Consider the following 144179-nt stretch of genomic DNA (forward strand, 5'->3'; position numbering starts at 1 on the left):
GAAAACATCCAGTCGCAGTAACCGCAGATATCCAGCAGATGTTCTATTGCTTCCTGGTGCGTGAGGACTGCAGAGATGTACTGAGGTTTGTCTGGCACAAAGACAACGATCCACAGAAAGAGCTCGTGGATTACAGAATGTGCGTGCATGTATTTGGAAACAGCCCCTCGCCTGCTGTGGCCACATATGGTTTGAGGAGGGCCGCGCAAAAGGGAGAAGCCAAATACGGGTCAGATGTCCGCAATTTCATTGAGCGTGATTTTTATGTGGATGATGCTTTAAAGTCTGACCCCACCGGACAGGATGCTATCGACCTCCTGAAACGGACACAAGACATGCTAGCAGACTCAAGCCTTCGCCTCTTAAAAATAGCATCAAATAAGGTTGAAGTGATGGACGCATTCGCACCTCAAGACCGAGCCAAGGATCTCCAAAATCTGGATCTGTTCAAGGATGAACTCCCAGATCAGCGCAGTCTTGGAATAAAGTGGAATATAATGGAGGACTATTTCACTTTTCACATTCCTCATGCTGAAAAGCCATACACACGAAGAGGAGTCCTTTCAACTGTGAACAGTGTGTTTGACCCGCTTGGGTTTTTGGCCCCAGTCACCGTTCGAGGACGTCTGCTTCTAAGAGAGTTGTCGCTACAGACAACAGAGTGGGACTCACCTCTCCCAGAGGATCTGAGAGGCAGATGGATAGAATGGCAACAGTCCCTCCAATGCCTCAGCAAAGTCAACGTTCCACGCACTTACACTAAGATGTCACTGTTACAGGCTAAATGTGTAGAACTTTGTGTCTTTTCAGATGCGTCCATGAAGGCAATATGTGCAGTTTCATACCTCAAGGTCACCACTGGGGATGGCAAGACAGAGGTTGGGTTTGCCATAGGTAAGGCACGACTCGCTCCACAGCCAGAGCTCACTGTACCTAGGCTCGAACTCTGCGCCGCAGTAATGGCGGTTGAAATGGCAGAGGTCATATGTGAAGAGATTGATCACCCCATAGACAAAACTAGTTTCTATACAGACAGCAAGGTGGTTCTTGGTTATATTCACAACCAATCCAGACGTTTTTATGTCTATGTAAACAATCGTGTGTGTCGTATTAGAGAGTCAACTACTCCAGAGCAATGGCATTTCGTTACGACCGACCAGAATCCTGCTGACCACGGCTCACGATCAGTTCCAGCCGCTGAGTTAGAACACACGACATGGTTCACAGGTCCAGCGTTTCTCCAGTGCCCTTCATACATCCATCTAGAGCAGACTGATTACAAACTGCTGGACCCAGACAACGACGCAGAGGTGCGCCCAGAGGTAAAGACACTTTGCACTAACATAACAAAGGAAGTTTTGGGCTCAGGACGTTGGGAGCGTTTCTCCACATGGCGCTCACTTCGGAAAACCATTTCAAACCTGATTCACATCGCACAATGCTTTTCACAATCAAACGTTGAGCCAAACTGTAAAGGATGGCACATCTGTAAAACGGCCATCACCCCAGAACTGTTAGATCAAGCAGAGACAATGATCATTAAAAAGGTGCAGTTTGAAACATATGCAGACGAGATAAAGCGGATCTCTGAAAAACAGAACCTCCCAAAAAACAGCCCGCTGGTAAAACTAAACCCTGTGATTGGAAGTGACAATCTGCTGAGAATTGGTGGTCGCATTAATCGCGCGGGGCTGGGAGTAAAAGACACCAACCCTATTATCTTGCCAGGCAGTCACTACATCACTACCCTCCTTGTGCGCCACCACCATGAGAAAGTAAGCCATCAAGGCAGGCATTTTACAGAGGGCGCTGTCCGAGAGAGTGGCTTGTGGATTGTAGGAGGAAAAGGATGTATTAGCAGAGTCATAAGTAAATGTGTGACATGCAAGAAACTGAGAGGGAAGTTTGAAGAGCAATTAATGAGTGATTTGCCCGTAGATCGCCTCCAAGTTGAGCCCCCCTTTTCTTACGTAGGCATGGACATGTTTGGCCCATGGGAAGTAACTACAAGGCGTACAAGAGGGGGACAAGCAAACAGGAAGCGGTGGGCAATATTATTCACGTGCCTGTGTACAAGAGCTGTCCACATTGAAGTAGTGGAGGAGATGAGCTCTTCAAGTTTCATTAATGCACTGAGGCGTTTCTTCGCCCTCCGAGGACCCGCAAAACAACTGCGCTCGGACTGCGGCACTAATTTCATTGGTGCTCACAAAGAGATGGCCACAAATGCACCAGAGAAGGACAAAGTGCAACACTTTCTGCAGGACCAGAAGTGTTCCTGGGTTTTCAATCCTCCCCATTCTTCCCACATGGGGGGAGTATGGGAACGGATGATTGGTTTAGCACGGCGAATACTTGATAACATGCTGCTGCAAACTGGTCGTGTTCAACTCACCCATGAGATCTTGATCACATTTCTTGCGGAAGTCACAGCTATACTGAATGCACGACCGTTGTTGCCAGTATCATCAGACCCAGAACATCCTCACATTCTCTCACCGGCGATGCTGCTGACACAAAAGAATGGAGTTGTACCCACCATCTGTGATGATGTAGGACCCAAAGAAATGCTCAGAAGCCATTGGAAGCGGGTTCAGTTCCTTGCAGACACCTTCTGGAGCAGATGGCGCAAGGAATACTTGCACAGCCTCCAAATTCGTCAAAAGTGGCACCACAAGAACATTGACATTAAACAGGGAGATGTTGTTCTCCTCAAGGACAAACAAACAAGAAGAAATGAGTGGCCAATGGGCGTAATTGAAAAGACAGTTGCGAGTGAAGATGGAATCATCAGAAAGGCCGAAGTTAGAGTTGCTTCCAAGGGGAATGTTAAGACTTATTATAGACCCATTTCTGAAATGGTTTTTCTGTTATCTAGTGATGTTTAGATATCTGTTGTGGTATCCCTAAGATACCAGGCGGGGAGTGTTCTGACTGTTGTCAAATTTGTACATGTTTGATTTGTTTGGTTAGTGCACTGGCCCTTTAAGAGAAAGGCATGGTCCGTGTGCAGACGGGGGAAGTGTAAGAAAGAATCAGACAATCGACTGAATGTGATCTATGCTGTGATTTATGCTGTGAAAGGCTGATAAAAAGGCATTCCCTGTGAGTATGCATTATTGTTTGGCACTTTTATGTTGATTAATAGCAGTTAATTAGATGCTGTTTTACGCGTGCTAATTTATGGTTCGTAGACAGTTGTTTGGTGTTAGCATTAGCACTTGGTCACGCAGCTCCTCAAGTAATTATTTAATTTGTCACTCATATATACTGTATTTTGTTGTTACAGTTTCACACCTGCCATATAAAGCAAAGTCTAAACCCACTCTGGCGTCAGTGACTTTTGTGTGGAGGTGTTTAACTCCTGGATAGTAGAAAGTGGTTCTACGAGGCCAGTACACTCCTTTTAGTTGACTGTTTTTATCATGGACAGAAGATGCGGATCATCAATGTTTATACTGCACCTGAAAGGACAAAGAAAATGAGGCTGTTAAAAAAAAATGAAGCAGCTCTTGGAAGTGGGTTTTAATTTAATAATGGGTGGCGATTTTAATATTGTAACAGAGGAAAGTGATAGAGTTGCTACAACGCCTTTTAAGATCAATCGTGAAGGTAAATTTTTAGCGCAGGTTTGCGCAGATGCTTCCCTTAGAGATCTCTATAGAATATTACATCCCACAAAGATTCATTTTACTAGATTTGACACAAATGTCAAAACTAGAATAGATAGGATTTATATTTCTTCTTCAATACACGCCCTTAATTATGACACCTATATGACTGATCTATCTGATCATATGATTGTTAAAGCTACAATGCAGTGTGGTCTTGACTATCCTAAAAACTATTGGAAATTAAATACGGCGTGTTTGAGGAATCTGACGCTAATACAAGAATTAAAATGTGAAATTAAAAAAATATTGCAATTAAGAGTTCTGGTAAGTTCTGAGATAGAACTGTGGGATTTGCTTAAAAGATTTCTTCAAATTTAAATGTCGGGAGTTAAATCATGCCAAGAATATGAAATATAATGAAGATGTAAAGGCATATATAAGTCTAAAGTATAAAAAAAAGAAACGAAGAAGAGGAACATCAGATGGATGAGTTGAAAAAAGAAATATAATTGATAAATACTGAATTATTACTTAATATGCAGATAACAGCAGGGTGTGATGAAAACGGAAACACTGACTTTGCGATTGTCTCTGGTCAGAGGAGACGTGGTAGCATCTTTATCCCCTCGATTAGGGATGGAAGTGGAAAATTAACCGCCAATGAGAGTGAGAAAAGATACGTTGTCAGAGAACAATGCTTTTCCATGTTTTCTGCATTACTTTCAGACAGCAATACTTTACGATCATTGTTAAGTGTTATTGAACCTCTTGAACCTTCTGTTTTTGATTCACTCCTTGGGGTGATAAGAAAAGAAGAGGTTTTAGCTGCTATTGAGCAACTGAATAACAATAAAACTCCAGGTTTAGATGGTGTCCCAGCTGAGTTTTACAAGTTGGGTATAGCGGAAGTAAATGAACTTTTAACCTCAACTTTGAATTCAGGGCTTGAAAAAGGAGTATTATGTGAGTCTTTCTATTTTGGCCTGATGTGTTTATTATATAAAAAAGGTGATAAAAGTGATATAAATAATTATAGACAATTAACAATAATGAATGTTGATTATAAAATATTAGCTAAAATAATAAGATTAGAAGATATATTAGATAAAATTATTGTGAGGGAACAGACATGTGCTATAAAAGGTCGCCAGATGTGGGATAATCTGTGCACCCTAAGAGAGGTAATATACTCCAGAAGAGACTCTGACTTTTTTATTCTTGGCTTAGATCAAAAGAAAGCATTTGATTATCTTTCTCTTTCGTATATATGGGCGGTTATGAAAGCCTATGGGATGCCGGACGGTTTCATCGCCATGGTAAAATTGTTATATAAAAAATTCATCATACAAGTCAAGGTAAATGGAAGTTTGACCGAACAATTCCATGCTTCCTGTGGAGTGAAACAGGGATGCCCGCTAAGCGCTGCTTTGTATGTCTTAGCCATCAATCCCTTATTGAAACTAATTAATAAAGACATTAATATTAAAGGATACTGTTTTAATGATGGACAGCTATGGCTTATGCCGACGATGTTACAGTTATTATTAGGAACCAGGACGAGTTGGATAGGCTATTTTTTCACCTCAAACTATATGAATTGGCATCAGGGGCAAAATTAAACCCAGAAAAAACAGAAGGCGTGTGGTTTGGTTCCTCACTACAAAAGCCGAAAATAAACATACAAGTAAATGACGAAATGAAAGTCTTGGGAATTTGGATCAACAAAGGGGACCCCTGTTTGTTAAACTGGTCTAAAAAGGAATGTGAAATTAAAGAAGAAGTTGCTAAGTGGGAAAATAAAAATACTAACTATAAAGCGCGAGTAAATATAGTCAAAACCCATATAGTATCTAACCTTCTCTTCCTTGCCACAGTTTTTCCTCCTCCTCACAAATCACTTTTACTTTTAAACAAATTGTGTGTTAAATTAATATGGGGAACAAACCGTGAGGTAACGAAACGAACCTTAATGTATAAAGGCAAAGAGTGTGGATTGGGTGCGCCACATCTCCGTATCACTTTGAGAATTCCTTTTATTAAAAATGTTTTTAGCGCTCTTAACAGGGGAACCCCATGGATTAGAGGTAATGAAGCACAATGGGAAAAATTAAAAGGTAGGGCTAGATCCAATATATCGTATTATAAGCTCCTTTTTGGCGACACTATGGAACAGTGGAAAGACTTTTTTTTTTTTTTTTTTTTTTTTTGTGGAAAGACCTTAATATTAACTGGACACAAGTATGCACTAAACAAGTATACAATATAATTAATAGTAAAAATAATGAAGGACAGATAAAATATAAGGGCGTGGGCGTAGAAGAATACCCGTTAGTAGTTAAAAATATCTATGACAAATTAATCTCTGAAAATAAGAGATATACAGTTTGGTTGATTTCTGTTGGACGCCTCCCCGTTAGAGCGGTGGTTCAGTGGAGCTGTTATGTTACCACCAAAGAATGTCCTATGTCACGATGTGTCGAAGATGAAACCCTTGAACATTTACTATTATCCTGTTATAGAACAGTAGAAATCAGACAGATGACTAAAATGGGGTTTGAAATTGATAACAACATACAAGCTATAAAATATGGTCTGTTTAAAGAAAAAATGTACGAGAGTAAAAGACGCCTCTTTTGGCTTATCATGTGTGTCATTAACACCCACATTTGGAAAACCAGAGCCAAGGTGGTCATTGAGCAAAAAATGATAGATAGCGTTGCTGTGAGCAAAAATATCCTTACAGACCTGAGAAGGAGGAAGACTTTAGAACAAAAAAAGAATAGTCCTTTACCTTGGGATCTGTTGAAGATATAATCAATGTTAACATGTTTGAGTAATTTAACTTTTGTATTAATGTATCTATTGTAAATTATTCTGAGTATTGCCAAATATTTTGATGCAACTTTTTTATGTGTTGTTGCTTGTTAATTTGTCATGAATGTTGAAAATAAAGGCTTTAAAAAAAAAAAAGCAAGGGTGGCAAAGGACTAGGCGCCAAGCGTCACCGTAAAGTTCTCCGTGATAACATCCAGGGTATCACCAAACCCGCTATCCGCAGTCTGGCTCGCCGTGGCGGAGTGAAGCGTATCTCCGGTCTGATTTATGAGGAGACCCGCGGTGTGCTCAAGGTGTTCCTGGAGAACGTCATCCGCGACGCCGTCACCTACACTGAGCACGCCAAGAGGAAGACTGTGACCGCCATGGATGTGGTGTACGCTCTGTCGAGGGACGCTACAATATATTGACTCTTCGTTTTCCTATGAGATTCACCTGTAATGCGTGCTTTTCTTCACAACGTTACAATAACTGACATGACCACAAACTGAACTTCACAGGTTAAAGGCAGTGTTGCCAACTTAGCCGCTATATTTAGCGAGTTATGAGACCCGTTAGCGACTTCTCTAAAAAAAAGAAAAAAGAAAAAAAAAAGACGTGAAAGCGCATATCGCTTTTACTCTCAACAAGCAGCGGGTGCTGTAACGCAGTCAGTTCTTTTACTCTTATGTGTTTTGTGGATCACAAAGTAACTCCACCAGTGCCTATTTCGGGTCACTTTTGCCGGTCCAAGCCCGGGTAAAGGAGCAGGGTTGGAATTGTGACATTAAAAAAAAAAACAATTGCTAAAAGAAATTTAATTTGTAGTTCTAAATAAACTCTAAATGCATTTAGGACCATTTTTACTCACTTTCTCTTCCACGATGTTATTTCTCTCTCCAACAACATAGGTTACAATTACATTAGCATGACCAACTATGCAAATTAGGCGATGACGTCATTTAGCGACTTCTAGGACAACCAATAGCGATTTTCCTTACTGAGGAGTTTGCAACACTGGTTACAGGCCTATTCAGTACCACGGTTTGTTAATACTCACTGAACAGTCATAAACCAAACAAAGGATAGATATCACTTATTCATCGGTTTATTTGTAAATGTCTTCCTGCCAGAAATACGCTTGAAGGAGAAGTGCTCATGTTTTGAAGGAAGGAAGGTTCAGGGCTTAAGCAATCAGCATCATGGGCTCATCCGATTAGAATAAGAATCAGCACTCATCTAATTATTCTCAGGGTTTTCCTTTTATTCTCCAAATCAATAAGGCAAAGAAGGAAGGAAGGAAAGACACATGGACTGCCAATGCTGAAAGAAAACAGAGATTTAAGTTACTCATTACTAGTGATGTGACGTTCTGTATCGAGGCTTCGAAGCTTGTGTCGAGTAATGGAGGGGGCGTTTCCGCGATGCGCGTATCGAGGCTTGCTTCATTTATGGGAGGAGCTGAAAATGATGACGTCCGAAGCCTCGCTGCCCGGCTGTACCACGTGACTGGTTCATGAAGTGGTTCGAACTTTGCCGCGAGCTATGACAGATATAAACCCCTCAGATTTCATTCAAAATGTAGGTGTTTGATGGAGAGTTGCGGTTAGTGAGAGTTTGGAGACAGTTTGGAGGTTTATGAGAGTGAGGAGAGAAAGTCAGGAGAGAATGGAGCCGGCTAAGAAGAGGAGGATGTCCTCCCCTGTGTGGGAACATTTTGATCTTATTCCTCCCAACAAGGTATGTAAATTTCTACAGAAGATGTATTTTCATAATACTGATGGTGCAATACAATTTATGTTAAGCTGTCTTGACTTTTGTACAAGGTGAAGTGTTTGCTATGTGCCAGGGAGCTGGGATATAACAACACCTCATCCATGCTTAGGCACTACAGAGCTTTGCATGAGAATAAGGGGAACACCGATTGTGGAGCAAGACCAGGTGAGCCATCAAATGCAATGATAATATAGCATGCAGTAATGTTACTAAATGATATAACAATATTATACAACTGTTATAAGTTACTTGTGTGATATTTATATTTGTGCTTTGTCTTTATTGTCTTTCCTCAGGAGAACAATCTCAAATAGATGAAGACCTGGTCAGCATGGTGATTGAGGACTCCCAGCCATTTAGCATTGTGGAGGACAAAGGATTCAAAAGATTTGTTAAATCATTAAATCCTAGCTATGTTCTTCCCACTAAAAAGGCCATAAAAGCAGTGGAAATGCAGTTTTTACAGAATAAGATGTGAACAGGCAGGACTGAGGCTCAAAGCCTCAGTGTGTAGCTGTCCATACCTCAACGTTACAAAAGCACAACTACTGTCCACACCCCAACCACACCTCACCTCACAGTAAATGATCATTTCCATGTCAAGCATTTCCAAATAATCATTTTCCATACTGCCACTATAAATATACACAGTATACTGCCATCACTACAATATACATGTTTTACACACTCCTTTTGTTGTTGACATTTACAGGCTGTGTGCAAAAGGCCACACTCTTCAAATTCATGCCAACTAATATTTTTACGTCCAGTAGGTGTCCTACTAGAGCAAATGAAGCTTCAAGAAGCTTTGCGCTGGGATGAACCAATTGGATGAAAAGCTTCAGTGCTTCATGAAGCTTCATCTGCCCATCACTACTCATTACCTTAAACAATACATAAAATAAAAACCCAAACAGAACCTCACCTCAGCTGCCGCCCCGTGAGGGAGTGAAGAAAGAGTGAGCCAAAAGTGAATGCAGTCCTTATATAATGTGTGACAGGTGAGTGCAATTGAGGAGAAGCACCACACCCAATCAAAGGTGAGAGAACTAAACAAGGTGCATCTGGTGACGTGAGTGGGTGTGCTGGGATGTGCTAAAAGGTGGGTCTCTACAACAGCTCATTTCGTTTTTTTTTTTGTTTGTTTTTTTTAAGGTAACTAACCCACCTTTGATCTAGTAAAAGTACAAACTTTTTGGAGATTTGCTTTCCTGGATGACTGAGAATGCATCAAGACGTAAACAGCTTCCTGAAAGGCACATTGGCCCTAGTGAATGAGGCAATTCTGAAAATAAAGTCAGTGAATTCCACGTTGATCCCAACTGTAATTTCTAGAAACAGCATGAATATTCAAGTGTGAGCATAAGACTTATATTATAAAAACAATACTATCAATAAGAATAAAGGAGCGAGCTCTTGGTGTGAGTGAGGTGGCTCTGAAAAGAGCCGTTGCTGGTAGAAGAGAGTGTAGCTTAAGCTCTCTCTCCGCGGATGCGGCGAGCCAGCTGGATGTCTTTGGGCATTATGGTGACCCTTTTGGCGTGGATGGCGCACAGGTTGGTGTCCTCGAAGAGTCCGACCAGGTAAGCCTCGCTGGCCTCCTGCAGAGCCATGACAGCAGAGCTCTGGAAGCGCAGGTCGGTCTTGAAATCCCGAGCGATCTCGCGGACCAGGCGCTGGAAGGGCAGCTTGCGGATCAGCAGCTCGGTGGATTTCTGGTAACGGCGGATCTCGCGCAGAGCCACGGTACCGGGCCTATAACGGTGAGGCTTCTTGACGCCCCCGGTGGCCGGGGCGCTCTTACGGGCGGCCTTGGTGGCCAGCTGCTTCCTGGGGGCTTTGCCGCCAGTAGACTTGCGAGCAGTCTGCTTGGTTCTTGCCATTCTTTCTCACTTTCCTTTTACTCTGATAAGAGCAGAAAATGTAGCGAACAGAGGAGACTCGCTGCTCTTATAGTGTGAGACTGGCTGTGACGCAGTGCTGCTCCGGCTCGTGATTGGTGACGGGCTCCACGTGGAGCATCGCCCCGCCTCGGTGTGTGCTGCTCATTGGAGAAAAGTGCATTTTCTCTTAGTCTCGATACTACGAAGAAAAGAACCTGTCAAAATGAGTGGGCGTGGCAAAACCGAAGTAATTGGTTATTAGTTATGTAATCATGCCCCCGTATGCCCCATTATCGTTTGCTTCAAACTTCAGCAATTTATGGGTGAGACTCAAGTACATCGGAGACGGGGACCCCCCGACCCGTGATTATGTTGCTGAAGAGCTGATATTGCAAACATCATGGCTGAATGTGCAGGACATATACTCCTTCATTGCTCTCCCCAGTAAACGGGATTTTGAGCTGTGTTTCACCGAAGAGGCGCCCTTACGTCGCTTCTTAGAGATCTCTCTTTCCAACGCATCACATCCGAAATGGAAAGACTGGCAAGTGGAGTCTTCTGTCCAGGTAGAGGTAGTGACTCTTGTTGTTAAGTTCTGGACTGGAAGGATTCCAGACCAAGATATCGAGCTATATCTTAAAAGGTATTGCGAGATTCTTCAACCCCCAGTCAAGCCAGTGGATAAATTCGGATTCTGGTATGGAGTCCGAAAATACAAAGTTCGGATGCGTAGAGACGAAGCTGGGCATATAATCTCTATTCCGAATTCCATCTCGTTGGGCCCCTACAATGGCAGGATTATTTATCCGGGCCAATCGGTGAGGTGTTTCATCTGCCAAGGTCCAGACCACCAGGTGAGAGAATGCCCCACTGTCAAATGTTGGAAATGTGGTGAGTTGGGCCACAAGGCTAAAATTTGCCAAAACGAAAGTGAGTGCTCCCTCTGTGGTGCGAAAGGACACACTTTCTTTAAATGCCCCAAGTCTTTTGTGAATATACTTAAATCTTCCCAACAACCTCGACCTTCTGCCACCATGGATTTCCCTTCTTTGGTGGATCCTTCCCAAGTCTTGGATCCCCCCGTGAATGACCAGGTGAGAGAGCCCCCTCCCTCTACTCCCCCCCCCACCTTCCTCCGACAGCTACCTCACTGTCACTCCCAGTTTCGCTTGGATTGGACAATCCACAAGTGGATGATCAGGATACCCAGTCTAGCCCTGTTCAAAATGAGTTACCATCTCCACTGTCTCAGTCAAGTAAAAAAAGCGACGAGAGTGATGAAGAGCTAGATGGTAACCTAATCATAGAGACATCGGATGGTGAGAATGAAAGCGATAGTGATGACGAAGAAATTGACAGCGAGCAGACACCTGATGACGACGGAGATAGCGAGGACCATGGATCCTTCCCTCTCTCAGAGGCGGCATCTCTGGCTCTTGCTTCGCTGCCCGGGGAAACGAAAGTAAAACGGAAGACCTTCTTTAGTGGAAGTCACCCGGCCCTCAACGAGCTCGTCAACGAGGATACGAGAGGAAGCAGAAAAAGGAGCGTTTCTGCTTCTAGCTCTGGAAGAGATAAGCGGAAGGATAATAGACCAAGTCCTCCGTGAGTAATATTTCTGAGATGGTCTCTCCTTTAGTCAACCTATGAGTAACATCAAAATAATAACATTTAATGTCAGAGGTCTCCAATCAGATAAAAGCAGGAAAAGGAAGGTTGATTTCTTAAAAAGACTTGATTATGATATTTTGTGCCTTCAAGAGATGAGATTAAAGACACACGTAGATGTATGTGAATTAAATAAAATGTGGAACACTGCCCATTCAATAATATCGATAGGGGAAGACAGCTCTGATGGAGTGGGTATTTTCTTTAAAAAAAAGATGCGGTGAATATAATCAAAAGAAGAGACATAATACCGGGACGACTCCTCCTTGTTGATTGCTGTTATTACGGGCAAAGGTTGCGTATTATTAATGTTTATAATGCACCCGAACGAACGAAAAAGATACAATTGTTGAAAAAACTTAAGTATTTATGTTGAGCTAGTTAATAGGTATGCCGTCGTTGTCATCTGTTGTGATTTTATTTTGAAAGGATGCTTCCTGTTATGCTGCAGAGTGCACGCGAGAGTTCAATAATAAAAACTAAGTGTTGTTCCGGTGAAAAGCCGATGCCCCACGTGTGATTATTCCTCCGTCTAGACAATATAAGTATCTTCAATATTCATGCAGATTCCGCTGGAAGACCCGTCTCTGCTAACAGGTTATGGGCCCAGGAAAACATTGAAGCTACGCCAGGGGAAAGTTTACCACCAGAAAAGTCGCAAAGTACAGCGTGTTCGGTGAGGGCTAGCGTGCTAAGTTAGCACCATGAATAAGCGTGCTGGTGAACCCAGTGGCCGATGGGCAAGGTTGGTTTTTGACGGAGATGAGAAGAATTATGAACTGTGGGAGACAAAATTTTTGGGACATCTTAGATTACAAGGTCTAAAAGACACAATATTGAAAAGTGATGACGACGATGAGGACGACGAAGATAAGAATGCCCAGGCCTATGCAGAGTTAATACAGTTCCTGGATGATAAGAGTTTATCGCTCGTGATGAGAGAAGCTGCCGATGATGGACGCGAGGCACTGAAAATTTTAAGAGACTATTATGCAGGAAAAGGTAAACCAAGAATTATCAGCCTTTATACCGAACTGACTTCTCTGAAGAAAGCAAGCAGTGAGAGCGTCACGGAGTACATCATACGCGCAGAGACATTTATTACAGCCCTGAGAAATGCTGGAGAGACACTTAGTGATGGTCTGCTTGTAGCGATGGTGTTAAAAGGTTTACCAGAAACATTTAAACCTTTTTCCGTTCACATTACGCAAAGTGAATCAGAAATCAAGTTTGCGGAATTTAAAACGAAACTCCGCAGCTATGAGGACACTGAGAAAATGCGCTTAATGGAACAAGAGGATAACATCATGAAGGCGAGAGTGCAACCCAGCGTGAGACCCGCAGCAGCTGCTAATGACCACAGGAGAGACATGTCAGACATAGTCTGTTTTAAGTGTGGCCAACGGGGACACAAGGCCAGAGCATGCCGCTACAGACAGTGGTGCGGTCACTGTAGGAGCAACACCCATCGAGAGTCGACTTGCAGGAGACGACAACGGAATGATGAAGCACGCATAGCCTCGGAGGAGGGCGACAACGCAGAGAGCGACGACACCTATGTCTTCCGGATGAGCGATGACTACGCGGCACCTCAGCCACAAGACATCAGGACCAAAGGCCTAATGGTGGATACTGGCGCAACATCACACATCCTGAATGATAAAACAGCGTTCAAGAAATTTAATGACGACTTCCAGCCGGGAACGCACTGTGTGGAATTAGCTGATGGCACCAGGTGTAAAGGAGTGGCTGAAGGCAGAGGAGATGCAGAGGTGTGCTTGATAGACAGCAGAGGGAGACAGTGTAAAACAACACTGAAAGACGCCCTATGCATTCCCTCATTTCCACAGAATATCTTCTCTGTGAGAGCGGCCACCACGAACGGAGCCACTATCATCTTTAAGAAAGGAAGGAACGTCCTTCAACACAGAGACGGTACAAAGTTTCACATCCATGAGCACAACAGACTTTATTACCTTGAGACTGTAAGTGAGTACGATGATAAGTGTAATAATTGTTTTGATGTGCAGACATGGCATGAAATTTTGGGACATTGCAATCATAGTGACATTCTGAAGCTACAAAATGTGGTTGAAGGTATGAAAATCAAAGGGAAAACTGACAAAGAAAGTTTGAACTGTGAGGTGTGTATTCAGGGAAAATTTGTCCAGACTAGGAATAGAAACCCTGACAGGAGAGCTGAGAAACCTCTCGAGCTGGTACATACGGATCTAGCAGGGCCGATAGATCCAGAATCACGAGATGGACACAGATATGCATTATTGTTTACCGATGACTTTTCCGGTGCAGTATTTGTATATTTTCTCAAAAACAAAAGTGAAACAATGCAAGCAACTGAAATCTTTTTGGCCGATACAGCCCCACTCGGGAAGGTAAAGTGTATCAGGTCAGACAACGGCACAGAGTTCATGGCAAAGAGTTACCAGGTATTGTTAAACAAACATGGAATAAGACATGAAACTTCAGCCCCATATTCCCCTCACCAGAATGGTACAGCGGAACGTGGCTGGAGAACACTTTTTGATATGGGGAGGTGCATGCTTATTGAGAGTGCCATACCAAAGGAATTATGGACGTATGCAGTTCAAACAGCGGCTATCGTGAGAAACAGATGCTTTAACAACCGGACAGGGCAGACACCTTACTTTTTGCTGACTGGGCGGAAGCCCAATCTATCCAGAATGCGAAAGTTTGGGTGTGAGTGTTATGCTTACAAGCAAAACAAGGGTAAGCTGGATTCTAAGTGTACAAAAGGGATTTTTGTAGGCTACGACAAAAACAGTCCAGCATACAAGGTTTATTTCCCAGACAGCGCCAAAGTGCAAAAGTTTAGGCTGGTTAAGTTTGTAACCAAACACAATGAGGAAAAGCAAACAAACTGATACGACATCTGAGGATGAAGACATACAGGTGAGGGAGAGACCAAACGTGAACAGGGAAAGCCCCAGTACCAGTTCACAGGAACCAGATACTGACAACCAACCAGAAGTGAACAGTCAGATGCCACTTAGTGATGAGACTGAAAACTCCAGAAGGTATCCTTCTAGAACAAGAAAGAAACCAGATTATCTAAATGAATATGAGTCAGGAGAAGACATTGATGATCAAGTGCTGACTAACATAGACTACTGTTACAGACTGATAAGTAACTCACCCGTGACATTCAGTGAAGCTGCAAGGTCACCCAACTCTAGAGAGTGGAAAGCAGCTATGGATGAAGAAATGCAATCCTTAAAAGAGAACAACACCTTTACCCTAACAATCTTACCTGAGGGAAAGAAAGCAGTGGAGGGTAGATGGGTATATGTGAAGAAAAACAGTGGTGATGGATCAGAAAAATATAAAGCACGGTACGTAGCTAAAGGTTACAACCAGTGTTTTGGGATAGACTATGATGAAACTTTTTCTCCGACTGCTAACCTGACAAGCATAAGAGTATTGATGCAGTGTGCAATACAAGAAAACCTGATTTTGCATCAGATGGATGTAAAAACCGCATACTTGCATGCACCAATAGATTTTGAAGTGTATGTTGAGCAGCCAGAAGGCTATGAAGTAAAAGGAAAAACAGATGAGAAACTGGTCTACAAGCTGGAAAAGTCACTTTATGGGCTTAAACACACTGAAAAAAATATGTTGTTGGATTTACTTAATTCAATGGTGGACATTTGTTGCACACAGATGTTTTGCTTTGGCAGCAACTTAAACAATTGAGTTAAATTAACACAATTTATTCATGTTCAATAAACCTGTGCAATTTGTGTTGATAAAATGTGACTTAAACATGTTTTGATGAAGTAATTTGAGCTCTTGAAATATTTTAATCCTTCACAATTTTCTCACTTTATCCCAACACCATTCAATAACTTTTACCCAATACTACTTGGTCACTTAAATGCTACATGTTATCTTCAAATTACATTTTGCTATTATATTCTAGTATCAAATACACAATTTTCAAATGGAGGCCTTATAACAGATTGTATTGTTCTCTTCCAAGATGGTTGCTGGCATCCACCAGTAACCTTTCAAAACAAAATGTCTAATTTCACTGCATTGACAGTAGGTAAAGAATTAAACTGACATTACTCCTCCACTGAATCTACATAAATCAACAGTTAAATAATGTCAGTTCTTCCGTGTTCTCTGGAATCAATCACAGCAAAGAAATTAGACTGTTTCTTTTGAAAAATGTTGGGAAAGAACAAATCAAAACATTCTATTTAAGGCCTCTGACGTCAAGATTCAGTTAAACAACAATTATAACTAAACAATTTGAGGTAATGTTAGTTTCCATTAACATTAAATTAGGTTACTGAATTGGCAAACACCTTCCTATTAACATTACCCATTTTACCATCAATAACTAAAGAAATTAGCACTTGCAGGTCAAAACCTTTATTCAAGAGATGCAAAAATAACATTGATACAGTGACTGTCAAAAATTACAGCACTGATCATACTGTGACATCTTGGTTCAAAACAGCACACTTAGAAATATTCAACGTTCTTTACTTCAACTGAATGAAGCTGAAAATACCATTTCACACGACCCATATGGGATATTTAGACTGCATAACTGTTCATGCTACATCTCTTCACTAGTAAAAGAAAGAAAAAATACAAAGAGAAATTTAAAAATGCTGCCAAAATGCTGTACAGAGCAAAAGGAAAAACAAACAACAACAAGAAAAACGGCTCGTCCTCATGGCAGTTGCAGAGTATATAAAAATGAACCCTGCGATCTGTTCCTGGAATTGAGCTTCAAAAATGCAGCAGAACAAGTGTGAGATTTAAATGTCCTCTCACCTAGAGCTGATCAGCTTGCATGCATAACAGTGAGCTTTCCTTGCAGGAGCAGTTTTGTCTTAGTTGTGAGTTTTTCTTGAGAGCTGAGTTGCATCCAACTCCATTACCACCCTTTGAATCACCTTCAAAAGTGTAGCAGAGTTGTGATGGGTAGCTCATATTGAAGGAATAAAAAAGGTCCAAACAGCATGGCTACTGCAAAGGTCACGTTATCCAGATCTTGAAGAACTACTATACCCTCGATGATGATGCCAACATCAGAAAAGTCATTGCCTGGTGCATCCTCTGGAGACAGATGTTCATTGTGGTTTTCTCAATCTGTGCAGTGGCCTCAGTCAAGTCCTGGTTAAACACAAAACATTTCTTTAAGATTCCTTTTTAAACTCATCTCTTTTGAATCTACCAGTTCTAATGTTAGAGTAATTTAAACCAATGCAAGCAACATAGTAAATAGCTATAGCCAAAGAGTTGCCTGCCATGCTGCCATTCATGGTCTAACAGAGTTTCTAAGACAGAGTGAAAAACATAATAATTTCAAATGCTTTACATTAGTTTTTGTTAGAAAGACACCGGCCCATCAGAAATCCAGGTTATGTCACTCAGAAGATGTTAGAATTTAGACTTTCAGCCCCACAATTTGGTTAGCTGTTGGTCTTTTTTTTTTCAAACAAAACCTAATGTAAATATTGGTGGGATTTTCCTTTGTTCACTAGAATGACAAATTTAAAGTTTTTTCACACTGATGTGACCCCTAATATAAGGGGGTGGGGCCTCAAGGGGGGGCGGCCGAGTTCGCTACCAGGCCTCATGTGAACTTCAAATTATTAAAGAGGACTACTGGTCCTAACCAGTCCAATGAGGATCAAGTGGATAACTAAATGCATTTTTAAATGTTGCAAAGCCACAATCTACTCATAAAACACTCACCATGAACTCCTGCACCAAGATGTTGCAATTGTCTTTCACACAGATGCGGAGCACTTTGATGAGACTCCCTTCGAGCATTAATGTCATCCTAAAGTATTATAACAAAGAAAACAGAGATTTGTGAACTTTTCAGTAGCACAGAAGAAAATGATCCCAGACAAAAACTTAAACCAGTCAACATGCAACACCAGCATCTACAAAGAAATATCAAAAGTTCCTGTTTGACATCAACTTTATGAATATATAGTTCCCAGAACATTTATTTTTTTAAAAAGATAAATTTTTCTCAGTGGGCCAGTAAATGCATAATGAAAATTATGGCATCCTTTCGGTGGAATCAGTACTCACGGGTAATAGTTGACTGTTTCAATGGATGCAGCATAAAAATCTTTTACTGACCTAATGCAATACATATACACTTTGTAGTTAAAGAATTTTAAAGTTCTTACTGTCATCATGGCAGCTACATCCTTTAGCTTTGTGCCCTGTTCCCCCAAACACTTTCAGCAGACTGTCAGAGAGAAACTCAGCTCCGTCAGAAACCTTGACTGTAAAGGCAAGGTTGGGATGCACTGGAATGCTGCATTTCATCTAAAATGACATAAAATTATTTTGAAATAACAGCAGGCACTGTGCTTGGTTAATCAGTAATGTTTTGTTGAATAAAAACTGTGTTTCCAGATCTTATGGGATTAAAAAAATCCAAAGATGTTTGTTTCTGATTTGCAACCCAAGAACCCACAAGTTACAACCTCATTTTAGTTCAAGTGTGCATTAATGTGAGTCCAGTAATCACCTTTCTGACAATACATACAGGTATAAGTTAAACCTATGGCAGATTTTGGATTTCTCAGTTGTATTAATAGGGTGGTCTATTTGAGTATGCATGCACCTAATAATTATAAAAAACCTATTATAATTAAGTTACAGAAACCTTAAGCGAAAATAGAATATACTTTCTTACCATAACACCTTGAACCCACAATCCATCAGCTGACTCCTGGTGAAATGCAGAATAGAGGTAATCTCTCAATGTGCAGCAAAAAAAAACAAAAACAAAAGGACAGCAGGTGAGGGCAGGAAGGGTAGGGATGTAAGCTAGCATAATGCCACTGATGATATTAGCTAAAGCTGTTCAATGTCCAAAATCTCACTAACACCACGGTGCAGTAAATACACAATGTAACTGAAGAGTCAGTTGGCAAATCTATTCACACAGAAAACCAAATTATGTTGTGAGTGCCTCGTAATTAGGTTTAATGGCTCTTGTGCCAAAGACAAATTCAAATGAAAAAGCGCCAATTCTTTGACAACAGATAAAACAGCAAATAAGCTAACGGCTCTTTTTTAGCATGTTACATGGCGGCACTCTAGACGTTTAACTACATTTGGCTGAAATATGGTAAACATTAATTCAAAAAATCAAGACATACCAAAAAACGTAGAGTTGGCTGCTCGACTTGACTGAGATGGATGCATTTTTTAAACCACGATCCAAAGCCCGCGAGATGAAATCACGCGTGGTTTCACGAGATTTAACGTTGCTATCTTATTGACTTACTTCACCTGAACATGATATGAACAATTTAATACACCCTTTCTGCATATCATGTAGTTTTTACACTATATAGTTACATTTATCTTTAAAACATGAGGCAATTGTGTTAAATACATGCAAGATGCTTACATAAATCCAAGAGATGGCCAGTCCCTTTTTTTCAGTGCAGTCAGGCCGAAACTGGAACAGGACATTACATGACTATTTGATAGAGAACGGTTTCATGCAGAGTCCTGTAGATCATTGTGTTTACACAAGGAAAACAGGAAAAGAAAAAGTGATCATGATCATATGGGTTGATGATATTATTATTGCAGCCAGTGATGAAAGGGTTTTGAAAACTGAAGGAAATGCTAACTGCAAGATTCAAAATGAAAGATATGGGGAAACTCAAACATTTTCTTGGTATTGATTTTGAGCAAACCCAAGATTGTGTAAAAATGTTACAAGAGAGATATGTAGAAAACATACTGGAAAGATTTCAAATGCAAGACTGTAAACCAAGATCAACTCCTTGTGAACAAAGGTTGAACTACAATGATGATGCTGAGAAAATGAACAATGTCAGAATGTACAGAGAGGCAGTAGGTAGCCTTATTTACTTGACCTCTTGCACACGACCAGATTTGAGTTTTGTTGTAAGTAAGCTGTCACAGCACTTCAAAGAACCAGCTGTGGAACATTGGACTACTGTGAAACATGTTCTAAGGTACCTGAAACAATCAAAAGACAAGACATTGTGCTACAGGAAAAGTGACAAAGATTTGAGAGTACAAGGTCACAGTGACTCAGACTGGGCTGCGGATGTGACTGACAGGAGGAGTACTACAGGTTACTGCGTAAGCCTGAATGAAGGAGGTACTTTGGTGTCATGGCGAACAAAGAAGCAGCCAACTGTTGCCTTGTCAACTTGTGAAGCAGAGTACATAGCTTTGGCAGCAACAACACAAGAATGTTTGTACTTGACACAACTGTTGCAAAGCATGTATGAGCATCAAAAGAGACCGCCAAAGATTTTTGAGGACAATCAAGGGACTATTGCATTGGCAAAGAATCCTGTTAACAGACAGAGGTGTAAGCATATCGATATCAAATATCATTTTGTGAGATCAACAGTTAATGCTGGAAATTTGATATTGGAGTATTGTCCGACAGGTCTGATGGTGGACGATGTTATGACAAAGCCAGCAACAAAGGGGAAGTTATTGAAGTTTGAGAAATATATGTTTGGAGTGTAAACAAATAGTAAAGAAAAACTGTTTCTTTTGGAATGCATGTAAAGCTGACAACGTGAGTGCAAGTGGGGGTGTTGAGCTAGTTAATAGGTATGCCTTCGTTGTCATCTGTTGTGATTTTATTTTGAAAGGATGCTTCCTGTTATGCTGCAGAGTGCACGCGAGAGTTCAATAATAAAAACTAAGTGTTGTTCCGGTGAAAAGCCGATGCCCCACGTGTGATTATTCCTCCGTCTAGACAATATAAGTATCTTCAATATTCATGCAGATTCCGCTGGAAGACCCGTCTCTGCTAACAATTTATTAGAGATTGGTTTTAATATAATTCTATGTGGAGATTTTAACATTGTTACTGAAGCAACTGATAGAATATCCAAGGTTGAATTTAGAGAACTGCAGGAAAGCAAATTGTTGGTTAAAGTTTGTAAGGAAGCAGCACTCCGTGATTTATACAGGCACTTGCATCCACATACCGTCCATTACACTATATTCGATTCGTTAACTAAAACAAGGATTGATAGATTCTACATATCACATAATGTTCAAGGTCTGAAATATGACACTCTTTTAACAGACTTTTCTGATCATATGGTGGTTATGGCAACAGTGTCGTGTTGTCCCCATGAATTTTTGAACTATTGGAAATTGAATACATCCTTGTTAGCAAACGAGTTGCTTGTGTCCGAAGTTAAATCTGAAATTAGGAAAATATTACATCTTAAGATTTTTACTACTTCTTTCTCGGAACTTTGGGAGCTTCTTAAACGACGTATGTGTCAATTTTTTAAATTTAAAGCGAGAGAATTAAATCATGCAAAGAATGTAAAATATAACGAAGATGTGAGTAGATATATATATTTAAGAAATAAGGAGAAGGAAGAGGAGGAGGAAAATCAAATGATGTCTCTTAAAGAGGACATTGATCGAGTCAATAGAGAAGTTTTATTTAATATGTTGCGACGTACTGACTTTCACGGGAACAGCGATTATATGATTCTTAACAATCAAAAGAAATGTCGGAATGATTTTATTGTCTCAATTAAGGATAAACATGGAAAGTCAGTTTTTAAAGAAGAGGGGAAAAGACAAGTAATTAGAGACTATTGTTCGGAGAGGTTTTCATCCATAGTTACAAACAGCGACGCTATTAACAATTTGAGTGAGGTTGAACCATTAGATTCTGTCATTTATGAAACTTTGATTGGAAAAATTAAAAGAGAGGAAGTGGAGTCAGTAATTAACCAACTTAGTACCGATAAAACACCTGGTCTGGATGGACTCCCCTCTGAATTTTACAAAATTGTGAGTAAAGAACTGTCTGAATTGTTAACTCAGTATTTTAATGAAGGAATAGAAAGAGAAACAATGGGTAAATCGTTTTATGAAGGAGTTATGTGTTTATTATATAAGAAAGGTGATAGAGAAGACATTAACAATTATAGGCAACTGACAATAATGAATGTAGATTATAAGATTTTTGCTAAAATAATTATGTCTAGACTAGAGGATGTATTAGATATTATCATTGAAAAAGAACAAACATGCGCAATTAAGGGACGATTGATGTGGGATAACTTAAGTATGTTAAGAGAAATTGTTTATAATGGCAAGGATTCAGAACTCTGCATTTTAGGATTAGATCAAAGGAGGGCTTTTGATTCTGTTTCCCACTCTTATTTATGGAAAGTAATGAAAGCTTATAATTTTCCGGACCAATTTATTTCTATTATCCAATTGATTTATAAAAAGTCCCTAGTGCAAGTTAAGGTAAATGGAAAGCTCTCATCCCCTTTTAGTGCTGAGTACGGGGTTAAACAAGGATGTCCTTTGAGTGCTGCGTTATATGTCCTTGCAATTAATCCCTTATTGAAAAGGATAAATGATGATAAACGGATCAAGGGATAAGTCCTTGATAAATCCCTTAAAATCGCAGCTTTGGCGTATGCAGATGACGTGACGGTGATAATTAGAAACCAAAACGAACTGTCTTCAGTTATGGAGATATTACACCATTACGAACAGGCATCAGGTGCCAAACTGAACCAAGACAAAACTGAAGGGGTGTGGCTTGGACATCCGACCAGACAACCTAAAATGATGATCTCTCTATGTAGGGAGATTAAAATTTTGGGTATATGGATTGATAATACTGACTCTAGTTTACTAAATTGGAATAAGAAAGAAAATGAAATTAAAATGGAAATTATGAAATGGGAAAATAAAGATACAAATTATAAAACGCGTATTAATATTGTAAAAACACATAATTTCAAAACTTCTTTTCCTTGCCACAATTTTTCCTCCTCTGAGAACAACTGTAATGAAAATAAGTAAGATGTGCATTAAATTTATCTGGGGATCCAATCGAGAAGTGACTAAGAGAAAATTTATGTACAAGAGTAGGAAGCACGGGGGTTTGGGAGCCCCAGACTTAGAGATTGTCTTGCGAATTCCTTTTATAAAAATTACTCAAAGCGCAATTTCTCGGGGTGCCCCGTGGGTTCGAGGGAAGGAGCAATTGTGGCAAAAGAAAAGAGGCAGGGCCAGAGCGGGTGTTCCATACCACAGACTTATGTTCGGTGACTTATCAAGTCAATGGGAACAATATAGTTTAAATATTCTCCAAGATAATACGAAAAATATCTATAAAAAAAATTAATGAAACCAAAAATGAAGGTGTAATTCAATATAAGTATGCAAATGAAGATGAAAACCTTTCAATAGTTAAAAATATACAAGACAAATTATTATCCGAAAGCATGAGAGACGTGGTATGGCTCATCTCGCTCGGGCGCCTCCCTGTGAGAGCGGTGGTACAATGGAGTTGTTTTGTTACCACCATGAAATGTCCTATGACAGGCTGTGATGAAGATGAGACCCTAGAACATCTCCTATTGGATTGTTATAGGACAACTGAGATCAGGCATAAGATGACAGAGATTGGCTATGATGTGGATGTTAATATTAAAGCAGTTAAATATGGTTTGTTTAAAGAAAAAATGTGTGACGACAAAAGGAGACTCTTTTGGTTAGTAATGTGTGTAATAAACAGTGTTGGGTAAGTTACTTTAAAAAAGTAACTTAGTTACATTACTAGTTACTTCTCTCAAAAGTAACTCAGTTACTTCAAGTTACTCGTTACTTTCAAAGTAACTAGTTACTAGGGAAAGTAACTTTGGTTTTACTCAGAATTCTCTTGTTAATGTGTTTCTTTCATAACTTTGCCAGTCTTCTAGCTTGCTTACTTGCCACAAGTGCACTGTGCCACCTACCAATAGAAAGGAAAAGATAATGTTCATATTTCCACGAGAGAAATTCCACGCCTGGACCGTCATTGACTGCTGCCATGATTCTAGCCTACGTCACAGAGTCATGTGCGCCTTTTACATCCAACACAAAAACTGCAGTCGTGGTGCTTTCGATTGTACTCAGAACTCAGAAATTCTGCCTTCTGAATAGGAAGATGTAGGCAACACCAGACTGCAGATGAGCTGCATACAGGGCTGGACTGGGACAGAAAATTGGCCCGGGCATTTTGACTAGAGACTGGCCCACCATTATAGGAAAAATCATAAAGCCTTTGAATGAAAATAAACACTGTTGTGACAGTGATGTACACTGTTCTGATGGTATATATGCATCAATCTATCAATTGTTTGTTGTAAGATTCAGATAATTATTTTTTAAAAGCTAGACATTTTAAATAAGAATAAGAAAGAAAAGTATTTCTTTGTGCCCCCCTCTCCCTGTTAATGCCCTACATGCCCCCCTGGAAACACTTTGCTAGATCCGCCCCTGCACAGTTACCAGCTGTCAGCTACCTAAAAAAGGATCCTGGGGTTATTTGTCTCTCAGAAACAGTTCATAACTTCCCTTCAACTCATTCATGTCACCTAAAAGGTAAACCTGTTTCTCCATCACCTGTTCAGCTCTGATGATCCAGTAAGGACATCTCCTGGTTTCATCTTCATGTTTCCCTCTCACCAGATAACCAAACCATATCATGACCAGCAGCTTTACAGCTGTGGCTCCAGCAAACATCAGCTGATACTAGAAATTAATATTAAATAAATTCTAACAACAGCTGATCAAGCTTAAAAGTGCTGCTGTTGTTTAGCGCGACATCCGCTGGTTTCCTCTTTCTGGCGCAAAGTGAGCGATAAACAAACAAGAGAGCCGATCAGCTGATCATTGATCAGTTTCATGATTGAAGTAGAAACGGGAGAGGGAGGGAGAGAATGAAAGAAGAAGAGGCAGCTGTGCAGCAAAGACACAGAATAACTCCAGCTTTGTGTCTTTTTCATTGTAGCTGATTTACGGGACAAACTGTTCCTTTTCACCTCAATAAGAAACGCGTAATATTTTCTCTGAATACCAGACGGGACGGTTGGCAACTCTAATAACTTATGAACAAAATAAAGTTCAACATCATTAACTTCATAGCACCACCCAGCTGTATAGAAACTCCGTCATGCTAGCTTGCACGCAGTACGGAAAAAGTCAGAATAACGAAAATAAACTCCACCTAAACTTGGTTTATATCTGACCCAGAGAGACTGCAGGTCATAACTTCTTACCTGAAGTTCAGTTCACACTTGGACCGGCGGCCGCCTCGGGTCTCTTTTCCTTCTGCGTCCCTTTTCCTTCATCCACCTGCTGCCTCCACCACTTGCTAATGTTACTGAATCTGTGGAAGCTCCGCGATAGCCACCACACGAAGTAACGACCCTATCTAAATCCCAGTAACGACTAACGCGTTCCTGATTTTGGCATAATAACTAGTTACCGTGCTCGTTACCACAATAATAACGTAGTTACTGTAACGCGTTACTTAATAACGCGTTAGTCCCAACACTGGTAATAAACACACATATTTGGAAAACTCGTGCCAAAGGAGTACTTGAACAAAAGATGATAAGTAGTGATGTTGTGAGTAAACATATCATTACAGACCTGCGGAGAAGACGAACAATGGACCTGAAACTTGGGAAAGTTTTCCCCTGGAACGAATTAAAACTGTAAGTCTTGTGAACGTTGTGTGGACTCAGATGCTAGATTTTCCTCCTTGTTTCTCCCTTTTGTATGTGCTCATGGTTTTGTATATGTAATTGTATGTGTATGTGCATTTTATATGTAAAAAAAATAAATAAATAAATAAAAAAAAATAAAAGCAAGACACACACACATACACACATACATACGAGAGAAGGAAGACGAGGAGGAAAATCAAATGTGTCTTAAAGAGGACATTGATCAATCAGTAACAACAGGTTTAAGATAAACTTCCAGGGGTCCCAAATCTACAGAGGAGGACTCGCAGGGACCACTGGGTCCAAACACCAACAACTCTGTTTTCTTTTCATTAACATTTAAAAAGTTTAGAGCCAACCAAGCTTTAATGTCATCTAGGCATGTTGTGAGAGGTTTTATGGAGATGCCACCCTTCTGCTTCAGGGGCAAATAAATTTGGATGCCATTATCATCTAGAAAATCTTTCAGTTGACTAAAAACAATTTTCTCTAAAACCTTGGAAAGTAAAGGGAGCTTGGAAGTAGGCCTATAGTTCGCTAAAACTGTGTGATCAAGGCCAGGTTTCTTAAGCAGTGGCTGCACTAGTGCATGTTTGAAACTTGCAGGAACCACACCAGAAGACAGACTGCTGTACCTTCTCTCTGTATTTAGACTCATTGTTGTTGGTGATGAGACCCACCACTGTTGTGTCATCTGCAAACTTGATCATGTGATTTGAGCTGTACTGTGCAGTACAGTCATGTGTTAGCAAGGTGAACAGCAGTGGACTAAGCACACAGCCCTGTGGTGATCCTGTACTCAGTCTGTGTTATTTCCTATGGAGACAGACTGGGACCTGTCAGTTAGGAAGTCCAAGATCCAGTTGCAGAGAGTGATGTTTATTCCCAGTAGGTCCAACTTCTTTACCAGCCTCTGGGGAATGACAGTGTTGAATGCTGAGCTGAAGTCATTAAACAGCTATCTGGCATACGTGTCCTTTTTGTTGAGATGGGAGAGAGAAAGGTGAACAGCAGACGAGATGGCATGATTTCTGGAGCGGTTTGGGCAGTAGGCAAACTGTAGCAGCTCCAGATTTGGTGGAAGGTGAGTTTTCATGTGCCTCAATACCAGCCTCTCAAAGCACTTTGCGATGATGGGTGTAAGTGTCACCAGCCGGTAGTCATTGAGGCAGGAAACAGTGGCACTTCTTTGGTACTCGGGTGATTTTTGTAGTTTTGATGCATAGATCAGTGGTGTTTTTAAGATTGTCCAATCTGGGGGAGGGGTGAAGCCTTGTATGCTGAATGTTTGAGTAAACAAGGTCTAACATGCTGTCCCCTCTTGTCGCAAAGTCAATGTTCTAATGAAATTTGGGCAGAACTGATTTTTATCAGGTATCTCTCCCTCCTTTTTTGTGACATTGGCAGGACTTTTGTTTTGTTGTAATTATAAAAGACCAAATTGGTTGTGAGAGTTGATCATTCAAGATCAGCTCAGCAGACAAAACACAGTTTAAGTGTCATGGTGAGCTGTGCTGGAGGCTAGAGTAGGGCCCAAATACAGGACTCTGAGACAATATTAACTTAAAGAGGCAGCTTTTTTTGATATAGTAATTACATAAAGCAAAGTACAAGACAAAACACTAAAAGAAGCAAACAAAAGATAAACTTGAACTCAGATCTTGGCAACTGAAGCACTCATAACCAGATATAACTGAGAGAACATGAAAGACACTCTATGGCACAGCTACTATGGAGAACATGACAAAGAACAGAGGGCACACATGAAGGGTAACGAGGAGATGGGTAACAGGTGTGAACACAGCTGGGACTAATCAGTCATGGCCAGAAACAGAGGAAGGAAAACCGGTTACACTTTTTGTTTTCTTTTATTTTTCAATACCAAACTGTCATAATACACATAGGTACATATAGAAATGATCTTTTTCTTTTTTACAGCATATAAAAAAAAACATAAATGGGATGAGTACCTGAATACCCCCACTCCCTCCCAATAATGTAAAAATGAATATGTTACAGAGGAAATGAATTAACCCATACAAAATATACAAAAAAAAGCAAGAACAAGAAATCAACAATAAGATAGTAGTGCGTATCCTTATAGTTTAATATTAACATTAATAAATATTGATAAATCTTAAATATTAAGAGTAGTAACAATATTAATATTACTGAATCCCTGCTCAGCGGTTGAAACAAATTAATAATGCTGGAATATCTTTAAATAAAGCATTCTTATAAGGTAGAACAGCCACTGCCGGGAATAGCAGAACAATTTGTACACTGTCATATGGTGGACTACAGAGAGAGTTCTACTTTTCTAAGTATTTAAGTAATGGTTTCCAGTGAGTAAAAAAAAAAAAAAAAAAATCTATTGGATGAGCCTCTGATGGAGAATTTTATCTTCTCCAATTTTAAGAGTCCTAAGATATCCTGTAGCCACACTTTAATTAATGGTGGCTGAGATGATTTCCACAACAACAAAATTATTTTTCTAGCGATGAGAGAAGCAAAGGCCATAAGGTTATTTTGAATAGTCTTAGTATGAAGGTTATTTGGTGGTTTTCCAAATATAGCGATATGTGGAGTCGGAATCAATTTTATACCCAATATATCTGCAATTATTTTGAAGAATTGATGCCAAAATTCAGACAACCTAGGGCACGCCCAGGACATATGAGTAAGATTGCAAGGTATCTGTGAGCATCTGTTACATTTATCATCAAATTTATCTGGGTAAAATGTTGACAGTTTTTCTTTACTGTGTAAAGAAGTGTAATCTGTGGAAAATTGTATTAATGAAAGTCTGGCGCAACTACAAGACAAATTAATGGCCCCTACCGCTCCATCCCACAACAACTCAGAAAAACTCATATGGAGTTCTGACTCCCATTTCATCTTGGTACTGTTTAAAAGAGATTCACTAAAATCGGATTTAATGAAATTAAAGCGAGTAACTAGTTCGTTAAAACTTGCAAAAACCTCATTTACGTATAGATCATCAGTACCTTTATGTTCTAAAACAGAGAATCTTAAGTCAATCTTTGCTGGAACAAATAAGTGATTGTGGCAGATCGGGGTTGCAAGAGGGAGGGTGAGCCAACCAAAGTGTCAAATTTTTAATGTTTCAGTAACAACTGGGTTGGAAGACCGGTTTAATAGGGATGATTGTGAGGTATCACATGCTAAAGCAAGTAATGACGAGGAACAGGAGGCTGCTTCACTCTGGCACCAATTAGTATAGGGAGACATACACCACAATAATGTATTATACGTGTTAGATGCCCAATAACACAGCTTTATTGCTGGAGGGAAACGGCGAAACAAACTGATAAGAAACTACACTGGGAAGCAATACACTAGCACACAGAGAAACACACGGCCATGAATGAGGGAGAATGCGACACTGAACAGAGGGAGACACAGACATAAATACACAGAGATTTAACGAGGGAGGTGGGAGCACATGGGGAACACAGCTGACACAGATAATCATAACGAGACAGGGCAGGAGCAACACAACATGACACATACTGACGGGAGACTGTCAAAGTAAAACAGGAAGTACACAGAGGCGCAGACAGGAGGAGAGAGGGAGCACAGGGAGAGCACAGACATAACGGGCTGGGGAAAACGTGGAATAAAACACTAGGGGAAACGAGGGCTCACAGATACACAGAGGGGCACACAGGGGGTAAAAGTCACAAAGGGATCATCCATTAAAACATATCCACTGGAAGCCACAATAGACTTTGACCATAAAATCCTCTCAACGTAACGGCACTTTAATTGTCCATGTAAACGTCATCCAAGCAGCATAATTAATAAGACGCAGCGCAGACATCATTCCAAGAGCTCAGCCAAAACGTTGCACATTTAACCAACATCCATTCCATTCCGTTCAGTGTGTCCTTTTGAAGCATCTCAGCGCTAATGCACAATGTGGCTTCCTTTTCCACAACCAGACATACACAGGTATTCTTACCTGCGCTCCTCAGAATTGCGTCAGGTGTGTCGGTGCTGCTGGGCTCACTCATACAGATGCGCTGCACTTACTTGGCGTCTTTCAGGTTCCTTGATCTGATTTCTTTGATCCTGCTTGCGGCTTGCTTCTCCAGAATGCCGTTTTTTGTTGACTAAAGATGTCGCGACTTCCACAGTCGCTACAGGCCGGGGCTGGAGCCTGCCTATTTGCCTGACGCGCTGTCAACTTTACGCAATAATGCGAGAGGTGGAATTGTTTGCTTGTTTATTAAAGTGCTTTGAGAGTTTACAGAGTAATATAATCAGCTCCTGATTCAGACTCTTACAACGTCACAGGCTCTAATATAACGAAGCGAAACATGTAGTGCAGCGGTCAACAAAAACTACGGCTACCCAGCCCTCCTCTCTGTCAAAATCAAAACCCAGTGAATGACAGACTGACAACGCCCATTTATGTCACCGCTAGCACCCACGTGACTCCCATAACAACCAAACAAATAAAAACCCAGTGATCATCAAAATTCAATACATTCAATTATGGCTCCTACACAAACATTGCATATATATATATATATATATATATATATATATATATATATATATATATATATATATATATATATATATATATATATTTTTTTTTTTTTTTTTTTTTTTTTTATCATAACTCTGGTTTCACGTGCCTATCAACACAATTTAAAAACTGTTATAAAGTCCACACATCAAGTGTACTTGACTCTGCTGTATGCTGTGTAAATGTGATTTTTGAGCTGGGTGAAATCCGTGAAGCAGAAATAATATTTTATTTTAACATTGCATTGCTAATCATCGGTTGTGGCCAATCAAATTGTATGGTCCGACTATAAATAGTAGCTGCTATTTTGATTCATTTATTTATTTATTTATATTTATTTTTGGTTGATTAAGGCTGTTCGTACTACTGGTATGTTTGTGGAGTCGGATTAACCACAGAGGACGTATTTGATTTCCCGTTTCGCGTCTATTAATAAGTTGTGTTTTTACTCTGAAGGCCTAAAGTAGAGGTGACTGGGTGCCCTGGTGGTGGGATATTCCGTGGTTCGTGATTATTTATGCATTCGCCCACTGGTAATCCAGGCTCTGAATCAGTTAACAGTACACGTGCAAATACATGATTGCATCTTCTGATGTCTGTTTTAAATAGCTGTCAATAAATTCGTTATTTTACTCCCAATCACGGCTCTGGCTCAAGTGTTACAAACCTTAGAAACTATGTAAATGAACAGGAAGGCACTAACTATAGTTATATAGTTCATTTGCATAGTACATAGTATCTATAGATACTGTCTGTGTGAAACTCCCAGGTTGGCGTAGTCGGGTTTCCCCTGTGACTGTAAAGCTTTAAGCTCCCGATCGCCACAACACCATATTTGTGTTTGCAGAATCGATGGATTCTGGTCAGCTGTACATAGATAATCCTGACAATATACAGTAAACCCGAGTCTTAAAAAAAACGGAATTAACAGAATTTGAATAAATAAAAAACAAATTTATTCACCTGTGTTTGAGCCTCAGGCATGGCACCATGCCCCTCCCATGTTTTAAATGTACGTTAGAATAGCATGCATCGTCTTGATGCATTCTCAATCATCCAGGAAAGTAAATCTCCAAAAGTTGATTCTGTTCATCTGGACGTAGCGTTTTGTGGGAGAAACGTTTCGTCACTCATCCAAGTGACTTTATCAGTCTCAGCTAACTGCAGGTTTCCAATCTTATAAACAGTACATTTGCATAATGACTGAAACCAGCCCACTGAAGGAACAATGGGCTGGAAGGTCAGTTCCTTAATCATAATTATGCAAATTCTCATGACCATTGATCAACACCACTGACCAAAACCCACTGATCAAAGACCACTGATCAGTGCATGCATCAACACAATAAATGAGCGGGAGGAGTGAGGCGTGGGGTCTTCACACACCCCCGTTCTCTGTTCGCCATCTGGGGCAGGGGTTTGGTCGGTGTCTGGGCTAGTGGGCTGACAAGACTGACACACTTTGTACAGTTACATCATAGTCATTGGTTACAACACATAGCAAGGGCGTAGATTTGGTTTTGGCATTGGTGGGGACGGATGATTCAACCACTGAACCCTGCCCTGTTCCTTTTTTCCTTTTTGTCATCCATAACCCGCGTATTTTTGTTCTTTTGGTTTCTTCCGCGTTTGGAGCCATGTGCAACTTGACGTGCAGTCTGAGCTCTGGAGAAGCAGGAATGTGGATTGTACCGCAGATATCCGGTTAAAACCTTTGGGAGAGAGATCAAAGTTTTGTTTTTGTATTTGATACCGCGTTGGTTCTGCGGAAAGAAAGACATGATAGTAAGTACATTTGTGCAGAGGTTTGTTGCATCATTCAGTGTTATGCGATCTCCTTATTTTCCCCGCACTCATCTTCAGATCAGAAATAGGTCCGACATGTTTGTTCACATTTTTTAGTTTTGGTCCGGGCTGCTGCATAAAAACAGAAACACATCGACAACATTCCGCCGAATTAATTCCATATTAGACTTCAAACGCACTAAATAATTTCTGAAGCAGAATCGGCTGGAATACGAAAACATCTACACAACTAAATAAATAGTGGTTTGCATTATTCGATTTGCACTAATTTGCATTAGCAGTAACAATAAGTGAGCGGGAGGAGTGAGGCGTGGGGTCTTCACACACCCCCGTTCTCTGTTCGCCATCTGGGGCAGGGGTTTGGTCGGTGTCTGGGCTAGTGGGCTGACAAGACTGACACACTTTGTACAGTTACATCATAGTCACTGGTTACAACACATAGCAAGGGCGTAGATTTGGTTTTGGCATTGGTGGGGACGGATGATTCAACCACTGAACCCTGCCCTGTTCCTTTTTTCCTTTTTGTCGCTTCTTGAGAAAAAAAAAAAAAGGAGAAATATACTTGCCTACATATGCTATTCTTCATGCTTTTAAATCATTTAAAATTATAGTTCATAGTTTTATATGTGAATTATATAATGTTAAATTACTATTAAACAAATGACTGACTAAGTATTTTAGGCTTTAGTTTACTTCAGCCATATTCCATATCAATCAGGTATCATACAAACATAAAAATAGCTTCAAATACAGTCATGACAATAAAAGAATATGACTTTAAGGACTTAACAACATTAGTTCAGTTATAGTGCACCAACATCTCTAACACATTAGCACTAAGGGAACACTGAATAACCTGGTGGTTTTTGTCCATAAAACCCCTTAGCTACGATTACCACAAAAGATCTCTCGGCAAAACGATGCAACATTTTAGGCACAATATTGCCCCGATCAAATCAGTGAGCTGGGATGTTTTATTCTCAACATGACCTACTGTTACAGCAAAAGACATGGACTACTGGTGTCCCACACAACAACTCAATGTCCATGTGAAGGAGCCAAACACATGCCTGCTCCTCTTGTTAACTGAGATAAACTGCTGGCATATTTGTTTTACATCTATACTGTCCAGTCTCTCCTGGTGGACATGGCATACATCAGGATTGTTTAATCTCATTTGAGTCATTGTTGACCTTAGCCATCTTTTTAGTCTTGTGAGAGCACTGAAGCTTCTTTCAGCCTCAGTACATGCGTTTTATCCTCAGATTAAAATTATTGTGTGCTTGATGTGCCTCACCTTTGGCCCTGGCTCTTCCCCTCTGACTGCACTAGGACATATTGCCACCTGATAAAATAACACATGGATTCGTGCCATATAAAAAGTGAGACATGTCAATTCAGATTCTTTGTCAAATATACACTAATGAAACAATTTACATCAGCAGCCTAACAATTGTCATGATAATAAATACTAGTTAATCTATAGCACCAAATCATCAGTCAGTCACCTGTGACCTCGCCTCTTCACCTCTGTCCGAGCTACAACATGGCAGAGCTGCCTCTGTCACCTGATGAATAACAGTGAGCCATTCCACATACATGCAGTCACACATGTGCTTCAAATACAGTCATGAACCACCAAGTCATCATCCAACTTCACCTGTGATTCTTGTATCACCATTACTCCACCACTACACCATTATTAAAACAATTTGTGCAAAGTGCACTCCAAGGTGGAATATTTGCAAAATCATGACTACCTCATGATATTTTGTCTCAGAAATGAACCCTATGAATATGTCAGTACCATTAGGATGAAATTATTGTGTCACCAACATTTTAACGTTAGACACATACTTTTAACAGCCTCTGTAAACTAATATCCTGGCCTGCTCGAGGCTGCCGTTTTCTCTGACAGTTTCAATCAAAATTGGAAATGCTACTGTGGGAGACTGAGAGAACTAATAGTGCTGCCTGTTGTGCAGTTAGTTTCCAAAACACGTTATTCATGGTTACATACAATTTCAGACTGATGTGGGCTAAAGCCTAGCATAGCCTGTAACGTTATTATGAAGGACACATTTTATGAGTGAACTTGAGTTTAAGTGACTAACAGGTTTCTTTGAAAATTACTTTAATAAATATAAATTTCGTAACTGAAGTCAGTGAATTCCATGTTGATGGCAACTGTAATTTCAGGAATAGAAACAGCATAAAGATTGAAGTGTGAGCATAAGATTCAATTTTAAAAACAATACTAACAATAAGAATAAAGGAGCGAGCTCTTGGTGTGAGTGAGTGAGGTGGCTCTTAAAAGAGCCGTTGTTTGTAGGAGAGCGTGCAGCTTAAGCTCTCTCTCCGCGGATGCGGCGAGCCAGCTGGATGTCTTTGGGCATGATGGTGACCCTTTTGGCGTGGATAGCGCACAGGTTGGTGTCCTCGAAAAGTCCGACCAGATAAGCCTCGCTGGCCTCCTGCAGAGCTCTGGAAGCGCAGGTCGGTCTTGAAGTCCTGAGCGATCTCGCGCACCAGGCGCTGGAAGGGCAGCTTGCGGATCAGCAGCTCGGTGGATTTCTGGTAACGGCGGATCTCGCGCAGAGCCACGGTACCAGGCCTATAACGGTGAGGCTTCTTGACGCCTCCGGTGGCCGGGGCGCTCTTACGGGCGGCCTTGGTAGCCAGCTGCTTCCTGGGGGCTTTGCCGCCAGTAGACTTGCGAGCAGTCTGCTTGGTTCTTGCCATTCTTCCTCACTTTCTTTCCCTGTAATAAGAGCAGAAAATGTAGCGAACAGAGGAGACTCGCTGCTCTTAAAGTGTGTGACTGGCTGTGACGCGGTGCCGCTCCGGCTCGTGATTGGTGACGGGCTCAACGTGTAGCATCGCCCCGCCTCGGTGTGTGCTGCTCATTGGAGAAAAGTGCATTGAATTTGCGCGCTGCCGCAAGCCTTTCTGCGATTGGTGCGTGACTAATCCGCCCGCGCTCTGCGGAAATATAAGCGAGGCTTTGAGCTGATCGGGCCACATTTTCTCTTAGCCTCGATACTACGAAGAAAAGAACCTAGCCAAACATTGGGAGACTTTCAGCAACGCAAGACTGTAAACGTCTTTTCACTGAAAGACAAACGACGCCGATGAGCTGAGCTGTGTTTTTCCCCTTGGACTGCCGGACTCTGTTTTGGGTTTGCAAACTTTGCTGAAGTACACAAACCTAAAAATCTGTAGGTGGTTTTGTTTTCTCCGTTTGGAGCTTTTTGAGCCATGCCTGGCCACAGCACAGGGGCACCATGCCACAAGTACCCTAACTCTTGCTCTAGGGCAGACAACCATCGACCCAACCGGACTATATCCAGGGACAGCACAACCAGCCAAGACTCCTACAAGGATCCTCATGGGGAGCAAATACGTGACCACTCCCGCTATTCAGAGGGCAGGTATGGTCGAGGAAGAAGCCACCCTCGAAACGGCACAAGAAGGGGTTCAGAGACAATAGGATTTATTCCGGGGTCGGCAGACAGCGTGCCGAGCAGCAGGCAGTCCTGTGCCTCCATGGGCTGGAGTAGCTGTAAGGCTCTTATCTGTTCTGTTCTCACCTGTGGATTTTATGGCACCCGGGAGCCCTGCCTCCCCGTTAACGAGAGCTCCACAGACCATACCCCCAAAACGGTCGGTGACCCTCGACCTCCTAACGGCATAGCTGTGAAAACCCCTGGCATGTCTTTGGAGCCCAATAATAAGCAGCCCAAGACCCCCAGGTTGCCCCTGAATGACAGTTTCCGTTACCCAGATGTGCACATAGCAGGTCAGAAGGTAAAGTACCCAGTTGCTGACCCCAAACGGGGTCGCGCATCAGGTAAAGGGGATAACCAGCGGCCGGTCAGCAGCACCAGCCTTATATCCTACGAAGACTACGACTTGGATGAGCAGAGCAACAAAGACATTGACTCTCTGATCACCAAGAAGCTGCTGGAGCTTTACGCCCTGCATCAGATTGACCAGCTGGCCAAGTGCACCTCTGATTCCTCCTTCTCCCGCAAGACCAACGAGATCAGCGAGCTCATCTACAGCATCGCTCAGGACTACAACCTGGAGGAGCAAGAGGCCGAGTGCAAGCTGGTGCACGGGGTCATCCGCATCAGCACGCGGAAGGGCAAAAGGAACAAGGGCTACCTGTCGACCGGGCAGCATCATAACAGCAGGAGGGATGGGACCTTCATGAGCAGTGATTTTCCAGAGGTGAAAGTGTCGGAGCAGACGCCATTAGACGAGCTGGCGAGAAAGATGAGAAATTACAGCGGGCGAACATATTCCTCCAGCACTACTACGGCCTACTCAGCGTACCACCACGACACTGAAACCTACTCCTCAGGCGCTCCTCTGATTCTCTAAAAGTCAAACAAAAACAATGAGATGTAGCCAGTTACATGGGCTATTTCATCCTCCCGCTGTTACCAAGTTGAGCACCTTTTACCCCGAGTGGTTGTACTTCTGCCTTTAAGTGGTCCAGCTACTACCTGCTGTTTTCAAGCAAAAGGCCCACTGAGGAGACTCTCCCCCCCTATTGGGGGGAGTCACCATCGCTCAGGGTGGTGTGCTGCCCAACATCCAGGCTGTGCTGCTGCCCAAGAAGACCGAGAAGCCAGCGAAGGCCAAGTAAACGCAAAGCGCTCTGCTTCACCAAAAACAAAGGCTCTTTTAAGAGCCAAACACTTCCCTCTAAGCAAAGATTCTTCTTGCTGTTACTGTGTCTGTAACATTTTGTGTACTGTGAAATGTAGCTTATGCATTGTGATTTATTTTGAAATGTACGTTCATTCATGTCGTCTTACATAGTCAGGGACTGAAATCCACCTTCAAAATATACTATCATGAGTGCTTAAGCAGTGTGTTTGTTTTATTCACAAGACAAGAATAGACGGTCTTAATATAAAGTCAAAATAAAACTAAAGCAAAAAGCTCTGTCTCTCCTGAGTGGTTAAGGCTTGTGCCTTGTTCAACCTCATTGCTCATCTTACTAATTTAGAATAAATAGGATGTCACCAATTATTAGCTTCATAACTACAACTGTAGACACTCATCATGGTTCACTCGCTTGATAATTAAAGCAGTTTCTACACTCATGGAAACAGACAACACGTGGTACATGACACATGTGGCAAGATCACAAACCTTGTCAAACACAATAGGAAATCATAACAACGTGAGGAAAGGGACAGGTGGACTTCTTTGGTGCTGCAGGAACTACCCAGGTACAGAGGGAGGAAAATGTGGAGCTGTTAGCAACATGTTCAGCACCACTGCTGCTAAATTTGGGACATTTTGCAAAGTCACTTACATCTACGCTTAGTTAACCCCTGTTTTAAGGACAGTAGTGGGTTTGAGCAGGATTCGAACCTGGGCCTCCTGGTCTCAATGCGGCTATTCACCCCATTGTGTTCTCAGAGCATTTCATGCGACCTTAAAGCTCTCAAGAATTACATTAAGTTGCTGAACCCTGACCTCTGACGTGGCAGATTAGTTGGCTTAGCTATAAACTTTGGTGTGTAACTCTGTATGGATCGAAGAATGTATTGACAGTGGGGGTTTGCCTGTCGTAAAATGAGTAAAAGCTGCCTCAGCCAGATAAACAATAGAATTAGAGGAAAACTACTGAGGAGGGGGATACAGGGCAGCCCCGGCCTCTCCTCCAGTTGGGATATCCAAAGAATCGGTGAGGTCAAGAAGTAAACCTCAAGGCTATATTTTGAAAAAAACAAAAAGGAATTCCCAGCATCCTTAACTCTACAGAGCTCCATTAGTTCAAATGTACACAAATCAAATTGGTTATGAAATCAGTAATGAAATCAATACATGCTAAAATAATAGCTGTATGGGTTCAGCTTGGAGTAAAATGTGTCTTTGAAATCACCTAATATCAGCTCACTTGGCCTAGATTTAGTCAGGTTAGGTTGTAGAGCATTTTGAGTGGATTATATTGGCTAGGTATCATTAACCTATACGTGTACTTCCACTAAAACAGCCAGTGTAGGCTTTCAAAAAGTAAAAATAGAACTCAATATTTCATACAGAGATAATACCTTGCAACTATAAATGTAATACTTTCAGTCATGTTTGTTGTTTTTTTAATAGAATGTTTTTAAATGTGGGTGATAACTTTTAAAGGTTTATTTCTTTTCTGATAGTGTTTCATAGTAAAACAAGAAGTGTTGTGATGTCTTGTACTATGAAGGTATGATTGTAAAGAGCAAACGGGTGAGGTGTTTCAGGTGTGCAGATCCGACTACAAGCCAACGAAATGAAGATAAAAAATTTCAGAGGTGGGCCATTCTGGTGTCACAAATTTATGAAACGAAAAGGACTGTACATCTGACAGAGTGGAGAAGTGTGAAAACATCCACGATCACCAACAGATTTCAACCGGCTGGACTGCTGCTTGATGGAGATGAGGACACCGCCACGGCCCTTCAGAGGGTGTTCGACTCCAACACTGACAACGAGAATTTTTTTGGTTTTGAAAGCCGACACTGGAGAAGAGGACTTTGGTGGTTTTAGTGCGCAGGAAGAAGAGAAAGATGGTGGTGAATGACTGACTTTTCTTCTTGTTAAAGCCATGTTACTGCACCTGAGCCTAAAAGGTAGGCCGAATCGTTTTTTCTGGTGTGCTGTAGGTTATTGTTATGTACTACTACATTTGTTACTCGTTTATAAAGCACAGTACATGTTTCGTTCTTGTAATTACCGGTACTTGTACATAAAAAGTTATGCAAATATGTACCGGTAACTTGTTTTTCAAAATATTAATATAAGGGATGTGTTCCCAAACAGCCATCTCTTTCCTGACAATCCCCTTTGTGCATATTCTCTTACATATGGGAAGCAAACATTAAAGCACCTGCGGCTTTTAGTCAGGTGCGGCTGATGTAGGTACAAAACAGGATTTTCCCCTGATTTTAGCTTGTGCGGCTAATATTCAGGTGCGCTTTGTAGTCCGGAAAGTACGGCAATTTAATTTCAAGGGAAAATTAAGTCTCACTGAGGTTAAAGGCCAAAGAATAAAAGTGGGTTTTAAGACGCAATTTAAAATTGGACAGTGAAGGGGCCTCTCTAACGTGCAAGGGCAAATTATTCCATAATTTTGGAGCCACGATAAAGAAGGCCCGCTCCCCTCTGAGCTTCCTCCTGGATCTCAGTACCTCCAGGGGCAGCTGGTCAGCTGACCTGGGAGACCGACAGGGTGTGTGGAGATGAAGAAGCTCAGAGAGGTAAGGCGGGGCAAGACTGTGAACATAAGAATTTTAAAATTAACTCTAAAAGACACAGGCAGCCAGTGCAGTGAGGCTGGAACAGGGGTTATATGCTCTATTTTAAAAGTTCCTGTTAGGAGTCATGAAGCAGCGTTTTGAACCAGCTGCAGACTTGAGAGCAATGACTGACTGACCCCCACGTATCTACAGAGGAGGACTCGCAGGGACCACTGGGTCCAAACACCAACCACTCTGTTTTCTTTTCATTAAAATTTAAAAAGTTTAGAGCCAACCAAGCTTTAATGTCATCTAGGCATGTTGTGAGAGGTTTTATGGAGATGCCACCCTTCTGCTTCAGGGGCAAATAAATTTGGATGCCATTATCATCTAGAAAATCTTTCAGTTGACTAAAAACAATTTTCTCTAAAACCTTGGAAAGTAAAGGGAGCTTGGAAGTAGGTCTATAGTTCGCTAAAACTGTGTGGCTGGTGCACAGATGTGACAGTGATTGCTCAGCACTGCTCTTCCTCACTGGAATACCTTTTTATTCACTGCAAACCGTTTTATTCTCCGCGGGAGTTTGCTTCATTCATCCTGGCCGCTGTTTACATCCCGCCAGATGCGGATGTGCAGGCAGCTCAGTGCGCACTCACGGAGCAGATACTGCACATGAAGCGGACATTTCCGGACTCTCTCATCATTGCTCTTGGGGACTTTAACAAAGCCAATCTGAGCCATGAGCTTCCCAAATACAAGCAGTATATTAAATGCCCGACCAGAGAGGAGAGGACATTAGACCACTGTTACAGCACGATCAGTGGGGCCTATCGTGCGGTGCCCCGCGCTTCACTCGGACTTTCTGACCATGTCATGATCCTTCTAATCCCCGCGTACAGACAGAGGCTGAAGCTCTCCAAACCTGTCGTGAGGACCAAAAAACTGTGGAGCAACGAGGCTGTGGAGGAGCTTCGCACGTGTTTGGAGTCTACAGACTGGGACACAATGAAGGCTGCTTCTAACAGCTTGGACGAGTTTACGGACACTGTCACCTCCTATATCCACTTCTGTGAGGACAGCATTGTGCCATCACGCACCAGGGTGAGTTATAACAATGACAAACCCTGGTTTACTCCTAAACTCAAAAAGCTGTGGCTGGAAAAGAGAAAGGCGTTCAGAAGCGGAGACAGGGATTGCTACAGAGAGGCCAAGTACAGGTTCACTAAAGAAGTGGACATTGCTAAACACCAGCACTCTGAGAAGATGCAGCAGCAGATCTCAGAGAATGACTCGGCCTCTGTGTGGAAAGGTTTTAGGAATATCACCAACTACAAGCCTAAAATCTCCCACTCCACTGATGACTTGCTCTTGGCCAACACCCTCAACGACTTTTACTGCCGTTTTGACGAGCCATCAGGAAGTCTTCACACCTCCAACGGCCCCAACAATAGAGACACTTTGGACACTCATTCCCCCACCTCTCCCCCCTCCATAGAGCCATCACCACCTTCAAACACTTCACCTACAACACCCCCCCTCCTCACCCCACACAAAAGAGGATTTCACACCACCTCCTCCCACCACAACTCTTCATATTCATGAAGCAGATGTGAGGAAGCAGTTTAAGAGTCTGAATGCTCGAAAAGCTCCCGGCCCAGACGGTGTGTCTCCTGCCACCCTCAGACACTGTGCAAACGAGCTGGCCCCACTGTTTTCTGGCATTTTCAACTCCTCACTGCAGGCATGTCATGTGCCTGCCTGCTTCAAGTCCTCTACCATAATCCCTGTCCCCAAGAAACCTAGGATCACTGGACTAAATGACTACAGACCCGTGGCTCTGACATCTGTGGTCATGAAGTCTTTTGAGCGCCTGGTTCTCTTCTATCTCAAGACCCTCACGGCCCCCCTCCTGGACCCCCTGTAGTTTGCATACAGAGCCAACAGGTCTGTAGATGACGCCATCAACATGGCCCTACACTTCATCCTGCAGCATCTGGACTCCCCAGGAACCTATGCCAGGATCCTGTTTGTGGACTTCAGCTCTGCCTTCAACACCATCCTTCCAGACCATCTCCGAGGCAAGCTTTCCCAGATGAATGTGCCTGATCCCATCTGCCGGTGGATCACTGACTTCCTGACGGACAGGAAGCAGCACGTGAGGCTGGGAAAGAATGTCTCGGACTCCCGGACCATCAGCACCGGCTCCCCTCAGGGCTGTGTTCTTTCTCCTCTGCTCTTCTCCCTGTACACCAACTGCTGCACCTCCACCCACCAGTCTGTCAAGCTAATCAAGTTCGCAGATGACACCACCGTCATTGGGCTCATCTCGGACGGGGACGAGTCTGCCTACAGGAGGGAGGTTGAACGTCTGGTGTCCTGGTGCAGCCACAACAACCTGGTGCTGAATGCCCAGAAGACAGTGGAGATTATTGTGGACTTCAGGAAGCACACAGCTCCACTCCCCACCATCATCCTGACTGACACCCCCATCACCTCTGTGGACTCATTCCGCTTCCTGGGTACCACCATCACCCAGGACCTGAAGTGGGAGCCCACCATCACCTCCGTCATTAAGAAAGCCCAGCAGAGGATGTACTTCCTGAGGCAGCTGAAGAAATTCAACCTGCCAACACGGACGATGATGCAATTCTACACTGCAATCATCGAGTCCATCCTCACCTCCTCCATCACCGTGTGGCACGCTGGAGCCACTATCAGGGACAAACAGAGACTGCAGCGTGTTGTGCGCTCTGCTGAGAAGGTGATTGGCTGCAGACTCCCATCTCTGCAGGACCTGTACACCTCCAGGACACTGCGGCGTGCAGCCCGGATCTCAGCTGACTGAGATCCGGGCTGTCAATCCCCACTGTCAATACATTCTTCCCTCCATACAGAGTTACAGACCAAAGTTTATAGCTAAACCAACTAATTTGCCACGTCAGAGGTCAGGGTTCTGTATCTGTGTGTGCCTGTATGTCTGTGTCTATATGTCAGGTTGGGTGTCAGGCGCCACCTCTCTGGGGACATCTCAGGCCCTCCAAGGTTTGGAGGCCTATCTCCCCCTACCACCACTTCCCCTGCCAGTGGCGGACCCCCTCAGACATCGGTGCGTTGGTGGTTCTTTGTGTCCGGGGATGGGCGTCCAGGTACACACCGGCTCACTCCTTGGCGGCCGCTTATCGGAGCCTGGAGCCTGGGGCTCGCTCGGGCCACTTCGGAGGTGGGGTGCCCCCGGCCTCTCGGCCTGGGGCTCGGTCACTCAGGCGCAGCTGGCTGCCGGCGGAGCTCACGGGCACGTCACTGCAACTCCCCCTGGCTTCTGCTCCGCGGCTGCTGAGTGAGCCCTCATCTGGGACTCTCCTCAGCTCTTTCCGGGACAGTGGCGCAGCTGCCCCTCTGTTGGTCTTCCTTGGTCTCTTGTGTTCTGGGGGCCTCTGGATGTCTGGAGTTTTGATCTCCTCCACACCTGCTTCACGCCCTGGAGGACGGGGCTGTGGCCCCCCCACACCCTCTAGCAGATTATTACATGAAGGAACCTTTTAAAAAAACAAAAAACAAGCGCGTCCATGCTCACAGGTGTACACACGGGTGATCACACCCACAAACTACACCCTTTTTGGCTCCTACCTCAAAGCACACTGTGTTCTGTTGATCTTATGTGCTGCACAATAATGTTTAACATTTAGTATTTACTGTCATATTCCCATATATCATTGTGATGTTGTTTATTCTATTACTCTTGTTCTCTTCTGCTTGTTCTCTTTTTTCTTTCTCAGCAGGTGATCTAGGTGATTGATATATGCATTTTTTTTTCTCTGCCCGTTCTGTTGGTTTTTGTCTTTTGCCCTTCTCCCCCGTCCCTCTTCTCAGCTGTTTCTCTTTCCCTCTTTCTTTCTCCCCTTCTTTCCCCCAGTCAAGTCTGTCCCGTATTCAGTAAGTGAAAATAAAATAAACAATAAAAGGTGAATCAAATGGACCATTACGGCAAGGCTGGGATGGTCAGTTTGGTAAAGTAAATCCGTTGGGCATCTTTCTTTGCCTTTAGACAACAATTCTGATGGCAAAAGAGCCAAACGGGACAAGCCAAAAAAAAAAAAAAAAAAAAAGAGGTCAGGGTTCAGCAACTTAATGGAATTCTTGAGAGCTTTAAGGTCGCATGAAATGCTTTGAGAACACAATGGGATGAATAGCCGCATTGAGACCAGGAGGCCCAGGTTCAAATCCTGCTCAAACCCACTACTGTCCTTAAAACAGGGGTTGACTAAGCGTAGATGTAAGTGACTTTGCAAAATGTCCCAAATTTAGCAGCAGTGGTGCTGAACATGTTGCTAACAGCTCCACATTTTCCTCCCTCTGTACCTGGGTAGTTCCTGCAGCACCAAAGAAGTCCACCTGTCCTACTCATCACGTTGTTATGATTTCCTATTGTGTTTGACAAGGTTTGTGATCTTGCCACATGTGTCATGTACCACGTGTTGTCTGTTTCCATGAGCGTAGAAACACCTTTAAGCTCGACTGAAATTTGCAGCTGTCCACATGTGGACAAGCCTTCTGGAAAAATGTTTTATGGTCAAAGATGTGACAAAGATTGAGACAATAAAGAGGTATGTTTGGAGGAGCACAGGTGTGGCTTTCAAATGGTCAAGGTCAAGGTCAAGGTTCTTTATTTGTCACATGCATAGTTATACAAGTATAACACACAGTGAAATGTAGCCTGACACACTCCTCGACATGTGCAAAAAAACTGGGGGGGGGGGGGGGGGGGGGGGTGTAGAGGAAAAACATTATATATATACACATATATATATATATATATATATATATATATATATATATATATATATATATATATATATATATACACATATATATATACACATATATATATATACACATATATATATATACACATATATATATATATATATATATATATATATATATATATATATATATATATATATATATATATATGTAGTATATACATTGGGTGAATGTGCAGTAGTAGCAGCAAGCAGGTGAATTCTGTACATTAATATGAATAGACATCTGACTATTTTACAGGATAGACAATATAAACATATTTAAAATTAAAGGAATTGAAATGTACATTGTGCCTTGGTTTAGTGTCTGGAAGAGTCCTGACTCAGTCAATTATAGATGATGTGAGAGGGCGGGTGTGTGTGTTTAGGGCACGGATGGCTTGGGGATAGAAGCTCCTCTTGAGTCTCTCTGTCCTTGCCCGGAAGATGCGGAACCTTCTACCAGATTGCAGAAGTTGGAACAGTTTGTTGCCATGGATGGCAGAATATTGGACAAATGGACAAACACTGTAGCAATTGTCAAGCATGGTGGTGGTAGCAGCATGCTCTGGGGCTGTTTTGCTTCCAGCAATACTGGCAGAATATTAAAGGAGGAGGACTACCTCCAAATTCGTCAACTTTTTCTCAAATCAAGAGCTGGACAGGACAACAATCCAAAAACTAAACCTGGTTTTGGAATAGATAAGGCAAGCTTCAGGAATCACCTTCCCCGACCCTAATGAAAATGTGTGGACTATGCTTAAAAGGAAAACAACCAGAGTTAGAAATTCTCATACACCCAATTCTTGTGGGGTTTTTTTTAAGCCATTAAAGGCACATCCTGTATGTCTGATATGATTGATTATGCTCAATAATCGATCCTGGAAAAAGGACACTTCAAAGAACTAATTAAAACCCACAGAAAACCCCAAATTACAACGGCTTTCATGAATCTGATGGGAATACATGACTGAAATTTTAACTTGTTGCACTTTTGTCTCTTTACCTTTGATAATGACAAAAATTTTAGTTCCTTTAGCAAATAAACAAAATGTATAATCACACATTTTATAGCTTGGAGTATAAATATGGCCTTTTTAACAGGTATATTATTAGATGTTCATTTAGGGTAGTACTTAGCAAACAGTAATGTGGCAAGTCGCAGTTTTCATTATCCTTATATCTATATCTGCCCGCCCCCTCCTGCTCAGTATCGTTTGTCCTCCGGCGGCGTGGCCACGGTCACCTCTTTGCTCCCGAAGTCTCAGAAGGCCGTCATGTGGAAGGCCATGTTGGAGAAGACCACCAGGTACTTGAAGGCGGCGAACAGGGAGTAGATTCCTGCTTCACAGTATTTGTTGTGGCGTCTGAAGAAGTAGGCGGCGATCACACAGCAGCTGATGTTGAACAGGAAGAGACGCAGCTTCCAGTGATATGATGTCACTTCCTCTGGTCTCACGTAGTGTCTCTTGATGACGTACCACAGCCAGCACGTAATGAGCATGTGCACCAGCGAGCTCCCTATGAACGTGATGAACCCGTACTTATGAACACTGTAGGTTTCCGTGGACGACACGTACGTGAGCATCACCAGGCCGGTGTTCTCGGCGAGGCTGCAGAGGAGCGCCAGCCCGCTCAGCAGCAGCTCCGGCAGCCTGTTGGCGAAGCGGCTGCGGTAGAAGCTGAAGTAGGCAAAGGCCACCAGGTACCGCCGCGCCGAGTGGAGCTCGATGCAGCCGCGCCAGATGTAGCGCTGCGGCACACCGCTGATGGACGGGAGGTAGTTGGACACCTTACAGTGCGTGTACGTCGCGTCCTCATAGTGGTACCAGAGGGAGATGAAGATGCAGGCTATGAAGATGAAACCAGTCACCGGCAGCAGAACCGTCCCCACGGCGAAGCTTTTGAACGGCAGCCGGATGAGGAGCCGGTCCCGGTCCAGGCTGCTGTACGGCCCCTGGAGCATCCTTCACGGCTCCCCGGGCTCGCTCCTCCTCGCTGCCATCGAGCCCCGAGTATTGCTTTTTTTTTTTTTTTCCTAATTAAAAGCAAAATAGTTCTTAAAATCTGCTTTTTGTTAACAAAACTTAACTCACTTTTAGGTCTTGGACTCAGAAAATGCTATTGGATCGATGCCGCCCAGTATTGCAAGTGATGTGTAACAGACCACTTAAGCCATTGTTAAAACTGAAAAACACTAAATTCCTAATTTTATTTCATTAGACTTCAAACAAAAGACAAACAAAAGCTTTCAATAAGAGCAAATAGGTTAAATTCTTTAAAAATTACTGTCTGCAAGCATATTCCATTACATATTGAAAAACAATCACTTTAAAAAAAAAAAAATTGTAGTAACAACAATTCTAGACTCGCATCACTGGATAAAGCAGCTGAATGAATCAGAGGATAATATCTGGTGACCGGAGGCCAATCAGAAGCGTCCAGCATCTTCAGCGACACCCGCATTCATCCACCACCATGTCCTGGTAATGCTGAAGCACCACATTGTCATTGTTGTCATAGTAGAGCATGGAGATCGAGGAGAGACGGATGGGGACGCAGCAGGGCTGTGGCGTGTTCTCTGGATCCAAGGAATGCACCAGGGTCTGCAGGATGGCATGGTTGGTGCCGTTCAGGCTCTCACTGAGCGGGAACGGACACTCCCCGTGGCAGTAGTTGGCCATGAAGCCCTGCGGGGCGATTACCCAGTCCTGCCAGCCGACATCTTTAAAACTGATGTAGAGGCGACGAGCTTTACACACATTGCTGGGTGTCACGGGGATGTGGATGGCGCTTCTCCTCTGTCTGGACCGACACCGATTTGGGTTGAGGGACACAGCCACTAGTGAGGCCTGAACCAACGGGAAGGTGAAGTCTTGTTCCAGTGGGAGGGAATTACCGGGGTAAAACAGAAAGAACTCTTCCAGGTGTGGTCCGAGAGAGAGCAACTCTAAAATTAAGCCGTAGTTAGACCCCGGTTTGCACCAGCTCTCTGCCACCGCTGTGAGATCCATGGTGATGGAGGTGGACTCGGGCTGCAGCTGGACCGACTGGGACAGCAGGAGTCTGCGGTTCGCCTTAGGATTAGTTCCCTTCAAAGTCGATCGGATCACTTTATAAAGAGAGGCACTAATGGCCTGGGACCCTTGCAGCAGCTGCACGGGACTGAGGGGCTTCCAGTGGAGCTTGATTTCCAGCTGAGCCAGAGATAGCATCTCCACAGGCTGCAGGATGGACATGTTGAAGAAAAGATGCTTCTCCAGGCAAGCCCGACAGCTGCTGCTCCAGCCAGACACCATCCTGCCTTGGTCTTGGATGTATCTGACAATGTTGCCGCGGACTCCATACTCTGACACCGTGCAGGGTTGGCTCTCCAGAGCCTGGAGCTTCTCGGCCCTCCGGAACATCCTCCAGAGAGCGGAGGGGACATGGCGCCGGGGCTGGAGGCTCCCTGCAGGCCTCGGCCTCTCGGAGAGCCCCAGGGACCTGAGGAGGAGCTGCTCCTGCCTGTTTGTGTCCTCCACAGGTGAAAGGGCACACGCACCGAGAAAACACACTGCCAGCAGCAACACAGGAGTCATGCCCGGACTTTCTGTTGATGAGTCCCGAGTCTTGCCGCGTCCACTCATTTTGGTTCTTTTCTTCGTAGCATCGAGAGTAAGAGAAAATGTGGCCCGATCCGCTCAAAGCCTCGCTTATATTTCCGCAGAGCGCGGGCGGATTCGTCACGCACCAATCGCAGAGAGGCTTGCGGCAGCGCGCAAATTCAATGCACTTTTCTCCAATGAGCAGCACACACCGAGGCGGGGCGATGCTCCACATGGAGCCCGTCACCAATCACGGAGCGGCACCGCGTCACAGCCAGTCACACACTTTAAGAGCAGCGAGTCTCCTCTGTTCGCTACATCCAGCTGGCTCGCCGCATCCGTGGAGAGAGAGCTTAAGCTGCACGCTCTCCTACCAACAACGGCTCTTTTCAGAGCCACCTCACTCACTCACACCAAGAGCTCGCTCCTTTATTCTTATTGTTAGTAGTGTCTTTAAAATTGAATCTTATGCTCACACTTCAATCTTCATGCTGTTTCTATTCCTGAAATTACAGTTGGCATCAACATGGAATTCACGGACTTCAGTTACGAAATTTATATTTAATAAAGTATTTTTCAAAGAAACCTGTTAGTCACTTAAACTCAAGTTCACTCATAAAATGTGTCCTTCATAATAACGTTACAGGCTATGCTAGGCTTTGGCCCAATACGCGGGTTATGGATGAGAATAGAATGACGCAAAGGACACCGCTTCCTCGTTTCTCTATTGTCAAGTCAAGTCATCTTTATAGCACAGTTAAAAGACATCAAGTGTCGTTCAAAGTGCTGGACAGAGGGATAATATAATAAAAACAATATAGATAAGATGAAAACATTGTAGAAAAATTGTAAGACATCCATATGTGTACATGCAAATATGCACTGTTATCTTTTGCAAGTAAAGCAACCGTCTCATGAAAACTTTTCGTCGTTGTTTCCTTAAAAAATGTTTATATTTGTGACAAAAGTGTGCAAAATGCTCAACACACACAATCAAACACGATCTGTACAGCGTGATGAACGTCATCTGTTTTAAATATATTAACTGAACAATCTGCAACAGAGTTTGACAATATTTTAAATAATTCTTTATTTTTTGAAAAGTGTTTTATGTGCTACATTTACAGCTCACCTTTATGATGCACCGCAACAGAACAAACTAATGAACACATTATTCAAATCAACTTGTTCTCCTGGTCCATTTTAGATCAAATCTAAAAGTTAAAATTTTATTCAATTTGTATTTGTCACATAGACAATCATACATAGTGCGACATGCAGTGAAATGCTTATGCCAGACCATACAAAAACGAAACGAAACTAGCAATAAATAATATACAACACAATAATACTAATACTACTACTAATAATAATAATCTTGGTTTGTCTTAGAAACCTGTAAGTTGTTTGAGGAGTCACATGAGTAGCCTATATTTCTGTCATAGGTTTCATGTTTAATAATGCTGCTTTGTTGATTTTCACGGTTTCTGTTTGGAGACAGAACAAACAAACCGATAAAGCTGTATTTTACGTTTCCTGTTTTACCACCATGCGAAGGGACTTTACCTCGTTACTGCTGCTGTGTGTGTGTGTGTGTGCGTGGGTCGCAGGGGAGGGGCACTATGTGTTGTAACCAGTGACTATGATGTAACTGTACAAAGTGTGTCAGTCTTGTCAGCCCACTAGCCCAGACACCGACCAAACGGCTAGCCCCTGCCCCAGATGGCGAACAGAGAACGGGGGTGTGTGAAGACCCCACGCCTCACTCCTCCCGCTCACTTATTGTGTTGATCCATGCACTGATCAGTGGTCTTTGATCAGTGGGTTTTGGTCAGTGGTGTTGATCAATGGTCATGAGAATTTGCATAATTATGATTAAGGAACTGACCTTCCAGCCCATTGTTCCTTCAGTGGGCTGGTTTCAGTCATTATGCAAATGTATTGTTTATAAGATTGGAAACCTGCAGTTAGCTGAGACTGATAAAGTCACTTGGATGAGTGACGAAACGTTTCTCCCACAAAACGCTACGTCCAGATGAACAGAATCAACTTTTGGAGATTTACTTTCCTGGATGATTGAGAATGCATCAAGACGATGCATGCTATTCTAACGTACATTTAAAACATGGGAGGGGCATGGTGCCATGCCTGAGGCTCAAACACAGGTGAATAAATTTGTTTATTATTTATTCAAATTCAGTTAATTCCGTTTTTTTTAAGACTCGGGTTTACTGTATATTGTCAGGATTATCTATGTACAGCTGACCAGAATCCATCAGATTCTGCAAACACAAATATGGTGTTGTGGCGATCGGAAGCTTAAAGCTTTACAGTCACAGGGGAAACCCGACTACGCCAACCTGGGAGTTTCACACAGACAGTATCTATAGATACTATGTACTATGCAAATGAACTATATAACTATAGTTAGTGCCTTCCTGTTCATTTACATAGTTTCTAAGGTTTGTAACACTTGAGCCAGAGCCGTGATTGGGAGTAAAATAACGAATTTATTGACAGCTATTTAAAACAGACATCAGAAGATGCAATCATGTATTTGCACGTGTACTGTTAACTGATTCAGAGCCTGGATTACCAGTGGGCGAATGCATAAATAATCACGAACCACGGAATATCCCACCACCAGGGCACCCAGTCACCTCTACTTTAGGCCTTCAGAGTAAAAACACAACTTATTAATAGACGCGAAACGGGAAATCAAATACGTCCTCTGTGGTTAATCCGACTCCACAAACATACCAGTAGTACGAACAGCCTTAATCAACCAAAAATAAATATAAATAAATAAATAAATGAATCAAAATAGCAGCTACTATTTATAGTCGGACCATACAATTTGATTGGCCACAACCGATGATTAGCAATGCAATGTTAAAATAAAATATTATTTCTGCTTCACGGATTTCACCCAGCTCAAAAGTCACATTTACACAGCATACAGCAGAGTCAAGTACACTTGATGTGTGGACTTTATAACAGTTTTTAAATTGTGTTGATAGGCACGTGAAACCAGAGTTATGATAAAATATATATATATATGTAGCCGTCGCATTGGAATGTAATTATTATGTGATTGCAATGTTCAAAATTTGGTATTTAATCTGGATTCATGTTGTGTTGTCGCCACCTACTGGTGGGCCTGAGTGTGGCGCTTTGTGGTGCGCATGCTTTGGGGTGAGGCTCAATTAAGCGCACGTGTCACCAGAGACTGAAGGCTCGAGCCAGAAAGAAAATGCTGGCCTGTGTAAAGGGTGGAAATATAGAAGATATGGACTACAATTGCTCATGAATGTTCAGTAGAAAGGCGCACACGGTATGTTGGTGCATTTACTTCGTGTGTATGTTTTATTTGAGTTGTAATTTTTGTTCTGCTGATGTAATATCCGTGTTTTTCATTGATCATTTCACCATAGTTTTTCACGGTGTTTGCTGGTGAAAAGAAGATTAAAATACTGGCTGAACATCAGTTGGAGCATGGCCCTTTATTCTACTTCGAACATGAAAAACCTTCAGGAGCAGTTATAATATATATATATGCAATGTTTGTTTCTTTGTTTTCCTGAATACTGCCATTGATTGTATTTATATTTACTGCAGGAAGAAACGGTAAAAACTGCGTTTTATAAGGAAAGCTCTCTCTCCACCTGCAAAACCAAAACCAAAAATAACCCCACCCTTTCTTATTGTTGGAAAAATGTACTATGTCGACCAATCAAAAAAATGATATGGCAACATGGCATTTAGTTGTTTAGGAAGGGGGGGGGGGGGGGGGAGGTTTTAGAAGTGACAGCGGTGTTTTGAGATATGAGAGATTTGCGACGTTTGTTTGGAGTCTAAAGTTAGTGTGTTGTTTTGGAGTGGCACAAATAATTTGTGTGGCATCAAATTTGATGCAGAACACCGGATTGTTCTGTAAATAGTTTGAAATGTTTATTTAAAAAATGCCTTGGCTGCATTTTTTGATAAACAGCTGCAAAAAACGTTGTTGTTTGCAAAACTCAATAACTTTTTTGAAGAAGTAACTATGTAATTAATTGCCCAACATTGGTCATTATAAACTGTATTTGCAGACAGAGAGTTACAGGACTCTCAACCACACCACAGACTCATAATACAAGTCAGAGCTTTATAAAAAAAAACAGAAAAAAGAAAAAAAAAGAAAGTTGTGTTTTGAAAATTGGAGTTCAAGTTATTTTTACTTCCAATAGTGTTAACATACTACACAGGTCATGAACAATTTTTTTTTTTCAAATTTTCATTGTAAGTGGGCTAAAGCAGTTAATTAAAAGTAGTCTAACATAAATGTAAATGCTGTAATTTGATTATTTTAATAAACCATGTAACTTGGATGGATTCACTGCTGGCGTGACCACAGTCACACGTCTGCTGTTGCTCACAGTGGTCCACGGGACCGCTCAGGGAGTTTGTGTGTTCGCTCAGACACATGAAAAATTAGAGGGAACATGGTGGCAATACTAAAGGGCTCATAACAGGCCAAAGTGTTGGTGTCATCTGTGTGCAGTTTACAGCACCCCAAATGTGTACCCATGCACCCCACATTGAAAGTGTTGAAAAAATCTGAGCAGTCATTCATCAGGGACACGTGTGTGAATAATCGTGGTTCAAAACCATGTTTTTAATCCAAGTTGGGGCATGAAATTGTAAAAATTTTCAGGGGTATGAAGCTCAATAATGTAGTGCTGTTGTGTTTGTGTTCTTTATTCTAACTCGGTAGTTAGAAATAAATAAAGAATGTGTCATAGCTTGTCATAGGTACTGGCTGACACCTCATTTTGAATAATCCAGCTTTGCACCAAGTTCGTGAAGCACAAAATTATTTAAAAAACGAAAGCTAGGGATAGTATTTAATGCTCTTTGAGACCTTTGTATGTTTGAATTTGGCAGTGGGTGTTGTGAAGCCTGCCTTTTGCGACAGCACACTTACCCTTTTATTTCACTGCATCTAATCCACTGCAAACGCTGATGCTTCTCTTTGTCAGAATAACTGTTCAGGCCAAAGAGCAGAAAGAGTCAAACAAATTTCTCTTTGTGTGAGACGAACTAAAAAATGGGTTATGCTGAGAAAGGATTTTGTTAAAGGTGCCAGCATGTGATTAAAAGCGTCACAGGAAGAAAAAAACTCACAAAAACTCAGTAACTATTAGTGTTTTAAATGTGTGTGTTCACATGATATTGGTTTATGTTGCTGATTTTTCATTTTCGCTTTGGTTTGTAGTTTTGCAGTCAGCCATCAGTAAGGTGTGAGCTGACAGCAGCTTTCTGACACTGTGAGGAAGGTCGACACTGCCCTGACTGCTGCAACGGAAGAGGTTAAATAGAAATGTTGTTCTGCACTGAGTCACAGTTTAACTTGAACTGTTGATCAATGAAATGTCTCTGGTTACAGTCGAGGGCCACCATCAGCCTGCAGGGCCGCACTTTGAGAGCTTTAATTGTTACACATGAAGCTTAAATGTATTGTGAATTTTTAGATATATTTTGAAATATTTTGTCACATGACTTGATGTTGGCATTTAAAAATGTGAAAAAATAAATAAATGCTGGTTTTAAAATTAGTTTAAAAATGGATACTTCAGCATTTTGTTTTTATTCTGATTTAAATACTTAGTTTGTGCTCTACAACACAATACAATAAAACTTTATTTAAATAGCACATTTAAAAACCAGAGGTATGCCAAAGTGCTTCACAGAACCAATTAAGAGCAATAATAGATACAAATACAAATATACTGACAGGTGGGACAGGTACCTGATGTGAGGTATATAAGACTGCCTACAGCCTCTCTATACGTCCTCACATCTCTCACCTTTGATCACAGGGAGTTACTCTGGGTTTACAGTTCTTCATGTTAAACCTCATCAGTATCTTATTGACATATCGTTAGCTTCATAGCATAAGTGCCTAAGTCATTTTTTGGTCAAATTGAGATTTTTGCCTAACTTTACTCCCCTACCACTGCTGCATCATCCTGTCCGTCTGCCTATGTCATTGGCCAATCACAACACTCATAAGAGTCAAAAAACATACTTGCCTAAGTCATTCATTTGACTTAGGCAGTTTTACCATTGGACTTAGGCAGTTTTGCTACAATCAATTTGACTTAGGCAGTTTTGATGTATGCAAAATGGCTGATAAGAAGAAGAGGTTGACCGCAAGTGAAGCCCTTGCTCTTCTTTTTGATTCATTTACATCTGGTAAAAGTTCATATTTTTTTAGTTTTTTGGTCACTAAATGTATTTTCATTCAATCAAAGAGGTTATGACCATGTTAAAAGATTACTTTTTTGTTGCAAACAAAGTATGATGGCTAGCTAACATTAGCGTTAGTAGTGTAGCATTAGCATAGTAATGTAGTACAAGCTAGCAGCTAGCTAACAGCAGCATGCTACCAGAGTAAATCTTTGGCAATTTCAAAGGCAATTTGAGCATTTTCAGCAAGTTTGCAAATTATATTATGTTTCAAACATTTGCTTTTTATTAGGAGGAGAGTCTAAGGACGGGGGACGCCCTGGGTTCATTGTTAATTGTTAAATTGGACTTTATATTGACTGTGTTCAAATGACTGATACTGGTTGAACTCTATTGCCAGTAATATTCATGTAGCCCTTTGAGGCGACTGTTGTTGTGATTTTGGGCTATACAAAAATAAATTGATTTGATTTGATATTAATAGTACAAATTGATTTTTTTTTTTTTTTTTACATAGCAGACATTTTGACTACACAAGTAGATTTAGATGTCATCTTGATTTACCATTTTAAGATACTCCAACAGCATTTTATTTTCTGTTGTATCATCAGGAAAGGAAGTTGATGTGAACTTAGAGGAGTTGGTGGATATAGATGAGGGAGAAGGAGGAAATTATGTTGATATGGGGCAACAGACTGATAAGCAGCCAGAGGAAGGAGAGGAAGATGAAGGAGAGGAAAAGAAAGGGGAAGGAGAGGAAGATGAAGGAGAAGAAAAGGAAGGGGAAGGAGAGGAAAAGGAAGGAGAAGGAGAGGAAGATGAAGGAGAGGAAAAGAAAGGGGAAGGAGACGAAGATGAAGGAGAAGAAAAGGAAGGGGAAGGAGAGGAAAAGGAAGGAGAAGGAGAGGAAGATGAAGGAGAGGAAAAGAAAGGGGAAGGAGACGAAGATGAAGGGGAGGAAGAGGAAGGAGGGGAGGTGGAAGCAGAGGAAGAGGAAGCCAGTCCAACCCCCAGCACTTCTGCTGTTCGTCACAAGCGTCCACTGCCCCATACGTGGAAGAAAAATGTCATCAAAGAAAAGCGTCTGAAGGGAGAGAATTACAAGAATACAATGGGACAGGAGAGACCACCAAAGGCCATGGGCCCACCATGCACATCACAGCACTGCTTCAAGTCAACGAAAAGAAGTTGTGAGCTACTGACTGAAGTTGAGAGAAGAGGAATCTTCAACAATTTCTGGTCCATGCCTTCCTGGGAGACACGCAAGGTGTATATCCAGACTGTTGTTGAAAATGTGCCCATAAAACAGAAGAAAGGTGGTGTTGATTCAAGGAGAACAACATCTCTGCTATACCACCTGCAACTCTCAGATAGATGCAAAATACCTGTGTGCAAAAATCTTTTCTGTTCCACACTTGGTATTGCCCTGAGAACCATTGGATCATGGTTAACTGCAGGCATGAAACCCAACACTCATACCCAGCCCAACCCCAAGATCAACAAGACTGGTCCTCATATGCCAATATCAGATGGAGACCAGGCCTTCCTGAAAGAGTGGCTCTCTGGAATACCTACAGTCCCATCCCATTACTGCCGCCAGGTTCCCTCTTATCAGAACAAGAAATTCCTGGAGCCAGGAACAGTTTTGAGAGAGCTTCACAAGGAATACCAGAATGCTGCCAATGAGAATGGAAAGCGTGCTGTGAGTGAGACATACTTTCGGAAGGTTTTTGGAGAGCAGGATTACTCTGTGTTCATTCCAAAAAAAGACCAATGTGACATCTGTGTAAGCGCCAAGGTAGGAAATACAGATGAGGATGCTCTTGCTACACACTTGAGATTGAAGAGTCAGGCTCAAGCTGAAAAGGCTGCAGACGGGCTTTGCAGTACTTGACTGATGGACGGATCAGGTACAAGCTGGATTTTGAATCTGACTGGGAAGACCTGCCTCGGCGCATCAGCATACCCGACAACAAGCCATTCAAGTGGATCCCACTCTTTCCTGCTCAGTTGCCCATCACCCTGAGGAAATACAGTGACTTACAGTCAATGAAAAATGTACTACCAAGAGTGGCCCACAAGTACTATGATGATCTTCCTCATCAGTAGTATACATAGCCTACCAAATAGTACACACACACACACGCACGCGCACACACACACACACACACACACACACACACACACACGCACACACACACACCCGCACACGAAGAGAAAGAGAGAGAAGAGAGAGACAAACACACACAGACAGATACAAACACACATAGACACACGCACACCTCTTTTATGAGCCTACAGGCCTCCTCTGCAAATTAATGGGTGGGTGAGGTGAAGTGAGTAAGTCTCCTTACTCTAGCTGCCATTTTGTGATTAAAATTGAAAAGTTACAGTGTGTTATGGTTACATTATAGTATGTCATGTTCATTTTATAGTTTGAAGAAAAACTGCCTAAGTCATAGGCATAATCTGCCTAAGTCACTTTTATTAGACAAAAGAAATGATGTTGGGTTTTGTTCTTTTTCCATACTTTTCCTCACATATACTTAAATGTTCTGTGAAAATATCAATTAAAAATATGCATGTGATATTTAGAAAATTAGTTTTTTCTTGTTTTCCGAAAACACAAAAAAATGACTAAGGCAATTATGCTATCAAGCTAACGATATGTTTCTTGTGACATTGTTATACATCCCTCAGACTGAGTGAAATCAATACCCAGAAAATGCTGAAGTCTGCCCAAGTCTTTCATTTTAAATCGGACTGAAAGCATTTCTTTCACATCCTTCATTTCCTTTTCATTGCCAGCTGCAATTATCCACCCAGGTGATCACCTTGCCATGTCCTGCCTCCTTGGTATAAACACAGTAGTCTGCTGGGTTTTGCCTGAAACAGTTCTCAGTTAGGTAGGTTTAGTTCAGTCTTCATGTTTATTATCTTGTTCCCCAATCAGTCATGTCTTCTTTCACTCCTGTCTCTGTGCTCCGTGTTCCCTTTGTTCAATGTCAAGTCCACATCTTTGTGTTATACTTCCTGTTTTACTTTGACGTTCCCTTGTCTCATGCCAGTGTTTCAAGTTTTGCCTCCCCTTGGTCCCGTCACGTTTCATTTCTCCCAGCTGTGCTCTCCTCCAGTGTCTCATTCCCTCATTATCCCTCAGTATATTTAAGCCCCATGTTTCCCTTGCTGTGTGTTAGGTTATATTATTTCCTAGTGTAGCTCCCATCCAGCAAATAAAGCTGTGGGGTTTTTTTGTTTACTCTTCGCCTCTGTTAGGCTACGTTCACACTGCAGGTCTTAATGTTTAATTCTGATTTTTTGATCAAATCCGATTTCTTTGTCTGCTTGTTCACACTACAAATAAAACAACGCGCTCTGTTTAGACTCAGACCAAACAGTATTGTTTGAATGATGGCTCTTAATATAAAGACTTGTTTCGGACTTTACGTTTCCCAATTTTTCTTTAAGTTTTAAAGTTATTTTGTTATTTACATATGGCCTAATAATTATCCTTATTGCTGTTTTAGAGGAGCAGTGCTTCAAAGGATAGTTGCAGATTTCTGTCAGAATCTGCAGATTATACAGTACAAATAAAATGTTCATGTTTCTCCAACATTGTCTTCCCAACAGTTTCACTGACATCTACACGGGATGGCCAGGAAGCGTTCACGATGTCTTCTCGGGCTCTTCTCCGGCGCTGATAATTGGCGTCTGTCTTGTGTCAGTGAAGTAGAAGATGGATTTAAGGTGACATGGCCATTCAAACAGCAGTCGCTTTCTAAAACATTAGATATGTATCGAATTCAGTACCACATACGAAAGTGACCTGGGTCGGATTTGAAAATATTGGATTTGTGCTGTTCACACTGTCATACCATGATCGATATGGGTCGCATAGGGTCAAAAAAGTCGGATTTGATGCGCTTTCCCCTGCAGTGTGAACGTAGCCAAAGTCTGCATTTGGGTCCTCCAATGCCAGCACACAGCCTGTTCATGACAAATGCAGCACATAACAGCAGGGTGCAAGGTGCTAGCAGGCATCTACACGGTACGCCATAACCAAGTGGCCGGCTTAGTATACAGAAACATCTGTGCTGAGTGTGGCCTGGAAGTCAAACTGGGAGAGTTGAAGGTAGTTGAGAATGACCGAGCTAAGATCCTGTGGGACTTCTGAATGACAGCAACATCAGGAAGAAGGAACACGAAAAGCTGGAGAAATACCAAGGGCTCAGAGAAGATGTGGAGGGTGAAAATAACAGTGGTCCCAGTGGTAATCAGAGTGCTTTGTGCAGTGACTCCCAAGCTAGACGAGTGGCTCCAGCAGATCCCAGGATCAACATCTGAGATCTTTCTAGAAGAGCACAGCCCTAGGAACAGCTAAGATACTGCGCAGGACCCTCAAGCTCCCAGGCCTCTGGTAGAGGACCTTAAACGATAGACCGCCCGCAGGGGCGAGAGGGGAATTTTTAATGACCTTGTGTGGGTGTGTCCTGTCAACTCTCCCACCTTGGTGAGCTTTGTCTGGTGGCTGCTTGCTCCTCCTCTGTGAAGTGTGTGTTTTGGTGATTTAGCCGTTTTCAGTTACTTTTCAGTTTAGTAAAACTAGAAGTGCTAGAAAACCTAAAAGTCAACCAAACACGGGGGCCAGTTTAGCTCAGTGGAAAACAGCGAATTGAGTTCGAGTCCAACCTGCGGCCCTTTGCTGCATGTCTTCCCCGTCTCCCTCTTCCTCTGCACTTTACTCTTCATTTTCACTATTACTATCCAATAAAAGGCAAGGTGCCTTGTTTCTTTGAGGATTTCTCCAAAATGTGATGATCAGAGTTATGGATGGTCTGGTATGATAAGTGGTTTTGTTTGGAGTTGTGCAGAACTTGTCTGTGTCACCATTTCAGAGAATATGATCAAGAGATGACAATAGCCAAATTGTCCAGCAGGTGCCACTGTGGAGATGGTTTCAGATTGTTTTGAATCACAAACACTTCAAATCTTTCATGAAGCCTTGCTTTGCTCATCATGGTGACACCTTCACTGGAGATCTGTATCTCATCATTGCCATAGTTATGTCACAGTGTAGCTGGAAGCTGAGCCAAAATCCAGATTAAAGGGCAAACTTCATAAATCGCAAAACTGACCTTTATCTTCTGAAGCAGAAAGTCCACATTTATTCCCAACTAAGGGTTTAAATGCACAAAGGGCCAAAATAAGACAGAAATAAAACAGGAAACAAACACTGAGACAGAGACTAAGATGCACAAACTTGACAGGGACAAAAAAGAAAACAAACATGAAGCTGAAACCAGCTAAACCTGGGGTAGGGGTTTGGTCGGTGTCTGGGCTAGTGGGCTGACAAGAGACTGACACACTTTGTACAGTTACATCATAGTCATTGGTTACAACACATAGCAAGGGCGTAGATTTGGTTTTGGCATTGGTGGGGACGGATGATTCAACCACTGAACCCTGCCCTGTTCCTTTTTTCCTTTTTGTCGCTTCTTGAGAAAAAAAAAAAAGGAGAAATATACTTGCCTACATATGCTATTCTTCATGCTTTTAAATCATTTAAAATTACAGTTCATAGTTTTATATGTGAATTATATGTTAAATTACTATTAAACAAATGACTGACTAAGTATTTTAGGCTTTAGTTTACTTCAGCCATATTCCATATCAATCAGGTATCATACAAACATAAAAATAGCTTCAAATACAGTCATGACAATAAAAGAATATGACTTTAAGGACTTAACAACATTAGTTCAGTTATAGTGCACCAACATCTCTAACACATTAGCACTAAGGGAACACTGAATAACCTGGTGGTTTTTGTCCATAAAACCCCTTAGCTACGATTACCGGCAAAACGATGCAACATTTTAGGCACAATATTGCCCCGATCAAATCAGTGAGCTGGGATGTTTTATTCTCAACATGAACTACTGTTACAGCAAAAGACATGGACTACTGGTGTCCCACACAACAACTCAATGTGCATGTGAAGGAGCCAAACACACGCCTGCTCCTCTTGTTAACTGAGATAAACTGCTGGCATATTTGTTTTACATCTATACTGTCCAGTCTCTCCTGGTGGACATGGCATACATCAGGATTGTTTAATCTCATTTGAGTCATTGTTGACCTTAGCCATCTTTTTAGTCTTGTGAGAGCACTGAAGCTTCTTTCAGCCTCAGTACATGCGTTTTATCCTCAGATTAAAATTATTGTGTGCTTGATGTGCCTCACCTTTAGCCCTGGCTCTTCCCCTCTGACTGCACTAGGACATATTGCTACCTGATAAAATAACACATGGATTCGTGCCATATAAAAAGTGAGACATGTCAATTCAGATTCTTTGTCAAATATACACTAATGAAACAATTTACATCAGCAGCCTAACAATTGTCATGATAATAAATACTAGTTAATCTATAGCACCAAATCATCAGTCAGTCACCTGTGACCTCGCCTCTTCACCTCTGTCCGAGCTACAACATGGCAGAGCTGCCTCTGTCACCTGATGAATAACAGTGAGCCATTCCACATACATGCAGTCACACATGTGCTTCAAATACAGTCATGAACCACCAAGTCATCATCCAACTTCACCTGTGATTCTTGTATCACCATTACTCCACCACTACACCATTATTAAAACAATTTGTGCAAAGTGCACTCCAAGGTGGAATATTTGCAAAATCATGACTACCTCATGATATTTTGTCTCAAAAATTAACCCTATGAATATGTCAGTACCATTAGGATGAAATTATTGTGGCACCAACATTTTAACGTTAGACACATACTTTTAACAGCCTCTGTAAACCAATATCCTGGCCTGCTCGAGGCTGCCGTTTTCTCTGACAGTTTCAATCAAAATTGGAAATGCTACTGTGGGAGACTGAGAGAACTAATAGTGCTGCCTGTTGTGCAGTTAGTTTCCAAAACACGTTATTTATGGTTACATACAATTTCAGACTGATGTGGGCCAAAGCCTAGCATAGCCTGTAACGTTATTATGAAGGACACATTTTATGAGTGAACTTGAGTTTAAGTGACTAACAGGTTTCTTTGAAAAATACTTTATTAAATATAAATTTCGTAACTGAAGTCAGTGAATTCCATGTTGATGCCAACTGTAATTTCAGGAATAGAAACAGCATGAAGATTGAAGTGTGAGCATAAGATTCAATTTTAAAAACTATACTAAGAATAAGAATAAAGGAGCGAGCTCTTGGTGTGAGTGAGGTGGCTCTGAAAAGAGCCGTTGTTGGTAGGAGAGCGTGCAGCTTAAGCTCTCTCTCCGCGGATGCAGCGAGCCAGCTGGATGTCTCTGGAAGCGCAGGTCGGTCTTGAAGTCCTGAGCGATCTCGCGCACCAGGCGCTGGAAGGGCAGCTTGCGGATCAGCAGCTCGGTGGATTTCTGGTAACGGCGGATCTCTCGCAGAGCCACGGTACCAGGCCTATAACGGTGGGGCTTCTTGACGCCTCCAGTGGCCGGGGCGCTCTTACGGACGGCCTTGGTAGCCAGCTGCTTCCTGGGGGCTTTACCGCCAGTAGACTTGCGAGCAGTCTGCTTGGTTCGTGCCATTCTTCCTCACTTCCCCCCTGTGACAAGAGCATAAAATGTAGCGAACAGAGGAGAGTCGCTGCTCTTAAAGTGTGTGACTGGCTGTGACGCGGTGCCGCTCCGGCTCGTGATTGGTGACGGGCTCCACGTGTAGCATCGCCCCGCCTCGGTGTGTGCTGCTCATTGGAGAAAAGTGCATTGAATTTGCGCGCTGCCGCAAGCCTCTCTGCGATTGGTGCGTGACGAATCCGCCCGCGCCCTGCAGAAATATAAGCGAGGTTTTGAGCTGATCGGGCCACATTTTCTCTTAGTCTCAATACTACGAAGAAAAGAACTTGTTAAAATGAGTGGATGCGGCAAGACTCGGCAGGAGCAGGCTCTAAAGAGGAAGGAGAGGCTAAAGGCGCTAAGAGAGAAACAGTTTCATGGGCGAGAGCAGGACGATTGTGAGCCAGAGAGCAAAAAAGCCACATTAGAAGAGGCCACTCAAGAGGAACACAGAGAACTGACATTGAGGAATTACGCTCCAGAGGATGAAGAGCTAAAGGAAATACCGGTGCCTAAGGCCAATCCAGCATCAGTGGAAGATAAAGTAAATTATAATCCAGAGCCCATCATTGAGGAAGTGGATTTAGCCAATCTTGCCCCAAGAAAACCAGACTGGGATCTAAAGCGCGATGTGGCAAAGAAACTGGAGAAGTTGGAGAGGAGAACACAGAGAGCCATTGCTGAACTCATCCGTGATTGTCTGCGTTGCCATGAAGAGGAGTTGGCCGGAGCCATCGGAGCAGAGGAGGGAGATTCAGACTGAATCCAAGATGGGACAGAAACCAAGGAGACTAAACAGAGATGCCCAAGATTTACTGCAGCAGTCACATCTGGGTTGTGCATACAGAGGTGGATGATTTAATTGTGCAGGGAGTAAAGCAGTGTTTCCTGTCAGGTTTTCAGACAAGTCATAGCTTCTGTCCTTGTAGTACATTCTGTATATGTTTTTTTTTGTTTTCTGAATGATGACAGTGAGCCGTTCTTCGTTTTCAACTCACGACGTCATCTGTGATTTTCCGTTCAAAGATCTGCTGCAGTTCCACCGCAACCACGGCAAGGAGGGAACCATTGTGGTAACACGGGTGGAAGAGCCCTCTAAGTACGGTGTAGTGGTGTATGAGGCGGACAGCGGGAGGATCCATCGCTTTGTGGAGAAACCACAGGTCTTTGTCTCCAACAAAATTAATGCCGGCATGTACATCTTCAATCCGAACATGCTCAGCAGGATCCAGCTGAGACCAACATCCATTGAAAAAGAAATATTTCCTGTCATGGCAGGGGAGGGACAGCTGTATGCCATGGAGCTGCAAGGTTTCTGGATGGACATCGGCCAGCCTAAAGACTTCCTGACAGGGATGTGTATGTACCTCCAGTCAGTACGACAACACGCACCTGAGAGATTACGCACAGGCCCCGGTTTCCTCGGCAACGTCTTGGTTGATCCCACAGCACAGATCGGGGAGAACTGCACCATCGGCCCGAATGTCACCATCGGCGCCGGCGTTGTTGTGGAGGATGGCGTGAGGATAAAGAGGTGCACGGTGCTGAAAGGGTCAAGGGTTCGATCGCACTCGTGGCTGGAGAGCTGCATCGTGGGGTGGAGCTCGTCAGTCGGCCAGTGGGTGCGTATGGAGAATGTGACGGTGCTGGGGGAGGACGTGATCGTCAATGACGAGCTTTACCTGAACGGTGCCAACGTCCTGCCTCACAAATCCATCAACGAGTCAGTCCCGGAGCCGCGAATCGTCATGTAGCGTCAAGCTCACTCATCCATCAGACAGCTTGCACGGAGATGCGCCCAGCTCCGCAGCACGCTGGACAGCCAGGAAGATGATAAACTGCCCGCCCTCAACCTGCTCATCTGTCTTGTTGCCAGATACTTTGAACAGAATGATCTGGCAGATCAGCAGGAGTGAAGTCTTGTCAACTACATTTGTTACTCGTTTATAAAGCAGAGTACATGTTTCGTTCTTGTAATTACCGGTACTTGTACATATATATATGTAAAAAGTTATGCAAATATGTACCAGTAACTTGTTTTTCAAAATATTAATACAAGGGATGTGTTCCCAAACAGCCATCTCTTTCCTGACAATCCCCTTTGTGCATATTCTCTTACATATGGTAAGTAAACATTAAAGCACCTGCGGCTTTTAGTCAGGTGCGGCTGATGTAGGTACAAAACAGGATTTTCCCCTGATTTTAGCTTGTGCGGCTAATATTCAGGTGCGCTTTGTAGTCCGGAAAGTACGATAATTTAATTTCAAGGGGAAATTAAGTCTCACTGACGTTAAAGGCCAAAGAATAAAAGTGGGTTTTCAGACGCAATTTAAAATTGGACAGTGAAGGGGCCTCTCTAACGTGCAAGGGCAAATTATTCCATAATTTTGGAGCCACGATAAAGAAGGCCCGCTCCCCTCTGAGCTTCCTCCTGGATCTCAGTACCTCCAGGGGCAGCTGACCTGGGAGACCGACAGGGTGTGTGGAGATGAAGAAGCTCAGAGAGGTAAGGCGGGGCAAGACTGTGAACATAAGAATTTTAAAATTAACTCTAAAAGACACAGGGAGCCAGTGCAGTGAGGCTGGGACAGGGGTTATATGCTCTATTTTAAAAGTTCCTGTTAGGAGTCATGAAGCAGCGTTTTGAACCAGCTGCAGACTTGAGAGCAATGACTGACTGACCCCCACGTAAAGTGCGTTACAGTAGTCCAGGCGCGAAGAAATAAAAGCATGGATCACTGTTTCAAGGTGCTGCCTTGAAAGAAAAGATTTTACTCTTGTCAGTCGCCTTAAATGATAAAAACTGGACTTCACCACTGCTCTGATTTGGTTGTCCAATTTAAAATCACCATCCAACTTAAAACCACGATCAGTAACAACAGGTTTAAAATAAACTTCCAGGGATCCCAAATCTACAGAGGAGGACTCGCAGGGACCACTGGGTCCAAACACCAACAACTCTGTTTTCTTTTCATTAAAATTTAAAAGGTTTAGAGCCAACCAAGCTTTAATGTCATCTAGGCATGTTGTGAGAGGTTTTATGGAGATGCCACCCTTCTGCTTCAGGGGCAAATAAATTTGGATGCCATTATCATCTAGAAAATCTTTCAGTTGACTACAGACGGACAAAATGGTGGTGGCTAACCAACCGGACATAGTGGTGGTAGACAAACAGAAGAAGACGGCCGTAGTGATCGATGTAGCGGTTCCGAATGACAGCAATATCAGGAAGAAGGAACACGAGAAGCTGGAGAAATACCAAGGGCTCAGAGAAGAGCTCGAGAGGATGTGGAGGGTGAAGGTAACGGTGGTCCCCGTGGTAATCGGAGCACTAGGTGCGGTGACTCCCAAGCTAGGCGAGTGGCTCCAGCAGATCCCGGGAACAACATCGGAGATCTCTGTCCAGAAGAGCGCAGTCCTGGGAACAGCAAAGATACTGCGCAGGACCCTCAAGCTCCCAGGCCTCTGGTAGAGGACCCGAGCTTGAAGGATAAACCGCCCGCAGGGGCGTGCTGGGTGTTTTATATATATATATATATATATATATATATATATATATATATATATATATATATATATATATATATATAGAGAGAGAGAGAGAGAGAGAGAATCTGTGTATATATATGATTGCATAGTGTACATGTGAATATATGTCCAGTGTATGATATATATGTCATAAAAATCCACAACAGTAACACAGCTTCTCCTATCACCATATAGAGAATTTGGGGATGTGTGGGAAAAATAAACTATGACCATTTCAATCTAGAATTACCACAGGAGATATTTTCACCGTGTAGAAATCAATGTAAAACAACTGTGGCACTCCTGGTTGCCTAGCAACACATTTACACACATTTTGATGTGCACATAAAATGAAAATAATCAAATCACATAACATTGCTTTCATGTTTGTGTTTAGTGTTGATGGTGCACCTTAGACGTTAATGCATGTTAAAATGAATGCATTACCTAGATATCTATATGTATTTCAAAGTTTGCCCATTTGTCTGTCTAATTATTTCAGAACTATAAATGACACTATTTCATCATTTATTTGGGCCGGTAAACGTCCAAGGGCTCGCTCGCTTCTTTATGGGGATAGATCAGCTGGAGGTGTCATGATCCTGGGCCATGTTGGCCCAGCATTCTTAGTTTCATGTATTTTTGAATTTTGTTCCTTATTTGACTTCCCTTTGTGACTTTTACCCCCTGTGTGCCCCTCTGTGTATCTGTGAGCCCTCGTTTCCCCTCGTGTTTTATTCCACGTTTTCCCCAGCCCGTTATGTCTGTGCTCTCCCTGTGCTCCCTCTCTCCTCCTGTCTGCGCCTCTGTGTACTTCCTGTTTTACTTTGACAGTCTCCCGTCAGTATGTGTCATGTTGTGTTGCTCCTGCCCTGTCTCGTTATGATTATCTGTGTCAGCTGTGTTCCCCATGTGCTCCCACCTCCCTCGTTAAATCTCTGTGTATTTATGTCTGTGTCTCCCTCTGTTCAGTGTCGCATTCTCCCTCATTCATGGCCGTGTGTTTCTCTGTGTGCTAGTGTATTGCTTCCCAGTGTAGTTTCTTATCAGTTTGTTTCGCCGTTTCCCTCCAGCAATAAAGCTGTGTTATTGGGCATCTAACACGTATAATACATTATTGTGGTGTATGTCTCCCTATACTAATTGGTGCCAGAGTGAAGCAGCCTCCTGTTCCTCATCATTACTTGCTTTAGCATGTGATACCTCACAATCATCCCTATTAAACCGGTCTTCCAACCCAGTTGTTACTGAAACATTAAAAATTTGACACTTTGGTTGGCTCACCCTCCCTCTTGCAACCCCGATCTGCCACAATCACTTATTTGTTCCAGCAAAGATTGACTTAAGATTCTCTGTTTTAGAACATAAAGGTACTGATGATCTATACGTAAATGAGGTTTTTGCAAGTTTTAACGAACTAGTTACTCGCTTTAATTTCATTAAATCCGATTTTAGTGAATCTCTTTTAAACAGTACCAAGATGAAATGGGAGTCAGAACTCCATATGAGTTTTTCTGAGTTGTTGTGGGATGGAGCGGTAGGGGCCATTAATTTGTCTTGTAGTTGTGCCAGACTTTCATTAATACAATTTAAAATTTTCCACAGATTACACTACTGTAAAGAAAAACTGTCAACATTTTACCCAGATAAATTTGATGATAAATGTAACAGATGCTCACAGATACCTTGCAATCTTACTCATATGTCCTGGGCGTGCCCTAGGTTGTCTGAATTTTGGCATCAATTCTTCAAAATAATTTCAGATATATTGGGTATAAAATTGATTCCGACTCCACATATCGCTATATTTGGAAAACCACCAAATAACCTTCATACTACAACTATTCAAAATAACCTTATGGCCTTTGCTTCTCTCATCGCTAAAAAAATAATTTTGTTGTTGTGGAAATCATCTCAGCCACCATTAATTAAAGTGTGGCTACAGGATATCTTAGGACTCTTAAAATTGGAGAAGATAAAATTCTCCATCAGAGGCTCATCCAATAGATTTTTTTTTTTTTTTACTCACTGGAAACCATTACTTAAATACTTAGAAAAGTAGAACTCTCTCTGTAGTCCACCATATGACAGTGTACAAATTGTTCTGCTATTCCCGGCAGTGGTTGTTCTACCTTATAAGAATGCTTTATTTAAAGATATTCCAGCATTATTAATTTGTTTCAACCGCTGAGCAGGGATTCAGTAATATTAATATTAATATTGTTACTACTCTTAATATTTGTTAAGATTTATATCAATATTTATTAATGTTAATATTAAACTATAAGGATACGCACTACTATCTTATTGTTGATTTCTTGTTCTTGCTTTTTTTTGTATATTTTGTATGGGTTAATTCATTTCCTCTGTAACATATTCATTTTTACATTATTGGGAGGGAGTGGGGGTATTCAGGTACTCATCCCATTTATGTTTTTTTTTTTTATATGCTATAAAAAAGAAAAAGATCATTTCTATATGTACCTATGTGTATTATGACAGTTTGGTATTGAAAAATAAAAGAAAACAAAAAGTGTAACCGGTTTTCCTTCCTCTGTGTCTGGCCATGACTGATTAGTCCCAGCTGTGTTCACACCTGTTACCCATCTCCTCGTTACCCTTCATGTGTGCCCTCTGTTCTTTGTCATGTTCTCCATAGTAGCTGTGCCATAGAGTGTCTTTCATGTTCTCTCAGTTATATCTGGTTATGAGTGCTTCAGTTGCCAAGATCTGAGTTCAAGTTTATCTTTTGTTTGCTTCTTTTAGTGTTTTGTCTTGTACTTTGCTTTATGTAATTACTATATCAAAAAAAGCTGCCTCTTTAAGTTAATATTGTCTCAGAGTCCTGTATTTGGGCCCTACTCTAGCCTCCAGCACAGCTCACCATGACACTTAAACTGTGTTTTGTCTGCTGAGCTGATCTTGAATGATCAACTCTCACAACCAATTTGGTCTTTTATAATTACAACAAAATAAAAGTCCTGCCAATGTCACAAAAAAGGAGGGAGAGATACCTGATAAAAATCAGTTCTGCCCAAATTTCATTAGAACATTGACTTTGCGACAAGAGGGGACAGCATGTTAGACCTTGTTTACATAAACATTCAGCATACAAGGCTTCACCCCTCCCCCAGATTGGACAATCTTAAAAACACCACTGATCTATGCATCAAAACTACAAAAATCACCCGAGTGCCAAAGAAGTGCCACTGTTTCCTGCCTCAATGACTACCGGCTGGTGACACTTACACCCATCATCGCAAAGTGCTTTGAGAGGCTGGTATTGAGGCACATGAAAACTCACCTTCCACCAAATCTGGAGCTGCTACAGTTTGCCTACTGCCCAAACCGCTCCAGAAATCATGCCATCTCGTCTGCTGTTCACCTTTCTCTCTCCCATCTCAACAAAAAGGACACTTATGTCAGATAGCTGTTTAATGACTTCAGCTCAGCATTCAACACTGTCATTCCCCAGAGGCTGGTAAAGAAGTTGGACCTACTGGGAATAAACATCACTCTCTGCAACTGGATCTTGGACTTCCTAACTGACAGGTCCCAGTCTGTCTCCATAAGAAATAACACAGACTGAGTACAGGATCACCACAGGGCTGTGTGCTTAGTCCACTGCTGTTCACCTTGCTAACACATGACTGTACTGCACAGTACAGCTCAAATCACATGATCAAGTTTTCAGATGACACAACAGTGGTGGGTCTCATCACCAACAACAATGAGTCTAAATACAGAGAGAAGGTACAGCAGTCTGTCTTCTGGTGTGGTTCCTGCAAGTTTCAAACATGCACTAGTGCAGCCACTGCTTAAGAAACCTGGCCTTGATCACACAGTTTTAGCGAACTATAGGCCTACTTCCAAGCTCCCTTTACTTTCCAAGGTTTTAGAGAAAATTGTTTTTAGTCAACTGAAAGATTTTCTAGATGATAATGGCATCCAAATTTATTTGCCCCTGAAGCAGAAGGGTGGCATCTCCATAAAACCTCTCACAACATGCCTAGATGACATTAAAGCTTGGTTGGCTCTAAACGTTTTAAATTTTAATGAAAAGAAAACAGAGTGGTTGGTGTTTGGACCCAGTGGTCCCTGCGAGTCCTTCTCTGTAGATTTGGGACCCCTGGAAGTTTATCTTAAACCTGTTGTTACTGATCGTGGTTTTAAGTTGGATGGTGATTTTAAATTGGACAACCAAATCAGAGCAGTGGTGAAGTCCAGTTTTTATCATTTAAGGCGACTGACAAGAGTAAAATCTTTTCTTTCAAGGCAGCACCTTGAAACAGTGATCCATGCTTTTATTTCTTCGCGCCTGGACTACTGTAACGCACTTTACGTGGGGGTCAGTCAGTCATTGCTCTCAAGTCTGCAGCTGGTTCAAAACGCTGCTTCATGACTCCTAACAGGAACTTTTAAAATAGAGCATATAACCCCTGTCCCAGCCTCACTGCACTGGCTCCCTGTGTCTTTTAGAGTTAATTTTAAAATTCTTATGTTCACAGTCTTGCCCCGCCTTACCTCTCTGAGCTTCTTCATCTCCACACACCCTGTCGGTCTCCCAGGTCAGCTGCCCCTGGAGGTACTGAGATCCAGGAGGAAGCTCAGAGGGGAGCGGGCCTTCTTTATCGTGGCTCCAAAATTATGGAATAATTTGCCCTTGCACGTTAGAGAGGCCCCTTCACTGTCCAATTTTAAATTGCGTCTTAAAACCCACTTTTATTCTTTGGCCTTTAACGTCAGTGAGACTTAATTTCCCCTTGAAATTAAATTATCGTACTTTCCGGACTACAAAGCGCACCTGAATATTAGCCGCAGAAGCTAAAATCAGGGGAAAATCCTGTTTTGTACCTACATCAGCCGCACCGGACTAAAAGCCGCAGGTGCTTTAATGTTTACTTACCATATGTAAGAGAATATGCACAAAGGGGATTGTCAGGAAAGAGATGGCTGTTTGGGAACACATCCCTTGTATTAATATTTTGAAAAACAAGTTACCGGTACATATTTGCACAACTTTTTATGTACAAGTACCGGTAATTACAAGAACGAGTAACAAATGTAGTAGTACATAACAATAACCTACAGCACACCAGAAAAAACGATTTGGCCTACCTTTTAGGCTCAGGTGCAGTAACATGGCTTTAACAAGAAGAAAAGTCAGTCATTCACCACCATCTTTCTCTTCTTCCTGCGCACTAAAACCACCAAAGTCCTCTTCTCCAGTGTCGGCTTTCAAAACCAAAAAAATTCTCGTTGTCAGTGTTGGAGTCGAACACCCTCTGAAGGGCCGTGGCGGTGTCCTCATCTCCATCAAGCAGCAGTCCAGCCCTTTGAAATCCGTTGGTGATCGTGGATGTTTTCACACTTCTCCACTCTGTCAGATGTACAGTCCTTTTCGTTTCATAAATTTGTGACACCAGAATGGCCCACCTCTGAAATTTTTTATCTTCATTTCGTTGGCTTGTAGTCGGATCTGCACACCTGAAACACCTCACCCGTTTGCTCTTTACAATCATACCTTCATAGTACAAGACATCACAACACTTCTTGTTTTACTATGAAACACTATCAGAAAAGAAATAAACCTTTAAAAGTTATCACCCACATTTAAAAACATTATATTAAAAAAACAACAAATATGACTGAAAGTATTACATTTATAGTTGCAAGGTATTATCTCTGTATGAAATATTGCGTTCTATTTTTATTTTTTGAAAGCCTACACTGGCTGTTTTAGTGGAAGTACACGTATAGGTTAATGATACCTAGCCAATATAATCCACTCAAAATGCTCTACAACCTAACCTGACTAAATCTAGGCCAAGTGAGCTGATATTAGGTGATTTCAAAGACACATTTTACTCCAAGCTGAACCCATACAGCTGTTATTTTAGCATGTATTGATTTCATTACTGATTTCATAACCAATTTGATTTGTGTACATTTGAACTAATGGAGCTCTGTAGAGTTAAGGATGCTGGGAATTCCTTTTTTTTTTTCAAAATATAGCCTTGAGGTTTACTTCTTGACCTCACCGATTCTTTGGATATCCCAGCTGGAGGAGAGGCCGGGGCTGCCCTGTATCCCCCTCCTCAGTAGTTTTCCTCTAATTCTATTGTTTATCTGGCTGAGGCAGCTTTTACTCATTTTACGACAGGCAGACCCCCACTGTCAATACATTCTTCGATCCATACAGAGTTACACACCAAAGTTTATAGCTAAGCCAACTAATCTGCCACGTCAGAGGTCAGGGTTCAGCAACTTAATGTAATTCTTGAGAGCTTTAAGGTCGCATGAAATGCTCTGAGAACACAATGGGGTGAATAGCCGCATTGAGACCAGGAGGCCCAGGTTCGAATCCTGCTCAAACCCACTACTGTCCTTAAAACAGGGGTTAACTAAGCGTAGATGTAAGTGACTTTGCAAAATGTCCCAAATTTAGCAGCAGTGGTGCTGAACATGTTGCTAACAGCTCCACATTTTCCTCCCTCTGTACCTGGGTAGTTCCTGCAGCACCAAAGAAGTCCACCTGTCCCTCTCCTCACGTTGTTATGATTTCCTATTGTGTTTGACAAGGTTTGTGATCTTGCCACATGTGTCATGTACCACGTGTTGTCTGTTTCCATGAGTGTAGAAACTGCTTTAATTATCAAGCGAGTGAACCATGATGAGTGTCTACAGTTGTAGTTATGAAGCTAATAATTGGTGACATCCTATTTATTCTAAATTAGTAAGATGAGCAATGAGGTTGAACAAGGCACAAGCCTTAACCACTCAGGAGAGACAGAGCTTTTTGCTTTAGTTTTATTTTGACTTTATATTAAGACCGTCTATTCTTGTCTTGTGAATAAAACAAACACACTGCTTAAGCACTCATGATAGTATATTTTGAAGGTGGATTTCAGTCCCTGACTATGTAAGACGACATGAATGAACGTACATTTCAAAATAAATCACAATGCATAACATGTAACTGGCTACATCTCATTGTTTTTGTTTGACTTTTAGAGAATCAGAGGAGCGCCTGAGGAGTAGGTTTCAGTGTCGTGGTGGTACGCTGAGTAAGCCGTAGTAGTGCTGGAGGAATATGTTCGCCCGCTGTAATTTCTCATCTTTCTCGCCAGCTCGTCTGATGGTGTCTGCTCCGACACTTTCACCTCTGGAAAATCACTGCTCATGAAGGTGTTTGTCATGGTCTTGTTGCCACTGTCGGGGAGGGTCCCATCCCTCCTGCTGTTATGATGCTGCCCGGTCGACAGGTAGCCCTTGTTCCTTTTGCCCTTCCGCGTACTGATGCGGATGACCCCGTGCACCAGCTTGCACTCGGCCTCTTGATCCTCCAGGTTGTAGTCCTGAGCGATGCTGTAGATGAGCTCGCTGATCTCGCGGGAGAAGGAGGAATCAGAGGTGCACTTGGCCAGCTGGTCAATCTGATGCAGGGCGTAAAGCTCCAGCAGCTTCTTGGTGATCAGAGAGTCAATGTCTTTGTCGCTCTGCTCATCCAAGTCGTAGTCTTCGTAGGATATAAGGCTGGTGCTGCTGACCGGCCGCTGGTTATCCCCTTTACCTGATGCGCGACCCCGTTTGGGGTCAGCAACTGGGTACTTTACCTTCTGACCTGCTATGTGCACATCTGGGTAACGGAAACTGTCATTCAGGGGCAACCTGGGGGTCTTGGGCTGCTTATTATTGGGCTCCAAAGACATGCCAGGGGTTTTCACAGCTATGCCGTTAGGAGGTCGAGGGTCACCGACCGTTTTGGGGGTATGGTCTGTGGAGCTCTCGTTAACCCAGGGCTCCCAGGTGCCATAAAATCCACAGGTGAGAACAGAACAGATAAGAGCCTTACAGCTACTCCAGCCCATGGAGGCACAGGACTGCCTGCTGCTCGGCACGCTGTCTGCCGACCCCGGAATAAATCCTATTGTCTCTGAACCCCTTCCTGTGCCGTTTCGAGGGTGGCTTCTTCCTCGACCATACCTGCCCTCTGAATAGCGGGAGTGGTCACGTATTTGCTCCCCATGAGGATCCTTGTAGGAGTCTTGGCTGGTTGTGCTGTCCCTGGATATAGTCCGGTTGGTTCGATGGTTGTCCGCCCTAGAGCAAGAGTTGGGGTACTTGTGGCGTGGAGCCCCTGTGCTGTGGCCAGGCATGGCTCAAAAAGCCTGCACTGAAAATAATGTTTTGTTCAATTTACTCAATTTTTTTTATGACAAGTTGTTGCACAAAATAAATTTGTTTGAATCCAGAAATATTTTTTAAGTACACTGAATTTAATTTAAGCGAGTAAAACCAACATATATTTTTAAGCTACTTTAACTTAACTGTTGTGGATACGACTTAGTCAAATATTATTAGTAAGTCCAACTAAGGTCGTGTTAAGTGTACCAGAATAATTTGTTTCCTTTACACTTATGTCCCAAACTTATATTCAAATCAATCAAATTGTTAATTTCTCTCTATTTCAATTAAGTTAAGTTTACTTAAAAAAATATTGCTTACCCTGATTTGTAGTTTTTAAAAACGTCAATAATGAAAACTACAAAATTCTTTCACATCATTTATTAATGCTAAATTTGTTGCAAACAGAATAAGAATCCACATCTCTAAGGGAAATTGCTGCAATTTGTATAATACAAATTACAAAACTTTTGCCTATGAACTAGCTTTACAAAGCTGTATTCAAACAAAACAGAAACAACAGACAAGAGAAATGTTAACCAATGTTTCTCTTCCTCTAAAAAAGAAAAAAAAACTCCTTACATAAAAGAATAAAACACTGCCAGCAGTATAAAGTATCACAATTAGAAACTGATGGTGGGGTGGGTGCAGTTTTCTCTGTGGTGGGGTTGGGTGGACTGTCCCGGGCTCTGTGGGGCCGGGGGGCGCTGCTGCACTGGGCCCCGGTCTGGATGGGCCTGGGCCCCCTTCCCCTGGCGGGTCGCGGAGTGTGGGAGTGCCTACTGGGGTCAGCGGGGGAGCTGGCCCCAGGGAGGGGTTACCTGCCCCTCCCTTCCTTCCCTCCCCATCTCCAGCTGCCTCCCTCTTCCCGCTCCACCACAACCACCCACACATGCAGGGCCTTGGAGTAGGGGTATGTCACCAGGGTGCAGAGGAGGCTACCCCCCCTCTGTCCCCTTCTGGCTGCCTCTGCCTCAATTTTATCCCACAACTTAGACATTCACATTATTCACACTCTCATTACACATACATATAGGATCTTGGGGGTGGGCACAATCACGGAGTCCAAATTACCATCAGGGTGTACACCTCACCCCTGGCGTCGTTGCCCACCTCTCAATTTTAAATACACTTAGACATTGAGGGCTATCAGGAGGGACTATGTGCTTACCTGCTGCTCCTTGGCAGGTAGCTCCATGCCCTCCTGGGTTTTAATTGCACCTTAGAACACACATGCATCAACACTACAATGAGCGGGTGGAGGGAGGTTTGGAGTCTTCTCCCACCCCCATTCTCTGCGGCCTGCTGGAGCGAGAGGGCTAGGTGGAGTTGGCCGTCCGACTGCGGTCTGGAGTGTGGGGCCTCCCTGCTGCTACGGAGTCGGAGTGGTCTGCCTCTCCCCACCGCAGGGAAAAGGGTAACACCACCTGGGTCTGGGTGCGGTTCCCCCCTCCAGGGGCAAGGGTACCTAGACCCGGTTTGTAGAGTACGCTTGGGGAGTGTGATCGTGTGTACAGCGTCTCTTTATGTTTGTCTCCACGTTGGTTGAGTGTGGAGTAAGTGCATATGAGAGCATGAGGGGGGGAATGGATGTTTGTGTCTGTGTGTGCCTGTATGTCTGTGTCTATATGTCAGGCTGGGTATCAGACGCCACCTCTCTGGGGTCACCTCAGGCCCTCCAAGGTTTGGAGGCCTATCTCCACCTACCACCACTTCCCCTGCCAGTGGCGGACTCCCTCAGGTGCGTTGGTGGTTCTTTGTGTCTGGGGGTGGGCGTCCAGGTACACACCGGCTCACTCCTTGGCGGCCGCTTATCGGGGCCTGGAGCCTGGCGCTCGCTCGGGCCCCTTCGGGGGTGGGGTGCCCCCGGCCTCTCGGCCTGGGGCTCGGTCACTCAGGCACAGCTGGCGGCCGGCGGAGCTCATGGGCGCGTCACTGCAACTCCCCCTGGCTTCTGCTCCGCGGCTGCTGAGTGAACCCTCATCTGGGACTCTCCTCAGCTCTTACTGGAACAGTGGCGCGGCTGCCCCTCTGTTGGTCTTCCATGGTCTCTTGTGTTCTGGGGACCTCCGGATGTCTGGAGTTTTGATCTCCTCCATACCTGCTTCACACCCTGGAGGACGGGGCTGTGGCCCCCCCACACTCCCTAGCAGATCGTTACATGGAGAAACCTTTGGAATACAAGCGCGCTGATCCACACAGGTATGCACACGGGTGTTCACTGCTCGTAGACCCAAATTACACCTTTCTTGGCTGCTACTTCGAAGCACATCTGTCCTGCGTGCTGCACAACAACATTGAATATTTAGTATTTGCTGCTGTTTACACTTAGCTAGATTAATGCGATGGTGTTGTGTTTAGTATGTTGCTTTGTTTTTTTTTTGTCTTTTTTTTGCTTGTTTTCTATTCTTCTCTCAACAGGTGATCCAGGAGATTTTTTATTTTTTTTTCTCCCCCCCTTTCTCACTGTCCCTCTCCCCTTCTGTTTTACCTTTCTTTCCTCTTTCTTTCTCCCTTTCCTATCCCTCACTCATGTCTGTCCCGTCTGTAACATCTGAAAATAAAATATAATAAATAATAAAAACAAAGATCGACCAAATGGACCAATACGGCAATGCCACGATGATCCATTTGGCAAAGTAAATCCATTGGGTATCCTTGTTGGTCTTCAGACAACAATTCTGATGGGTAAAGAACCAAATGGGACAGGGGAGAAAAAAAAAAAAAAAGAAACTGATGCATCCACAAACTAACCAGTTTCAGACTTGCTGTTCTGCGATCCATATTTAGAAATTGCATTTTAATAAGGTAATTAGACTTAAAACTAAACTTGTGTTTTCCTTACTGCTTATTGACCACTGTCTTTCCATTCTAGTCCTTCCTTGAAGATTCTGAATGTTTTACATATTTTCTGACCTAACATACTCGCTTCAAAACAATTAATAGTCTTTAAAGTGTTACCAGTGTGCTGCAGTGTGGTAATCATGAATTATTTTTTTTTGTTTTCTTTTAAATTCGGTTGAGTTAACACTGATTATACGCAGGGCAGCAGCTATAACTGAATAATTACAAAATTGCTCTTCAAGCTACTCAAATGTACCACATGTGAAACATTCATTATTGAAAGTTAAAATGTTCAATCAAAACATAACACAGAACAAATGATTGTTGTACAAGAGTTTCACTCCTATTCACAAGAGCACCAGTCATTGGTAATTTACATAACAGCATTCTCTTGATGTGTGGTTTTAGAAATCTTCCTATCCAGCAGATATTAAATGTTTAGGACATTGAAGGAGATGATATCCAGACAGACCTGAAGAAGCACACCATGGGCATTTATGTCATCAACAAGGAGGATGGACAAAATGGACATTATGATTAGGGGTGGGTTTTTATAATCGATTCATCGATTAAAATCGATTCTGGCTTGGATAACGTAAAATCGATTCATTAAAATCCTGAATCGATTTTTTAATATAAATTTATTTTGTCCGAAATGCCAGAATCTCTGGTGACATCTCACAAAATTTCAAGAACCACCAAACAGTAAATGAGAGCAGGTACAGGGATTCTGCACATAGACTTAAACACACAGCGCAACCCGCGGATCAGAATCAGTTAGATGTCGCCTTTCTCACAGTCGGGGCTGAAAGCCGACAGCTCGCTGATCCGGGTCCGCGCTTTGTGTTCACGCCCTTTATGCGCTGATTCTAAAGCTGTTAGTTTGATCTCTCTCCAAACAATATTGACCGAACCAGCAGCAAAAGAAGATCCAAACGCTTCACATAAACATCGTCATGAATTCACTCTTTTACTGTTTTGCTTCCATTGCGATGCGCAGCTCTCTCTCTCTCCCTCTCTCCCTCCCTCCCCCCCCCCCCCCCTCTCTCTCTCGAACAGTTTCGCTTTCTTCATTATTCGCTTGCTTGTTACGCACAAGTCTACTGTTGCTTACAGCGCTGTCGGCCGCTGTTTTTTTCCCTTTTACATTCTTCCGAAAAGAAAACCTCATTTCTGCTGTTCAATACTGAACAAATTTAAACTTTTTAATATTATTCAAAATGCAAAATGCTTAGCCATGTCTCTAATAAAACCGCTGTAACGTCAGAGGTAATGTTGATTAATTAATGGTTTTCTTTCGTTTTTGATGTACTGCAGAATATTTTTATAAAATCCCAGGCCAGGAAAATCACCTTCATGTTTTTCTGTGTTTTATCTTCAGCTACTTTGACACAAAGGCATCTGCTGTGATGCTCACACCTTGGATAAAGTCTTGCGAGTGTCAGCTTCCTTTTTATAGATACAAAAATATGTAAATGTTCTGATTTGAATTATACTTCTGACTGTCAAAATTTCCCAGATTTAAATCGAATCGAATCGAATTAAATCGAATCGTGGATCGAATCGATTTGGGACCTTGTGAATCGGAATTGAATCGATTCTAGAAATCAGTGACGATACCCAGCCCTAATTATGATGACATTGGAATATTTGTTGAAGGGGAGATAGTCATGGACAACATTGGATCTCTGGCCCAAACAGAGAGCAGAGAAAATTTAGATGTGCAACTAAAAACATGCTTGCCATGTAATCCCCAAACATCTCTGAAATTGCTCTGCAAACTTCAGAGTACTTGTACTTCAGAAGTCCTGTGGGTACCGTAAAGACTCATGTATGCACACAAACCACATTTTTTTTGCAATCTGATCCTCTTTCTCTTGGCTGTTTCCTTCAGGGATCACCACAGTGAATGATCCACCTCCATCTAAGCATATGCTCTGCATCCTCTTAACTCACAAGAACTAAATTCCTGTTTTTCATTTCACTTTCAGAAGTTTTTTTTTCTTTTGTCCTGGATAAAAGAAATTTAATCATATATATTAATTGATATTAATTAATATCAATATTAATAATCACAAGAACCCTTAAGATGAGATAGATAAACTTGTCCCTGCAATACTGTGACAAATACTGTTGTGATAAATATGTAAGGAATTTGCATGTACTTACCAAAATAACACCATCTTCTTGAATAAACAGTAACACATAAGGGGAAGAAAATCTGCCAGAAAAGGAAGACAAATAAAAAAATAAAATAAAAAAAAAACTTTAGAAAGACAAACAATTACCGTTTCCAAGCCATTAGTGCATTACTTCATGATACTCCCTTGTAACAAAACAAATCTTACTTGTGCCTCTGTGCAAACTACAGATGGCACGATACCACTTTTTTATGTCCGATACCGATATCATAAATTTGATTATCTGCCGATGCCGATATGAATCCGATATAGTGTATTTTATAATAAATAAAACTGTTTTTATAAATATTTTGCTGCATTTTGTATAAGTTCATACTCAGTTTTAAAAACAAAACATTAAAGCTATTCTGTTATACCTGTATGCAAAAAATACACTGCACCCAAAATATTTTATACTTCAGCAATACTGATCAACCTAAAAAACTTACACCATCCTCCTTATTCAGGTATTCTAAACAGTACATAGAAATATTAAACTAACTAATAGGGCTGCCAACTCCCAGCAAAAATATTAGGAAACCACCCCGCACCCTCCGCCTGATAATGCTTAATTGACGTAATCTACTTTAATGCACAGAAATCAATTATTTTTCTATAATAATTAGATTCAATATTTTTCTTCAATACAGTTGCAGACAGCGCAGATGGTACCTTCCCAAAGGAAAAAGTGCTGTATGTACTACTATTACTAGGGTATATATTAGACTTAATATTTACTACATACAATAATGGATCTCTATACATTTAACCAGATCACCACTTTGGTAGTAAGATTTAGAATAATTATTTATTAAAAGCTAGACATTTTAAATGAGAATAAGAAAGAAAATTATGTCTTTGTGCCCCCCTTTCCCTGTTAATGCCCTACCTGGCCCCCTGGCAAAACTTTGCTAGATCCGCCCCTGCACAGTTACCAGATGTCAGCTACATAGAAAAGGATCCTGGTGTTATTTGTCTCTCATAAACAGTTCATAACTTCCCTTCAACTCATTCATGTGACCTAAAATGTAAACCTGTTTCTTCATTACCTGTTCAGCTCTAATGATTCAGTAAAAACTTCTCCTGCACTCAGAAAAATAAAGGTGCCAACTGGAACCAAAAGTGGTTCTTTAGACTGATGCCATAGAAGAACCTTTTTTGGTGCCACAAAGAACCTTTCAAACAATGGTTCTTTGAAGAACCATTTCTTTCAGTGGTTCATTGAAGAACCTTTAAAGGTGCCCCAAAGAACCATCAAGAAATGGTTCTTTGGGGCACCTTTAATGGTTTTTCAAAGAACCTTTTTAAAAATGGTTCTTTAAAGAACCATTTTTAAAAAGGTCCTTCAAATGGTTCTTTAAAAGAACCATTTTAAAGAACCTTTTTTGAGTGGTTCTTTAAAAAAACATTTTAAATCTTTCAAAATAAAATGCATCATAAATTGAATTTGAGTAGGGTAAAAATAAATACGAGCACAGCATAGACATATATTAATGGTTTATTGTCATTTTGTAGTTACCAAAAGACAAAAAGGCATTTTAACCCTCAGCACAACATCACTACTAATACATGTCACATATTAGTGTTTTAAACAGTAATAATTAAATATATTTGCTATACTATAAATAAATATATATATAAATACTATAGCTACAGATAACACAACAATACATGTATTGTTTAATTAATAAAACATCAGAAAGTAATAAAACACATTAGAAATAGCAATAGCTTCATAACAGACCAATAAATCAACACATTTTCATCAGCAGATGTTTGCATGTTCAGTAACAATATTTCAACAAGTTTATGATTAAAATGATCAATGAACTTTAGCATTACGCTATGTAATGTACGTTTCATGTTGTACTCATGGTCCTTTGTTAGTCCAGTTTAGGATAATGTCTCTGACGTATGTTTCATATCAAATACAGGGAGTGCAGAATTATTAGGCAAATGAGTATTTTGTCCACATCATCCTCTTCATGCATGTTGTCTTACTCCAAGCTGTATAGGCTCGAGAGCCTACTACCAATTAAGCATATTAGGTGATGTGCATCTCTGTAATGAGAAGGGGTGTGGTCTAATGACATCAACACTCTATATCTGGTGTGCATAATTATTAGGCAACGTCCTTTCCTTTGGCAAAATGGGTCAAAAGAAGGACTTGACGGGCTCAGAAAAGTCAAAAATAGTGAGATATCTTGCAGAGGGATGCAGCAGTCTCAAAATTGCAAAGCTTCTGAAGCGTGATCATCGAACAATCAAGCGTTTCATTCAAAATAGTCAACAGGGTCGCAAGAAGCGTGTGGAAAAACCAAGGCGCAAAATAACTGCCCATGAACTGAGAAAAGTCAAGCGTGCAGCTGCCAAGATGCCACTTGCCACCAGTTTGGCCATATTTCAGAGCTGCAACATCACTGGAGTGCCCAAAAGCACAAGGTGTGCAATACTCAGAGACATGGCCAAGGTAAGAAAGGCTGAAAGACGACCACCACTGAACAAGACACACAAGCTGAAACGTCAAGACTGGGCCAAGAAATATCTCAAGACTGGTTTTTCTAAGATTTTATGGACTGATGAAATGAAAGTGAGTCTTGATGGGCCAGATGGATGGGCCCGTGGCTGGATTGGTAAAGGGCAGAGAGCTCCAGTCCGACTCAGACGCCAGCAAGGTGGAGGTGGAGTACTGGTTTGGGCTGGTATCATCAAAGATGAGCTTGTGGGGCCTTTTCGGGTTGAGGATGGAGTCAAGCTCAACTCCCAGTCCTACTGCCAGTTTCTGGAAGACACCTTCTTCAAGCAGTGGTACAGGAAGAAGTCTGCATCCTTCAAGAAAAACATGATTTCCATGCAGGACAATGCTCCATCACACGCGTCCAAGTACTCCACAGCGTGGCTGGCAAGAAAGGGTATAAGAGAAGAAAAACTAATGACATGGCCACCTTGTTCACCTGATCTGAACCCCATTGAGAACCTGTGGTCCATCATCAAATGTGAGATTTACAAGGAGGGAAAACAGTACACCTCTTTGAACAGTGTCTGGGAGGCTGTGGTTGCTGCTGCACGCGATTGTTGATGGTGAACAGATCAAAACACTGACAGAATCCATGGATGGCAGGCTTTTGAGTGTCCTTGCAAAGAAAGGTGGCTATATTGGTCGCTGATTTGTTTTTGTTTTGTTTTTGAATGTCAGAAATGTATATTTGTGAATGTGGAGATGTTATATTGGTGTCACTGGTAAAAATAAATAATTGAAATGGGTATATATTTGTTTTTTGTTAAGTTGCCTAATAATTATGCACAGTAATAGTCACCTGCACACACAGATATCCCCCTAAAACAGCTAAAACTAAAAACAAACTAAAACTACTTCCAAAAACATTCAGCTTTGATATTAATGAGTTTTTTGGGTTCATTGAGAACATGGTTGTTGTTCAATAATAATATTCCTCAAAAATACAACTTGCCTAATAATTCTGCACTCCCTGTATATGTCATATCAAAACAAGCCCACACCTGCAGTTGTTTCAGTTTTTCACTGGTGTTTCCTGTCAGCTGGTCAACCTCACATCCATATCAGCCAACCAAATGACAAGTTCCTCCCTTTGTGCTTCAAATCCCTCCCACTCTGAGACAAGGAGCTGAAAGAGAGAGAAAAGAGTCAATTATAAAGAAGAGAAAAGTGAAACCCTCCTCAGAAGGTCTGACTCGCATACCTGCAGTTGACCTGTGATGGACTCCAGTTTGGCGTTCACGTCATCCCTCGCCGATGCCAGCAGCCGAGTCTGCAGGGTGCCCTGGAAGAGCTCAGTTAATGTTCGACTCCTCCTGGTCAGGCTCTCCAGCTGGATGAGCCGAGGTCTCCCCTCTCGCCGCTGCCTCTGAACACAGAAACACAAATTGCATCTGAAGCAGGAGGTGCAGATTTTTTTGCTATTCTTTTCTAAATCCAGGCTAGATCACGTGGAGGTATTTGGAAAACTTTTTTGGCCAGCGGACAACTGTTGTCTTGCAGAAAGTCAAATCAAACATATGCGATACACAATCAATTCACAAGAACACATAAAAAAATAAGTCCAGTTCTTGCCTGATTTCAAGTGAAATCTGCATCAAAACAGGGTGACAGAAGTAAAACGAGAGCACAAAGCCTCACTTTTTACAAGCCTGCTATTACAGTTCTCCTCTATGCAGACGACTTTCCTGTTTTCAAGGCACAACTTGGATCTGCTGTACGAATCTTATGGATACACACTAAATGAAACAATAGTGTGCATGACTCCAGATTCTGATCCCTCATCCTAATATGGTCCCAACATAGCAACAGCAATAAAGAAAATGTTGAGGCTTCAAAATACAAAGTCCATAAACCAATGGCTGACATGGGTTTTATCATAAGGGTGATAAATATACAAATTTCAGTCTGTCTTAGAGATTTGATGTTCATTTACCTGCAGATGCACTATACGTACCTGCTCCATGGTTTTTCACAACATTTTGCACATCACTATTTAATACAGGAAGTACGTGAACTAAAACAAGTCATCGTTCTTTGTGAGAGGACCATATTAATGAAACCAACCTCAATGACATCATAGGGATCCCTAAAGATGCTCCTGCTGCTTTTCTTCCTCCTCATCCTAAGCTTCCTTCTCCTTGTCCTCGCCTTCCATCCAATTGTAATTCAACCTAATTGTGTTTCTCCCCCTCCTCTTCCTCATTTTGTTGGAGCTGTGAACACAGTTAATGTGAATCTGGATTAATTTGTGCAAACAAGAAAAATCTACAGCTTTTTGGTCAGAGGTGCTCTTGTGATTTAAGCCGGGTAGAGTAGATTTATGTGTTGATGCTACCTGCTTCAGCTCTGGCTGCTGAGTGATATTTACACCCTGGCTGGATTACAAACTTTAACCATGTGCTGAACTTTGGCCCAGCGTTGATACCTCTTGTTAGTATAACGACCTCTTCTTAGCTTGTATGTATGATGTATGATGGTGGATAAATGAAATATACAAAAAAATTAACTATATTACAAAAGAACATCTACCTTGGAAACATCAAATGACCGGAGCATAACTTGTCAACTAGTCCGAAACTAAGTTATGCAGGAAGACACACCTTCTCATGTCACATTTCTATTCATTTCTATATAATTCGATTAGACAATAAAGAGTCATCTAATCTAATTATTCATTCAAAACACTTATGCATAGCTGTATTTTATAAAGCTCATACAGAATTCAAGGTACAGGTTCATGTGAGTATTTAATGTACGGCTCAGATCTACAGAATTTCAGAGTTTCTAGAGCAGACACAGAGCTCACAACAGGCTTCAGGCGCCATTTTAGTGACTTTAACAATATATTACATTTTAATTTCGGTCTAGCTGACATTAGGTTATGTACGCAGCACGCAATTGAACCACATATTTTAGAAGCCAAAGGTTCAAATTAGCTGGGAGCAGCTTCACTTAATTATAACAGTGGTTTTGTTAGGAAAACCGTTGGATACTAAATTGCGTTGACCTCAACGGCTAACGTATCTAGCTAATCGCTACTGTTAGCACAACATTAACAGCAAGCTACAATGACGAGTAACAAAAATAAAACCGTAATAAGGTTTTAATGAAAATGTTTTACCTTTTCTAACAATCCCAGAATCCACAGCTTCAAAGTCCAGCAGGTACTGAAGACTGTTATCTGTTTCGCTGTCACAGTCCGTGAGTTTTTTTTTCCCGAAGGTCAAGGCCCGCCGCTCGCACACTCTGTCTGCGCATGCGCATCCCAACGACTGACCCCCTCCGTCCGCTCCCGGGAGGTTACAGTATGACCTGTTCTGACGTCACTCTCTCTCTCCCTGTCATTTATTTGGCTCGAAACACATATTAACAAATTGCTCAGTGATGAACAACTACTCAGATCATTTACCTAAGCAGTGTGCTTTGTCAAAACGAAGTCTGTGTTCATTACACTGACATTCTGTCCTGCAATTGTTATTTACTTGTATTTTATAATTTGACTTTACATACTGCTGGGTGGTTTGTAAAGTTTACAATAACTAGTATTATCATTATGCTATATTTTCAAAAATATATAATAATCTCAAAAGTAATGCCTTGGAGTAGAAAATAGTAATGCTTTATTAAAATTTAAAACTAAAGTACAGTATTTGAATGTGTGTATTGTGTCTACTGTTTGCAAATATTTCTAACTTTTATTTGAATATTCAGTTTCCTACCATCTTCTCTTAAAGGGTAATTGCCAGGTATCCCGCCCTCCCCCTTCGCACACACATGCACACAAAGAAAACACACAGTATAATTCACAGCCTCATTATAGTGAATAAATATTTATGCCATTTACACCATCAAACTTAGATTGCTAAGGATAAAGAACCATTTGTAATAGCTGAAGAACCATCCACAAAATAAAAAGGTTCTTTGACGTATGATGGTTCTTTAAAGAACCATGAAGACATCTGAAGAACCACTTAAGAACCATAATTTTTCTGAGTGTGGTTTCACCTATTACACAAGAGATTCCCGGAGAATAAACTCTGACACAGTAGAGTCCTTCAGCTAAAAAGCTACCTGAGGTTTAAACAGGAAGTATGCTTATTCAGGCCAGTTTTGAGAAATCCTCGTAGGCAATGTCCACTCTCTTTCCTTTCTGAGGTCCAGAGTCAAGAGTGAGTGCAGCGCTGAAATGTTTTTCATCAATGCCCTCTAGCAGAGCCTCCATATCTCTGTAAGGACCATTCAGGATCAAAACTCGTTTACCTGGGGCAGGTATAACTGTCTCTAAGTGATTCTGGTCCAGTTTCAGTTTGTCTCCAGAGTCGATCATTTTTACCACTGCGGTGTATTTGTCTCGTACCTCCATGATGACAGCCTTCTTTTTGTGGTATTTCTCCCCCAGTCTTTTGGTGATTACTTTTACTATAATATTGGGCTGCAGCCAGTCATCAGTTCTCACCGGCTGCTGTTGTTGTTGTTTTTTCTTCTCCATCTCTATGATCTCCTCCAAAGCTGATTTCTTCTTCTTTTCCCCTCCTCTGGAGTCTGAGCTGGAGTCTTTCCTTTTTACTGAGGTCGAAGACGAAGATGATGCTGCTTTAAGCGCACTAGCACCCAGAACCGAACTTGATTTGGAGGGGCCAGTGACAGAAGAACAGGCACCCAAGTTGAAAGCAACTTTTTCTTCCTCACTCTCCCGTTTGAGCTCTGTGTAGACTGGAGTTTCATCAGTGCCCTTGCCTTCACGGCCTTTGCGGACCTGCTCCTCGATCATTCTGGCACTCCTCTCCTCGTTGTCAAGCTCCTGTTTCTTCTTTCTCGCCTGCTCCTCTTGGCGTCGGATGGTCTCTGGGTCGCGGTCGATGTACTGGATGTACCAGCCTTTGGGGGTTTCATCAACTTTGCAAAAACCCTCTCTGCCCAGCCACTTGGTGAAGTCGGTCAGAGTCTCCCACTGCGTTGAGTTCATATGGATGTGCTCCCGGTGACTGATGTACTCATTGTAGACGATGTTGCTGTGTACTCGCTTGGTCCCAAATCGTCTCCTGAGCAGCTCCAGGAAGTCACTTTTGAATTCATCTGAGAAGTAGTCCATGAACTTGGTGGGGTTCTCAGAGGCCAGCAGTAGCTGCCTCTGATGGGACTCGGACATGCAGTGACACTTAAATCCGTTCTCGTCCCTGCATTGTTTCTGACACATCTGGCAATACCATCTCAACTTGTGTAGACCTTTGGCTTTTATTCGGTTGCTTATCGCTTTGGGTGAAAGAAAATCTGCTTTTCCCATTATGACTAGTTACCTTTAACACGAAACACTTTATAAAATGATTTAAAAAAAACGTTTTTCCTCGAAAAGCCGCTCAGACCAGCGCTCGCTGCTAGGGTAAACAGTTTCCGCGTGTGCTTCTACGTCATACCCTCGCGAATAAACGAAAAAACTTGCGAATGTCCAGTCTTGCCGCAGCCACTCGTTTTGATAGTCTCGATGCTACGAAGAAAAGAACCTAAGAGAAAATGTGGCCCGATCAGCTCAAAGCCTCGCTTATATTTCCGCAGAGTGCGCGGAGCTTCGTCACGCACCAATCGTAGAGAGGCTTACGGCAGCGCGCAACATCAATGCACTTTTCTCCAATGAGCAGCACACACTGAGGCGGGGCGATGCTCCACGTGGAGCCAGTCACCAATCACGAGCCGGAGCGGCACCGCGTCACAGCCAGTCACACACTATAAGAGCAGCGAGTCTCCTCTGTTCGCTACATTTTCTGCTCTTATCACAGGGAAAGAAAAGTGAGGAAGAATGGCACGAACCAAGCAGACCGCTCGCAAGTCTACTGGCGGCAAAGCCCCCAGGAAGCAGCTGGCTACCAAGGCCGCACGTAAGAGTAGTGATGGGCAGATGAAGCCCCATGAAGCACTGAAGCTTTTCATCCAATTGGTTCACCCCAACGCGAAGCTTCATGAAGCTTCATTTGCTCTACACACTCAGAAATTAAAGTACAGAAATGTACCTATAGGGGTACAATGGCTTGTCACTGGGGTGGTACCCTCTAAGGTACCGTTCTGTACCCTAAACTGTGGGTACTGATTTGTACCCTTGTAATTTGTACCTTTTACACGTCAAACCTGTACTTTAAAGGGCAAAGTTGTACCCTTAGTATAAAGTACAAAAAAGAACCCTTAAAAGGAGTACAAAAATGTCTTTCTAAAGGTTCAGTATCTACACACAGATTTCCTATATTTTTCCTCTCAGGATTTGAAAAATTGAAGATACAAAGTCAAAAATACTTGTCACATTTATTACCTTCTTAAATACATTGCTTAACTGTTACATACAAACTGTTATCAACAGAGTATGTGTCATAAGCTGCAACATCAATTTCCTGTCCAGGTTTTAGCAACGTCCATTCACTATCAACTCTAACACTGTATGAATGAAAATGGTTGTCATATAACAGAGGAATGAGAATTTTTCCACAAAAGACCCACATTGTGTCAATATTAAATATGTACTTAATTTGCCAGAACAGAGGAATCTTCTCTGAATGCAGTACATCAATGACAAACACATCTCTTACACAGTATTTGACACTGTTCACAATTACTTCTGACACACGCTGGAAAGCTTTCTTAGCACTATCAACTTCAGAAAAGCCACAATAGACTGTCAGTGCTTGTTGCAGTTCCAGTGGTAATGACAAAAATGGTGTAGTCACACTTTTTCCAAAAACATTTTCAAATTCACCAAGTAAACTTTTGTTAGAAAACTCCCAGCACTGTCTGAACTGATGTCTGTTGCTCAAAGTTGTAGCAATGTTCATAAAATTTCTACAATTGCGGGACAACGTTTTGAAATACTGGTGCTTACTTTCAAATCTCATACACCATAACAAACGTAGAGGGCCGAACATTTCAATCAGTCTTGCATAGTGGATTAAATAATGACACTTTGGTGTAATTACATCCCCAAATACACTTTTCAGTTTTGTGAGAAACTCATGGACAAGCAACTTCAACAATAAAATATTCTCTTTTCGCACTTTTTTAGCCATTACAATCTCTGTTATTTCACGACATAGAAGAAAAACATGCCAATATTTACAATTAGGTGGCACACGGTCTGCCATCAGAAATGGCAGCAATCTGAACAGGCACCACTTTTGAGATGCTGATCCAACAATACCAACACTCTGAAGTCTCTCTGATAACTGTACTGGTTTGTTTGTTTTGTCATTCTGACCGATGGGCATTTTTTGCAATTCTTCATTGATCTCTCTAATTGTAATATGCTTCTCAGTGTGGGCTTTACAAATCACTAGTTTCATAACTAGAGGAACTACACCTTCCAGCAGATCATGCATTACATCAGGTGGTAAAGCTTGCGTAACACTGAAATAACTCAGTCTGTCAAAAGGACATGAACTATTTACACCATATATTGTTTTATCATCCGGAAATTCTTGGATTCGTGCAAGATGATACTGGTGAACCTCTGATGTTCTTAAAACAAAGCTTTCTTCCTCAAAGGATTGTTTCATATCTTCATAAGAAGCCATGCAATACCGACAAATTCTACCAGTGTTAAATGACATAGAAAAACCACCAATCATGTGAGCTGATAAATTATCACAAGATAAAGTTGCAAGAGCAGCATGAATAGTGTGTTCAGTTTTATCAATGGTAAAAGTAAAGCCATCAGTGGAAAGTTTTTCCAAATCATCAAGCAAAGGTTTAAGGATAACATGCCAACCACACCGCTTAACGAAAGAATAGCGTACCAATAACGCTAGATGAATGTGCCTCTGCTGAGAAGTGTACCTTTTGTCCAAATTGCCTACAGTGTAATAAAATGCACTAAGTTTGTGTTTGGATCGTTTAGATCCTAGAGGATTAAGTACTTCAAATTCATCCTCATAAAAATGGAGTCGCAGTGCATTTGGGTTATCCTTGAAGAATTGATGATGTCTGAAGATTTCTCCATCAGAGTAATCTGTTAGAAATTCATCAGTTTCCAAATTGCCACTTGAAAAAATGTGATCTTGTATGTCTTCATGAGAAAGATAATTTTTTAGCACCTTATCAACAGGCACATATGAATACGAGCCAACTGTATGACCCACAGAGTCTCTTAATTTGCAATGAACAGGCTCTGTCATGTTGAGCTTTGATTTGCAATGTTCTTTGACCAAATAAGGAGATCGAATAGCTGTTGAAGCCTTCTCAAAAAATTCATTTGAATGCAGGACATTTTTAAGCTCTGGACACAAAGACACATCAAGACCCATTTTCTCTAAATGATATGCTATAAAAGCATCGTAGTTCTCCTTGAAAAAACACATCAGAAAATTTACATCTTCCACAATTTCTTCCTGAACAGAGACTGGTAAAGAATTTTTCTCTCTGCACTTAAGAATGAACTTGAAAAGATTGTCTCTGAAATTTATCAAAAATTCATCCCAGGATGGAGGGGTTTCAATATTTTCAGTCATGTCATTTGCAAATTCATTTGGGTGTGGACTGACTACCTCCTGCTCATTTTCATCTAAGTCTTTATGGGGACACAACACCTGTTCTCTGTGTTTCCTATACACATGTCGTCTGAAAGATTCATATTTTTTGAAGGAAGAACAGCAGTCACTGAGTCCACAGGTTATATCAAAATTGGCATCATGGGAATGAATAAGTCCTATGTGCTGAATAAGCTTTGTCAAACTAAAGGTTCTTCTGCCACATTTGGAGCACTGATATGGCTGAGGCATGGTGGTCAATACAGAAGATTTATTTGTCTGGTGACTGTGATTGGCAGAGGCCGGTCCTCACCCTCATCTATTTTCACAATGTACTTTTGGAGAAAAATCAGGGTGTTCTTCAGATGTTTTGGATAAGCAAGGTTGAAGACAAAATACAAGCAGAAAGAAGAGATGATTCCTTCAAAAATACACGAGCTTCTGCACACTTCACTGCCATCCAACTTCACAATGTTTGGAGCGCTTCTGGAGAACACTGGTTTCCAGTCTTCATGAAGTAGCTGCACAGTTGGATAGGGGGTTTTCGGATGAACCTTTGAAGTCAAAAGAGAAGGTAGAGGAAAGCAATATCTTAGTCTCTTAACAAAAGATACATTTGTTTTCCTTTTATATAGACTAAATATTTTAATACACACACCTCTCCAAGTATGACAAAGAGATCCAGTTTCTCCTTGAAGACGTATGGCAGGAATAAAAGTGCAGCCCTTGTGTCAAGATCTGCCAAAAAAACCCAAAAACAACACAAGATCACCCATGCATTTTATCTGGCATTTCCAGTTACCTATAAAAATTATATAAAATGGAAGCCTTGAAAGCAAATACCTGGTAGGTCATCAGTGAGAGCCTCCTCTCTTGCATCAAGGTAGAGCTGGTAGAGTGGGGTTTTCCCTCGTGTAACGTCAATCACCTTTGCTGCAACACATGAGAGCCCTTCACGAAATCGCTGGCTTACATTACCCGTTGTTGGTTGGATCCACCCGAGTTCGTTGCACAGCTACAAGTAAAAAATTAATTTTCAGTACAAAATAACAGTGTATGAAAATGAAATAATCTAAAGTTGATATTAATTATGTATGGTGCTGCATAATTATTTTTTTTATAGAATTTAACAACAATACTGTAAGAAGTTACATGAACATACAAAAAAAGGAAAGAGGGACAGATGAAGAAAGCAAGGTCAAGGGCAAATAAAATTTACTACTATAAACATGTTAAATGTGACAGCTATTTCCAAGTTCAGTTCAGCTTTCTGACTTACACCAGTAGGCATCCCTAAGAAGGGGTACTTCTTCAACACATCCTCCACAGGCATACCATCTGCAATTTCTTTTTGCCGCCAAGCAAACGTTTGCTGCATACGGTTATGAACCACCATGGTATCTGGTTGCATCTTCTGATATTGGCACTGTAAGACCTTTAAGTGGGCGTCGATGGATAATAAATCCTCTCCTTGGACGCATGGTCCCTTGAAAGAAAGCAAGAGTGAGAAGAGAAAGTCAAAACAGATTAGAAACCCAACATAAGACTAAATATACAATTAGAGCTGACACGATCTGTGCATCACAAAGAACTCGTATTGTTTAAAGTTAACCGATACCATGAACCAATATTTAAAATATGGAAACTCTGAAATAATTTCACATAAAATCTTAATTGTTAACTTGAAATTTTAGTTTTGGAGTCATATTTAAAATGTTGGTTTTTTTTAAATCTAGTTCACCCTCTTTTAGCGCCTTCTAATTAATAATATTTTGTGAGGTAGAAGTATTAGCACTGGTACTTTGTATTAGCAAGTGCTCTAATCCAAGTATTGGTATAGTTTTGGTTTGAAAAAAGGGGTACAGTTGCATCCCTAATCCTTAGTTTTAGATGTAATAACAGAGGCAAGAACATTTTATAGCTCAAGATGTCCCTCACACCAACCTGACAAACATTTCTCTGACTTGTTCGTTGACATTTATTAGGCTGCCCTCTCCTCGTAGAACCAAACTTCTCCTTACAACGCCTCACTGCCTCACTGTCGACTAGTGGTGCCCGCTCTGATTTGAATTTACGTCTCAAAGACATATGCCATGTGTGCTTGTTGAACAGAAACATAAGTTACTGTAAAAACAATCTACACAAAATACACCCAACAAAGAATCAGTAAACATACTTCATACAAACCTACTGAGAGGCTACAGATTGTCTTACTAACAAAACAAGATTGAAAAAAGCTTCACTTTTACTTTGTAATCTTGAAGGAACCTTATGCAAATTTTAAATTTAACTTACATAACCATTTCCCTCACGATCCTTGAGGAAAGGATACTTCATTACCAGCGTCTTCACAGCTTGCACATATTCAGAATTTGTGGGATACCTGTAATATCAGAAGAAACATAAGTGTTAGAGCAACTGCTGACAAACAAACTTTATCAAGTGTCAGTTATTGTTTCTTAGTAATGTAGCGTTTATTTTCAATATGACAGATTCAGCTTTTTCTAAAGCAACAAGCTAACATTACCCTGATTAACTTACATAGTATACTGTGCCACAGCTTCATATAGAACTCTGATTATTGTGTGTCTGTCCCTTGGATTTTTATGGCACGGTTCTTTGTTGTCCAGTTTTAGTTGCAGATTTTTGGGAAATCTTGGAATTTCAAAAGAGGCTGGCGGTCTCAAAGTATTTTCATTGCTGTGAAAACAGTTAAATGTTTGTTTTTATTGCATGAATTGAAGTATAAAACACTACAGTAACAATACATATGGTAGGAAAAATGATCATATTAACTAAATCCTAAAAGTGCATAATGGCCAACATGTATGTTTCAGACATACTAACTTCATTATAAATAAGAAAATACCTTATTGAAGTTGACGAAGTAGATGGTTGCCAGTCTTCTGGAGAGACAGTCTGTAGAGTCAGCGTCACTGAAGATTCCTTCATCCTTGACACAAATTGGTTGAATTTAACCTGCTTTTTGAAGGATCCTTGGAAAAGGTATGCAACCATAGTCTCAGTAAGACCGCAGTCAACTGTGTCACCATCAACCTCATTGTCTGCAAGATAAATGGTAGTACAAACTCTAAATTCCATGTAAGAATATTTAACACCACATTTTTACATGGGTAAAAACCGTATATCACACACATTAAAACCTTTTGTACAACTTCTTTCAGTTCAAAGAAATATTCATTAAAAAAAATCAGTAAATTAAATAAAATAAACCAAATTTTTTAGAGTGAATCCTCTTGATATGCAAAGTTTTCATTTTTAAATTTAGATGTTTGTTTGGGACTACTGGACACAGGAGAGCAGAGTCTGAGCATGCTTTTGTGCCCTTTCAAGTTTGGAAGAAAAAAAAAAAAGACTAGAATGCTGTAATTTGTTAATATTCACTACTAAGGTGACTCCTTTCTCCAGATTTCCGACAGTTTCTGCCGTCTGTTCTTTCAGACCGATTACTTATAGCGATAACACCCGCAGGACCGTATTACAAGCTCAGATTACATGCTGAAAAAGTTCCCACATTGCTGAAAACGGGACTATCAAACCCCAGCTGCAACACCCTTGTTATATTTTAAACAAGTGCGGCGTCAAGATATTTCCTTTAAACGCCGCCCATGTGTGTTAATGGCCTTGGAGTGGATGTAAAAACGTGATTTTATTAAACCATTAATACACTAACGGTAAACTGCATTCAGCTACCAGGGAATCAAATTTCGCGCCGTTCCGCTGCGCAGGGGTTACCGAACCCATAGACTGTGGCCGAACCACATATATAAGTTCAAACTTATACAAATACTATGTGTACACATTTTTCATTTTTCAGAACTGTGACCTCAACTTTACACATGAAACGTTTGTAAAAACGTTTGTAAAAAAGACATAATTTGAGCTAAGAGAGTGCCGAAACTAGCTAAATTGCTAATATACGTTAAGCTAGGCTAAACCAATAATTAGTAATTACGCTACATTTTTCTTTAAATAAAACTTACCTCTGAAACGCTGAGCTTCAGCTTCGGTGACATCTAAGCCCCACTCTTGTATTTTTGTTAAGAGTTCCTCGGTTGAAAGTGAACAGAGCACACCAGGACTTGCAAGTTCGTAATCCATCTCCGTCCGTTGATAAAACAAAATGGCACCTGCTGCATTTAAAGAAAGTTCTAGAATCCACCAGCTATTCGTTGAGTTTCTTCTTCTACTTTTTGTTTGATGTTGTGAGGATGGGCTCAACTCGCACTCCGAGGGTGCTTTTTTGCAATTCATCCAAATACTTACTTAAAAAAAAAAAACGCTCTCTTAAAAAAATGTTTAAATGCATTTTTACTTTTTTTTCTTTCAAATAAATTCGTTGTTCTTAAAGCAGCTTAAAAATAAGGGGGGTTCAGGGAATACAAAAACAACAACAGCAATGAAAATAATAAAAAATAAAATAAAAACACTAAAATATATGCTTAAATCAATACAGTTGCAAATAAATTACTGTCAAAAAGAATTAAAAAAAAACAACCTCTAATCAAAAAGAGCTTAATCAACCTGTACTTTATCTTTTGAAAGAATGGGTACAAATAAGTACTTTTCACAATTAAGGAACATGTATGTACCTTTCAGACGCTAAAAAAGGTACAGATAGTTCCCCCGAGGTCCAATATTTGTCCTTAGACTGTATTAATGTCATTTTTGTACCTTGGGGCACAGTAATGTACTCCTTCCGTACCCCTATTTCTGACTGTGTAGTAGGACACCTACTGGACGTAAAAATAATAGCTGGCATGAATTTGAAGAGTGTGGCATTTTGCACACAGCCTGTAAATGTCAACAACAAAAGGAGTGTGTAAAACATGTATATTGTAGTGATGGCAGTATACTGTGTATATTTATAGTGGCAGTATGGGAAATAATTATTTGGAAATGCTTGAAATGGAAATGATCATTTACTGTGAGGTGAGGTGTGGTTGGGGTGTGGACAGTAGTTGTGCTTTTGTAACGTTGAGGTATGGACAGCTACACACTGAGGCTTTGAGCCTCAGTCCTGCCTGTTCACATTTTATTCTGTAAAAACTAAATTTTCACTGCTTTTATAACCTTTAGTGGGGAGAACATAGCTAGGATTTAATGATTTCACAAATCTTTTGAATCCTTTGTCCTCCACAATGCTAAATGGCTGGGAGTCCTCAATCACCATGCTAACCAGGTCTTCATCTATTTGAGATTGTTCTCCTGAGGAAAGACAATAAAACAAAGCACAAATATAAATATCACACACGTAACTTATAACAGTTGTATAATATTGTTATATCATTTAGTAACATTACTGCATCCTATATTATCATTGCATTTGATGGCTCACCTGGTCTTGCTCCACAATCGGTGTCCCCCTTATTCTCATGCAAAGCTCTGTAGTGCCTAAGCATGGATGAGGTGTTGTTGCTATATCCCAGCTCCCTGGCACATAGCAAACACTTCACCTTGTACAAAAGTACAGACATCTTAACATAGGTTTTATTGCACCATCAGTATCATGACAATACATCTTCTTTAGAAATTTACATACCTTGTTGGGAGGAATAAGATCAAAATGTTCCCACACAGGGGAAGACATCCTCCTCTTCTTAGCCGGCTCCATTCTCTCCTGACTTTCTCTCCTCACTCTCATAAACCTCCAAACTGTCTCCAAACTCTCACTAACCGCAACTCTCCATCAAACACCCACATTTTGAATGAAGTCTGAGGGGTTTATATCTGTCATAGCTCGCGGCAAAGTTCGAACCACTTCATGAACCAGTCACGTGGTACAGCCGGGCAGCGAGGCTTCGGACGTCATCATTTTCAGCTCCTCCCATAAATGAAGCAAGCCTCGATACGCGCTTCGCGGAAACGCCCCCTCCAGTACTCGACACACGCTCCGAAGCCTCGATACAGAACGTCACATCACTACGTAAGAGCGCCCCGGCCACCGGGGGCGTCAAGAAGCCTCACCGTTATAGGCCTGTACCGTGGCTCTGCGCGAGATCCACCGTTACCAGAAATCCACAGAGCTGCTGATCCGCAAGCTGCCCTTCCAGCGCCTGGTCCGCGAGATCGCTCAGGATTTCAAGACCGACCTGCGCTTCCAGAGCTCTGCAGGAGGCCAGCGAGGCGTACCTGGTCGGACTTTACGAGGACACCAACCTGTGCGCTATCCACACCAAAAGGGTCACCATCATGCCCAAAGACATCCAGCTGGCTCGCCGCATCCGCGGAGAGAGAGCTTAAGCTGCACGCTCTCCTACAAACAACGGCTCTTTTAAGAGCCACCTCACTCACACCAAGAGCTCGCTCCTTTATTCTTATTGTTAGTATTGTTTTTAAAATTGAATCTTATGCTCACACTTCAATCTTCATGCTGTTTCTATTCCTGAAATTACAGTTGGCATCAACATGGAATTCACTGACTTCAGTTACGAAATTTATATTTAAAGTATTTTTCAAAGAAACCTGTTAGTCACTTGAACTCAAGTTCACTCATAAAATGTGTCCTTCATAATAACGTTACAGGCTATGCTAGGCTTTGGCCCACATCAGTCTGAAATTGTATGTAACCATAAATAACGTGTTTTGGAAACTAACTGCACAACAGGCAGCACTATTAGTTCTCTCAGTCTCCCACAGTAGCATTTCCAATTTTGATTGAAACTGTCAGAGAAAACGGCAGCCTCGAGCAGGCCAGGATATTAGTTTACAGAGGCTGTTAAAAGTATGTGTCTAACGTTAAAATGTTGGTGCCACAATAATTTCATCCTAATGGTGCTGACATATTCATAGGGTTAATTTTTGAGACAAAATATCATGAGGTAGTCATGATTTTGCAAATATTCCACCTTGGAGTGCACTTTGCACAAATTGTTTTAATAATGGTGTAGTGGTGGAGTAATGGTGATACAAGAATCACAGGTGAAGTTGGATGATGACTTGGTGGTTCATGACTGTATTTGAAGCACATGTGTGACTGTATGTATGTGGAATGGCTCACTGTTATTCATCAGGTGACAGAGGCAGCTCTGCCATGTTGTAGCTCGGACAGAGGTGATGATGATTTGGTGCTATAGATTAACTAGTATTTATTATCATGACAATTGTTAGGCTGCTGATGTAAGGGATTAATAAAGTTCTATCTTATCTTATCTTAAATTGTTTCATTAGTGTATATTTGACAAAGAATCTGAATTGACATGTCTCACTTTTTATATGGCACGAATCCATGTGTTATTTTATCAGGTAGCAATATGTCCTAGTGCAGTCAGAGGGGAAGAGCCAGGGCCAAAGGTGAGGCACATCAAGCACACAATAATTTTAATCTGAGGATAAAACGCATGTACTGAGGCTGAAAGAAGCTTCAGTGCTCTCACAAGACTAAAAAGATGGCTAAGGTCAACAATGACTCAAATGAGATGAAACAATCCTGATGTATGCCATGTCCACCAGGAGAGACTGGACAGTATAGATGTAAAACAAATATGCCAGCAGTTTATCTCAGTTAACAAGAGGAGCAGGCATGTGTTTGGCTCCTTCACATGGACATTGAGTTGTTGTGTGGGACACCAGTAGTCCATGTCTTTTGCTGTAACAGTAGTTCATGTTGAGAATAAAACATCCCAGCTCACTGATTTGATCGGGGCAATATCGTGCCTAAAATGTTGCATCATTTTGCCGAGAGATCTTTTGTGGTAATCGTAGCTAAGTGGTTTTATGGACAAAAACCACCAGGTTATTCAGTGTTCCCTTAGTGCTAATGTGTTAGAGATGTTGGTGCACTATAACTGAAGTAATGTTGTTAAGTCCTTAAAGTCATATTCTTTTATTGTCATGACTGTATTTGAAGCTATTTTTATGTTTGTATGATACCTGATTGATATGGAATATGGCTGAAGTAAACTAAAGCCTAAAATACTTAGTCAGTCATTTGTTTAATAGTAATTTAACATTATATAATTCACATATAAAACTATGAACTGTAATTTTAAATGATTTAAAAGCATGAAGAATAGCATATGTAGGCAAGTATATTTCTCCTTTTTTTTTCTTTTTTTTAATCTTTATCAAGAAGCGACAAAAAGGAAAAAAGAAACAGGGCAGAGTTCAGTGGTTGAATCATCTGTCCCCACCAATGCCAAAACCAAATCTACGCCCTTGCTATGTGTTGTAACCAATGACTATGATGTAACTTTACAAAGTGTGTCAGTCTTGTCAGCCCACTAGCCCAGACACCGACCAAACCCCTGCCCCAGATGGCGAACAGAGAACGGGGGTGTGTGAAGACCCCACGCCTCACTCCTCCCGCTCACTTATTGTTACTGCTAATGCAAATTAGTGCAAATCGAGAATGCAAACCACTATTTATTTAGTTGTGTAGATGTTTTCGTATTCCAGCCGATTCTGCTTCAGAAATTATTTAGTGCGTTTGAAGTCTAATATGGAATCAATTCGGCGGAATGTTGTCGATGTGTTTCTGTTTTTATGCAGCAGCCCGGACCAAAACTAAAAAAATGTGAACAAACATGTCGGACCTATTTCTGATCTGAAGATGAGTGCGGGGAAAATAAGGAGATCGCATAACACTGAATGATGCAACAAACCTCTGCACAAATGTACTTACTATCATGTCTTTCTTTCCGCAGAACCAACGCGGTATCAAATACAAAAACAAAACTTTGATCTCTCTCCCAAAGGTTTTAACCGGATATCTGCGGTAGAATCCACATTCCTGCTTCTCCAGAGCTCAGACTGCACGTCAAGTTGCACATGGCTCCAAACGCGGAAGAAACCAAAAGAACAAAAATACGCGGGTTATGGATGAGAATCGAATGACGCAAAGGACACCGCTTCCTCGTTTCTCTATTGTCAAGTCAAGTCATTTTTATAGCACAGTTAAAAGACATCAAGTGTCGTTCAAAGTGCTGGACAGAGGGATAATATAATAAAAACAATATAGATAAGATGAAAACATTGTAGAAAAATTGTAAGACATCCATATGTGTACATGCAAATATGCACTCTGCCTTCAAAGAGAGAGATAAGGTGGCGCTTAGAAGAGCGAGGGCTGAACTTTCTCGGGCCATCAGAGAGGCGAAGCGCGCACACGCCCAGAGAATCCACAACCACTTTAAGGACAGCGGCGACACACGACGCATGTGGCAGGGCTTACAAGCCATCGCTAACTACAGGACGACACCACCTGCCTGTGACAGTGACGGCTCCCTCCCAGATGTGCTTAACAACTTCTATGCTCGGTTCGACAGGCAGAACGACGTGGCGGCGAGGAAGACCACCCCTCCTCCGAACGACCAGGTCCTGTGTCTCACTACAGCTGAGGTGAGGAAAACTCTACGCAGAGTCAATCCACGTAAAGCTGCTGGACCAGACAACATCCCAGGCAGAGTGCTCAGAGAATGTGCTGATCAGCTGGCAAATGTTCTCACCGACATCTTCAACATCTCTCTGAGCAGTGCCGTTGTCCCCACGTGCTTCAAGGCCACCACCATCGTCCCCGTGCCCAAGAAGTCTTCTGTGTCCTGTCTCAATGACTACCGCCCTATCGCACTTACACCCACCATCATGAAGTGCTTCGAACGGCTCGTCATGAGACACATCAAGACCCTGCTGCCCCCCTCACTGGACCCAATGCAATTTGCATACCGCCATAACCGCTCAACGGACGACGCCATCTCCACTGCACTCCATCTTGCCCTGACACACTTGGACAAGAAGGACTCACACGTCCGAATGCTGTACATAGATTTCAGCTCAGCATTTAACACGATCATCCCCCAACAACTGATCGGAAAGCTGAGCCTGTTAGGCCTGAACACCTCCCTCTGCAACTGGATCCTGGACTTTCTGACCGGAAGGCCTCAGTCAGTACGGATCGGGAACTGCACCTCCAGCACCACCACACTGAGCACTGGGGCCCCACAAGGCTGTGTGCTCAGTCCTCTGCTGTTCACACTGCTGACTCATGACTGTGTAGCAACACACAGTTCAAATCACATCATTAAATTCGCTGATGACACGACCGTGGTGGGTCTCATTAGCAAGAACGACGAGTCAGCGTACAGAGAGGAAGTGCAGAGACTAACGGACTGGTGTAAGGACAACAACCTGTCTCTGAATGTTGACAAGACAAAAGAGATGGTTGTTGACTTTAGGAGGACACGAGGCGACCACTCACCGCTGAGCATCAACGGCTCCTCTGTGGAGATCGTTGACAGCACCAAATTCCTGGGTGTACACCTGGAGAAGGACCTCGGCTGGTCCCTCAACACCAGCTCCCTGCACAAGAAAGCCCAACAGCGTCTCTTCTTTCTGAGAAGACTGAGAAAGGCCCGGCTTCCACCACCGATCCTGACCACCTTCTATAGAGGAACTATTGAGAGCATCCTGAGCGGCTGCATCACTGTCTGGTTTGGGAGCTGTGCCATATCAGACCGCAAGACCCTACAGCGGATAGTGGGAACAGCAGAGAAGATCATCGGGGTCTCTCTACCCTCTATTGAGGACATCTACACCACACGCTGCATTCGCAAAGCCACCAGCATTGTGGCTGATCGGACACACCCCTCTCACACACTCTTTACACTCCTGCCATCTGGAAAAAGGTACCGAAGCATTCGGGCACGCACATCCAGACTGTGCAACAGCTTTTTTCCACAAGCCATCCGTCTCCTCAGCAAAAAGGGACTGACTGATAAACACGCACACACACACATACACTAACATTATCACTCAGCTTAACTCAAATACCTCAAAACATTGAGACTGGACTGACTAACCAACACAAAGCGCAAACACACTGACCTACACCACCAAACCATCGCACACACCAACCTGTAAATGCTCTTTTGCACAATATTATTACTAGATATATTATATATATATATATATATATATATTTTTTTTTTGCACTAACTTGTCTTGTAGCACCTTGGTTCCTGGAGGAACGTTGTTTCGCCTCACTGTGTATTTTTAAACTGTATATGGTTGAAGTGACAATAAAGTTGAACTTGGACTTGGACTTGTTATCTTTTGCAAGTAAAGCAACCGTCTCATGAAAACTTTTCGTCGTTGCTTCCTTAAAAAAGGTTTATATTTGTGACAAAAGTGTGCAAAATGCCCAACACACACAATCAAACACGATCTGTACAGCGTGATGAACGTCATCTGTTTTAAATGTATTAACTGAACAATCTGCAACAGAGTTTGACAATATTTTAAATAATTCTTTATTTTTTGAAAAGTGTTTTATGTGCTACATTTCCTGGGAGCTTTGCCGCCAGTAGACTTGCGAGCAGTCTGCTTGGTTCGTGCCATTCTTCCTCACGTTCCTTTCCCTGTGATAAGAGCAGAAAATGTAGCGAACAGAGAAGACTTGTCACTACCCGATCCGTACCGGAAACCCGATCGGTACCCCGCATGCGCGAAAGGTGTCTACTTCCGGTCGAAGCGTTTTACGATAGTTACAGGTCAGAGTATCTGTTAAGATGTTAAGAATAACAAGTATCTCTTAACATGTTTCCGATAATGAAGCATTTCAGTACAATGTAGACAAAAACGAAAAATAAAAAGATAGTTACGGATCAGGACTCCCCGATCCTTACTGCGCATGTGTAAAGTCTGACCGTACAAATCGAGTCTACCCGATCCGTACCGCGCATGTGCACATGTTTTCTTCTTCTTCTGTTCGTTTAATGGCAGTGTACTCCCCAGTGTACGAGGATACTGCCACCTGCTGACCGAGCGAATAAACCCTATTATAAACTGAATTAGCGTCATTACAAACGTGTGTTAAATTTGATTTAGCGATAGTCGAGTGTGTTTATGCTTGTCTGTGAGGAGAGGATTGTTGGAATAGTGATGATGTGCGCTATCACTGTCAATTGTCAGTAAACACTTCATCTGGCTGATGAATCTACACCTGAGATATTACAAAGTCTGCATTATTAACTCTGTAATTAGGCGCCATTCTCCTTATTTTACGGCGCTGTTGCTCAATCGGGGGACACTCTCTGTTGAGGAGAAAAGCATGAATTTCTTTGTATACGGATTATCCATTGTTTAAATGTCCCGGGCAGTCGAAAAGGAGGCAGAGGTGTTGAGAAATGCTAGGAGCTAACTGGGCGCTAACTGTATCATTCAAATATATTGAATGTCGCAATGTTGGCAACGAGAGGAAGTGACGTAAGATTTGCGCATGCGGGGTACCGATCGGGTTTCCGGTACGGATCGGGTAGTGACAAGACTCGCTGCTCTCAGTTTTTTTTTTTTTTTTTTTTCTCCAAAATCTTTATTTAAACATCAGTACAATACAAAATGGAATTAAGCAGTATTACAATAATGGTGATGTACTTACAGAAGAATTGTATGCATAGATAAACAAATACAAGAACAGCATTCAAAAACAACAATAGAAACATGCTAGGGGGAAAGTAACTAATCAAGCCAAAGAACAAAGTGATTGAAAGATCTTGATTTTTTCACAAACACCAATAGTTTTTATAGCTTTTGGGTTAGTGGAGTTCTTAATAGAGTTAAGATACTGTACAAGTTCAAAGGAGAATACATAGAAAGAGGGATGTCTTCCTAAATATTTGGACTTGTGAATATGAAATTTAGCCATTAAAAGTAACAAGTTAATCATATATCTGTTATCAAAATTGAATTGTTTTTGATTTTTGTGCAGACCAAACAAAACATATTTCCAAAACAGTACAAATCCTTTAAATATATTTTCTGAAATAAAAACACATAAGCTCTGCCAAAAATCTTGTACAAGGTTACAAAACCAAAAAAGATGTGTAGTAGATTCCTTGGAAGTTTTACAAAAGCTACAGCTTGTATCAATGTCTAATTTGAATTTGCTTTGAAGATAATCTTTAGAAGGATAAATTCTGTGTATTAATTTATAAGAAATATCTTTAATTTTGTTGGTAATTAAAAACTGATTAGGGAGTTTCCAAACTTCGTTCCACATAATACCATCTGACAGCCGGTTCCAGAAAAAAATAACATATGGTAGCGTGGTTATGGTACTCTGAAATAAAGCTCTAATCGATTTATTGTTGTTTTTAGATTGCTTAGAAAAGCAAATCTTGCCAACAAAAGTTTGTATGGGAGATGCCAACGGCCTGTGGAATGAAGTGATATTAGGTTGATTCTTAAACAGCATACAAACCCCTGATGGTATTGAGCCAAATACTTTGGTATAATCATGACGATTTATAGCTAAATTGAAGTGTAAACAAAATTCTTCATAGGAGAAAAGCATACCATTTGAGTCAAATAATTGGTTGACTAAAACAATGTCATTCCTAAACCAACTATCTAAGAAGAGAGATTTTCTTTTAAATAAAACATCCTTATTATTCCAGATATAATAACTGTGTGGACTAAAGTTATGCTTGTAAATAAGGGTCCAAGCTAAAAAAGCTTGACGATGAAAAGCAGAGATCTTTAACGGGATTTTATCAATATCAAAATTACAAGTAAGGAAAAATTCAGTGCCACCTAACTTAGAAAACATGAACACAGGTATAGCATTCCAAATGGAAGTAGGATTAGTAATTAGATTCTTCAACCAATTTATTTTGAATGTGTTATTTAAAGTGTTAAAATCTAACACATTAAGTCCTCCGTTGACATAGGAGTTCATAAGAACTGTTTTTTTAATGTAGTGTGTCCTATTTTTCCAGATAAAGTTGAAAATTAACTTATCAACCTCTTTTATAAGCTTTTTATCAAGGTGCAATGCCAATGCAGCGTATGTAAGACGAGAGATGCCTTCTGCTTTAGTTATTAATACTCTGCCTTTTAACGACAAATCTCTTAAGAGCCACTGATTAAATCTGTGTTTGAGTTTCTCTAGAATAGGATAAAAATTTTGAGTTATTCTACTTTCCTGGTTCTTGGTTATTATGACACCTAAATAACGAACTTCTTGTTTAAGTGGAATGTTACACAAAGCTGTTTTCGAGCAGTCTTTTATCGCCATAAGTTCACATTTAGGAATATTCAAGTATAATCCAGAAGCTTTGGAAAATATAGAGATTGAGTCAATAGCAATAGAGATTTGATGTTCATCTTTTAGGAATAATGTAGTGTCATCCGCTAACTGTGTTATGAGTAAATCTTTGCCAATTAGCGATATACCTTTTACATTGCTTGATTTCATATGGTTAGACAATAGTTGGGCAATTAACAAAAACAGGTATGGAGAAATGGGACAGCCTTGTCTTATCCCTCTTTGTATGTTAAATCTGGGTGAAGTACCGTTTGTTAATTTAATACTGCTGTTACTGTTATGGTATAATGTTTTAATCGCTGTAGAGAAGTAAGAGCCAAAACCATACTTATCCAGAGCTTGAAATATAAATTCATGCTCCACCGTATCGAAGGCCTTGTAGAAGTCTAAAAATAATATGAAACCATTGCAATCTATGAGGTCAGAATAATCCAGAACATCTAAAACCAATCTGATATTGTTAGTTATGTGTCTTTTGGGCATAAAGCCAGATTGTGTTTCATCAATAACAGAGTCAAGAACCATCTTAAGTCTGTTAGCTATAATTAGAGCAAATACTTTATAGTCATTATTTAGCAAGCTAATCTGTCTCCAATTATCAATCATTAATAGGTCCTTATTAGGCTTCGGGATCAATGTAGTCAAACCTTGATTCATCGTAGTGGGAAGCTGTTGGTTTCCTATGCTTTCTGCAAATACCTCAAGAAGAAAGGGAGACAACTCTTCAGAGAAAGTTTTATATAATTCAGCAGTAAGACCATCCGTACCTGGAGATTTATTATTTTTCAATAGCCCAATTGCAACTTTGACTTCTTCTAATGAGATGGGTTGATCACATAATATAGATTCTTCTTGGCTGATAGATTTAACATTCAGCGATCCTAAGAGATGATTTGCATCTTCCTGAGAAAATGTAGAACTATAAAGTTCCTTATAGAAATGACTACAATATTTAGAGATTAATCTGTAATCCTCTGTTATAACTCCATTTATCATTAATTTGCTAATATTATTTATACTTGAGTGTTTCTTTTCTAAACTGAAGAAGTAATGGGAGTTACGCTCACCTTCTTCAAGCCATTTAGATCTTGATCTGATAAAAGCGCCTTTTGCTTTGTCTGTGTATAAACGATCTAATTTATCTTGTAATTTAGCAAGGTTCATTTTATCCTCTTCAGTTAAAGTGTCAATTCGTTTATTAGATAACTGTGTGATTTGAGAAATTATATTTTCTTCCTCCAATCTTTTGGATTTTGCATTAAGGCTGCCAATCTTTCTTAAATATTTGCCAATTTCAAATTTTAATAATTCCCAGTTATTACCATATTTTAAATCTTCTTGAGCTATAGACCAAAAGTTTGAGATCAGTTCTTTAAGATCCTTTTTCACATCGTCTTTTTGTAATAATGAGCTGTTGAGTTTCCAGTATGTAAATTTAACAACAGAAGAATTAGGTAGAGAAGTTAGATTTATTTTAATATATATGGCTTTATGATCTGTTGCTGGAGAAGGCCAAGCACCTACATCTATGCTATTGCTGTCAAAGCTCTCTGAGACTAACCAAAAGTCTATCCTTGAATGTCTCGAGTTAGAATTGTTGCACCAAGTAAACATTTTGGACTGAGGAAATTTGAATCTCCAAATGTCTGTAAGTTTCAGGCGTACCATAACAGCCTTCAATGTGGTATTAATTCTTTTCGAATGTCCTGGAGGAAATTTATCTAATTCAGCATCCATAATACAGTTAAAGTCTCCACCTAGTAATAATTTTGCATTTGGAAATTTATTTAACCAGCTAGATATTTTTTTTTCCAATCGTCAAAAATAAATGATCATTTTCTAGCTTCGTGTTAAACCCGTATATGTTAGTAACAATTAAGACTAAATCATTATATCTTATGACTTGACATATGTAATGACCTGCAGAATCACATTCTGTATGTAAAACATCCCCATTATATCTGTTTTTTAGGATTGATACCCCAGCTGATCGTTCAGTTCCATGAGATAACCAAATAGAATTTCCCCATTGAGATCGCCAAAAACTAACATCGTCGATAGTAGAGTGAGATTCTTGCAAAAACACAAAGTCAGATTTAAGTTGCTTTGCATAAAGAAAAGTGGCTTTACGTTTTAAGTTGTTACGAAGACCCCTAGCATTAATAGAAACAAAAAACAAAGAACACAAGTTGACAAAGAAAAGATATGTATTAAAAAGTAAATCGAAGATAAACTTTAACCTAACACTGAGATCAGCACTAGAATATGAGAATGTTCACAGTATAGAGTAAATATATATAAAAAAAACTTTAGACGCCTAATAAAAGCATAACAAAAAAGGTTTTACCTATTTAACAGTAATTTGGCTTTTTGCTAACACCAAAGAGCAATTTAGACAGCCAACTATTAATATCTACAAATATCAGGCACATCAATATAAAGAACACCTTGTAAACAAACCTGAGAAGAACTAAGGGTCAGGGAATATTGAAGAGTTTATGTGTGAACTTCAGCACCATTTACAAAGCCTCGACCTCCAATAAAGTAAGCAGACTTCCCTTCTTCACGTGCTTTCTTTATAATGGGCCACAGCTTCAGTCTGTTTTCTTTGTCCTCTCTCGTCAGGTCTTCAGTAAACCTCAGATGATTATTTTGAAGGAAAGTATTATTCTTGGCAGCTTTCCACACCGCATCACGAATTCTTCTTGAGATGAACCGGATGATGATCCCTCTGGGTCTCGGGTCATTTTGTTTTGGTTTCCCCACTCGATGAGCGATGTCTAAGACCTCTGAAAACTTTTCCTTCTCCGCAGGTAGAACCGTTTGGCATATCCCAATCGCCTTTGCGCGCACATCTTCCTTCTCCAACTCCGGTACCCCATACAGTCTCAGATTCCAACGGCGGTTGTAGCGTTCAACTTCAGAGATGCGTTCGTCACATTTCTGTGTAAGCGTTTCGTTTTTCTCAACCCTTTTCTCAATGACCATAATCTTATCACTTATGTCCTTTAAGTCCGTACGAACTGTTCCTACCATTTCTTCAATTGCGTCACTTCTGGTGTTGATCAGATTAATCAAAGTGTTGACCGCATCAGCTTTCAGGGAATCGTCATCAGAGTGACTGGTAGACAGTGTTGGTTTTTTAGCCACTGGAGGCTTGGAAGGCGTAACTGGTAGGGGTGGAAATTCTTCTTCAACCATCTGCTGACACTCCATTTCTCTTATGTAGCTATGGTCGCTAGCTAGCATGCTAGTTGCATGTGGTTTGCCCGAGTTACTCAGCCTTGTCTGAGCAGATTTCGACATGTTGTTGTTGCAGAATTTGGTTTCAGGTTTAGCAGGTTTAGTGTGTTGATCTTCAAAAAAGTCTTGAAAGTTACAAAGACGTCAAATAAGCGTTGTAAAAATGCTTTATATCTTTCTAGTGCTGAGAGCTCGAAAAGACACTCCTCATCACGCCGCCATCTTGCTCGGCCCCCCTCGCTGCTCTCATAGTGTGTGACTGGCTGTGACGCGGTGCCGCTCCGTGATTGGTGACGGGCTCCACGTGGAACATCGCCCCGCCTCGGTGTGTGCTGCTCATTGGAGAAAAGTGCAATTGATGTTGAGCGCTGCCGCAAGCCTCTCTGCGATTGGTGCGTGACGAAGCTGCGCGCGCTCTGCGGAAATATAAGCGAGACTTTGAGCTTTTTTTTTTTTTTTTTTTTTTTTTTTTTAAATACTTTAATTAAATTTATGCACATATTACAATCTCTCGTTGGGAGACAACATTTGTGCAACAACATCTTGAAAAGGTTGAATAAGAAATCAAACGAAAAAAAACAAAACAAACAAAAAAACAAAACAAAACAAAACAAAACAAAAAAAAAACAAAACACATATATACATATACATAAATATATGAAGGCCATTTTTATGACATATAACAGTTTCCTTTCTGCGAACACTTTAACATACATGTGGCTTACTTAGTACACCAAAAAACAATCATTAAAAGGATAGAGATTGAGTCCCATTGTCGCATATCAAAGCAGCCTCTTTACATGAATCCCTCAGTAATTCTAAAGATGACAAAAAAGATTTTAATTCAATTTTCAATACAGTTAGGGAAGGTCTTTTACTTTGCCATTTGCATTTGTGTATGTGGTATTTGCCCATAATTATCACCACCTTGTGTAGCATGGACAGTTCCTTAGATGGATCACCATTATTATATAAAACTTGTGTTAGAGTCAGTGGGGTCATCCCATCTATTCTTATACTCAACCAGTCTACTAGATCTTGCCAAAAGTCAGTTGTTACTGAGCAGGAAAAAAACAAATGATCAATACTTTCCGCATTTTGTGAACAAAATCCACATGGCTCTACCTCAAACCCAAACCTTTTTTTAAGCATTTCAGCTGCTGGGTAATATCCATTAATTATTTTAAATTGCATTTCTTTGACTTTGGGGGGGATAGGCCATTTTAAAAAGTGCGTATATTTGTTCGTTATTTTAACATTACTCCCTTTTAGTTTTGTGTTACTGTTAAAGTCGTGAAATAATTTGTTTTTAAATATCTTGTTCATGGTTTTATTATTACAGTTTTTATCCGTCAAAGGAATCTGGTTTAGATGTAAAGAAGGTAGACTAATTTGTGCCTTAGAGTAATACAAATAACCTTGAATCAAACTCAACAGAGGTAAGGGGATTGCCTTACAAACCTTGTCATATTCTCTAAGGGAACACTGAATGTTAAACTTAGCATTAAAAACACCCACTGAGAGAAACTGACCCCTTTCATCAAGTAAGTCTGTTATAAAGATTATGTTTTTTTCAAACCACTCTTTAATAAACAATGACTTCTTATTAATTGTAATTGTTCTGTTATTCCACAAGGTGGAGCAATGTGGTGAAAAGTTATGGGCAAACACCATCTTCCAATAAGACAAGACCTGCTTATGATATTCTGACAGTTTCACAGGCAACTTCAATATATCAAAATCACATTTCAGGAGAAAATCCAACCCTCCCACCTTTTTGAAAATATTTTTTGGGATATGGAACCATATGGAGTCAGGTTTCAAGAGGAAGGCTTTTATCCAGTTTATTTTAAATACTCCAACCATTGATTGAAAATCAATTGACTTTATACCACCTTTAGCGTAATCTTTGACAAGTTGTGATTTTTTAATGTAATGTGTTTTATTGCGCCAAATGAATTGATAGATTATAGAGTTAATCTTTTTAATGCTTTTCGGGGTAATGTATAGTGAGTATGCTGGATAAACCATCTTTGATACGCCCTCTGATTTGGATAATAGATTGCGTCCAAAAATTGTAATATCTCTCGTCAACCAATGATTTAGTGTTTTGGACATGCCATCAATTTTGTCTTTTAGGTTTTTTGATTCTCTAGTGTTGATGTCTTTGTCTAAATAGATGCCTAGATACTTAACTTCATTTTTCACTGGAATCGTCCTCATGCTATTTTCCAAACAATCATAAAGTGGCAAAAGTTCACACTTCTTTAGGTTCAGACACAAGCCTGAAGCTTTAGAAAAAATTGAAATGACATTCAATGCTTTCTCGAGTATTGATTTATCCTTTAAAAATATTACTGTGTCATCTGCAAACTGACTTATTTTCAGTTCAATATCAAAAATGTTTATTCCTTCGATGTCTGAATGGTTCACAATGAGGTAAGCCATTAATTGAGTGCAAAGAATAAATAATTTTGGAGAAATTGGGCAACCCTGTCGAATTCCACAGAATATGTCTATCCTAGATGTTATGCCTGGATTGAGCGAAACATAACTATAAATTTGCTTGTAGAACAGTTTGATCACTTTGCAAAATTTGTTTCCAAATCCAAAAAGTTCTAAAGATCTAAATAAAAAATTATGGTCTATTGAATCAAATGCTTTAAAAAAGTCAATAAATAGTATTAAACTTTCTGAATTAATAAAGGATCGATAGTCAATCATATCTAATATTAATCTTATGTTATTATGAATCTGCCTTCCTTTAATAAACGCTGATTGGCACTCATCAATCAATTTGGTTAAGACGCTTTTAAGCCTATTTGCATATACTAAGGCTAATAATTTGTAGTCGTTACATAAAAGTGTTATGGGTCTCCAATTGTCTAGCATTTGTAAATCTTTGTTTGGTTTGGGTAATAAGGTTATTAATCCTGTTTTCATTGTTGGGGATAGTTCTTCATTTTTTAAACAATCCAAAAAGCCATTAAATAACAAATCTTTAATGTCTTGCCAAAAGGTTTTATAAAATTCAATCGTTAAACCATCAATTCCAGGCGATTTTCCATTTTTCATTTGTTTTAGAGCTGTATCTAATTCGGATATTTTCAAATCTTCTTCTAACCATGTTTTATCATCCTCTTCCAATTTTTTAACCTGATCTTTAATCATATCAAAAAAGATATCTGCATTTTCTTTTTCAGTTCTTGATTTATACAGATTACTATAGAACATGTTAATTTCCTCACTTATTTTGTTTGGTTCCTCAATTATAGTACCATCCTTACTCAATTTAGTTATTTTTTTCTTTGTTTGTCTACGCTTCTCTAGACTATAGAAATAAGATGAATTTTTTTCTCCATGTTCAATCCACTTGGCTCTAGACCTTACATATGCTCCTTTAGCTTTAATCAAGTACACCTCATCTAGCTTATTTTGTAAAGATTGTAAGCGTTCTGACTCTTCCGCAGTCATACAGGGTTTACCACATAATAAATGAATTTGTTCAATTAGATTTTTCTGTTCACATACGCGTAGGGCAGACACTTTCTTTCCCGTTTCTATAGCTAATTGTTTCACATTATATTTAAACCATTCCCATTTACTGACATTAGTCATGCTCATATTGTTAATTTCTGATTTAAGTTCTTTAACTTGTTTACAGAAGTCTTCGTTTTGTAATAAACTATTGTTAAATTTCCATATGTTGTCAGATCTTTGTTGTTTACGTAGAGATAATAAGAGACTTATCAGACAATGATCAGTAAGTGGGGTTGACTGGGTCTCACATTTCGTAACATATGATGATACTGTTTGGGAGACAAGCCAATAATCTAATCTTGAACATACGTTTTTATTTGATGGACTAAACCAAGTATATTTCTTCGTATTTGGGTTTGTCATCCTCCAATAATCGATCATATTGGTTGTCGTACAAAAGTCACAAATAATGCTATCGTGTTCTGGTTGATTTCCTCTTTGTGGTTGTCTGTCAAGCCATGAGTTAGGAGCCAGGTTAAAATCGCCTCCAGTTATCACCTGGGTAGAACCATATGTAGTACTCCACTTTGCAATTAATTTACTTAAGTTAGACATCATATTTCTATTTAGCGACCTGTTATTGTATCCATACACGTTAATAAGAATAATTTTCTGTTCACAGACTTCTACCAACACCATGATCCAATGCCCCATTCCGTCGCTTTTATGATCAATAACTCTCCCTGCAAATTTGTTGAATAAGATCATAACTCCTGCTGAGTGAGTAGTACCATGTGAATAAAGAATACTATCTCCCCATTGATGTTTCCAAAATGTTTCCTCTTCCTTACCAGAATGTGTTTCTTGTAAAAACAAAATGTTTGCCTTAATTTCCTTGCAGAATAAAAACATGGCCTTACGTTTGACATTGTTTTTTAAGCCTCGAACATTTAAGGAACTTAATAGAACAGCCATCTATAAGATAAAGAAAAAACAAAAACAAAAAACGCAAGAACAAAATACAAAACAAGAACAGTAACGGCTTCCTTGGCACTTACTAGAAGAAAAAAAAGTGCTTGAAGCAGGAATAAGCCTAGTGTCCTACCTATGTAATCATAACAGTACTCCGACCCTATCACAGTACTACCCCTTTATATATGCGGCAATTTTAGCTCTGTATAGCTCACATTTAACTACGACTTTGCTTTTTGACCCTCTCCTATTTTTTATTTGTGTATTTTTAACAGATATGTATATATAAACATATATATACACACATACATACCCACATTTTATGGTTAACTTGTAGTGACTTCTTCAAGTGCATCTCACAGATCGATCCTTTTACCGTCTATTATTGCATAACCCTCCTTTAGGAATGCTCTTTTGCCGTTGTTTCGAGCTTCCTGCACCTTGGGCCACAGCTTGATCCGAGCTTCACGGTCTTCTTTGGAGAAGTCTTCTTTAAATTTTATGTTCAGTTCTTTGCAGACCCTGGCCTCTTTGGATTTCCTCCATACTTCATCCCTTGCTGTCCTCATGCTGAACTGTATGATGATTGGTCTTGGCACCTTGTTGCTCACTGCATTGTCTTTCTTCCCCAGTCGGTGTACTGTATCAACCATGAGCTGCAGTTTTTCCACTGATACAGGAACCACTCTTGTTAGAATGCCGATCACTGTTTCACGTGTATTCTCGTTGTCCTTCTCTGTCAGACCCAAAATTCTGAGGTCCCATCTTCTGCGGTAACGTGCACTCTCCCGACAGCTCTCCTTTAATTCTTTGTTTTCCTTCATCAGCGACTCCACCTTCGTCGTCAGCTTGTCAATTTCCTCTCTGTTTTTTTGGGTCGCCTGTGTATTTACTTCAATGCGTTGTTCGAAGGCTTCCAACTTCTTTTCAAGCGAATCAAACCTTTCCTCGCATCTCTTTGTGAAGCCAAGTAAAACTTCATATACATTCTCGATGCTCACCTGCTTCTCAGTTATTTTGCTTTTCATTTTTTTGGGATTGGGACTTGGTAACGGAGTGTGGTCACCTATGGGTCTTCCGATCTCTTTCTGAAGTTCCATCTCTTCTATATCTTCATCCTCACATGCTTCCCGCATAGCAGCAAGGTTGTAATCATGGTCGGAGAGGCTACTTGTTAGCTTGGGGTTAGCCATTTTTATCACTCTAAGTTTATCTTTGTGTCTGCCTGAAGGTCTGTCAAAGTAACTTCCAGGGGGTTTCGCTTGCGTTCTACTTCCTTTGGAGTAACAGTTTGTCAGTAAAGTATTTTACAGGACATCAAAATCACGTTTCTTAATCAGACCCGCAGATTGTACAACCGCTTATTCCGCCATCTTTCTCTCCCCCCCGAGACTTTGAGCTGATCAGGCCACATTTACTCTTAGGTTCTTTTCTTCGTAGCATCGAGACTATCAAAACGAGTGGCCGCGGCATACTGCAACTCGTCCAACATGGCTGGCCAGGAAGATCAAGTGCAAAGAGAGATTCACCAAGACTGGGCGAATCGAGAGTACATAGAAGTAATTACGAGCAGCATCAAGAAGATCGCCGACTTTCTTAACTCGTTTGACATGTCGTGTCGATCTCGTTTGGCAAAAATCAACGAGAAGCTGACAGTGCTGGAGAGGAGGATTGAATACATTGAGGCAAGGGTGACAAAAGGAGAAACCTTGACCTAGAAGTGGCCATTGAAACTCATATCCAGCTGGCTCGCCGCATCCGCGGAGAGAGAGCTTAAGCTGCACGCTCTCCTACCAACAACGGCTCTTTTCAGAACCACCTCACTCACACCAAGAGCTCGCTCCTTTATTCTTATTGTTAGTAGTGTCTTTAAAATTGAATCTTATGCTCACACTTCAATCTTCATGCTGTTTCTATTCCTGAAATTACAGTTGGCATCAACATGGAATTCACTGACTTCAGTTACGAAATTTATATTTAATAAAGTATTTTTCAAAGAAACCTGTTAGTCACTTGAACTCAAGTTCACTCATAAAATGTGTCCTTCATAATAACGTTATAGGCTATGCTAGGCTTTGGCCCACATCAGTCTGAAATTGTATGTAACCATGAATAACGTGTTTTGGAAACTAACTGCACAACAGGCAGCACTATTAGTTCTCTCAGTCTCCCACAGTAGCATTTCCAATTTTGATTGAAACTGTCAGAGAAAACGGCAGCCTCGAGCAGGCCAGGATATTAGTTTACAGAGGCTGTTAAAAGTATGTGTCTAACGTTAAAATGTTGGTGCCACAATAATTTCATCCTAATGGTACCGACATATTCATAGGGTTAATTTTTGAGACAAAATATCATGAGGTAGTCATGATTTTGCAAATATTCCACCTTGGAGTGCACTTTGCACAAATTGTTTTAATAATGGTGTAGTGGTGGAGTAATGGTGATACAAGAATCACAGGTGAAGTTGGATGATGACTTGGTGGTTCATGACTGTATTTGAAGCACATGTGTGACTGCATGTATGTGGAATGGCTCACTGTTATTCATCAGGTGACAGAGGCAGCTCTGCCATGTTGTAGCTCGGACAGAGGTGAAGAGGCGAGGTCACGGGTGACTGACTGATGATTTGGTGCTATAGATTAACTAGTATTTATTATCATGACAATTGTTAGGCTGCTGATGTAAATTGCTTCATTAGTGTATATTTGACAAAGAATCTGAATTGACATGTCTCACTTTTTATATGGCACGAATCCATGTGTTATTTTATCAGGTGGCAATATGTCCTAGTGCAGTCAGAGGGGAAGAGCCAGGGCCAAAGCTGAGGCACATCAAGCACACAATAATTTTAATCTGAGGATAAAACGCATGTACTGAGGCTGAAAGAAGCTTCAGTGCTCTCACAAGACTAAAAAGATGGCTAAGGTCAACAATGACTCAAATGAGATTAATTTCCTTTCACTGCTCAGCTCTTGGCTCAGCTGTGCTCCAATCCCTCCATATTGTGGCCAATCACATGCGAGGATATAGGATAATATCATTGTGTGAAAAACAGAGAGGGTGAGAGACGCAACAGTCAAGTGGAGCGTGCGTCTGTCCTCTCAGTAAGTGAGTGAAACAGTAGACAGCAGTGAGGAGGGCTGTGTGAAAGCAAGAACACATAAATATGCCTGAAACCCGTAAACAAAGCAGCATCTGGCTGCAGTTTAAAGACTTTTTTGTCTCGGTGTCATCTCGACTTTGTCTTGGTCTTGGTTTAGGCGGTCTTGACTACAAGTCTACAGTCTATAAGGGGAAAAAGCGAGGAGCAGAAGACTCGTTCCAACTTTCATTCTGCCAGTTTCTTCTCTCATCACATAAATACCTGAGCAGTGACAGAGACCGTGGGTGCAGCGTGTTTCAGAAACACGCTGCACCCACGGTCTAACACTAACACTAACACTGTTTCTCATCATGGCACAAAATACTGAGAAGCATCCAAGCTTTTGTAGGCCTTCAGATCCTATCCAGGATAACTTGAGGCCTTGTTGATAACATAATGATATAAATCATGTGGTGTGAAGTTGGGGAGAGTGCCAGAGTTGCAGGTCATAGAACCAGTAAACACACTGGAGACAATAAGTAAACATCCATATTCAGCCCTCTGTTACACAATTTTTCCAAAACGAGCAATTTACACTGTACACTTGTTTGTTTTCTCATAATTACCATCGTTTATTTCTTTCATTGGATTGGAAAACAAAACTGTGATTTTGGGGTTTGTTTAATTTAATGTTTGGTGTGATAATCACTGTAATATGTTTACATCCTTTGTAAAGATTTTGTGTATTTCAAGGGTAAAGCTTTCATCCGCATCAATCTTATGTGTCAGGAGAGAGACCTGACTGTTACCCCAACTTTGATTACATGAACTGTCACACACTCACCTTGATTGCTGACCAATCAGAAGAAAACTTCCTGATGGCGTGAACCCCAGTCCTCAGAGCTTGTTTCCCAGCTCTGTGGAGTGATCGATCTTCATGATGAGTCTTAAGCTCCCCATGGTGTTATTTTAACTTTGAAATATTTAATTTATGATTTCACTTTATTTGACTTATTTTTACTTACTTTGTTTATATTTCCAATGTTTACATTTTTTAGCTTTCATAATTCAACCGATCATCTAAAACAGAACTATTTCCCACCTCGGATTAATAAAGTGTTCAAGATTCAAGAAGTTTATTGTCATGTACACCGCAAAACACAAATGGTTACGCAGAGCAATGAAATTCTTACTTTGCAGGTTCCCTTCACACGACCAAAAGAAAGTAATAATAAGCAAAAGCAGTGTTTTGTAGATCTTGTAGCTTACATGCGGGTGGAAACTGAATTGAAAGTGCAAGTAGTTATAACACTGTCAACAGTCATTGTCAACACTGTATCTATCCACATATGTATATAACTTCCCCTATATGTGGCTTCATTACCTTGTATATAATTTATTTTCTGGCAATAAAACAGACGTAACAGTAAGAGATGTTTTTCCTTTGTAAAACAAAAATAATGACAGCAGACAAACAGAGCTGCTGCTGTCAGTCCCAGGACCATGTGGACTTTAACTCATGATGTTTATTGCCATGTACAAGATAATACAGTTCTTAACACCTGTCATTCACTTCTTGTTTATTTAAATAAAGATAAAAATAGCAATTATAATCATCTTACCAGTGACATTGAGTTGACATCTTCCAACACTGAAGCCATAATCAGTGTTCACCTCACACAGGTAAAGACCCGAGTCATCAGTCCTGAGCCTGGATTTATCACTGATAAAGAGTTCACAGCGGATGTTGAGAGTTTTGGAGATCTGTCTGGTTTGGTGGTGAACGTCCACTCCAGTGTGATGTTGTGGTTCTCCTCTGCCTGCCTGGAACAAATCTGTTGTTGAGCTTTATTTGGAGTTCATAAAGTGAAGCTGTAAACTAACCAGAGACACATGAGGTGAGGATGATGAGCAGCAGGATCCTGCAGATCATCTTCTCCCTGTGAGAGGAGACAGAGGCGAAGAGTCATCAACACATGAGGTCAAAGGTCAGTCAGTACAGCCAGAAGAAGGAAAATGTCAGTCAGATAATAACACTGACTGATCAAAACTACAAGACCTACAACCACTGCAGTAGAAACAACCAGAGGAAAAACCTGCACTTTAATTTGTTCTGAAAATATTTCACATTTTAAAGTCTTCAGAGCTTCAGAAATGATTTTTATCCACAAGGTGGCGCCATGTTTCAACTCATAAAGAAAATGAAACTATAAAAGTCTTTTTCTCTGGCTTTCAGTCCTTCACTGACTGATGATTAAGTACAGAACAGTTTATCACTTTCACTGATATTAGTCTATATTATCTGAAAATGTTTCAATTTGACCTAAGCAGTGTAACAGCAATACAGAGGGCACCTGATAATTAGAAGCATGACTGTGGCTACAGATAAAATGAGTACTTTCATAATAATCACTTTCAGACATGTATGTAGACTATTTATCCTTTAAAAAACTGCACACAGTTAGGTATTTTTGTTTAAATCATTTTTCTCCAAGCGCTTCTTAAACTGTCTGAATGTGTCAGTGTGACTCTTTTCTGCACAAAGGTATAGTACGCTACCAAAGCTGACAGCAACCACACTTAGTACCTGTCAGTAGGTGTCACTCACTGCACTACAGCCTGAGAGTGAAGATTCTGAATTGAAAACTCCAGAAACATGAGCCACAGCTACAGCTTAAGTTTATATATTTTATATATGTATAAGTTTATATATTTAAAGTAAAAGAAAAGATATGAAAAAAATTAATTTTTTTTGTCATCAACAATTTTTATTTCATTTTAAACTTTGATAGCAGAACTGAAAAATAAATACATAAATAAGTAATTCAAAAACAAACAAACAAACAAACAAACAAACAAACAAACAAACAAACAAACAAACAAACAAACAAACAAACAAACAACAACAAAAAAAACAAAGACAAAGGGAGGTTTCCTATTCTTTCTTCGCACACCAATCCCCACACCACCACTCTGTCCTTACTCCTCTGTTCTTCAAGTTACAGAAAGCCAGCTTCTAAAGGGGGACCAATGAAAGGGAAAAAAACCCAAAAAAAAATACTTGGACACTGCTAGCACGGGGAGCACAAAGAAACGCAAAGCAGGAGAGGAAGCATAGCTGAATATGTTTCCAAACCAACTTCATTCTAAGCCAAAGACTAGAAAATATGGTGAAGCATATCTTCCCTTTGGCTTTACCTGCACAAATGCCAAGGTAGGTCTCCCCTGCGTAATTGCTTTTCCCTTCGTCCGGAGCACGCGCTGGGCTCTTCAAATCACGGACAAACAGTAAGATAAGATAACCTTTATTAGTCCCACACGTGGGAAATTTGTTTTGTCACAGCAGGAAGTGGACAGTGCAAAAGTTATGACGCAAAAATTAGAATACAATAAGAATAAATACAGTACACAGCTGTACAGAATAGAATAAAATAAAATAAATATATACAATAAGATAAAAATAGAATACGAATGCTATATACAACTGAGTAAAAATACAACGATGACAGAAAAGATTATTGCACTTAGTGTTATTGCACATGTGAGGATGTGTGTGTTTGTTCAGTTAAAGTATCCCACATTCTTGATTTTTAGTTCACAAACACTTGTTGTAATGACTAACTACTCCTGACATTTTGGAGATGTTAGCTCTTTATACAGTAAAGTTACAGTGGGATACAAATAACATCAGGCTGATCCTGCCACAATTTGTTCCCCGTTCAAATCACGGACTAACAGGATCCCACAGCTGTTTATGTTTTTGAACCCATTTTGCACAGAGAGGCATTTTTTGAAAAATGTATTGATAGCAATGTTGAATATTATTACACAGGGAAAAAACAACTACATGTAAAATAATCACACTGTGATGCCTCTGCCTTTCTAAATGGAGGGACAGGAACTGCGTGTGTATATGTAAGCTGTAAAACCTGAAGATAGTCAGATTAACAGTATTTTGTCTCTATCTGCCATTCTGCAATTCATCTCATGTAAACAATAACGTGGCGCACAGCGTGACGTGAAAAAAGGCACATCCCTTTGATGTTGCGTGATAAACTCTGTATTCATCGTCCATGCATAAACGGTTGGAGGATGCGTTTGTGCGTGTGTGTGCGTGGGGGGGGGTTCTTAATGAATTTTGAAGCCTCCTCAGGTGAAGAAAATCTGTGCCTTGCTCCATTATGTTTTATTTCTAGAGTGGCAGGGTAGAGCAGGGAGTATTCCACTCCTCTTTCCCTCAACTCCAACTTGATTTGTTTAAAGGACACACGCCGGTCCATGGTTAGTCGGGAGTAATCCGAAAAAAAACATTATCTTCGCCCCACGCCATAGAATCTGGCCTTTCTCTCTGGCCACCCGAAGAATGCATTCTTAAGCACATAATTACTTCAGTAACTTGAGAGAGCTGATCTAGATACAATATTGATGTCGAGCTTGTAGTTTTGGGGTCCTATGTTGGCTGAGAGAGTCCTGTGCCTCTACCTAGTCCACAAATAGAAAAAAAAATCTCTGGTGTTTGTTCACTGAGTCCTGAAAAATCTGTGGAGGGTCTCGTAGGCTGACAGATGTTGAGGTTTCCTTTTACTATGAAAAATAAACTGAGACCTGCTTTACAGTTAGGGTTTCCAGAGAGGATCTGCACACTCTGATACAGACATGCTCTGTTGAATAAGGGGTGACACCTTGCAGTGTGGTCAGAGTCAAAGACCAGCCATCGGTGATAAATGTCTGCTAACAGAATAGTTCTGGTGACTAACTTTGCTTCTGCAGATTTGTTGTTTGTTTGTATTGTTTGCTGCCCTGATTGGGGAGTCTCTTCTAACTGAGCTGGTCACACACTAAACCAACACATCACATAATGATGGTGACTGTGAAGTTCACCATGCAAGAAACGACAGAGTTTATATGTTCATACACAAATTTGTAGTAACCAAATCAGTTTACAATTAAATGTTTTAATTTTTTCTAACAGAAAATAAATGCAATAAGTTAAAAAGCCATAAATATTTCTTTATTCCACTAATCTGATCAGACACGTTGGTGAAGAATTACAGAATTTCCCCATGTTGTTCTTTACGTGTGAAAACACTGCACTGAAACTGATGGGAAATACAAAAGGTTTCTTCAACCTGATAGTAAAGTGTCAGACACAACAGTGTCTATGAATTCTAACACTGAAATGACATCAGGAGCTCACAAAGCTTTTAAATTAGAGTAACACTTAAGGTCAGTGGATTAGATTGAGGAGAGGAAATAATTCCACTGATCTCTGTTAGTTTCTGATCTTTCTTCTTTTTAAACTTTTTGAAAGTAGATGGTGCAAACAAACTGTATCAGGCCTACCTCATAAGAATAAGAACATGTTACCTAATTATAGCCTTACTAGATCTCGTATTGTCCTTTTAAAGCCACACTTACAAACACAAAGTAAAAGAAGGTGAAGGAATTTATAAAAACAGAATTACAGATAAACTACTTACTGTTTTGGGCTCTTTGTCCTTCCCCTGGATGATAGGTTTGTGGTAGTGAAGCATGCATCTCTCTGGGGACTTTGTGTTTGAGTAAAAAATTGCCTGTTGTTCTTATGAACCCTGTGTCACATGTGTTTAGCTGGTTTCAGCTTCATGTTTGTTTTCTTTTTTGTCCCTGTCAAGTTTGTGCATCTTAGTCTCTGTCTCAGTGTTTGTTTCCTGTTTTATTTCTGTCTTATTTTGGCCCTTTGTGCATTTAAACCCTTAGTTGGGAATAAATGTGGACTTTCTGCTTCAGAAGATAAAGGTCAGTTTTGCGATTTATGAAGTTTGCCCTTTAATCTGGATTTTGGCTCAGCTTCCAGCTACACTGTGACATAACTATGGCAATGATGAGATACAGATCTCCAGTGAAGGTGTCACCATGATGAGCAAAGCAAGGCTTCATGAAAGATTTGAAGTGTTTGTGATTCAAAACAATCTGAAACCATCTCCACAGTGGCACCTGCTGGACAATTTGGCTATTGTCATCTCTTGATCATATTCTCTGAAATGGTGACACAGACAAGTTCTGCACATCCGCATCCGCAGAGAGAGAGCTTAAGCTACACGCTCTCCTACAAACAACGGCTCTTTTCAGAGCCACCTCACTCACTTGCACCAAGAGCTCGCTCCTTTACTGTTTTTATTAGTATTGTTTTTATAATATAAGTCTTATGCTCACACTTAAATCTTCATGCTGTTTCTATACCAGAAGTTACAGTTGGGATCAACGTGGAATTCACTGACTTTATTTTCAGAATTGCCTCATTCACTATGGTCAATGTGATTGGCTGTGCCTTTCAGGGAGCTGTTTACGTCTTGATGCATTCTCAGTCACCCAGGAAAGTAAATCTCCAGAAAGTTGATTCTGTTCATAGATGCAAAACAAACATGTAAACATATCCTGACATATTCATAGGGTTAATTTTTGAGACAAAATATCATGAGGTAGTCATGATTTTGCAAATATTCCACCTTGGAGTGCACTTTGCACAAATTGTTTTAATAATGGTGTAGTGGTGGAGTAATGGTGATACAAGAATCACAGGTGAAGTTGGATGATGACTTGGTGGTTCATGACTGTATTTGAAGCACATGTGTGACTGCATGTATGTGGAATGGCTCACTGTTATTCATCAGGTGACAGAGGCAGCTCTGCCATGTTGTAGCTCGGACAGAGGTGAAGAGGCGAGGTCACAGGTGACTGACTGATGATTTGGTGCTATAGATTAACTAGTATTTATTATCATGACAATTGTTAGGCTGCTGATGTAAATTGTTTCATTAGTGTATATTTGACAGAGAATCTGAATTGACATGTCTCACTTTTTATATGGCACGAATCCATGTGTTATTTTATCAGGTGGCAATATGTCCTAGTGCAGTCAGAGGGGAAGAGCCAGGCCCAAAGGTGAGGCACATCAAGCACACAATAATTTTAATCTGAGGATAAAACGCATGTAGTGAGGCTGAAAGAAGCTTCAGTGCTCTCACAAGACTAAAAAGATGGCTAAGGTCAACAATGACTCAAATGAGATGAAACAATCCTGATGTATGCCATGTCCACCAGGAGAGACTGGACAGTATAGATGTAAAACAAATATGCCAGCAGTTTATCTCAGTTAACAAGAGGAGCAGGCATGTGTTTGGCTCCTTCACATGGACATTGAGTTGTTGTGTGGGACACCAGTAGTCCATGTCTTTTGCTGTAACAGTAGTTCATGTTGAGAATAAAACATCCCAGCTCACTGATTTGATCGGGGCAATATTGTGCCTAAAATGTTGCATCATTTTGCTGAGAGATCTTTTACTTTGTGGTAATCGTAGTTGGACAAAAACCACCAGGTCAATAAGTGTTCCCTTAGTGCTAATGTATAAGAGATGTTGGTGCACTATAACTGAAGTAATGTTATTAAGTCCTTAAAGTTATATTCTTTTATTGTCATGACTGTATTTCAAGCTTCTTTTTTTTTTTTTTTTGGTATGATACCTGATTTATATGGAATATGACTGAAGCAAACAAAAGTCTAAAATACTTACTCAGTCATTTGTTTAATGGTAATTTAACATTAAGTAATTCACATATAAAACTATGAATTGTAATTTTAAATTGTTTAAACGCATGTAGAATAGCAAATGTAGGCAAGTGTATTTCTCCTTTTTTTTTTATCAAGAAACAAAGACAAAAGCAGGGCAGGGTTCGGTGGTTGAATCATCCGTCCCCACCACTGCCAAAACACGCCCTTGTCAGGATCATCCCCCACCACCTGCAGCTGGCCGTCCACAACGACGAAGAGCTGAACAAGCTGCTTGGCTGAGTGACGATCGCTCAGGGTGGTGTGCTGCACAACATCCAGGCCAAGAAGACTGAGAAAGCTGAATAAAATCCAGCCACTTTCCTCAACCGACTAACGGCTCTTGTAAGAGCCACTCACCTCTGAGAGTACACTTGGTTAAAGTAATGACACTAAATCTTTAATCCATAGGTGTCAAACTCATGTTCACACTAGAACTGAAGTGGGACAGCCCTGTTAGTCTATCAGTATGTGCAACACATTTAGTTGTTTTAGTACATGAATAAAAATCTGACTGACTTAAATTGTGAAGTTATTACCCAGACTTTTCTTTTTAAAAACTTGCTTTGAAACCAGAGATCTGTGTCGTAAGTGCATACGATAAGATTAGATGACCTTTATTAGTCCCACAGGTGGGAAATTTATTTTGTTACAGCAAAAGTGCAAAGTTATGTAGCGGAAATTAGAAAACATTGGTATGCAATAGAATAAAATAGAATACAAATGCTATATACAACTGAGTAAGAAAATAGAAAAGTACAACTTTGTCAGAAAAAAAGAATTGCACATATAGCAGTCTTATTGCACTTGTGTGGATGTGTGTGTTTGATCAGCTGCAAGTCTTTGTTGTAGAGTCTGACAGCAGTGGGGAGGAAAGACCTGAGTAATCTCTCTGTCCCACATCGTGGGTGCTGCAGCCTGCCACTAAAGGAGCTGCTCAGTGCTGTCAGAGTTTATGCTGTCAGAAGCATAAACATTGTCTCTAACTTCTGAAGTTCAGTTTGTGGTCATGTCAGTTATTGTAACGTTGTGAAGAAAAGCACGCATTACAGCTGAATCTTATAGCAAAACGAAGAGTCAATATAATATTGTAGCGTCCCTCGACAGAAGACAGACGATCAGCGTTCCGGTTACCGGTGTTTATTCAGAATAGTAACACGGGCTACTGTGGGCCGTAGCCAACGCCAAAACAGGGGAAAAAAGTGCGCTCTACAGCAACAGCACAACCACCGACACTCTTCTCTCTTCCGCCAACCACACACACACACACACACACCTGCTCTCCTCCAGACTTTGTCATTGGTAGCTGATCTGATTGACAGGCTAACCGGCCTCTAGACTACTGCACATTCAAGGACACTCAGTAAATCACCATGCTGCGGGTGTGGTCCAACTATGCCATAAGTAATTTGCAATTCTCAACACAGAACACTGATAACACAACAGTCAACTAACTTGTAACCCAGTCCGTTACAATATGTAGGCAATGTCAGTCGGTAATCGTTCGTGAAGTTCTAACACACTACATCAGCAGTCGGTATGGAAATACTGGCAGGTATTTCACTAATATTTTCAAGACTTCAGAAAAAAAAATATAACACCATAACAGAACAGCTCTCAAAGTGAAGTGTGTGGCTCTTAAAAGAGCCGTTTGATGGATTAGGAGAGAATGAGTTTAACCGCCGAAGCCGTACAGAGTGCGGCCCTGCCTCTTCAGAGCGTACACCACATCCATGGCGGTCACAGTCTTCCTCTTGGCGTGCTCAGTGTACGTGACGGCATCACGGATGACGTTCTCCAGGAACACCTTGAGCACACCACGAGTCTCCTCGTAGATCAGACCGTAAATACGCTTCACTCCGCCACGGCGAGCCAGACGACGGATAGCGGGTTTGGTGATGCCCTGGATGTTATCACGGAGAACTTTACGGTGATGCTTGGCGCCTCCTTTACTTTTTTTTTTAAACACTTTATTTAAAGTATACAAAATTACATATAAAATGTACACACACATACAATTACATATACAAAACCGTGATCACACACCACTCACCAAAGAAAAAGTCAAACAAGGAGGAAAATCGAGCATCTGAGTCCACAAACCACTTTTAAAACTTACAATTTCAATACATTCCAGGGGAAAACTTTCCCAAGTTTCAGGTCCATTGTTCGTCTTCTCCACAGATCTGTAATGATATGTTTACTCACCACATCACTACTTATCATCTTTTGTTCAAGTACTCCTTTGGCACGGGTTTTCCAAATATGTGTGTTTATTACACACATTACTAACCAAAAGAGTCTCCTTTTGTCGTCACACATTTTTCTTTAAACAAACCATATTTAACTGCTTTAATATTAACATCCACATCATAGCCAATCTCTGTCATTTTCTGCCTGATCTCAGTTGTCCTATAACAATCCAATAGAAGATGTTCTAGGGTCTCATCTTTATCACAGTTGGTCATGGGACATTTCATGGTGGTAACGAAACAACTCCACTGTACCACTGCTCTCACAGGGAGGCGCCCGAGCGAGATGAGCCATACCACGTCTCTCATGCTTTCGGATAATATTTTGTCTTGTATATTTTTAACTATTAATAGATTTTCATCTTGATTTGCATACTTATATTGAATTACACCTTCATTTTTGGTTTCATTAATTTTTTTATAGATATTACAGAGTTACACACCAAAGTTTATAGCTAAACCAACTAATTTGCAACGTCAGAGGTCAGGGTTCAGCAACTTAATGGAATTCTTGAGAGCTTTAAGGTCGCATGATATGCTCTGAGAACACAATGGGATGAATAGCCGCCTTGAGACCAGGAGGCCCAGGTTCGAATCCTGCTCAAACCCACTACTGTCCTTAAAACAGGGGTTAACTAAGCGTAGATGTAAGTGACTTTGCAAAATGTCCCATATTTAGCAGCAGTGGTGCTGAACATGTTGCTAACAGCTCCACATTTTCCTCCCTCTGTACCTGGGTAGTTTCTGCAGCACCAAAGAAGTCCACCTGTCCCTCTCCTCACGTTGTTATGATTTCCTATTGTGTTTGACAAGGTTTGTGATCTTGCCACAGTGTCATGTACCACGTGTTGTCTGTTTCCATGAGCGTAGAAACTGCTTTAATTATCAAGCGAGTGAACCATGATGAGTGTCTACAGTGGTAGTTATGAAGCTAATAATTAGTGACATCCTATTTATTCTAAATTAGTAAGATGAGCAATGAGGTTGAACAAGGCACAAGCCTCAACCACTCAGCAGGAGAGACTGAGAGCTTTTTGCTTTAGTTTTAATTTGACTTTATATTAAGACCCTCTATTCTTGTCTTGTGAATAAAAGAAACACACTGCTTAAGCACTCATGATAGTATATTTTGAAGGTGGATTTCAGTCCCTGACTATGTAAGATGACATGAATGAACATACATTTCAAAATAAATCAAGATACATAATCTACATTTCCCAATACACAAAATGTTACAGACACAGTCACAGCAAGAAGGATGTTTGCTCAGAGAGAATTGTGTGGCTCTTAAAAGAGGCTTTGTTTTTTTGTGAAGCCGAGCGCTTTGCGTTTACTTGGCCTTGGCGGGCTTCTCGGTCTTCTTGGGCAGCAGCACAGCCTGGATGTTGGGCAGCACACCACCCTGAGCGATGGTGACTCCCCCCAGGAGCTTGTTGAGCTCCTCGTCATTGCGCACAGCCAGCTGCAAGTGACGTGGGATGATACGAGTCTTCTTGTTGTCGCGGGCTGCGTTGCCAGCCAGCTCCAGGATCTCAGCGGTCAGGTACTCGAGCACAGCTGCCAGGTAAACGGGGGCGCCGGCTCCTACACGCTCGGCATAGTTGCCTTTATGCAGCAGTCTGTGGACACCACCCACGGGGAACTGAAGCCCGGCACGGGATGAGCGGGTCTTGGCCTTAGCTCTGGCTTTGCCTCCAGTCTTGCATATTTTATCATTTATTTTATATACACACACATATGAACAACCAAGCTTACATATACACACCATGGGCATGAATGTCATGGTAATTTTGGGCTTTTTATTATTTTAAAACTTTCCCAGAGTGGAATGATTGTTCACCATTCATCTTCAGTGACTTTAAAAAACAAAAAAAACAAGAATTCATTTTGGATTGTCTCTTATCCACACAGGGTCAAAATATAAATGCAGGCTCAAATATATACATGCACTTACTTACATTTTTTAATAATTGGTGCTGAAGGTTCTACAGTGTCTTAGGTCGACAAAGCCAAGGTCTAATAACTCGTCGTTAGCGACTGATTACAACTTTTAGTGACTGAGAGGTTGCCAACCAAGAAAGAAGCTCCTCCTCCAAAAGCAAACCCTTTAAGCTCGACTGAAATTTGCAGCTGTCCACATGTGAACAAGCCTTCTGGAAAAATGTTTTATGGTCAAAGATGTGACAAAGATTGAGACAATAAAGAGGTATGTTTAGGAGGAGCACAGGTGAGGCTTTCAAATGGACAAACACTGTAGCAACTGTCAAGCATGGTGGTGGTAGCAGCATGCTCTGGGGCTGTTTTGCTTCCAGCAATACTGGCAGAATATTAAAGGAGGAGGACTACCTCCAAATTCGTCAACTTTTTCTCAAATCAAGAGCTGGACAGGACAACAATCCAAAAACTAAACCTGGTTTTGGAATAGATAAGGCAAGCTTCAGGAATCACCTTCCCCGACCCTAATGAAAATGTGTGGACTATGCTTAAAAGGAAAACAACCAGAGTTAGAAATTCTCATGCACCCAATTCTTGTTTTTTTAAGTCATTAAAGGCACATTCTGTATGTCTGATATGATTGATTATGCTCAATAATCGATCCTGGAAAAAGGACACTTCAAATAACTAATTAAAACCCACAGAAAACCCCAAATTACAACGGCTTTCATGAATCTGATGGGAATACATGACTGAAATTTTAACTTGTTGCACTTTTGTCTCTTTCCCTTTGATAATGACAAAAATTTTAGTTCCTTTAGCAAATAAACAAAATGTATAATCACACATTTTACAGCTTGGAGTATAAATATGGCCTTTTTAACAGGTATATTATTAGATGTTCATTTAGGGTGGTACTTAGCAAACAGTAATGTGGCATGTCGCAGTTTTCATTATCCTTATATCTATATCTGAATACGTCAGCTAACATTAAACAAAAAGAATAAACAAAGGTAAATTCAGAGGAAAGCCTTTCCAGGAAAAACAAGTCGAGCACATCGTAAACAGGCTCAAACTGTCTGTTCAAGTCAGGAAAAAATGTATAATACAAAACGCACTTTCATGTCATCTCTGAGAGATGCAGCTGTTGCTACCTTATCTTTTATGTTACTTGGGATACCAAATAATGTGTTACTATCTAAACAAAATAAATATACAAAAAAACAACACAAAACTGTTTAAAATGTACCTCAAAAAACTGATGGTGACAGCTAAAAATTAACGTCTCACACTACCAACTTTTTTGTTTTTAACCTCTGGGCTGATCAGGCTCCAGAGGTGATATGATGGGAATTAATGTTGAAAAAGTCAATGCACGTCTTTGAAATGTAAAGCCGCTGTGCCCCAACAGGTTTAACAATACCAAAAGAGGATTTAGAGAGATCTCAGTCATGATGTTCTGGACACACCCACACATTCTAAGAAGTGAATTTATGAAGTAAAACAGGTGAAAGCAAGTAAATGTGTTTACCATGAGTGTGTTGGACCGTGGCAGTTTGACAAATCCAACAACAAGGCATAGTGTTTCTTTTGCTTTGGCCTTTGCTTGGATGTACAATATGACGTTCATGCCTCCAAAGATGACTCATCTGGTTTCTGAAGATACTCTTTGACAAGACTGACAATTGTCGATACTTCTGCCATGGCACCTTTACCTTCATCTCCACACACTAGCTTTTTGGCAACGCAGGGGATTTCCACATATCCAAACTCTTTCAGTCTGGATACCTGCTGGGCTGTAATAGGATGCAGCCACATAGCTGTGTTCATTGCAGGGCAGAAGAGGACGACTGGTATCCCAGGTTCTTACCACACACGTCAGCAGATTATCACAAATACCACTAGCAATCTTTCCAAGACTGTTGGCATCAAGAGGGGCAATGACAAGTAGATCTGCACAACGCCTTAGCTCAATGTGTAGCACAGGGTCAGATCTCTGTTTCCACAGCTCCCATTCATCCTCGTCACTGTAGATTTTGACTGACACCTCAGCAGAATTATAGAAGTGCTTGGCATGCTCTGTAGTGACTACTCGTACATCCACCCCAGAGAGTTCAAGAAGCTGGGAGACCAAAAGAGGCAGTTTCAAGTCTGCAACACTCCCTGTCACTCCAACAAGGACATTAAATGTCCCGGAAGTTTTCAACAAATCAGTTTTTAAACTTGACATGTGGTCGTCTTGCTGCCTGTCAGCAAAAAGAGCAAAAAGAGTCTTGCTTTTTTTTTTTTCTTCTTTAAAGTCTGTGAGCCTCCAACCGACGCGCAACGTTTCACGTCCTGTGTAACTAAAACGATTTCCTGTGTGCTCTCAGTAACGTGCTGCAGGATTGTTTAAGATACAAACACTGCAGGCCGGCAGCTCCGCCTCCGTCCTCTTCACATGCTCAGACCGTCTGAGCCTCTCTGATTTCTGTCAAAACATTTTGTTCTTTACTCAAAGGTTCATTTGTATTTCTTTACATTTCCAACACTTTCTCCTTCAGCGTTTATTCATCGGCCACTTTGGAAAAGCTTTTCTTGTTTTTAATAAACTAAACGTCTGGTGACGACGAGGATGAAGAACACCACCATGAAATCATCATCACCATCACATTTATTTAGTCTCTGATGGTTTTTATCTGTGTGGAAATAAAACCATTAAAACCCTGATCAGCTGTTTCTGTAAACAAGTGTGACATCATCAATACGCATCATTTCTGATGATTCAAAGACACAGGCACACTAGAGAAACAACAACAGAAGAAGAACTCTGGTCCACGTCTCCATCACGCCGTCCTGCTCCGAAGGTCAGGGTGTCGTTGGAATGATGTCATCAGACTCCTCTCTCTGCTCTTGAGTTCAGAAATGGCATTAACACCCCGCCCCCTCCTGCTCAGTATCGTTTGTCCTCCGGCGGCGTGGCCACGGTCACCTCTTTGCTCCCGAAGTCCCAGAAGGCCGTCATGTGGAAGGCCATGTTGGAGAAGACCACCAGGTACTCGAAGGCGGCGAACAGAGAGTAGATTCCTGCTTCACAGTATTTGTTGTGGCGTCTGAAGAAGTAGGCAGCGATCACACAGCAGCTGATGTTGAACAGGAAGAGACGCAGCTTCCAGTGATATGATGTCACTTCCTCTGAGCTCACGTAGTGTCTCTTGATGACGTACCACAGCCAGCACGTAATGAGCATGTGCACCAGCGAGCTCCCTATGAACGTGATGAACCCGTACTTATGAACACTGTAGGTTTCCGTGGACGACACGTACGTGAGCATCACCAGGCCGGTGTTCTCGGCGAGGCTGCAGAGGAGCGCCAGCCCGCTCAGCAGCAGCTCCGGCAGCCTGTCGGCGAAGCGGCTGCGGTAGAAGCTGAAGTAGGCGAAGGCCACCAGGTACCGCGGCGCCGAGTGGAGCCCGATGCAGCCGCTCCAGATGTAGCGCTCGGGCGCACCGCTGATGGCGGAGCTGATGGACGGGAGGTAGTTGGACACCTTACAGTGCGTGTACGTCGCTTCCTCATAGTGGTACCAGAGGGAGATGAAGATACAGGCGATGAAGCCGGTCACCGGCAGCAGAAACGTCCCCACGGAGAAGCTTTTGAAAGGCAGCCGGATGAGGAGCCGGTCCCGGTCCAGGTTGCTGTACGGCCCCTGAAGCATCCTTCACGGCTCCCGAGGCTAGCTCCGATCAACTCAAAGCCTCGCTTATATTTCCGCAGATCGCGGGCGGATTCGTCACGCACCAATCGCAGAGAGGCTTGCGGCAGCGCGCAACATCAATGCACTTTTATCCAATGAGCAGCACACACCGAGGCGGGGCGATGCTCCACGTGGAGCCCGTCACCAATCACGAGCCGGAGCGGCACCGCGTCACAGCCAGTCACACACTTTAAGAGCAGCGAGTCTCCTCTGTTCGCTACATTTTCTGCTCTTATCACAGGGAAAGGAACGTGAGGAAGAATGGCACGAACCAAGTAGTGTTTCTACAAGGCTTCGGGAAAATGAGTGGACGCGTACAAGAGTAGGAAGCACGGGGGTTTGGGAGCCCCAGACTTAGGCTACGTTCACACTGCAGGTCTTAATGCTCAATTCCGATTTTTTGTTCAAATCCGATTTTTTTGTCTGCTTGTTCACACTACAAATAAAATACGACAGCAAACGCGCTCTAGTGTGAACACTCAAAGCGGCCCGCATGCACAAAAGAAGACGTCACACACAACGCGCTCTGTTTAGACCCAGAGCAAACAGTATTGTTTGACTGATGGCCCTTAATATAGAGACTTCGGACTTTACGTTTCCCAATTTTTGCTTTAAGTTATTTTGTTATTCACATAATAATGTAGATAACCTAATAATTATCGTTATTGCTGTTTTAGAGGAGCGGTGCTTCAAAGGATAGTTGCAGATTTGTCAGAATCTGCAGGTTATGCAGTACAAATAAAATGTTCACGTTTCTCCAACGTTGTCTTCCCAACAGTTTCACTGACATCTACACGGGATGGCCAGGAAGCGTTCGTGATGTCTTCTCGGGCGCTGATAATTGGCGTCTGTCTTGTGTCAGTGACGTAAAAGACGGATTTAATGCGACATGACCGTTCAAACAGCAGTCGCTTTCTAAAACATCGGATATGTATCGGATTCAGTACCACATACAAAAGTGACCCAGATCGGATTTGAAAATATCGGATTTGTGCCGTTCACACTGTCATACCATGATCGGATATGGGTCACATAGTGTCAAAAAAATCGGATTTGATGCGCTTTTGCCTGCAGTGTGAACGTAGCCTTTGAGCTTGTTTTGCGAATTCCTTTTATAAAAATTACTCAAAGCGCAAGTTCTCGGGGTGCCCCGTGGGTTCGAGGGAAAGAGCAATTGTGGCAAAAGAAAAGGGGCAGGGCCAGAGCGGGTGTTCCATACCACAGACTTATGTTTGGTGACTTATCAAGTCAATGGGAACATTATGGTTTAAATATTCTCCAAGATAATACGAAAAATATCTATAAAAAAATTAATGAAACCAAAAATAACGGTTTAATTCAATATAAGTATGCAAATCAAGATGAAAATCTATTAATAGTTAAAAATATACAAGACAAACTATTACCCGAAAGCATGAGAGACGTGGTATGGCTCATCTCGCTCGGGCGCCTCCCTGTGAGGGCGGTGGTACAATGGAGTTGCTTTGTTACCACCATGAAATGTCCTATGACCGACTGTGATGAAGATGTATGTGAATTAAATAAAATGTGGAACACTGCCCATTCAATAATATCGATAGGGGAAGACAGCTCTGACGGAGTGGGTATTTTCTTTAAAAAAGATGCGGTGAATATAATCAAAAGAAGAGACATAATACCGGGACGACTCCTCCTTGTTGATTGCTGTTATTACGGGCAAAGGTTGCGTATTATTAATGTTTATAATGCACCCGAACGAACGAAAAAGATACAATTACTGAAAAAACTGAAGTATTTATTAGAGATTGGTTTTAATATAATTTTGTGTGGAGATTTTAACATTGTTACTGAAGCTACTGACAGAATATCCAAGGTTGAATTTAGAGAACTGCGAGAAAGCAAATTGTTGGTTAAAGTTTGTAAGGAAGCAGCACTTCATGATTTATACAGGCACTTGCATCCACATACCGTCCACTACACTAGATTCGATTCATTAACTAAAACAAGGATTGATAGATTCTACATATCACATAATGTTCAAGGTCTGAAATATGACACTCTTTTAACAGACTTTTCAGATCATATGGTGGTTATGGCAACAGTATCGTGTTGCCCCCATGAATTTTTGAACTATTGGAAATTGAATACATCCTTGTTAGCAAACGAGTTACTTAGGTTCGAAGTTAAATCTGAAATTAAGAAAATATTAGATCTTAAGATTTTTACTACTTCTTTCTCGGAACTTTGGGAGCTCCTTAAACGACGTATGTGTCAATTTTTTAAATTTAAAGCGAGAGAAATAAATCATGCAAAGAATGTAAAATATAACGAAGATGTGAGTAGATATATATATTTAAGAAATAAGAAGGAGAAGGAAGAGGAGGAGGAAAATCAAATGATGTCTCTTAAAGAGGACATTGATCGAGTCAATAGAGAAGTTTTATTTAATATGTTGCGACGTACTGACTTTCACGGGAACAGCGATTATATGATTCTTAACAATCAAAAGAAAAGTCGAAATGATTTTATTGTCTCAATTAAGGATAAACATGGAAAGTCAGTTTTTAAAGAAGAGGGAAAAAGACAAGTAATTAGAGACTATTGTTCGGAGATGTTTTCACCCATAGCTACAAACAGCGACGCTATTAACAATTTTTTGAGTGAGGTTGAACCATTAGATTCTGTCATTTATGAAACTTTGATTGGAAAAATTAAAAGAGAGGAAGTGGAGTCAGTAATTAACCAACTTAGTACCGATAAAACACCTGGTCTGGATGGACTCCCCTCTGAATTTTACAAAACTGTGAGTAAAGAACTGTCTGAATTGTTAACTCAGTATTTTAATGAAGGAATAGAAAGAGAAACAATGGGTAAATCGTTTTATGAAGGAGTTATGTGTTTATTATATAAGAAAGGTGATAGAGAAGATATTAACAATTATAGGCAACTGACAATAATGAATGTAGATTATAAAATTTTTTCTAAAATAATTATGTCCAGACTAGAGGATGTATTAGATATTATCATTGAAAAAGAACAAACATGCGCAATTAAGGGACGACTGATGTGGGATAACTTAAGTATGTTAAGAGAAATTATTTATAATGGCAAGGATTCAGAACTCTGCATTTTAGGATTAGATCAAAGGAGGGCTTTTGATTCTGTTTCCCACTCCTATTTATGGAAAGTAATGAAAGCTTATAATTTCCCGGACCAATTTATTTCCATTATTCAATTGAGTTATAAAAAGTCCCTAGTGCAAGTTAAGGTAAATGGAAAGCTCTCACCCCCTTTTAGTGCTGAGTACGGGGTTAAACAAGGATGTCCTTTGAGTGCTGCGTTATATGTCCTTGCAATTAATCCCTTATTGAAAAGGATAAATGATGATAAACGGATTAAGGGATACGTCCTTGACAAATCCCATAAAATCGCAGCTTTGGCATATGCAGATGACGTGACGGTGATAATTAGAAATCAAAACGAACTGTCTTCAGTTATGGAGATATTACAACACTACGAACAGGCATCAGGTGCCAAGCTTAACCAAGAAAAAACTGAAGGGGTGTGGCTTGGACATCAGACCAGACAACCTAAAATGATGATCTCTCTTTGTAGGGAGATTAAAATTTTGGGTATATGGATTGATAATACTGACTCTAGTTTACTAAATTGGAATAAGAAAGAAAATGAAATTAAAATGGAAATTATGAAATGGGAAAATAAAGATACAAATTATAAAACGCGTATTAATATTGTAAAAACACACATAATTTCGAAACTTCTTTTCCTTGCCGCAATTTTTCCTCCCCCGAGAACAACTGTAATGAAAATAAGTAAGATGTGCATTAAATTTATCTGGGGATCCAATCGAGAAGTGACTAAGAGAAAATTTATGTACAAGACTAGGAAACACGGGGGTTTGGGAGCCCCAGACTTAGAGATTGTTTTGCGAATTCCTTTTATAAAAATTACTCAAAGCGCAATTTCTCGGGGTGCCCCGTGGGTTCGAGGGAAAGAGCAATTGTGGCAAAAGAAAAGAGGCAGGGCCAGAGCGGGTGTTCCATACCACAGACTTATGTTTGGTGACTTATCAAGTCAATGGGAACATTATGGTTTAAATATTCTCCAAGATAATACGAAAAATATCTATAAAAAAATTAATGGAATACAAAATGAAGGTGTAATTCAATATAAGTATGCAAATCAAGATGAAAATTTATTAATAGTTAAAAATATACAAGACAAACTATTACCCGAAAGCATGAGAGACGTGGTATGGCTCATCTCGCTCGGGCGCCTCCCTGTGAGGGCGGTGGTGAAGTGGAGTTGTTTTGTTACCACCATGAAATGTCCTATGACCGACTGTGATGAAGATGAGACCCTAGTCCCTGTGTGTTGGCCCTGCGACAGACTGGCGACCTGTCCAGGGTGTACCCCGCCTCTCGCCCTATGACAGCTGGGATAGGTTCCAGCGCCCCCCGCGACCCTGAAAAGGACAAGCGGAAGCGAATGGATGGATATTCTCCAAGATAATACGAAAAATATCTATAAAAAAATTAATGAAACCAAAAATGAAGGTGTAATTCAATATAAGTATGCAAATCAAGATGAAAATCTTTTAATAGTTAAAAATATACAAGACAGGGTTGTTCCAGATAGGTGTACGTTTGCATGGGATTAATGAAGACGCCGTCAATTTTAGAAACTAATATTTAGTATTTACTGTCATATTCCCATATATCATTGTGATGTTGTTTATTCTATTACTCTTGTTCTCTTCTGCTTGTTTTCTTTTTTCTTTCTCAGCAGGTGATCCAGGTGATTGATATATGCATTTTTTATTTATTTCTTTTTTTTTTTCTGCTCATTCTGTTGGTTTTTGTTTTTTGCCCTTCTCCCCCGTCCCTCTTCTCAGCTGTTTCTCTTTCCTTCTTTCTTTCTCCCCTTCTTTCCCCCAGTCAAGTCTGTCCCGTATTCAGCAAGTGAAAATAAAATAAACAATAAAAGGTGAATCAAATGGACCATTACGGCAAGGCTGGGATGGTCAATTTGGTAAAGTAAATCCGTTGGGCATCTTTCTTTGCCTTTAGACAACAATTCTGATGGCAAAAGAGCCAAACGGGACAGGCAAAAAAAAAAAAAATATATATATATATATATATATACAAGACAAATTATTATCCGAAAGCATGAGAGGCGTGGTATGGCTCATCTCGCTCGGGCGCCTCCCTGTGACGAATTTAATTCCCCTCATCCTTCACGCTACAGAGCTCCATGGTAAAATAAATAGCAGTACGGGCTCAGCTTGGAGTAAAATGTGTCCTTGAAATCACACAATATCAATTCAACTGGACTAGATTTAGTCAGGTAAGGTTGTAGATTAGAGCATTTCAAGTGGATTATATTAGCTAGGTATCATTAAAATATACAGTGTACTTCCAGTACAACAGCCAGTGTAGGCTTTTAAAAAATAGAACTCAGTATTTCATACGTGAATAATAACATGCATCTATGAATGTATTATGTGTTGTTTAATAGAATATTTTAAAATGTAGTTGCTAACTTTTAACAGTTTATGACTTGTATTACGAAGGTGTGATTATAAATATTAAGTCGTTAATATTTGTATTCCTCTGGAGTTGTAGACTTGCTTAAACAGCACTAATGTGCACCATGATAGTAATCCAAGTTGTAATTGTAATGAGGACAATGGAGAAAAAAAACCCCGTGTTTTAATAACATGGACATTATTGTGAATGACAGAGTGGTGAGTGAGTGAGAGGAAGGAGCTCTTGTGTGTTGCTGTGGTGGCTCTGAGAAGAGCCGTTGTTGAGTGTGAGAGTGGTGTCAGCTCACTTCTTCTTGGCTGCTGTGGCCGCCTTCTTGACTTTGGGCTTGGCGGCCTTCTTGGCGGGGGATTTCTTTGGTGCAGGAGCCTTCTTGAGCACCTTCTTGGGGCTCTTTGCCGCCTTCTTGGGGCTTTTGGGCGCTTTCTTGGCCGCCGCTTCTTGGGTCTTCTTGGGCGACTTCTTAGCGGCTGCTGCCGGTTTCTTGGCTTTGGCCGCGGCGGGCTTCTTGGCTTTAGGAGCGGCTTTCTTTGCGGGCTTCTTGGCTTTGCTCTCAGTAACCTTCTTGTTCATCTTGAAGGATCCGGAGGCCCCGGTGCCCTTGGTCTGCACCACAGTGCCCTTCGCCACCAGGCTCTTGATGGCGGTCTTTTTTTTTTCTTTTTTTTTTTTTGCCTGTCCCGTTTGGCTCTTTTGCCATCAGAATTGTTGTCTAAAGGCAAAGAAAGATGCCCAACGGATTTACTTTACCAAATTGACCATCCCAGCCTTGCCGTAATGGTCCATTTGATTCACCTTTTATTGTTTATTTTATTTTCACTTGCTGAATACGGGACAGACTTGACTGGGGGAAAGAAGGGGAGAAAGAAAGAGGGAAAGAGAAACAGCTGAGAAGAGGGACGGGGGAGAAGGGCAAAAAACAAAAACCAACAGAATGAGCAGAAAAAAAATGCATATATCGATCACCTGAATCACCTGTTGAGAAAGAAAAAAGAAAACAAGCAGAAGAAAACAAGAGTAATAGAATAAACAACATCACAATGATATATGGGAATATGACAGTAAATACTAAATATTAAACATTATTGTGCAGCACATAAGATCAACAGAACACAGTGTGCTTTGAGGTAGGAGCCAAAAAGGGTGTAGTTTGTGGGTGTGATCACCCGTGTGTACACCTGTGAGCATGGACACGCTTGTTTTTAAAAGGTTCCTTCATGTAATGATCTGCTAGAGGGTGTGGGGGGGCCACAGCCCCGTCCTCCAGGGCATGAAGCAGGTATGGAGGAGATCAAAACTCCAGACATCCAGAGGCCCCCAGAACACAAGAGACCAAGGAAGACCAACAGAGGGGCAGCCGCGCCACTGTCCCAGAAAGAGCTGAGGAGAGTCCCAGATGAGGGCTCACTCAGCAGCCGCGGAGCAGAAGCCAGGGGGAGTTGCAGTGACGCGCCTGTGAGCTCCGCCGGCAGCCAGCTGTGCCTGAGTGACCGAGCCCCAGGTCGAGAGGTCGGGGGCACCCCACCTCCGAAGTGGCCCGAGCGAGCCCCAGGCTCCAGGCCCCGATAAGCGGCCGCCAAGGAGTGAGCCGGTGTGTACCTGGACGCCCACCCCCAGACACAAAGAACCACCAACGCACCGATGTCTGAGGGAGTCCGCCACTGGCAGGGGAAGTGGTGGTGGTGGTGGGGGAGATAGGCCTCCAAACCTTGGAGGGCCTGAGATGTCCCCAGAGAGGTGGCGTCTGATACCCAACCTGACATATAGACACAGACATACAGGCACACACAGATACAAACATCCATTCCCACCCTCATGCTCTCATATGCACTTATTCCACACTCAACCAACGTGGAGACAAACATAAAGAGACACTGTACACACGATCACACTCGTTGATGGCGGTTTTAACGCGGGCCTTGTTCTTGTCCACATCGTAGCCTCCGGCAGCCAGAGCCTTCTTGAGTGCGGCTGCGGACACGCCGCTGCGCTCCTTGGAAGCGGCCACGGCTTTCACAATCAGCTCGCCCATGCTGGGGCCGGCCTTCTTGGGCTTGGAAGTCGTTGTCTTCTTCCTGTTGGCCGCCTTGGGACGGCAGCAGGTGCGGGAGCTTCCTCGGACATTTTCCTCTTTCGCGTCTGATCGAGATTCACGGTACAGCGATGGCAAGTCGGAAGCGCCACGCTGCACTTAAACGCATCATGAGAACCGTTGAGAGTGAAGGCAGCGCGCGCAGCTCTCGCGCGTGCCTCGCAATGCTTCATTTTGTGTTTCGTGTCTCGGGATCAAAGAGCTTAAAGTGAGTGTGTGAGCAGCACTGCAGGTCGACAGTGGAGCCGTCCACAGCGGGCTTGTGTCTCCTCGTACAGGCCTCGTGTCGGACTCTCGTGCTCTCGGTTCGTGGCGCTAACCCAAAGCTCAGTGACTCGGTGCGGAGCTCAGCGCTGCTCGGCGGCTTCTTTGACTCTTTTCTCTGCTAAAACCGGTGGAGCCACAGCAGAGCTCCGTAAAAAGCCTTTTCCAGCTGATACACATGTTTGTTCACACACTCAGAGTTAAAAGCAGCATCTGGTGAGCGCAGCTTTGGGACAAAGTGACGCTGCGAGCTCCCAGCAAACACACCGATGCTGCTGGAGGCCCACGGAGCAGCGAGACTTGTGTGACAGCTGCTCGCTTCTAACCAAAGCACAGTTTCACTCACATTGTTGTACATCAGAAGCTTCATTAGTGACCTTACAGCAGCTCGCTTCCACACTTTGGCTCTGATCTCTTAGTCTGCATTGACTCAGTTTCCTTCTACAGTTACTGACTCTACAATAAACAACAGCAGTGAATGAACACGTGACTACACACACCCACAAACTGATCACTGCGTATCTCAATGTGTAATACTCAATACCTGCTAAACACATCCAGCTTATCTCCCAGTTAAACCTCGTCTTGTTGACTCTACTAGTCAAACATATTTAATCATTTTATTCATAGTAATATTGTTGTAATTGTTTATTTTATCCTGCTCTGCCCATGTTGGTGAATTTCCCAGCTGTGGGACTAATAAAGCTCATCTCATGTCCTGGATAGCGACCTCAGTTTAATCTAGTGTCTTTAGTTATGCCCAGTATATCTCTGCTCTTCTTTCTGGAGGATTCTGTGATTCTTCCACCTACTGAAAAATGTGTAACCACAATTTTCTGTCCAAGATAAGTAAAATGCTGACCAGTCACAGGAGTGAGAGACTGAGAACCAAAATTCACCTCTGAACACCACAGGAAATCATTCCTACCGACATCCTGTACAACTCCTCCATCTTATGCACAGCACTTACTACAATAGTTGCATTATATAAAGGTAGATAAAAAAGGTGGCTATGGAGCCATCAAATTAGGAGTTAGATTGAAGACAGCTTTGATGGAAATTCCTCTTTGGTTATAGCTAGAAAAGCTGGATGTGAAGGACACAGCAGGGCCTGTGGCATAGGCAGTAAAGGCAAATGCTAAAGGTGTCATCCATCCAAGGTTGCCAAGGGGGGATTACAAAAAACAAACTAATACGAATTTCTCTTAGTTTAGATTTTGGCATGTAGTTGCCAATTTTTGCCCGTTGATAGTCCAACAAATCAGCCCTTTATGTATCAAAGTACTTAGTCTAGTTTTGTTTGTAAGGTTAGTGAGCAAGTGGGTTTGTCATTTCAACCATGTGCAGTGCTACAGTACACAGTGAAGCGAGACAGCATTCCTCCAAAGACCATGGTGCTCCATATAACAGACACATGACCACATAAATGTGCATGTGTGGGAAAAAAAAACAACAAAAAAAACCAAAAAACAACCCTGCAACAAAACAAAGACAGACAACCAAAAACGATACAGACACAAGACCGTGCAATAAAAAGGCGCGAGTGGCAAAGTCATATCAATGCTGGATTTTTAGTGAGTTTCTTTCTACAGTCTAAAAAGTAAGGAAGATGTCGTTGACAAACGAGTTCATGATGCTCATGGCCTTGGAGGAGATCCCGGTGTCGGGGTGGACCTGCTTCAGCACCTTGTACACGTAGATGGCGTAGCTCTCCTTTCTGGTCTTTCTCTTCTTCTTGCCGCCCTTGCCGGCGGTCTTGGTCACAGCTTTCTTGGAGCCCTTCTTGGGAGCGGACTTGGCGGGTTCAGGTATTTTCTCTCTTCGATACTTTGAAGTAACGAATGAGCTCCGTGACTGAGAGCAGTGCTTTTTATACAGGCTGTATGCTAATACCACTGCGCGGGCCCTCGGATCTCATTGGTGGAGCCGCACAGTGGGCCGGACGTTGTGTTCGAGGGAGTTTGTGAACTGTGCTGAAACAGGCGCGCATCTAACAAAGACAGTGGACTGTGTGATTGTGTCCTCGTTTGCTGAGACAGTCATTTGTTCTAAATGAGCAGTAAATGCAGAGCTCTGTGTGGCAGATATGGATGTGTTAGTATCCGTATTATCTTCAGCCAACAATGAAATCATTTTAATTACAATTCCACCTGGTTTCGTGTCTCTGTGTCCATTTAACCTGGTGATAATCACAGTTTACTGCTCACCAGCACACAGCTTTAAAACCTTGCTGAGTTTTTATTCTCAGTGGAGGTTAAACACTGGGCATTACGGAGCCCCCCAGGGGACATGGGAGAAAAAAAAATTAGGGAGGAAAAAAAAATTAGGGAGGAAAAAAAAAAATTAGGGAGGAAAAAAAAAATTAAGACGGACTTTTGCGAGATCTCGCAAAAGTATTGCGAGCGCTCGCAAAAGTATTGCGAGATCTCGCAAAACTCCAACAATGGCGGCAGCTACTTAGTTGTAATATTACTCCTTCTGGGTCACAAAATACACTTTTAAGATATTTTGAGGCGTGAATGTAGTTGTGTAAACGTCAGATACCTGCTCAGTTTACAAGACATCACATATTTGCAAAAGAGCTCCGACGTTTTTGGAGATCTGACACCCACTAGCTCGAAGCTAACGGGAGGTCGAGACCTACTACAGCCGGGAGGAACACCGCTTTCCCGGCACATCGTGCCTCGACCTCCCGGTCGGCTTCGAGCTGACGGCCACTAGCTCGAAGCTAACGGGAAGTCGAGACCTACTACAGCCGGGAGGAACACCGCTTTCCCGGCACATCGTGCCTCGACCTCCCGGTCGGCTTCGAGCTGGCGGCCTCCGAAGAATGCGGCTAAAACTTTTGCGAGATCTCGCAATACTTATTGCGAGCGCTCGCAAAAGTCCGTCTTAATTTTTTTTTTCCTCCCTAATTGTTTTTTTTTTCCTCCGTAATTTTTTTTTCTCCCATGTCCCCTGGGGGGCTCCGTAGGGCATAATTAGCTTCTGTCTGTCAGGTCACGTTTACTGCACTCTTTTATTTACAACTAAGCAAATCGATTTGGCTCAGATTAAAGTTACGTTTCATAACTGCATAGTTTTAGTGAAATTTAATGTCTTACTAGAGAACACATGAGACTGAACCATTCACTTTTTTTAATTACAGGAGTTGGCCTCTCCAGGCCTCGAGAGCCGATGTCCTGCAGGTTTCAGATCTCACCCTGGGTCAACACACCTGAATCAAATGATTACTTCATTACCAGGCCTCTGGAGAACTTCAAGACATGTTGAAGTTGTAATTTAGCCATTTAAATCAGCTGTGTTGGATCAAGGACACATCTAAAACCTGCAGGTCACCGGCTCACGAGGCCTGGAGTTCCCCACTCCTGCTTTATTATCTAGTGTTCATATATATTTTTAACCGTGTATTTTGAATTTAAACTAACATTAAAAGTCTGTTTTATACAAGGATGAAAGAGAAGGTGCATTTCCACCGGGAGGATCAGTGTCTGAAGCAGCTTGTTGTTTGTGTATACTGAAAACTCCAGCCTCCAGAAATGATTACACCATCCAATTTTTTTATATGTATTCACCTCGGGGTGTATATCCAGATTTCCGAGGACACAGCCACATCAGACAATTCTTTTGTAATGAAAAACATAAGCAATCATATCGCCAGTAAGTCATCGCAGTGCCAGCTGTTTAATTCACTGTACCTTCCACAGTAGCTATGGTAACCGCGGCCCTGAGCAGATGGAGACGTAAAGAGTGATTCACAGGCAGAACCTAGTTTATTTCCCACAGTTTCTTTTTTAATCTGCTGCCTTATAAACACTGTCACCAATCTTTGCATTTTATTGTTATCTCATAACACTTGTTTAATCAGCTCCCATCACTCCTATGGACCTTTTACAGTCTACAGCCTCAGATCAACACAGCCCTTCCCCCCAGCACCATCAGCAGCAGGAGCAGCAGCAACTCCTCAACAGTAACATTGTACCCATCAGGTAAAACACAGGCTACGTTTTCTTTGCATTTTCTCCACCTGATGACAGTGATATAGTGTGATACGATATTAGATTCTTGATGAATGTGTGTTGTTGTTCTTCAGCCTGCAGAAAAAAGAAATGTTTACGTCACACGATGGCGCCACTTCATCAGATAAACTAAAGGGAAAACCCTGATGTTGGTTAAACCACATTGTTTTAAAAGCATTTATAACTATTATCATGTTTACAGCGTGTAGAAGATTAGTTAGTTAAAATGCTATGATAATATTTCATAACTTTATTAATATATTAACGTAACAAAACTCTCAGCAACATAAGAATAGATTTCAGAAACCACTCCACATTTGAGCTTCACTCAGATAAAAAACGAGACACTCACAGTCAGTGTTTGTAGGTTTTCAGGCACAGTCTACAGCTTTCAATAAAAATCAGCTCTTCCACTGACTCTGGCAACTGTTCTCACAACTATTATCTTCGAGAGGACAACTAAGCAAAACAACAACATTTATCAAAAAAAGTTATTTTGTTTGTCACTCTCTGCAGGTCACACAGTCTTTAGCATCCTCTAGAACTCTAAAACAGACATAAAAAAACAGCATTAATAATTTGAACTTCATAAATTCCCTCGTGTGGATTCGAACACAAAGGGATCATATCATTAGGCACACTTGTGGATTGATGTGTTTTGTGCCCCCCTCCCTCTTGTTTCATACGCCTTCTTGTATGTCTTCTTTCTGATTCACAACTTTCAATAATCACGAGCTTCAAAGCACGAGGGCGGAAGGAAGCAGTGACACTTCCTTTCACTGCTGGTTTAAGGTGTCCCAATTACAGCTGGGATATTAGCAGAATATATTAATGGTCCTGTCCTTTAGTTATTTTATATTAAAGGTCCTGTTCTTTAGTTATCTTATATTTTATGATATATTGACACCTGCTACATTTGTGTTTCACAACTATGATATTCTGGAATTACATAAATAAACAGACAACAGTCTCTCTCACTGTAGTCTAATGCTGTGCAACTACCAAAGGGAGCTCCCATTTAATGGGAGTACCCTGCACGTTGATTAAATATGTCATCTTTTCATTTGGTTTTCAATTAAATAAAACAACAAAACATCTTCTGTCTGTTTACCTCCTGGATTTTAGTCCAGATTACGTTAGACAACAAGAGAACATCTTCATGTAAGTCTGCATTACAGCTGTTGATATGATAAAAAAAAAATCAAATTTGAATATGATTCAAAAGTTAAATTTAGGTCTGAGTTTACAAACAACAGTTACCCCTCCAAGCTGCCCCATGCTTCACAGTGAGAACCATGCTTGTAGAGATCTGTTCATCTTTTCTTTGTTTCACAAAGACACGGCGGGTGGAGCCAAAGATCTCAAACATGGACTCATCAGACCAAAGCACAGATTTCCACTGGTCTGATCTTTATTTCTTGTGGGTCTGATCTTTATCCCTTGTGTTTCTTGGTACAAACAAATCTCTTTTGCTTGTTGCTTTGCCTAATAGTGGTTTCTTAGCAGCTATTTGACCATAAAGGCCTGAATCACTCAGTCTCCTCTGGACAGCTGATGTAGAGATGTGTCTGCTACTGAAACTCTGTGTGGCATTTATCTGGGCTCTAATCTGAGGTACTGTTAACCTCTGAGGCTGAGGTGATTTCTGAGGCTGGTGACTCAGATGAATTTATCCTCAGCAGCAGAGGTGACTCTTGGTCTTCCTTTCCTGGGGCGGTCCTCATGTGAGCCAGTTTCATCATAGTGCTTGATGCTTTTTGCAACTGTACATAGGGACACATTCAAAGTTTTAGCAGTTTTCTGAACTGACTATTCTTAAAATAATGATGGACTGCTGTTTATCTTTACTTAGGTGATTGGTTCTTACAATTATATGGTTTCTAACAGTTGTCAAATAAAGCCGACTTCTGCACAACACAGCTGATAATCCCAACCTCACAAAGAAGCCAAACATTAAAAAGCATTGAATAATCTGTACAATCGTTTCCACCAACAATAGTCTATACAGAAATTGTCTCCTATGTTCTTACGTGTACATATCCTAGATTCTTTTTTTTCTACTACCTTTATATTTGTATTTATTTTTATTTATACCGTGCAGTCTGATGGCAAGTAAATGCACTGAAATTCCGTTCTGATGACAACTAACTGGTGTGTGTTCTGAATTACAATACAGTCTCTATTCTATTCTATTCTATTCTATTCTATTCTAAAAAGCTGATTGTGTCAAAACTGTAAAATAAAAATTGTCAGTCGCATCATTGAAGTTCTACTATCACCCAGTAAAATTGGTAAGGCACACTTTGAACTGTTTGACAAACAATCACATTTTGTATTTCTAACAAAGTTGGAAAGGGTTTTTTGTAGTTATATGTTTGGATTTAGAAATGATTAATGAAAATTGCCACTGTACGCAATGCCTCAGCTCTGAGTAATAATGCAATGAATAATCTGTTGTAAAAAAACAGACAGCCACTGAAAAAGACACATTCATAACTGTATAACTCTGTCAAATAGGTATAAACAGGTGTTTGCTTTGAAGAATGGGCACCTGTTTATTGGATAAAAACTTATTCTGTTTCAGTGCAGAATGAAAACAAATCTGGAACAAGACTCAATCTTGTTTCAGATTATGGAAAACACAGAAAACAACAAATGAGCCTAAAAAAATTCAATTTAAATTATTGTGTGTGTTCATAGTGAATTTGAGATTCATCCGTAATAGAGACACTATTACTCAATTTTACACACAAACAGTTTAAACTTTGTTCCAGTCATGTGATCTGTATTTCTTCTTCAGCTTCCGTGAGAAGACAAAAACGTGGCTGTTGTTTGTCCTTTCTATAAAGATTTGAAAATAACGCGGACTATTAAACTATAATAATATATAACTAATATAATAATAATAATAATAATAATAATAATAATAATAATAATAATATAAGAGCAGTTATAATAATATTTTATAACCTGTCTTC

General features: G+C 41.2%; 9 protein-coding genes, 1 long non-coding RNA gene and 10 pseudogenes across 14 annotated transcripts; 5 read left to right on the forward strand and 15 right to left on the reverse strand.

Annotated features, from left to right (window-relative positions):
- The first annotated feature begins 7985 nt into the window (after positions 1–7985).
- LOC146674104 (uncharacterized) lies at positions 7986–8682 on the forward strand. Its single transcript, XM_085401043.1, has 3 exons — positions 7986–8168; positions 8255–8369; positions 8501–8682. The coding sequence occupies exons 1-3, from the start codon at positions 8067–8069 to the stop codon at positions 8680–8682; spliced, it is 399 nt and encodes a 132-aa protein (XP_085257169.1). The 5' UTR covers positions 7986–8066.
- A 994-nt stretch (positions 8683–9676) lies between these two features.
- LOC146674105 (histone H3-like) lies at positions 9677–10087 on the reverse strand. Its single transcript, XM_085394170.1, has one exon. It carries the CDS (start codon positions 10085–10087, stop codon positions 9677–9679), a length of 411 nt encoding a protein of 136 aa, XP_085250296.1.
- A 6661-nt stretch (positions 10088–16748) lies between these two features.
- On the reverse strand, positions 16749–18748 carry LOC146674106 (uncharacterized). The gene is made up of 4 exons (XR_014909110.1): positions 18477–18748; positions 17962–18103; positions 17513–17600; positions 16749–16927 (listed from the first exon to the last, which is right to left on the reverse strand). It is a non-coding gene; the product is annotated as an uncharacterized LOC146674106 (long non-coding RNA).
- Positions 18749–33945: 15197 nt separating this feature from the next.
- Positions 33946–34441, reverse strand: LOC146674107 (histone H3-like; annotated as a pseudogene).
- Positions 34442–34740: 299 nt separating this feature from the next.
- LOC146674108 (keratinocyte differentiation factor 1-like) lies at positions 34741–36639 on the forward strand. The gene has a single exon (XM_085393932.1). The coding sequence runs from the start codon at positions 34958–34960 to the stop codon at positions 36083–36085; it is 1128 nt and encodes a 375-aa protein (XP_085250058.1). The 5' UTR covers positions 34741–34957; the 3' UTR covers positions 36086–36639.
- Positions 36640–44299: 7660 nt separating this feature from the next.
- On the reverse strand, positions 44300–45833 carry LOC146674109 (acyltransferase PGAP2-like; annotated as a pseudogene).
- A 182-nt stretch (positions 45834–46015) lies between these two features.
- Positions 46016–47443, reverse strand: LOC146674110 (protein DVR-1 pseudogene; annotated as a pseudogene).
- Positions 47444–60755: 13312 nt separating this feature from the next.
- Positions 60756–61145, reverse strand: LOC146674111 (uncharacterized). The gene has a single exon (XM_085401044.1). The coding sequence runs from the start codon at positions 61143–61145 to the stop codon at positions 60756–60758; it is 390 nt and encodes a 129-aa protein (XP_085257170.1).
- Positions 61146–61217: 72 nt separating this feature from the next.
- On the forward strand, positions 61218–62124 carry LOC146674112 (coiled-coil domain-containing protein 12 pseudogene; annotated as a pseudogene).
- LOC146674113 (mannose-1-phosphate guanylyltransferase catalytic subunit beta pseudogene) lies at positions 61943–63150 on the forward strand (annotated as a pseudogene).
- Positions 63151–71710: 8560 nt separating this feature from the next.
- On the reverse strand, positions 71711–72859 carry LOC146674114 (keratinocyte differentiation factor 1-like). The gene has a single exon (XM_085402349.1). The coding sequence runs from the start codon at positions 72857–72859 to the stop codon at positions 71711–71713; it is 1149 nt and encodes a 382-aa protein (XP_085258475.1).
- An 8512-nt stretch (positions 72860–81371) lies between these two features.
- LOC146674115 (uncharacterized) lies at positions 81372–83677 on the reverse strand. Of its 2 annotated transcripts, XM_085402351.1 has the most exons (4): positions 83551–83677; positions 82494–82642; positions 81631–81795; positions 81372–81555 (listed from the first exon to the last, which is right to left on the reverse strand). In XM_085402351.1, exons 2-4 carry the CDS (start codon positions 82548–82550, stop codon positions 81466–81468), a joined length of 312 nt encoding a protein of 103 aa, XP_085258477.1. In that variant the 5' UTR covers positions 82551–82642; positions 83551–83677; the 3' UTR covers positions 81372–81465. The 2 variants fall into 2 exon arrangements, with proteins under 2 accessions (XP_085258477.1, XP_085258476.1); XM_085402350.1 differs by lacking the exon at positions 83551–83677 and having other exon boundaries at positions 82494–82929.
- A 760-nt stretch (positions 83678–84437) lies between these two features.
- On the reverse strand, positions 84438–85842 carry LOC146674116 (DNA/RNA-binding protein KIN17 pseudogene; annotated as a pseudogene).
- Positions 85843–89042: 3200 nt separating this feature from the next.
- Positions 89043–93667, reverse strand: LOC146674117 (sterile alpha motif domain-containing protein 3-like). 4 transcript variants are annotated; one of them, XM_085393866.1, is made up of 9 exons: positions 92935–93667; positions 91800–91995; positions 91472–91630; positions 91226–91313; positions 90875–91030; positions 90210–90416; positions 89774–89945; positions 89589–89668; positions 89043–89484 (listed from the first exon to the last, which is right to left on the reverse strand). In XM_085393866.1, the coding sequence occupies exons 1-9, from the start codon at positions 93203–93205 to the stop codon at positions 89188–89190; spliced, it is 1626 nt and encodes a 541-aa protein (XP_085249992.1). In that variant the 5' UTR covers positions 93206–93667; the 3' UTR covers positions 89043–89187. The 4 variants fall into 4 exon arrangements, with proteins under 4 accessions (XP_085249992.1, XP_085250009.1, XP_085250000.1 ...); XM_085393883.1 differs by lacking the exon at positions 91472–91630 and having other exon boundaries at positions 92935–93665; XM_085393874.1 differs by lacking the exon at positions 90875–91030 and having other exon boundaries at positions 92935–93662.
- An 18494-nt stretch (positions 93668–112161) lies between these two features.
- Positions 112162–112420, forward strand: LOC146674118 (putative protein BRICK1 pseudogene; annotated as a pseudogene).
- Positions 112421–123031: 10611 nt separating this feature from the next.
- LOC146674119 (histone H4-like) lies at positions 123032–123523 on the reverse strand. The gene is made up of 2 exons (XM_085401045.1): positions 123477–123523; positions 123032–123309 (listed from the first exon to the last, which is right to left on the reverse strand). Exons 1-2 carry the CDS (start codon positions 123521–123523, stop codon positions 123033–123035), a joined length of 324 nt encoding a protein of 107 aa, XP_085257171.1. The 3' UTR covers position 123032.
- On the reverse strand, positions 123317–125405 carry LOC146674120 (histone H2A-like). The gene has a single exon (XM_085394125.1). The coding sequence runs from the start codon at positions 125390–125392 to the stop codon at positions 124940–124942; it is 453 nt and encodes a 150-aa protein (XP_085250251.1). The 5' UTR covers positions 125393–125405; the 3' UTR covers positions 123317–124939.
- Positions 125406–127162: 1757 nt separating this feature from the next.
- Positions 127163–127774, reverse strand: LOC146674121 (phosphopantothenoylcysteine decarboxylase pseudogene; annotated as a pseudogene).
- A 40-nt stretch (positions 127775–127814) lies between these two features.
- On the reverse strand, positions 127815–129624 carry LOC146674122 (acyltransferase PGAP2 pseudogene; annotated as a pseudogene).
- Positions 129625–134599: 4975 nt separating this feature from the next.
- Positions 134600–139000, reverse strand: LOC146674123 (uncharacterized; annotated as a pseudogene).
- Between the last annotated feature and the right edge of the window lie 5179 nt (positions 139001–144179).

Source organism: Rhamphochromis longiceps, linkage group LG3 (assembly GCF_057381845.1).
Source record: "Rhamphochromis longiceps isolate RC_006_pf linkage group LG3, R_longiceps_female_GT1.1, whole genome shotgun sequence".
Taxonomy (NCBI): domain Eukaryota; kingdom Metazoa; phylum Chordata; class Actinopteri; order Cichliformes; family Cichlidae; genus Rhamphochromis; species Rhamphochromis longiceps.

Coding starts and splice junctions, on each gene's coding strand:
- LOC146674104 (XM_085401043.1), top strand. CDS start 8,067: ATGAGAGTGAGGAGAGAAAGTCAGGAGAGAATGGAGCCGGCTAAGAAG. Junction 8,169..8,254: donor ATCTTATTCCTCCCAACAAG/GTATGTAAATTT, acceptor CTTTTGTACAAG/GTGAAGTGTTTGCTATGTGC. Junction 8,370..8,500: donor CGATTGTGGAGCAAGACCAG/GTGAGCCATCAA, acceptor GTCTTTCCTCAG/GAGAACAATCTCAAATAGAT.
- LOC146674105 (XM_085394170.1), bottom strand. CDS start 10,087: ATGGCAAGAACCAAGCAGACTGCTCGCAAGTCTACTGGCGGCAAAGCC.
- LOC146674108 (XM_085393932.1), top strand. CDS start 34,958: ATGCCTGGCCACAGCACAGGGGCACCATGCCACAAGTACCCTAACTCT.
- LOC146674111 (XM_085401044.1), bottom strand. CDS start 61,145: ATGGCACGAACCAAGCAGACTGCTCGCAAGTCTACTGGCGGTAAAGCC.
- LOC146674114 (XM_085402349.1), bottom strand. CDS start 72,859: ATGCCTGGCCACAGCACAGGGGCTCCACGCCACAAGTACCCCAACTCT.
- LOC146674115 (XM_085402351.1), bottom strand. CDS start 82,550: ATGAGGAGGAAGAAAAGCAGCAGGAGCATCTTTAGGGATCCCTATGAT. Junction 81,796..82,493: donor ATCCCTATGATGTCATTGAG/GTTGGTTTCATT, acceptor TTCTGTGTTCAG/AGGCAGCGGCGAGAGGGGAG. Junction 81,556..81,630: donor CCATCACAGGTCAACTGCAG/GTATGCGAGTCA, acceptor TCTCTCTTTCAG/CTCCTTGTCTCAGAGTGGGA.
- LOC146674117 (XM_085393866.1), bottom strand. CDS start 93,205: ATGAATTGCAAAAAAGCACCCTCGGAGTGCGAGTTGAGCCCATCCTCA. Junction 91,631..91,799: donor ACTTCGTCAACTTCAATAAG/GTATTTTCTTAT, acceptor CTGTTTTCACAG/CAATGAAAATACTTTGAGAC. Junction 90,417..90,874: donor GTCAGAGAAATGTTTGTCAG/GTTGGTGTGAGG, acceptor CTTTCTTTCAAG/GGACCATGCGTCCAAGGAGA.
- LOC146674119 (XM_085401045.1), bottom strand. CDS start 123,523: ATGGACCTGAAACTTGGGAAAGTTTTCCCCTGGAATGTATTGAAATT. Junction 123,310..123,476: donor CCCTGGAATGTATTGAAATT/GTAAGTTTTAAA, acceptor TAAAAAAAAAAG/TAAAGGAGGCGCCAAGCATC.
- LOC146674120 (XM_085394125.1), bottom strand. CDS start 125,392: ATGACATTCATGCCCATGGTGTGTATATGTAAGCTTGGTTGTTCATAT.